The sequence below is a fragment of the Podarcis vaucheri genome, assembly GCF_965113315.1.
Source record: "Podarcis vaucheri genome assembly, chromosome: 9".
Taxonomy (NCBI): Eukaryota; Metazoa; Chordata; class Lepidosauria; order Squamata; family Lacertidae; genus Podarcis; species Podarcis vaucheri.
In genome coordinates this window covers 10,839,929-10,946,147 of record NC_138767.1, presented here as the reverse complement: position 1 = coordinate 10,946,147, position 106,219 = coordinate 10,839,929, and the positions used below count along the sequence as shown (strand labels likewise).

The window sequence follows — 106,219 nt, the reverse complement described above, 5'->3', positions numbered from 1 at the left end:
TCAAAAATTCCCCCCAAAATTCTCACTTCTCCCCTCCAACTGTAATATACCGTATTGGCCCGAATATAAGCCGCACCCAAATATAAGTCGCACCTTTAAAACTGGAAGGGGAAAAAGAAAAGAAAAAAGAAAAAATACCCGAATATAAGCCACTCCATTCCTCGCTGCTCCTGGCTGCATACTGTAAGGTTGTGAATATAAGCTGCACTTTAACTTTTCAAGGTTGGAATTTAGGGGAAAGTGAGGTTATATTCAGGCCATTACGGTATATACCAGATCACATTACATATGGATTCTTCAAAGAATGAACATTATTAAGCTGATTGTTATGTACTGAGTTGAATAGGATCCAAAAGGCAGCAGTCTGATTGGTCCTAGAACACTAGGATTCAGAATTGGTCTGATTGAGCCACCCAATCCAGCTCCAGGTGGAAGGGAATCTGCAACCTGATTGGCCTACAGGAGAATCCCGGAATTAGCCAATCACTTGGGGCCCATTGTGTAAATAATGTATATAAAGCAGACATTCTGGGGGAACTTCCATTCCTCCTCACCACTATGAGCTGAATAAAGAGCATGAAATCCACTCTCGACTCTGAGTATATTTCACTGATCAACAAACCTAGGTTACGGTTGCCACCATTAACTTGGATCAAACACCACAATGGAATGTCACCAGATCACATTACATATGGATTCTTCAAAGAATGAACAAATCTCTTTTCATATGTATTCCATTCCTAAATTGGGCATCACTACAGCCAGAGGCTACACCCAACGGATACATCTTTTTCTTCATTTTGCTCCCCACCCCTTTTGTCAAACAAGAAATAGTTCCTGTACAAAACTATTTTTGTCACCAAGAGGGGGAAAAATGGGTTGCAGGCTGTCTTTCTGGTTTCCTTCCTAGGATGTAGAGTCAAGAGGTAATACTAGTATAGAGTTATTGTACATCTATTGTTATTAAAGTGTCACTATCATCCGCTTCTATTACGTTGCTCTTATTTATAGTCCATGGAATCTCGTATGTAAGAGGGAAGCAAAGGAACAAATGGCTTACAAAGTTTATCCACAAACGTAGAAAAAATGCTAAAGAATGAAATTGTACCCTGAGGTACTTATTCCCTTTATGGATTTTAGGTAAGCTGTAAAAGAAAAGAAAAAAAGAGTTTTATTGGAAATTTATTATGCAAATATATTTGTTTCTCCTTTGTGATTTTCCTGAAATTCAGTCCTTCTTCTAAAACAAACCTTATTTCTATTACTGGCTTAATTTGCAGGATTTACTGAACCCACGTGATATGCTGGCTGACTTCTAAATGACATTTAACTTCATTGTCAAAACAGAAGTGGTTTACCACAGCTTCCTCTGCTATGACTAAGCTTGAACAATGTGATGATCCTCATGATTTAAATCAGACCAAGGATGCGCTGCTGAGAGCTACGCACATCAACCCTTGTAAGTTGTTACCAATTGTCTGTTCGACACTAATTCTAATACGAATCAAACTGTCCGATTTTGTTGAAAAGTCCTTACTGACCAAATTCTTGCAGCTGATAGTTATTTATATCTAGAAATTTCATCCGTGCAGGTTTTGTGCTTGCAAGTTTTCCATTGGCATCTGGTTGGCCACTGTGAAAACAGGATGGCAGAAGCAAAAATGGGCGTGTAATGGACTCCGACATTTGCATCCTAGGCTACATTCCAAAAGGTTTCTACACACAGAGCTGCACTTCTCTATCCAGGCAACCAAGAAGGATTATCACAGTCAAGGATATATCCTAGCCAGGCAAAAAAGACTGAGGTGGGTTGGTGAAGGAAATTGCTTGGGGAGAGCAAATAGCCTATGCGGAGTCCTGAAAACTAAACAGAAAAGCGTGGAGGGCGACATTTGATGCTTAGGCCTGAGGTTCCTTGCTGCTGTAGATGCTTCAGCAATAAATTCAGGATTCTCCAGGGGTGGACAACTCCCAAGAGACTGCGATCTACTCACAGAGTTAAAAACTGGCAGTCATCTACCTTTTGGGGGGTTCAGGTCAAGGTTGTTGTGCTTTTTTAAGGAAGGAAAGTCCCATTTTGGGGGTGTGCAGGGTAAATGTGGCACTTTTTTTAGGGGAGCAAAAGTTGTTGAGCTTCTTTGGGGGGGAACCAGTGATCTACCACAGACGTCCACTGATCTACCGTATTTTTCGCTCTATAGGACGCACCGGACCATAGGAGGGGGAGAACAGGGGGGGGAATTTTCTTGTTCTCCCCCTCTAAAACAACGTGCGTTCTGTGCATTCAAGGTGCGTTCACCCGAAGCCTCCGGAGGCTTTGGGTTCCTTTCGACCTGCTCTTTGGGGCTGGCGGGGGGGGGAAGCACTGCTTTCTCCCACCGCCAGCCCCAAAGACCAGGTCGGGGAGCAGTGGGAAGGCGGCTGGACATGCCTGCGAGAGGCTTACAACATGATGCAAACTCTGGATTTCACAGGGACATTCCTGGAATTACGAAAGTCATCCCAGCTTCTCATTTGAACCTGGAATTTCCCCCACCAGTGCTGCCACCACCAAGCTTGGGGGGGGAAGGGTGAGCCAGAGTTTGTCCCAAGCAGTGGTGGCTGCAATGGAGCATCCCATTGCCCTTGGACTTTACTGCCTATAAAACCTAATTGAGAGAATGGATCCTGATCAAAACCTGGAAGGAGTCAAAGTTGCAGCCCACCTGAGAAAAGGCTCCTGAATAAAGATTCTGGAAGTGGTGTCAGAGAGAGTTGGGGGTTGGATTTTACATTCCAATAGGTGGACACGATAGGTGTGAACTTCAGCAACTTTGCCCAGACTTTATTATTTCAGAGGGATCCAGGACCTAAGTCCTGGGAACCAGCATTTATATCTCACGGGGTGGGGGTGGGGAGTAAGAAATGTCCCTACTTTCATCTAAGTAACGTTGGAGAGTATGCAGTTTACAGATTAGTACTCCACCTCTTCAGATCAGCTTGGTAGTTTTTTTTCCTATTCATGGATATTTTCCTTGCTGGAGTACTAAGTTGGGAGCTATCTACTCTCTGACTGTTTTACTTCAATATCTTCCTGAACATGTTGGTTTATAAGCAGCTGAGGCACTTTTCTTATTCGCCTTTGCATTTCTTAGTGCAGGAAGTACTGATCTGATGTGTAGAGATCTATCCTATTCTACTTAATTCAAGAGGGTTCTGAAAGCTTCTGTGTGTGAAAGAAACAAGCAGAAGGTTCCTTCAGAGAAGCTGAGTACAGCTGGTTTAAACTGGTTCTGTTATCTCTTCTGCCAAGGTCATGCTGACTATAAAAGGCCAGAAGGAGCCTGGGTTCACTTTCTCTTTCTATCTCTTTTCCTTCTGGTGGTGTTCTGCACATAATATGCTTAGTGTTAAGGTTTGGACTTACTATAAGTTATTGTAAGTTTAAGTTAAATCTGCTGCAACTGGATTTCCTATGGACAGTGCCAATCCTGAATGTATTGGATATGTGACCACTATGCTCATTTGCCTTCAGTAGCAGTAAAGTTCTGCTGGATGAAATACAATTGCCTCTCATCTATTGCCTCTGATCCACCAGCATTACGCTCACTTACGGACTCATTGTTAAAACCGTGTTTATGGAAGACAATCTTACTCGGCTACAAGTGATTGCCAAAGAAAATGAAGAAGATGCTTGCGAAACATGCACCACTTATAAACGCCATTTCCAACTCCTCAAAAGATTCCATCAACGGTGTATCTGAAAAATTTTGCACATCACAGGCAAACTAAAGCCAGTGTAGCGGAAGAAGCAAAGATCACCTGTGTTGAAGCAATGATTCATCAACATCAACTTGGTTGGACTGGTCATGTTGTGTGGATGCCTGATGATTGTCTTCCAAAGCAACTATTCTATTCCAAGCTTAAAAATGGAAAGCATAATGCTGGTGGTCAACAAAATAGGTTTAAAGACTGTCTCAAGGCAAATCTAAAAAAATGTAGTATAAACACCGACAACTGGGTCACCAACATTGGCCTGCAAGCGCTCCAATTGGAGAACAGCCTATACCAAAGGCGTCATGGGTTTTGAAGACACTCAAACTCAGGATTAAAGGGAGAAACGTGCTAAGAGGAGGGCACGCTTGGCAAACCCACACCGTGATCAACTCCCACCCAGAAACATGTGTCCCCACTGTGGAAGGACGTGTGGATCCAAAATTGGCCTCCACAGTCACTTATGGACTCACTGTTAATACCGTGTTTATGGAGGAAGAAGAAGAGTTTGGATTTGATATCCCGCTTTATCACTACCTGAAGGAGTCTCTAAGTGGCTAACATTCTCCTTTCCCTTCCTCCCCCACAACAAATGCTGTGTGAGATGAGTGAGGCTGAGAGACTTCAAAGAAGTGTGACTAGCCCAAGGTCACCCAGCAGCTGCATGTGGAGGAGCAGGGAAGTGAACCCGGTTCACCAGATTATGAGTCCACCGCTCTTAACCACTAAACCACACTTACAATCTTACTCAGCTATGAGTGATCGCCAAAGAAGAAGATAAGAGAACAAGGGAGGTGAGTTCCAGGGAAAATAGCACCAGCAGAGACATCACCTTGCCAACAAAGGTCCTTATAGTTAAAGCTCTGGTTTTCCCATTAGTGATGTATGGAAGTAAGAGCTGGACCATAAAGAAAGGCTGCTTGCCGAAGAATTGATGCTTTTGAATTATGGTGCTGGAGGAGACTCTTGAGAGTCCCATGGACTGCAAGAAGATCAAACCTATCCATTCTTAAAGAAATCAGCCCTGAGTGCTCACTGGAAGGACAGATCCTGAAGCTGAGGCTCCAATACTTTGGCCACCTCATGAGAAGAGAAGACTCCCTGGAAAAGACCCTGATGTTGGGAAAGATGGAGAGCACAAGGAGAAGAGGACGAGATGGTTGGACAGTGTTCTCGAAGCTACCAGCATGAGTTTGACCAAACTGCGGGAGGCAGTGGAGGACAGGAGTGCCTGGCGTGCTCTGGTCCATGGGGTCACGAAGAGTCGAGCACGACTAAGCGACTAAACAACAGCAACAAATACTTGTTCACCAATGAAGGGCGGGGGAATCTTTTCAGAGAAAGATGTTTGGACAAGGCAGGCTAGTGGCAGTGTGTGTTTTTTATTATTTTCCTATCGGCTGTTCTTCTGAATGTGGTGGGGGATGTGATAGGAATTTTATGGTCTTAAGATATATGGGAATGTTCATAAGTGTACCAACCAAGCACGTACATAGATCAGCATAGGAAGACCGACCTGGAACCATTTTGATTCCTAAACTGAGCAAATGTTTTCTCTGCAAGGTCAAAGTGGGAAACCTCCCATTGTCTCCTTCCTCACAAATCCTGTCTTAAGGGCACATTTAAGATATGAATAGGGTGTGAGCCTGTGACCTGGCCAGGGAACTAAGTATTTATCATCACAAAAGACTGGCTATGCTCCCCAGGAAATCCAATCAAGTAACTTGCCCGACAGGAGATAAACAAGACAGGAGATAAACAACGACAGGAGGAAAAACAAAATTCAAATTTCTGTTTAGACCGCCTTTTTTCTGATGTACGTATGATGTATCTGAGGGGTGGTCTTAGGTTACACCCCTTCTGTGATGTATGTATGATGTTTCAGGGGGTGGTCTTGATCTGTTGTTGCTGTTGTTGTTTAGTCGTTTAGTCATGTCCAACTCTTTGTGACCCCATGGACCAGAGCTCACCAGGCACTTCTGTCTTCCACTGCCTCCCGCAGTTTGGTCAAACTCATGCTGGTAGCTTCGAGAACACTGTCCAACCATCTCATCCTCTGTCGTCCCCTTCTCCTTGTGCCCTCCATCTTTCCCAACATCAGGGTCTTTTCCAGGGAGTCTTCTCTTCTCATGAGGTGGCCAAAGTATTGGAGCCTCAGCTTCAGGATCTGTCCTTCCAGTGAGCACTCAGGGCTGATTTCCTTCAGAATGGATAGGTTTGTACTTCTTGCAGTCCGTGGGAACTCTCAAGAGTCTCCTCCAGCACCTTGATCTACAGGGTGGCAATTTCAAAAGTCTTTATAAGGCCTTGTGTGCCATTGTTCTGGGTTCCTCCTCCTTTCCTGCGGGTGAGGGGAGCACCCTGTTGCAAGAGATAAATAAAGATCAAGTTTACTAGCTGCTTTGCTTCTCAATATTCTCTGGTTGGCCTCTGTTATTCTCTCCTACCAATAGGGAACCTATGTAAGGACTCTATATGGGCTCTTGGATACCCCATAAGGGAAAAGGGCAATTTTTGTTTGCAACAGGGACAATTAAAAAAAAAAAAGCTCCTATCTCTCCTATCTGAATAAGAAGTATTCCAGCGAAAAGTATAAATAAAAAAATCTCCTTCAGAAAGGGCTCGAGCGTGTCGCTCTGCATCATTCCTAGCTCTGTGGGCTGCTTCTTGGTCACCCATCCCCTCTCGCTCTCCCTCTTTCGCTGCCAGCTATTGGCTGGCCCTGGGCCACGTGCTCGGCGACGGGCCCGGCTGTCCACCATCCCGCTGCCCGCTGCGTGCCAGCGTCCCCGCTTTCGCCCTGGGCGCCTCTCTCGCCGATGGGACTTTGTCGCTCACGAGGCCCAGCGCGGAGGGAGAAGCAGGGCCGGGTTCGGTTCGCAGAGGCAGCGTATCCCTCCGCAGGTAAAGCGCGGAGTCGTCGCCCGGCCGTGCAGAGGTAACGGGCAGGTACAGGCGGCGGTGATTGGCCCGGCTGGCTGCGGAGGCGGGCCCGCGCGGTCGCCAAGTAACGGGAGGGCTCCCTGGTTCGGAGAGGGAGAGCAGCCTCGGCAGCTGCGTTAGGCTGAGCCAGGTCATTGGCCCGCCTGGGTCAGCGTCGGCTGCACTGACTGGCAGGTGGGCACTGCAGGGTTTTCTCGGGTGGGAGGCGCAGCGTTCGGGGATCGAACCAGGGACGTTCTGCATGCGGAGCAGGCGCTCTTTCCCGCTGGGCTACGGCCCGCACCCGGGTAAGTTCTCCCGAGCAAAGCCTTATTGGCATTTTCTTGGGTGATTAATTGATTGATTGATTATTTGGTTGGTTGGTTGGGCTATTTATTGCATTTATTTGTTGCATTTATTTATGTATTGCATTTTAATGTATTTATTTATTGTATTTTAATGCATTTATTTATTTATTGCATTTTGTTGCATATATTGCATTTTCTCTACGGTGCTCAGGTGGTGCGCATGGTTCTCTTCCGAACCACCCAGCTGCTCTCCCTCGTTTAATCCCCCACAACATTTATTTATTGCATTTATTTATTTATGTATTGCATTTTAATATATTTATTTTTTATTGCATTTATTTACCGAATTTTAATGCGTTTATTTATTTATTGCATATCGTTGCATTTATTGCATTTTCTCTATGGGGTTCATGGTTCTCTTCCTAACCACCCAGCTGCTCCCCCTCGTTTTATCCCCCACAACAACCCTGTGAGGTGGTTTAGGCTGAGAGGCCCAAGGTCAAACCAATGAGTTTCACGTGGTGGAGCAGGGATTTGAACCCTGGCCTCCCAGGTCCCAGCCTGTGTGACACCGACTCTCCTTGCAAGAAAAAGGAAAGTTCCCATTCACTTCTATAAGGTTTCCCGGTGGGTTGTGCCCTCATTGTTGTGGATCAGCACTCTCGGTCTCCTGCTCATCCTGATGCCCCCAAACTGCTCAGCTCTTAGTTAGCTTCGCCATTATGGACACCTGGGGTTGTGCCCCAAAAGTTCCGCTCGGAGTAGATCCATCGCAATGAATGGACCTAAATTAGCCATGTCTGTGAACTTCAGTAGGTGTACTCTGAGTAGGGTTGGTGTTGCTTTCAGTCTCCTGTATTTGGCTGGCAAATGGCCAGCGATATAGATCTGTGATCTCCTTTCATGCCCATCTGGCCTCTGTCTTTTTTTCTTTCTAATCGGCTGACCCTTTCCCTCACTTGCTTTGCAACTATTTCCCCCCATTAACATGCACAATCAGAAATTTCAGTATTTTTTAATGTAATTACATCGACAAAGCAATATCATAGTAATGGTGACTGTTCGTGAAAATAAAATTCCAGAATAAGTGTGGCTTAGTGAATGTGACTTTACTATTCAGTGTTTTGCTCCGGAGAATTGTAACAGGTTTGTGTGAATTGGATAATAGTTTTGGTGTAGTTGGAGACTAAATCAGGCTTTCTGAACCTCTGTATTTATATACAATATTTTTGGCCCCTCTTCCAGATTCTAGGGGGGTGAGAAGTTTGAGAGAAGAGGGGGGTTACAGATCTCCTCTTCCACCAGAAAGCATGAGGTAGAAAAAATAAGCAGCGCTATTCAATGTCTCTTGCTGCCTTTGGTTGCATGTAAGTCGTCGTTCTTTCAAGCTGCAGTTATTCCATCAGGCTACCTGAATTGTTTCCATCCCAGCCAGTTTTCGAATTTTTAGAATTCTGGCCCTGCCTCTCCTATACGTACTGTTTTTCCAAAAAAAATAATTTTTCTTCTTTGCCTGCTGTAAGCTGCTCTATGTGTTGTTGTTCCTCCTCCTCCTCCTCCTCCTCCTCCTCCTCCTCCTCCTCCTTCTTCTTCTTTATAATCTACCTTTTTCCCTTACAGGGACTCAAGGTGGCTTGCAGATAAAAATAAGAACAGTTAAAAACATGGGGGGGGTGGAAAGCAATAATTAAAAACCAATTAAACATTGTTAGAATTAAAACTCTTTATTAGAATCACAGAGTTGGAAGGGACTCTGAAGTCCAACGGCCTGCAATGCAGGAATGTCATCTAAAGCATCCATGACAAATGGCCATCCAGCCCCTTTCAGAATACTGTACACTCAACCTACACTTTGCCCTGGTTCAGAATGAAAAGCATAAATTCCACCCTGTTAAAGATGGACTTCCAGGTGAATTTTGAACACGGGTTCCAAGTACCACCTTCCGCCCGCAGGCCCTTTTGACCTTTTAAACACTCATTTTATTAATTAAAAGAACAGTTGCCTATGAGTGGAGTATTGCATTTGCTCAAGATGATGACTGGATTGGCATTGTGGAACATGGTTCAGGAAAAAATTGGCCGTTCATACAAGCCTCTTATGCCAATTTCTACCCCCGAGTGAGGTTTTTTAAAACTGCAGAAGAGAAGTGTACAGGTGAAACTCGAAAAATTAGAAGATTGTGTATTTCTTTGTTATAATTGTGATGATCATGGCGTACAGCTGATGAAAACCCCAAAGGCTTGCCATATCTCGCTTTGCATGTCATGAGTCTATCTCATACATTAGTTTCACCTTTTAAGTTGAATTGCTGAAATAAATGAACTTTTCCACAATATTCTAATTTTTCGAGTTTCAACTGTATATTGACAGTGCTGACAGTCACAGTCTTAACAGTGGTAGAACAATATATCTGTTAAAGCGATTAAAACCATACAAATAATTACAGTAAAAACAACACGGCACCAACCCTTTCATTATACATGCACTATAAATGTGCAAACAAACAAACTGGAACCTTTAAGAACTGGTGCCCGAACCTGCCTCTTTCTCCCTCCCTCATCCCCATCCCTCTTTCGCGTGTCTTCTGTCTTTTAGGTTCGTAAGGCTGAAGACAAGAACTGACTACTGGCTTTCGTACGCCCCTCAGGGAGCTTTTTCTAATAAAGCCCATTGGGACTCAAATGGCAGGTGGTAGTTGGAACTGGAGCTAATGAGTCAACAAATGAGGCAGAGTCAACTAATTTTAGTTTTCTCCCCATCTTCCTCTCCGTTGAAGTTCTTTGAGGGCAGCACTGAGGCTGAGGAAGAGAAAACCCATAGGCAGTGCTACCCACTGGACCTGGGTGTAAGAAAGAAGGCAGGTATGCGCAGGCAGAGGGCAGGATGAGATTATTATTATTAATACAGTGGTACCTCAGGTTAAGTACTTAATTCCTTCTGGAGGTCCGTTCTTAACCTGAAGCACCACTTTAGCTAATGGGGCCTCCTGCTGCCGCCGCGCCACCGGAGCACGATTTCTGTTCTCATCCTGAAGCAAAGTTCTTAACCCAAGGTACTATTTCTGGGTTAGCGGAGTCTGTAACCTGAAGCCTATGTAACCCGAGGTACCACTGTAATAATATTATTATTATCATCACAAGCATGACTGCGAGACAAAATCATTGGAGAAGAAAGTATTTTGAGCATTGAGCCTAAATGCTTTATTAATAATAATAATAATAATAATAATAATAATAATTTATACCCCTCCCATCTGGCTGGGTTTTCTCAGCCACTCTGGGCGGCTTCCAAAACAATATTAAAATACAGTAACGCATCAAACATTAAAAGCTTCCCTAAACCCTAAAGATGGGTGAGGTAGTGGCCCATTCATTTTGGTGGACCAGCCTCTACTGGGTAAAAATGCTTTAAGTAGGTTAGGGGACCTGGCCATTATTATTATTATTATTATTATTTATTAATTAAATTAAATTTGTATACCCTCCTTCATCTGTAGATCTCAGCTTAAAAATGCAAGGGGAAAAAACAAACTACATAATAAAAACAAGAACGAAACAATATTCCCCGTCCCACCGAATGCATGTGAAAGGATACAGGATGTTTTCAGCCTGTTTGAAGAGGAACGTTTTCGCCTGATGCCTAAAGTTGTATAATGAAGGCGCCAGGCGAACCTCCCTGGGGAGAGCATTCCACAGACGGGGAGCCACTGCAGAAAAGACCCTGTTCTCGTGTTGCCATAATCCGGACCTCTCACGGAGGAGGCCCACAAAGAAGGGCCTCAGAGTATTATCTGTCCAGGACGGTTTATATGGAGAGAGGTCAAATCCAGTACTTTGATTTGGGCCCGGAAGCTAATTAGCAGTGGGTGCAGTTGGGCCAGGATAAGTATAATATGCTCAAACCGTGAGCAGCCTGGCCTCTGAATTCAGCACAAAAAAGGAGGGGGGGCAAAAATAGTTATTAAAATAATGGTAGAACAAACAAACAAATGAAAACAGAGCTTCAACATTCTGAAGTTTTCATGAAGGAATAAATAAGAATGTTTTCCCCTTGATAAAGATATATCTGTAACACACGGTGAACGTTTCACTCTTCGTAGCTGCTTTTTGTGTGAGTAAAACCTGCAATTAAATGGATGCTGTGTGCGTATTTAGTTCCTTTGAAGTACAATTCCTTTCTCGTTTTAGAGAATGATATTCTTCCACCATTCTGTTCTGAAGAAATCCACTTCTGATCTAAAAGAGTTCACATTTTAAGGGAAAGTGGCGATTGTGCACATTGAAGTATTGTTAGTCATGTAGATGAAACAAAAATAAATAATAGGTGTATTCAAAACTGGTGGTGTTTGAGATAACCACAAGCATGACTGTGAGACGAAATCATTGGAGAAAAAAACAGTCTTTTAGAGCATTGAGCCTAAATGCTTTATTGTGGTGTAAAGCTATGAGGGGCAGAGACCACATTATCTGATACTTTACAAATCTTGCACATACGGTATGAGGAGACCCACAAGACGTATTTGCTTGTTTATTGCTTTCCTAGTCAGTAGCAGCAAAGACTGCTCACTGCAACATTTTGGTGGAACAGCAGAGCTATTGCACGTCTGCAGTTTGGCCACTCACAGCAGAAGGTGAGCTGGCAGATTATGCCCAGCTCAGCCCCACCCTAAGAACACCCCATTTTGGAGCTTTCTGCCAGGCACTGCCAGCAGGAATATTAATTTTATTTATTTATTTTATAAAAATTATACACCGCTTAGTTGTAAAATACCATATTTTTCGCTCTATAAGACACACTTTTCCCCTCCTAAAAAGTAAGGGGAAATGTGTGTGTGTCTTATGGAGCGAATGCAGACGGGAGGCTCTGCTCAGCGCTCCCTTTAAAGAGCCGCGTGGAGCGTGTGTGCGGCTCTTGGGGGCTTGCGACCAAGTGAAGATGATGCCAGGATGATGCCCGCTGTCTCCCCCAGATGGAGGTGCATGCCTGGGGAATCCTTGGATCTTGACCGTTTTCACATCCTGTTGAATTCTACCTGTTATATTTTGTATGCACAATCAGAATGAATTTTAGGAACCTAAAAATCATATTGAAAAATGCAACTTTTGAATCACCTGGCCCAAAAATGGCAACTAGGCATTCCGTTTTGGTGACTGTAATCCTGGTTTAAGGGGTCATTTGGCTCCTATCTTATATATCTGAATTTCTAACACTGGCTGTCTACACATTTCTGAATAAAAAAATTCCTTCCAGTAGCACCTTAAAGACCAACTAAGTTAGTTCTTGGTATGAGCTTTCGTGTGCATGCACACTTCTTCAGATACACTGAAACAGAAGTTGCCAGATCCTTCTATATAGTGAGAAGGTGGGGAGGGGTATTACTCAGAAGGGTGGTGGGAATGGGAGATTGGCAGATAGCTGAGATGAGCCTGTTGACGACTCTTAACGACTGCAATAGGTCTTACAGGAAAAGGCAAGGGGTGAGAAGGTGAAAAATGGCTTAGTCATGTATAATGGGATAAGAATCCAATGTCTTTGTTCAAACCAGGTCTCTCCATGGTTTTAAGTTTGGTAATGAGTTGCAATTCAGCAGCTTCTCTTTCCAGTCTACCTATCCAGGCTACCTATCTTTCCAGGCTACCTATCTGTAACTACACATTTCTGTTTACTCTTCATCCTATGTTCTCCCACTGCTGTCTTGGAAAAGCTTGTATACACGACGTCAGCCACAATCCATATCTATCCTGTAGTTTCTTGTGAAATACTGCATTTCCCCCCAAAATCAGCTTTGATTTGAATTGAGAACTGCTCATTGGGTAAAGGCATTCCTGACTGATCTCTGCATGCCATTCACATGCAGTGAGTGATGTAGATACATCTCAAACTGTGCTTATGTGTACAACAGGGTGCAAATGCGTTTAAAACATAGTGAAATTAACCTTTAAGCTGGTAGTGTGTACACAGCCATTGTCTAGAAGTTTTGGCATCCTGGTGTTGAAATACATCTGCACATCATTTTTATAACGTTTAAAAATACAGTGGCACCTCGGGTTACAGACGCTTCAGGTTACAGACGCTTTAGGTTACAGACTCCGCTAACCTAGAAATAGTACCTCAGGTTAAGAACTTTGCTTCAGGATGAGAACAGAAATTGCACAATGGCAGCGGGAGGCCCCATTAGCTAAAGCGGTACCTCAGGTTAAGAACAGTTTCAGGTTAAGAACAGACCTCCAGAACAAATTAAGTTCTTAACCCGAGGTACCACTGTAGATGGAACAGTGGTAGATATTTGCATGCACTGGGTGGCTTAACAGAATTTTGGCATCTCTAATGAGGGCGTTGCCCTTCCTTCCTTTCCATTCTTAATTTATTACTGTCCTCTTAACACTTGCTTTCAAACTTTGGAAACATTTCATAGATAAATATAAAATGCATTTATGCTAAAACACTTAGAGATCGTACTTTGAAAAAGCCGAAGGCTTCTAGAATAGAGTCAGAGCTGTATCATGTTGCAGATATTAATTCATGCTCAAACAACAGCAGTTCTGAGGCCAAAGGAAAAGGACTGGACCCTGATTAAAATAAGACACGAGGCTTTGACTGGTCAGGCTCTCCGAGGAAGTACAAAGTGTGTATCTCCACACCCCCATCCACACCCCATCTTTACACAGTGTTCGTAAGAACCAATCAGATTTCTTCTTTTTTTCTCTTTTTTCTATTTTTTTTTATTCAAAATTAAAACAAAACATATTATCCAAAAACATGTCATCCTTATTTTTTCCCCATTTTTCCTCCCTCCCCCCACAGAACCCACCTACCCCCACCCTGACTTCCCTCAGTTCCAGTCTTTGATTTCTCTAAATTTGCTGTTTTCTGCATGTTACAAAGTTGTATAGATCCTCAAACTATTTAGCTGATTATTATCAATAAAAAGTTTGTGAATGTTTACTCAAAGCCAGCCAAGGAGTCCAGTTTGCTTTGTTGCGTCTTCAAATACTTTGTAAAGGGTTCCCATTCATCTTTAAAGTCACAGTTATCCTTGTCCCGTAGCTTATATGTCAGTTTTGCCAGTTCTGCATAGTCCATCAATTTTTCTTGCCATGATTCTTTAGTTGGGGTTTCTTCAGTCTTCCATCCTTGTGCTATTAGAACTCTTGCGGCCGTTGTTACATACATGAAGATGTTTTTCAGCAACTGGGCTGTGTACGTGACTTGTCAAGCAAGAGAAATGGACAGTAGAGCAAATGGCCAGAGATGCAGAGGGTTGTGGGATTTGATCAGAAATTATTGTCAGTGACTCAAACCCAGTCAACGCCATGCTTTCATAGCAGACACAATGGCTTGATGCATATTTCATAATTCCTCATAGTAATCCCATCTGATTTTCACACTCTGGATATTTGCACTCCTACATTAGAAGTACTCTGCAAACAATGCAAGCCTAATATATATTTAAAAATATGTGAATGAAAACGGAACTTGAGAACCTGGCAGACATTTTTATAACTGCCTTTCAAAATGTTGCATACTCTGGTGTCTGGGTGCAGTTAATTCTTGGGTGAGCTGTGAGGCTGCGCAGATGCCTCTCTGGCTAAAAATAAAACCCCTACAATGCATAGTTTTCACAATGGAATAGTGTGAAGATGTGGAGATGGCAGGCAGATACGGGTGGTGCTGTGAAATCATGGTCATGCCTGCACAGTTTAATAGCCAGCTGCTCAAGAAACCTGAGATAAGATTATGGAGGCAGAAGCAGACTTGATTCTCAGGGGTTGAAGTCATTGAGTCCAGGCAGCAAATGCGTCAAATCGTGTCCTGAACACACAGCTTTTTGTTCTTCCGTATACAAGAGGAGTTGCTGTTATCTTTTGACAATACTGTTGCAGTGAGGATAAAACCTTCACTCCTGACTCTGTGTGGTTTTCTTCTAGGAGGATTTCAGTATATTTCATGCGCAGAATGCAGGGACGTATGCGTCCCCACCCTCCGGGGGGATGTTTGCAGTTAAAGGCTCTGCTGCCCCGTGGTGAAGACATGTTGTTGTTGTTGTTGTTGTTGTTGTTTAGTCGTTTAGTCGTGTCCGGCTCTTCGTGACCCCATGGACCAGAGCACGCCAGGCCCTCCTGTCTTCCACTGCCTCCCGCAGTTTGGTCAAACTCATGCTGGTAGCTTCGAGAACACTGTCCAGCCATCTCATCCTCTGTCGTCCCCTTCTCCTTGTGCCCTCCATCTTTCCCAACATCAGGGTCTTTTCCAGGGAGTCTTCTCTTCTCATGAGGTGGCCTAAGTATTGGAGCCTCAGCTTCAGGATCTGTCCTTCCAGGGAGCACTCAGGGCTGATTTCTTTAAGAATGGATAGGTTTGATCTTCTTGCAGTCCATGGGACTCTCAAGAGTCTCCTCCATCACCATAATTCAAAAGCATCAATTCTTCGGCGATCAGCCTTCTTTATGGTCCAGCTCTCACTTCCATACATCACTACTGGGAAAACCATAGCTTTTACTATACGGACTTTGTTGGCAAGGTGATGTCTCTACTATTTAAGATGCTGCCTAGGTTTGTCATTGCTTTTCTCCCAAGAAGCAGGCGTCTTTTAATTTCGTGGCTGCTGTCACGAAAGACATAGCCCCCTGTCATTATGACAATCGGTATTTTATTTCTGTAGGTCCTTTATCAGTCAGTGATCTTGGGTAGCTTTATGACACACAGTGGATTTCACTTGACGCCTTTAAGGCAGGTGGAGTGTATGATGCAAAGCCGTCATAGAGAATGAAAATACCCTCTCTTTTTTTAGAAAGCAAGAAAGCAGCAAAGTGTGAACCTTAAGTGGATCCCTTCAAAGCCCAGAAGTTCCTGGGAAATGTGTTAAGGGAGTTACACAGCTAATTATCTGGAGGACAAGGGAAGATTCATACTGTGCGGTTAACCACTTTAAGAGTTCATCATCTACTGAATTGAGTCACAGTTATTGACCTACTTAGAAACTCAGATATATAAGCTAATCGCCAAATGGCACCTTAAATCTAGGTTATGGTCTCCACAATGGAATGTCTAGCTGCTTTTTTACAATAAGATTATTTTATTATTATTATTATTATTATTATTATTATTATTATTATTATTATTCCTTGCATTTCTATACTGCTTATATATTAAAGAAAAAAATCTCCAAGCAGCTTACAACACATTAAAACATCAAATAATCTGGAATCTAGCTCAGTTTGGTTAGAGTCTGTTCTTCTGCTCCCAAGCCAGTCAAGAGCTTTCAATCTTCAGAACGAATTCAAGCCTCAAGGAAAATATTTTAGATCCTTCTCTAAGTAACGTTTTGCTTTCCCCACATTTAGTTATTTGCTTACTTAATTTATAAAGCTGCCCCGTAGCAGAAGTGCTCTAGGGAGTCGATGTGGTTTAGTGTGTATCTAGGGTGTGCGGTTATTTTTTTGCCCTTCCCTTCAATCACTCCTGCCCTCTTTTTCCCATTACAGTAGCTTGTTCTAGGAATGCACACAGGTCTTTCTGTACCCATGCAGTTGGCAGAAGTGTCTCTCTCCCAGCCAGAACATAGAACAACATAAGGCTTGGCAAGGTTTCAGTCAGGCTGAGATCATGTACCAGGATGAAGAAGAAGACATAAGGCTCTTTAGCCGCTCTGAGTGACCTTCGTGAGAATCCCTTATACCCCGAGAAGGCTTGGGATAATGCCAGACCCTAGAACAATGAGGAACTGTTTCTGCAAGTGTTTGCCCTGTGAACTGCCACTTGCCAGATTGAGGCAGATTTTAGTTTTGAGCAAGCAGGGATGAAAACAGGCATAGGCAAACTTGGCCCTCCCGATGTTTTGGGACTACAATTCCCATCATCCCTGACCACTGGTCCTGTTAGCTAGGGATGATGGGAGTTGTAGTCCCAAAACATCGGGAGGGCCGAGTTAACCTATGCCTAGATTAAAACAATCGACAAGCAAGAGAAGATTTTTGGAATGTCAGGGAAAAGATAGAAGTGGCCTTTTCCTTCTCTGGACTCCATCTTCGCTTCATCTCTTTTTCACAGATGCAGTTTATTCTTGCGTCCTTTGATAGCATATCTTCTCTGGAATACACACAGAGAAGAAAACTTTGCCTTTAGCTTCCATTCTTACTAGTTGTAATAATTTTACACCAAGTGAAACTTATCCACCCTGAGCCCGGTCCTGGCTGGGGAGAGCGGGGTATTATTATTATTATTATTATTATTATTATTATCAGTGCAGAATTTTCCAAATCCTTTTTGGACAGCTCTTATTCCTGCTCGAGGTTCAGGCTTCACTATGGGGGGAAAAATTAAAACATTTTTCTTTAGTTTTTACCTGTAGCCATTTTTCGTTTGAATTTTTCCAGGATCAAATATCCTGGAATAACAGATTCATTTAACTTCTATCTAAGATCACAGGAGCCTCTTCCCTGGAATCTAACTCTGGATTGGGAACTCTTAAACCAAAAGCCATGTAGGTGAGACAGCCAGGATAATGTAGAATTCAGCAATGGTTAAGGCATAGTTAATTTTAATCTTGCTAATAATAATAATAATAATAATAAATTCTTTATACCCCACCCATCTGGCTGAGTTTCCCAGCCGCTCTGGGCGGCTTCCAATCGAGTGTTAAATATTAAAAACTTAAAAACTTCCCTAAACAGGGCTGCCTTCAGATATCTTTTAAAGATAAGATAGCTGCTTATTTCCTTGACGTCTGATGGGAGGGCGTTCCAAGAAGGCTCTCTGCCTGGTTCCGTGTAACTTGGCTTCTTGCAGCGAGGGAACCGCCAGAAGCCCCTCGGCTCTGGATCTCAGTGTCCAGGCTGAACGAGGGGGGTGGAGACGCTCTTTTGAGTTAAGTTTAATAGTTAAAATATTCATGTTTTATTTTGTTTTCCATATAATCATTAGTTGTATATGTTGTTCCTTATTTATTTCTTCTCCAAAATTCATTCATGTATAATGTGGTGTTGATTTCTGTTTGATATTATTATAATCTTTCATAAAAACTTTAATTGGTCTCTAAGGTTCTACTGGACTAACAAACTATAGTTGGTCTCATTCACTGGTCTTTAAATACACTTTCTAACGGATTTTATCTTCTCCGAGTCCTGTTCAGTCAGCACCCTCTTGCATGTTGCAGGAATGTAAGAACCTCATTATCAAAGGGTGCATTTTGAGCTAAAATTGTAATTAAGCTTTCACCATGTTATTGTCATGTTTTTTAGAAAATGCAAGAGATACTGTTTGCATGGAGGAAACCATCAATTACTGTGGGTGGGTGTTTTCTTTTAAAGTGCAATGTTAACCTTGTTAACGGGATTTCTCTTTGCAGCAATGCGGAGTGAAGATCACACTATTAACCTGAAAAAGGAGTGCTTGTCTTCTGCGCCATGCTCTAAGGTACCTGCACATGAAGATGAAAAGGCCAAGTGGGTTTTTAAAAGGTACTTTCAAGTAAGTGACTCTGTCTATGATACCGGCCGTAAATTCTTGTTTAACATCTCATTTATTATTTCTCCTTACGGGGTAGAGTGTTAAAGCCTGACTGCTGGATTTGTTTTAAAAGTTATATTTGCCACTAAATCCTGGAATTTTTTTTTAAAAAGAACACCACCCATGCTTGGTTCAGTGAAAGCACAAGAAAAAAGAAGTTGTGTTTTGCTTACAAAAAGTTTCTGAATTATTCCACTGCATTATGAATACTATTTTCAGACTTAGGGTTTATCCGCACTTCCTCTTGTTCCACTGCATTCCTCTGGGGGGAAACCTCTCTTTAGCGCTCAATTGGAGCAAATGGCAATTCAGGTTTGTCCCTCATTGCCATTTGTTCTGATCTATCACTAAAGATGATGACAGCAGCCACAAAATTAAAAGACGCCTGCTTCTTGGGAGAAAAGCAATGACAAACCTAGACAGCATCTTAAAAAGTAGAGACATCACCTTGCCAACAAAGGTCCGTATAGTTAAAGTGCTGGTTTTCCCAGTAGTGATGCATGGAAGTGTGAGCTGGACCATAGAGAAGGCTGATCGCCGAAGAATTGATGCTTTTAAATTATGGTGCTGGAGGAGACTCTTGAGAGTCCCATAGACTGCAAGAAGAACAAACCTCTCCATTCTTAAGGAAATCTTCACTGAGCGCTCACTGGAAGGACAGATCCTGAAACTGAGGCTCCAATACTTTGGCCACCTCATGAGAAGAGAAGACTCCCTGGAAAAGAGCCCGATGTTGGGAAAGGTGGAGGGCACAAGGAGAAGGGGACAACAGAGGATGAGATGGTTGGACAGTGTTCTTGAGGCTACCAGCATGAGTTTGACTAAACTGCGGGAGGCAGTGGAAGACAGAAGTGCCTGGCGTGCTCTGGTCCATGGGGTCACTAAGAGTCGGACATGACTAAACAACAACAATAGCTAAAGAGCAGGTTTTCCTTTGGAAAAGAGCGGGGCCAGGGGGAAACCACTTGGACAAGCAAAAATGTGGATGAGCCCTTAATCCAATGGCAGATTACCGGTACCATATTTTCCCGTGTATAAGACGCCCCCATGTATAAGACGACCCCTATTTTTAAACCCAAAGTTAAGAAATTAAGTTGCTTACCCTCCCAATTGCCGCTGCCAATCTCCTGCTTGCTGCTGCCATAAACTGCACGTCCCCCCTCTGCATTCACTATCCGTATATAAGACGGGGGGGGGGGGGATTCCTTCCAGTAGCACCTTAGAGACCAACTAAGTTTGTTATTGGTATGAGCTTTCATGTGCATGCACACTTCTTCAGATACGTATATAAGACGACACCCAATTTTTGCCTAATTTTTTTTAAGCAAAAAGCATCAATCTTATACACAGAAAAATACGGTAAATGGTTGATAATATAATCAAATGGTTTTGATAGCACAGTCTTTTGCATTTTTACTCAAGTCCTGCTTATTTCATTGGGACTTAAACCTCAGTGAGTGTGCATTGGATTGCTATTTGGGTCTGTTTTTTGTGTCAAAAGCTGGAGTCTTAATATTAGATGTGAATTTTACTACGCTCAGGAGAGGGAAGCAAGTTGGGGAATGGGGGGACGCTATGGACAAGCAGTTCTCAAGTCTGGGAATTGGTTTGTGTACCAGCTCTGAGTTGAGTTGCATTTCCCCTGAAGGAGCAGGTACACAGTTTGGGGAGCTTCTAGATGCATTGCTGTTGCTAGAGGCGCAGATGGCACCAGTGGCTTGGAGTGCCCATTTCCAGCCTCAGTTGGTGTGCCAACTCTGACTGTTCTTGGACTGTTCTCAAGTTGTCCAGTTTCAATTTCTAGAAAATTGCACACAAAAATATACAATGAAAGAAAGCCTTTCTTGATTTTATTGGTATGTGTAATTTTCGTTTTAGTGTTGAATTGCGAATAAATATTACATTTATGGGACACCTTTTAGTGCTATTATGCTTGTAGAGAAATAACAAAATTTCTCCTTTTTATTTTTTAGACATGTCATCCTAGTTGTGATTGGCCTTTGCTTTGTCTACATGGTCAAATTAAGCTTTCATTCCAAAGAATGTGACATGGCAAGAATTCATTATGTCAACCCGGAGCACGCAAAGGTTAGTTATTATGTCATACTGAAAAATACAACTTTAGCCCCCAAATGGCAACTAGACATTCCGTTTTGGTGACTGTGACCCTGGTTTAAGGAGCCATTTGGCCCCTAGCTTAGATATCTGAGTTTCTAAGACTGCATGTACAGCCGTACCTCAGTTTAAGAACAGTCCGGTTTAAGAACAATTTGGTTTACAAACTCCGCAAAACCGGAAATAGTGTCTTGGTTTGAGAACTTTACTTCCATCTAGGAACGTAATCCGAACGGTGGAAGGGCACTGGCGGCGGGAGGCCTCATGAGGGAAAGCGCGCAACGGTTTCAGTTTAAGAACAGACTTTGGGAACAGATTAAGTTTGTAAATCAAAGTACCACTGTACATCTTAACTTCTGTGTCTTCATCTTCTAGAGAGCACAGAAGTATGCTGAGCAAGTTGTTCAAGCTGAGTGCCGGCCATCTTTTGTGAAGAAAGGGATGGGCAGGTTATTTATGGAAAAGTACAGTATGAATGCATCTCCTTTTGTAAGAAGAGACATAAAGACGCAAGAAGCCATCTTCAAATACAAACCGCCCTTTGGATTTCACAAGTTTTCTGAAAAACTTCAAGACCTGTTGGAACTTTTACCTGAATATGACCTTCCGGAAAGCTTGCAATCGAAGCCTTGTAAACGCTGTGTTGTCGTTGGGAGTGGTGGGGTTCTTAATGGACTGGAGTTGGGCTACGCCCTGAACCAATTTGACATTGTTATAAGGTATATATTGCTTTTTTTCCCCTCTTGAAGGTTTTGAGTGAAACATAGAGCTGTGACTGCAATTCAGGATCTTTGCTGAAAAAACGTTGGCCTCTGTTAGATTTGTGCTTCCTTTGCTCAGTTTGTGATCGGTCGTTTTCTAGTTACGACCGTTTAAAATGTGATTGTCACTACAGTGGTACCTCAGGTTACATACGCTTCAGGTTACATACGCTTCAGGTTACAGACTCCACTAACCCAGAAATAGTACCTCAGGTTAAGAACTTTGCTTCAGGATGAGAACAGAAATCGTGCGGCGGCAGCAGGAGGCCCCATTAGCTAAAGTGGTGCTTCGGTTAAGAACAGTTTCAGGTTAAGAACAGACCTCCGGAACGTATGTAACCAGAGTTACCACTGTATGCTTTTCCGTTTCAAAATGAATCTAAAATTGTAGCTAAGCAGGAACTACAGAGGGATCTTTTAAGTTTGTCTTTACAAAACTCATTAAGATGGGCACTCATTCATGTGATTTATTTTACTTTACAGGTTAAATAATGCACCAGTTCAGGGATACACAGATGATGTTGGTAATAAAACTACCATAAGGATGACTTATCCAGAAGGTGCCCCCTTATCTGAACATGAGTATTATCCAAATGGCTTATTTGTTGCTGTTTTGTTTAAAAGTGTTGATTTTGACTGGATTCAAGCAATGGTGAAAAATGAAACACTTGTAAGTAATAGCCATATAAACACCTTATCAACGTTTGGGTTTCCTGTTACCCAGTGCTATCTTTCCAGAAAAAGGGGTGCCAGAACTGAGTTCTGGCTGAAAAAAAGCCCTGATATTACCTGTGTAAATAACATTGAGAGGGTTTTTTTAAGCTTAGGACTGCCAGAATCAATACGGTTTTCATGTTTACTGTTCAAAATTCTTGGAAGTCTGCATAATCTGAGAATGTCTATCCCATTTCATGGAACGTATTGCACTGTTCTCCCAATTGGTGGCGCTGTGGTCTAAACCACAGAGCCTAGGACTTGCCAGTCAGAAGGTTGGCGGTTCGAATCCCTGCAACGGGGTGAGCTCCCATTGCTCGGTCCCAGCTCCTGCCAACCTAGCAGTTTGAAAGCACGTCAAAGTGCAAGTAGATAAATAGGTAGCGCTCCAGTGGGAAGGTAAACGGTGTTTCCGTGTGCTGCTCTGGTTCGCCAGAAGCGATTTAGTCATGCTGGCCACATGACCCGGAAGCTGTACGCCGGCTCCCTCGGCCAATAAAGCGAGATGAGCGCCGCAACCCCAGAGTCGGCCACGACTGGACCTAATGGTCAGTGGTCCCTTTACCTTTACATAAGAACATTTAGTCCACCATGGAGGCAAAGCATTACCTCCATCATGGCTAGGAGTGACTTAAACATGTAAGTCCCATGATTTATACATAAATAGCTAGTAGGGACTATTACTATGTGTACTCTTCATTTTTTCCAAACCTAAATGTGTTTTGGGAGGGCAGTTGTATAATAAAAATTAGACTGTATTATGACTCATAACCCTGGGAAGTGTGTGTTATATGTACGTAATGGATTCCAAGCTTTGTAATCATTTTAATATTCTTTTTCTTGCAGCCACTCTGGATGCAGCTGTTTTTTTGGAAGCAGGTAGCCGAGAAAATACCAGTGCTACCTAAGCACATTCGCATCTTAAACCCGTTAATAGTCAAAGAGACGGCTTTTGATATTCTGGAGTACCCTGAACCTCGAGCAATGTTCTGGGGCTGGGACAAGGTGTGTGTATGTTTTGCGGATAAAAGAAGATGCTTGCATTTTTCTGCTGCAGTTCAGTCATTGTTAAGGATACATGAAAATGCCTTAATCCAGGGTTCCCCAAACTTGGGTCTCCAGCTGTTTTTGGACTACAACTCCCATCACTTCCTAGCTAGCAGGACCCAGAGGACAGGGGTGATGGGAATTGTAGTCCAGAAACAGTTGAAGACCCAAGTTTGGGGAACCCTGGATTCCAACAGTCATTCATGCTTTCAGCTGATATTTTGCATTCCACTGCAATTTGTTTAATTTGCACAAGTTCCATTAGACATGGATATGGAAATACCGTATTTTTCGCCCCATAGGACACACTTTTCCCCCTCCAAAAATGAAGGGTAAATCTGGGTGCGTCCTATGGGGCGAATGCAGGCTTTCGCTGAAGCTTGGAGAGCGAGAGGGGTCGGTGCACACCGACCCCTCTCGCTCTCCAGGCTTCAGGAAGACATCCGCAACCTAGGCAGCCCTGCGGGAGGTCCCGCAGGGCTGTCTAGGCTGCGGATAGCAGTCTGCCGCCTGGCGCGCGAGGCACTCTGAAGCAGAGCGCCCCGCGCGCCGGACAGACATCGGCCAGCCCCACAAGCTCGGGAGACAGCAAGGAGGCGCAGCGCCGCCATCCTGCTGTTCCTCGACCTGGTTCGGTTTCCCCGACCTGGTTTTGGGGGGGAAATAAAGGGGGGGAAATTTTCCTTTATTTCCCCCCAAAAAAACTAGGTGCGTCCTATGGGACGAAAAATACGGTACTTTTTAATGTAACGTGCAACAGACACACATATCTCATCTATCGACAATATTTACATACCAGCTGCTTCCCCTGGGTGTTCCCTGTCAAAGCTGGTAAGTTTCCAGAGGTGTGGCCCTGATAGTCTTGTGCAGCAAAAACAGCCAAGAATTTTGTCGCACCTGAAAGACAGATCAATTTATCAGCTTTTGGCCATCTTCCAGCTCTACAAATCTATAATCAGCTAATACAGTCATACCTTGTGTTGTGTTAGGTTCATGTTTCATCTTTTCAGCTTGCAAATGCGGCAAACCTGAAAGTGTATACTTACGGGTTTCTGCGCCCGCAGAAGCAGCGCTCCAGTTACAGATTTTTGGGGTGCGAATGGCATCCTGGAACGGATCGAGTCCGTAACTAGAGGTACCGCTGTACCTTTAACATCATTTAGTTTTATTCTTGATTTACTTTTTACTTTTACTTTACTTTTTATTCTTGATCAAAAGTGTGATTGTTAGTGTGGTGGTTTTGTTTTTAGTTTTCTTTGTTTGCTGTGGTCGGTTTTCTTTCTTTACTAGTTGCCATTGACTGCATTGGATGGCTTTAACTAATTTTTATTGATGTCACCTGGTGCCTTTGGCATTAGGTAACTAAATAAATTCAGTAAATAACGATAGATCACATTTTCGCAGTAAAACTGCAGTTTAAAAACAAAAACAAAAAACGGTCATGTAAAATAGAATATTGCAACAGCCAAAAAAGTATCTAAAGGAACTTAAGACAGACTTGTGCATGTTAAACAAATTGCAGTGGAATGCAAAATATCAGACATAGCATAAGAAATCATAATTGCATGCACATTCTCCATGATTTTCTTCATTTTTAAACCAAGCAAAGAAGAGTTTGGATTTGGATTTGATATCCCGCCTTTCACTCCCCTTCAGGAGTCTCAAAGCGGCTAACATTCTCCTTTCCCTTCCTCCCCCACAACAAACACTCTGTGAGGTGAGTGGGGCTGAGAGACTTCACAGAAGTGTGACTGGCCCAAGATCACCCAGCAGCTGCATGTGGAGGAGCGGAGACGCGAACCCGGTTTCCCAGATTACGTGACTACCGCTCTTAACCACTACACCACACTACACCAAAGAATATCAGGCATGGCTTAAGTCTAGGGAATCTTGTGGTTGCCTGTGTTTGGACAAGATGATGATCTATTAATTGATTCCTTTCCTATATTTGTTAGTAATTAGTTGATTTTCAGCAGCAGTAGTGTGTAATATGGCATTGTCACCCTAATATAACAACCTAATATAACAAATATAACACTCTAATTTGGGAATGTAATTTCCTCCCCTTTAGAATGTGCCTACGATCGGTGTGATGGCAGTGGTTCTGGCCTCGCATTTATGTGACGAAGTGAGTATAGCTGGATTCGGATACGATCTGAGTCAGCCCAACACCCCATTGCATTATTTTGACAATCTTTGCATGGCTGCGATGAACAGCCAGAGAATGCACAATGTGACTACAGAAGCAAAATTTCTTCAGAAGCTGATAAAAGAGAGAATTGTAAGAGACCTCAGTGGAGGAATACATTGCGACTTCTGCAGAAAGACAAGTTAGTGACTGAAAATGAGCCCAAAGACTGGAGGCACTCTCTGTTTTTCCATCTTGCAGGATGCCCTAAAGGACTTTTTATTACCGTGTTCAGCTGCTTTCCTTTTTAATTTTATGTTCAGTTGGGTAAGTATTTTTTAATGTACGTGAAAATAACGTTTTGCTTCCCACAAGGATTTTGTGGGTAATTTAAATTTCCTTAGTGCATATTTAATGGTTTAGTGTTTGGAAAGAGATCCAGAACCTTTTTATTATATAGGTCAGTGTTTCCCAACCTTTTTTGGGCAAAGGCACACTTGTTTCATGAAAAAAATCTCGAGGCACACCACCATTACAGCCCCGTGACGTCAGCGCGCAGCGTCACGCCGGGAGGGACATGAATTGCTAGCAAATTACATAATCACCTCCTTGAGGGCTGGCTCATCTTCTCCGAAGGCAGAACCCCATTAATTAACAGCACAGACTCACACCATAGCCAAGACGAGGGGGGAAAACCTCAGTCATGCACAGTCATGCACATGTGGGGGCTAAATGAGGACGAAGACCGGGCAGAGAGCAGGGTTCAAATCACCCCACTTGGCCAGGACAATCCCTGGGTGCTCCCTTGGGCCACTCGTCTGACCCACCTCGCAGGGCTGTTGTTGCGAGGATAACACGGGGAGAACCACGCGTGCCCCCGGGAGCTCCTTGGAGGAGAAAGCGGGTGATGAATGCAATGCACGAAATATATGAGAGGCGACCAGGTTTTGCAGGTGAGGGGGCCCCGCCAGCCTCCGCTTCCAACACCCGGCGCAACGACGCCGAAGTTTCCCCCCGGGCTCGGCTCGGGGAGCAGCGCTGCTCCCCCCCGGCTCCCCTTCGCCCTCCCGGCTCTCTCTGCCGCCCACTGGGGACCCCCCTCACCTGCCAAGTCTGGAGCGCCGGTGGAAGTTGCATGCATGCATGCAGGGCGCCGCGTTGCCATTCCATTGCACTGCACTCCATACAACGCCTGCACGCATGCATTGCCTTGCACGCACGCCAAGGGGTCTCCCCGCGGTCCGATGCGTCCCCTCCGGCGCGGATGCAGCATTGCAAAAATAAACCCCCCCCGACGCAGCCCTACCTGGGGGGCAGCCTCCGCCGCTCCGCCTCCGCGGGGATCCCCGGGCTCCATCCTGCCGCCCGATCTCCGCTGGGGCGCAGGCAGGCTGCGCGGGGTCTGCGCGGAAGAGCCCCTCCCCGCCCGGCCGCCGCCACGCTCATTCCATGGCCGGGAGAAGAGCGCTTCAAACAAAACGCCCGGATCCCGGCAGCCCCCGTGCCGGGGACGGAGGAGGAGAGGCCGGGTGCAGGGATGGAGGGACGGGTGGGCGAGCGAGTGAGTGAGTGAGTGAGTGGCAGCCGCCAAGCCTTGGCCGAGAGCCAGGAAGGGCCTCCCCGGAGGAGGAGGAGGAGGAGGGAGGCGCAGAGCGGGAGGGAGGGAGGGAACCCCAGGGGTCATCTAGTGACGGCGCCCCAATCGAAAATTTGACTTAAAAAAAAAAATCTTTCGAATTTTTTAATTTTTCACGCAGCACACCAGGCAACATCTCGCGGCACACTAGTGTGCCGCGGAACAGTGGTTGGGAAACACTGATATAGGTTACTGTGCCTAGAGCTGGGTTTCTTGACTTCATGGAGGAAAAAGTTCTCAATTGGTGGTTCATTCTCACGTCGTGCAGCACTTTTAAATGTGTGGGTTTATTTTTATTATTATTAGAGAACATGAATATTGGGATATGGAAGTGACTCTCATTACTGGGTGAAGCGATCACTTACATTCCCTTCCTTAGACCATATTCCTGACATTTTAATTCTTCCTCCAGTGAGCCTTTTAGACCTCAGAGCCAAAGCCCCTTTTCAGTGACACGGCCAGAAAGTGCATCTACTCCCAATTTAGAGGCCAAGGCCTTTAATAATCACCAAGCATAGTCTGGGCTGGGGCTGTTTGAAATCCGTCTTACTGTGAAGACGCTGACTTCCTTGAAACAAGCAAATAAGAACAATTTTGATAACCCGGTACAGTATTACAGAATAGGTGGTTTTTAGGTATTAAGTATTTCTCTCCATCCATGTCATGCATAAAAGGTAAAGGTAAAGGTACCCCTGCCCATACGGGCCAGTCGTGACCGATTCTAGGGTTGCGCGCCCATCTCGCTTAAGAGGCCGGGGGCCAGCGCTGTCCGAAGACACTTCCGGGTCACGTGGCCAGCGTGACGAAGCTGCTCTAGCGAGCCAGCACCAGCGCAGCACACGGAAACTGCCAACCTAGCAGTTCAAAAGCACATCAAAGTGCAAGTAGATAAATAGGTACGGCTCTGGCGGGAAGGTAAACGCCGTTTCCGTGTGCTGCTCTGGTTCGCCAGAAGCGGCTTAGTCATGCTGGCCACATGACCCGGAAGCTGTACGCTGGCTCTCTTGGCCAGTAAAGCGAGATGAGCGCCGCAACCCCAGAGTCGTCCACGACTGGACATAATGGTCAGGGGTCCCTTTACCTTTACCCCCAATGTGGGTGGTTGCTGTGAATCGCAAACTCAGAGAACTCCCTCCTGTTTCTGATGCACTCATCTGTTAGCAGCGGTAGATGGGGGCAGGAGGAGAGGCAAGATTTCGGCGCCTCTTTTTTTTGCTGCCCATTGCAGAATGCCGCTGCCAAGGGTCCATTACACCAACGAGCATCCTCTTACCTTCCTCAAACCAAGTAGTAAGAGTTGGAGTCCAGCAGCGTCTCGAGGGCTGACAGTTCCCCAATCCTAATGTTAAGGATGGCGTACGTAGAAACGACAAATGAAATAGTATTCACCGTTACGGGTTGGTTGCTGTGGTGTGAAATAGTAATTTCATGAAGAATGAGGTTTCTGTTAAGATGTGGTCCCGGTGGCGTGATGGGCCCCACATCCTAACAAGAGAAACCCCTGCAGAAAATCATGTGGGAGAAGCCCAGTTTTCCAGGGGTGGTTCCTGGCGTACGGTAAAAGTGCAGTGATGGCTTCTCAAGTTATTACCCTGATATTATAGCAGGGAGCGAGACTGTGGCAGTTATCATGGGTAACATAGGACCTAGGGCCACTCCAGACTGGTGTTTTATTGTAGGCATATTCTGCATCATTTTCTTGCCACGTGAATAGTGCAAAAGTAGTGGATGTGTTCTGCTTTATTAGTTGTTCTGCGATGCTTCCCAGTGCCACATTATTGATCTCCAGAGGAGCAATAGGAGCGTAAGAAGCTGCCTTATACAGAATCACACCATTGACCCATCTAGCTCAGTGCTATCTGTTATCATTGTTTATTAAATTTATAGAACACCTTTCATCAAGAGATCACAGGGTGGTTGACAACAAAACGAGGACAAGGAAGAGGTGGGCAGTCTTGATGGAGCACTCTTCTCAATCAGTGCTGTAAGTGCTTGTGGAAAAGGAATAATAATAGGTTTCCAGAGCTGCATGTAGATTGAACACACTTAAATGGGAGGAACCCTGTACATGCGTCTTCCCAAGAGCCTATGTTTATTGAACAAATATCTCAGCAAGTTCAAGGATTTGGCTACATCCAAATGAAAAAGAAGTCAGAAAGCTGACCAGCTTCATCTGGCTTGTGATGCACATAAGAGGAGCTTGCCCTCAATTTAGACACACTCGGTAAGAAAGCACCCAATTTAGATCATGCTTGAATTCATATAATAAGAATTTGAGGAGCACAACGTTCAGCCTTCCTAGTATTTCAGGCACGAGTCTCTCCCAACCCCTACCTAGAGATGACGGGGATCGAAAATGGGACGTTCTGCTTGCAAGGCAGACCTGCCACTGAGCTTTGCTCCCTCCCCAGCACAGCCAAAGCAGAACAAAAAAAAAAACAGAACATTTGTGGCATAAAAGGTGATGGGATTTTAGCAGGACATTGCAGGATATGCACTGATTGGAAACGAAGCGGCAAGATCGCCCCAAAACATTTGCAGGTGGGAACAATATTGGAAAGGACACCCAATTTTTTTATTTATTTTATTTATTGTATTTATGTCCCCCTCCCCAATTAATTCCCACAACAGCCTTGTGATCTAGGTTGGGCTGAGAGGCAGTAGCTGCCGCAAAGCCACCCTGTGAGCTCCACGGCCTAGTGGGGATTTGAACCCAGATCCTAGACTGACACTGCAACCACTACACCACACTGGCATTGCAAGCACAAATTATTATGAATGTGTGCAATAAAAAATGATGTCTGGAGGGGCCTACCTAAGTACTAATGAATTTTTGTATGAATTGCATCGGTTATAATAAACGTTATTTCCATCAAACTTTTAGTTGGCTTGTTGAAATGATGGTGTGTGTTCTTGATATCCGCTTATATGTACTGAAGACAGCCGTCGTCTGCTCTTCAGTCAAATGGTTAACAAGCAAGTTCTGAATGAATCAGATCTGTTAATGGGAAAGTAGACACATGAGCTGTGGTGCAAAGAAGGTAGTCTATTTTCTCAATATATTTGTTGAGGTGAGGGAGGGCAGAGGGAGGATAAAAGAGAGGTCCTTGCCTAATGCCAATGTCTCAAGATGATGACACTGGCAGTCACTAAATATAACATAAAACAAATGTTCCGTATTTTGAATTTCTAAAAGAATTACATTAACCCAATGACAAACACGACAAAATTCTGCATGTTCCTAATTCTCAAAAGAGGGTTTGGGATTTTTCTTAATTCACCTCTCAGGCCTGGCTCCAACACTGCCCCAGGTGAATTGAAGGAGAGTAGCGCTGTGGTTTGTCTTGTGGGTCTCAGTACATTGCACGATGGACTCTTCAAAATGCACATTCTGAATACTGAAAATACCGTGCAACATCTCTTTTTAATATGAGACAAGGGCCTCTTTCATGAGCCTCTCACTACTTTCCTAAGGTGTTATACCTCATTTTGTGTCATGGAGACCCAAAATCTGTGCAGATGAATTGTATGGAACCACTCTGGAAGCAAAATAGGTACAAGTACTTTTCACTTTTCACTCAAGTACTTGAGCTGAAATGCTTGGTTTTGCAACAATGAAAATCTAAATGTACCCTATACATTAAGTACTGTATTTTTCACTCCATAAAATACTTTTTTCCTCCTCTAAAGCAGCAAAGTGGGCGGCTCCTGTCAGCTTTGCTGCTTTAAAGCGAGCCATAGAGGAGGGACAGACGGGAGCCGCTTTGCTGCTTTAAATAGTTTAGTACAACATTTGATTCAGAATTCCCCCCCCCCCATGTTTTCCTCCTCTAAAAACAAGGTGATGAACTCTTGGAAAGCTTGAAAATCTCTCTGAGGGGGGAAAGTTCCCTAATTCAGGAATTTGATGAGCCTGTAGTCTGACCTTCGATGACACTACCAAGCATCCCTCCTGCCTTTCTATTCTCTTTTTCATTACCTTATATTTTTATTCATCATGGCAGACAGAGGGGAAAGATAAATGAAAAATTGGATGGAGAGGATGTTGTTCAATGTGAGGAGGTGGGGGATGGAGTATGACTGGAACGAGCCTGTCAAAAGCCTAACCAGTCCAGCACTCCTCTTTTCAGAGTGGCCAACCAGTTTCCCAGGGTGCTTCATTGCTGAGTGGGGATTCCAACCCTTGTCTCAGTCACAAAATCACAAAACTGTAAAGTTGGAAGGGACCCTGAGGATCATCTAGTCCATGGGTAGGCAAACTAAGGCCCGGGGGCCAGATTTGGCCCAATCGCCTTCTAAATCCAGCCCGCGGATGGTCCAGGAATCAGTGTGTTTTTTACATGAGTAGAATGTGTCCTTTTAAAATGCATCTCTGGGTTATTTGTGGGGCATAGGAATTCATTCATTTTTTTCTTCAAAATTTAGTCCGGCCCCCCACAAGGTCTGAGGGACAGGGGACTGGCCCCCTGCTGAAAAAGTTTGCTGACCCCTGAATGAGTCCAGCCCCCTGCAATGCAGGAATATGCAGCTGTCCCATACAGGGATTGAACCTGCAACCTTGTCGTTATCAGCACCATGCTTTAACCAACTGAGCTACACAGCTGAAATCCAATGCACTAACCACTATACCATGCTCGCTCTCTCGCTCTCTGATTGGCAATGAAGCTGTGTGACCACCCCAAAACCTTTGCAGGTGCAAACAACGTTGAAAGCATGTGACTGCCTTGATAGCATCACGACCACAAATCACCAGAAATGTGCCATAAAGGTTTCCTGCTGCATTTCAAGCCCCCCACAGCTAGGGAAGGGAGCCCTGACATAAAAGCAGCAAACTTGGGGATAATAAAGCACCTTTCTGCCTCTTCTCTTCCCAAAACTCTTCCTTCCCCAAAGCAACTTCAACTAGAAACAACAGCTGCTGGGATTCTAATACTTTCTGTTTCTGTGTACAGTGGTACCTCGGGTTAAGAACTTAATTCGTTCTGGAGGTCCGTTCTTAACCTGAAACGGTTCTTAACCTGAGGTACCACTTTAGCTAGTGGGACCTCCTGCCGCTGCCGCACAATTTCTGTTCTCATCCTGAAGCAAAGTTCTTAACCTGAGGTACTATTTCTGGGTTAGCAGAGTCTGTAACCTGAAGCGTCTGTAACCCGAGGTACCACTGTAATGTGTAGATTGGCTGTGAAAGCCCAGTCTTAATCAGAGATTCTGGCCTTGTAAGCAGAACATATGAAATGTCCAGCGTTTCACAACAAGGAAAAAACAGTCTGTTCCTGGGTACACATTACCACTTCGAAGCGCGGCCAGGTCCTTTTCTCGGTTTGGGAGCCATCAAAATACTGCATGTTCGGATAGATACAGGATAAATATGGGGTGTGATTTACCTGATGTGTTCACCTGTGTATTCTGCATCCTGCGTGTTGAATGCAGAGTACACAGGAATATGTGCACAGTTTCTTTGTTGCGTATGTTACAAACGTGCGTTACAGTGGTACCTCGGGTTACATGCACTTCAGGTTACAGACTCCGCTAACCCAGAAATAGTACCTCGGGTTAAGAACTTTGCTTCAGGATGAGAACAAATCGTGCTCCGGCGGCAGCAGGAGGCCCCATTAGCTAAAGTGGTGCTTCAGGTTAAGAACAGTTTCAGGTTAAGAACGGACCTCCGGAACGAATTAAGTACTTAACCTGAGGTACCCCTATATTATGATAGGAGATTCTCAAGTTCAAGTTTTATTGCGGCCAAAGCCAGTGACACTAAACACCACAAAATCAAACAACAAGAAATCAACAACAACATCAGAAAAGAAAAAAGATTACACAAGGGAACTTTGCAGTGTGCCATTCAACAGAAGAGATTTACGCTTCCTAATTACTGAAGTGCAAAATTTGGCCACCTCATATGATATTGAGCTTGAGGGATCTTCCAGGAGGTATTTTCGAAGAGTTTCGGGGGAGGATTCCAAATAATATTGTAGCGGTATAAATTTTGATAGAAGCGGTAAAATAAGTTTAACTCGTTCTTCACTATAAAATTCGCAAAATAAACGAATGTGTGTGACAGATTCTACCTTATTAGGCATACAAGAGCAGAGGCGCGCATGCATTGGAACCCACGTGAATTTGCCATACAGCACTGCTGAGGGCATTGTCTCAAAGCGGGCTCTAGAGAAAGCCCATCTATAAGCTTAGTTAGTGATGTTAGGATAGGAGATTCTAAAAATTCCCCCAACCCCAAGTGCATAAGGGCTTATGCTGACCAGCAGCAGAGAAGCACCAGCAAGCGCTGTGGCATGGCAGTGTTCAGTTTCCTTCCACAGCAATTACCGAGATGCATGAACAAAAGCCGTCTTCTGGAGAAACCAAACACCAGAAGTGGCATTCATTGGTTCCCACACATGCACACAGCAGCTACTGTCAGAGGTGGAGTTTGTTGCCTAGGTTATTCCATACGCCGCCAGCCGGAGGGAGGGCTGCTGACTCTCAACGGTTCTGCACTTCAGGAGTCCTGATCGCCATTCAACTGTGGCCCGTGTGTCGTGTGCAAAAGAAGGAGGGAAGCATGAACTGCAGGGCAGCCCTCGGAGAGAAGCAATGTGGTCCCTTCTCCCCTCGTGTGTGCAGAGCAAGGTCATCATCGCGCAAGGCAGTTCAGCACAACTCCTGGCCTAGCAAACGTTTTCACACTTTGCAAAAGACCGCAAAGCACAAACCCCGCAGGTGTCGCTCTCAGAGGTAGGTGCAATGCAACAAGTCCCAGGATGGGACTTTGTTGTTTGGAAATTTATTTCTCTCTCTGCACTTTTAAACATATCTCCTGCTAGCACTGCAGCAGGATTTTTCCGCCTGATACCCTCCCCCTTCTTGGATTCTCACACAGTGGCTTTTTACGGCCTTGGTTCCTTTCTCATGAAGCACAGAGTGCAGAGATAGATAGATAGATAGATAGATAGATAGATAGATAGATAGATAGATAGATAGATAGATAGATAGATGATAGATAGATAGATGTCCTACCCTCATTGCATACTGTATCAGAGTCTGGGTGAATTTCTGTTGCAGATTATTTTGGGGGACAACTCTAAAAGTTCCAGATTGAACACTTAATGTACCTGACACCTGCACATTATCACAAACATTACAGTGTGGCTGCTTTTCCCCTCAATTTTAATATTTTTGTTACTTTTCTGTAAACCCGCTTTGAAGCTTGGTTTGTTTGTTTCAATCAAGTGGTGTATTATGAAATAAACAATCTTTTATAAAGCCACCCCGCTTTTATTTTATTGGGTTGTTTTTTTTACCTTTTTGTAAACCTGCTTTGAGGCGTGTGGTTTTTGTTTTACAATTATATTTTATTAAGTCTCAACATTTTTAGCGTATACAGGCAGAGCACCATTTTGTCTTTTCTCTGATTTTTCGTCGACTTCCCACTCTTTTATTCCGTGGAGTTGCTGTTTCTCACCTTCTGCTGTACCCGATCTCCTATCTATCAAATCATAACCACAGTATTATGATCTAATTACTTCTGTTGCTTTGAGGGGTTTTCTTTGGTGGTTTTTGGCAGTCAAGCGGTGCGTTATGACATAAATAAAGAGCAATCTCTTTTTTAAAGCGTGACTGTGTCTACCCCCACCCCCACCCCCAATTCTATTGCTTTTCTCCTTTTGGCAAACCTGCATTGAGGTCTTTTGTTGTAGTAGTAGTAGTAGTAGTAAAACAAGTAAACAAATGCCTCTAGCCTCAAGATATATATATGTGTATATATACACACACACACACACACACACACACACACATATATATATATATATATATATATATATATATATATATGGTGGCGCAGGGAGGGCCTGGGCCCAAGGGAAGCCTCTGCAGTTCCACCTCCCACCAGCAGGGGCTGCTGTGGGCTCCTAGTTCACCTGCCCCAGGTGTGTCCCCTTCCTTCCCCTACTTGGATCCTCTTTCAGGTGAGGAGTGGGAAGAGGACAATCCGTAGCAGGTGGGACGCAGGCCTTGGGCCTAGGAGGAGGAGATGGCGTTTCCGTGTAGGCCAAGGGGCCAGCCACCCCCTACTCAAGCACCCCTCCCCAAATAACCTTTACTCACCTTGCGGTCCTAAGGTTTTAAAGAATTGGAGCATCTCTGCCTAATGCGTAGTCAAGTGACTGCCACCATCTCAGAGCTACATTTGGGGGGGGGGTTGGGGGGTTACCTATCCGCTCGATTTTTGGCCTGGCGGGGTGTTCAAGCAGCCGGACAAGGCTTTTGGAGCATCCGGACCCACGTTTTCATATTTAGCAGTGGAGTGTGTTGGGACTTAAAAGACAGGGAGGCAGTCAGCTTGCCTGCCCGGGATACCTTTTTCGGGGGGGGGGGGTTGCCCTTAGCTTTCCTGTTTCTGAGGAATGTCTACTCTGGGGCGGATTTTGGTCATCTTTCATCCTATGGTGCCCTGAGCGAGGCCAGAATCTGGTGCCCCCAAACGGATCTTCTCAGTTATGACTCTTCTCCGTTTTGTGCCCCTTCGGCTTGGCAGGGGAACCGCCCGCACTGCCCTAGATCCGGCACTGGTGGGTTTTCTCTGAGAGTTATTACAATACAGCAGGTATGGACTGTTGACAATTTCACCCCTTCCTCGCAGGACCCAGAGCATGCAGACTCTGTCCGCACAGCCCAGTCCTCTGGTCCCTGGGTAACTGCTAGTGGATTGTGGGTTAGGATGCCGGATTATGGATTTCTTGATTGTTGAGTTCTTAAATCTGCCGTTTTGCTCAAAGGGTCCGAAAGGCCTGGAACCTGCCTATGTCAGCTTGTCAAGTCGCCCTGGCAGCTGCTTCCCTATATTAATTTATTTTATATATACCCCACCTTTTCTCCTGAACAGGACGCGGGTGGCGCTGTGGGTTAAACCACAGAGCCTAGGGCTTGCCAACCAGAAGGTCGGCGGTTCGAATCCCTGCGAGGGGGTGAGCTCCCGTTGCTCTGTCCCTGCTCCTGCCAACCTAGCAGTTCAAAAGCACGTCAAAGTGCAAGTAGATAAATAGGTACCGCTCCAACAGGAAGGTAAACCGCTCCGACGGGAAGGTAAACGGCGTTTCCGTGTGCTGCTCTGGTTCACCAGAAGCGGCTTAGTCATGCTGGTCACATGACCCAGAAGCTGTACGCCAGCTCCCTTGGCCAATAAAGCAAGATGAGCGCCGCAACCCCAGAGTCGGCCACGACTGGACCTAATGGTCAGGGCTCCCTTTACCTTTCTCCTGAAAGAGCAAAGGGCATCAATAATAACATGATTTTTAAAAAAGTGTTCATAAAACATTAAGTGTTTTAAAACATTATCTCAACCAGTGAGCTCAGGGTTGCCAGGAAGTGTCTTTCAACCATCTAATGCCTAGGTAAAGGATCTCTAAAAAAAATCCTGAAAGTCAGGAATGTGGGAGACAGGCACACCTCACCAGGGAGAACATTTCACAACAGGGGACGTGCAACGGTTCTGTTACAGGTCAGCACCAACCAGGCAGTCTCCCCACCCCAGGGGTGGCACCACCAACAAGGTGAATATGTCACAAATACAGAAAATTCTGACATCTGGTTTTAAACGATTCCTTCTCCCCTCCCAAATCCTGAGTGGTCCTCTTGGTGTTGTCTCTTTTTTCACCATTTCAGCCAGCATCATTCATTCACTCTTTTCTCCTATGCATTGGCCTTATATGATGCATTTTAAAAGAGAGTCAAGAAAGGCAGATCCCAAACATCTTATAGTACTCTACACTACCATATTAATAAATGAAAGAAGAATGTATTTGACATGCCCTAGAGAGACCTTGTTACTATAAAAGCATATTTAAACACTTCTAGTGCTCCTCTTTGCCTGTTATTGAGCTCAGTTGTCAGCTTTTCTTAGGTCACCCCTCAAAGCTTGATACTGAGTGTGGGGGAAGGGGAATAAAACCATTTCAAAAAGAAATAAATATATGTATTTCAGCCTTGTAAATAAGCCCCCCTCCCTAGTAGTAGCCTGCAAAATAAAAAATACTTGCCTTTTTTATGCAGCTGAAAGCACAGCAGACTGCCAAAGGAAGGAAAGAACACACAGGATTTCCCCCATATATTTATTGATTTTCAAGAATACAGTGTTATGTAAAGAAATGAAAGTTAAACTGCTACACCTTTCCTCCCAATTCTTCACCTGCCCTTGAGTGTCTAGATTTCTTTGTTATCTGAGTTAAGGTTAGCATAAATTTCATACTTTTGTAGCTGTCCATACAGTTTCTTCTTCACCAGCCTGTTTTGTCTTGCTCCATACCCAGTGGGGAAGTTGAGCAGGATGATGAAGGTGAAACCTGCTAACTCTCCTGGAGAGAATTCCACACACTTAGCTGCATGGAATTCCGGGTTGCCAATGGCAACAAGGTGAGTGTTTAAATACAAGACTCTTGTACACACTTGGGGATTTATATCCTTTCCTTACATGAATATACAGTAGCTAGATTTTTCTAGACAATGACCCCTAATAAATGTTCACTTTGTTCCAGAGCATCGAAGTTCACCCAGGCTTAGTTATTCTTGCAAGACCTCCCATTCATTTGTGGTTGCACAGGCACAAAAATGTAATTTATTTATATAAAAAGGTCAAATGTCTACAACATAGCCAAAATGTGTTAAACTGGATTGTGCCTTTTAGAGAATCAGCAAAGCCTCCCTTTTCCCTGGCGGATGATGGTGGGAGGATCCTCTGAGAATGTTCTCCTGATAAGTTTTTCTGGACAGTGCAAAGGCAAGATCTTAGCATCTTATTTTCATCAATGCAAGTGCTTTTTGACACCCCTCATTTTTAATTAAATATTATGATCCTTCAGGACATCCAGGCTCCATGAAACATAAGACAATTGTATTATTTTCAATAACTCTTAGGCACCTCCCTGTCCAGCACATCATTAGCACAAAATTAGTCCTGCTCTCCTTGTCTTCTGCATCTAGCCCCTTAGGCAAATTCCACATCACCATTGTTCGCAGCTCTTTGCAGAAACATCTAAAGTCCACCTGACTTGCATGTGCATCTTTGAGACTCTGTGAGCCAGCAAAGTTGCTGCACTTTGCTGATTCGTCATCCAGCATATTGAGCATGATGCGCTGATTGGTGATCTGACCAAAAGGCAAAAAGGCAAAGCCGTCAAATGTATCTGGCTTTGGTCCGCATCCTCTTGTGTCACATCTGCATAAGCAAAGAGTTAAGCAAATTTATACTGCATCTTTTAAACTTGAAATTGGAAGCTGTATCCTGAAAATGTGAAATCTCTTATCTTGCTTTTCTAAAGGTTCTGCCTTCTAAAAGTATGTGTGACTTTTGAATGCTGATAAAGTTTATATCTACTTAGGTTTGCCGTGAAATCCTTTTGCGGTTCTTGGAGAGGACAAACTCCTTTTGAGGTATAAATATTTTGGTGGTAGATCAGATTTTTGTTGCTGTTATCTGGCACTGGCTGAGTAAGGGAGAGTGTGTATTTATTTGAATTGCCCTGCAGTTCCAGAATTCTTTGGGGGAAGCCATCCACTTTAAATGTATGTTGTGGGTGTAACCACTAGGTATAATGGGGATGGTCTCAAATAAATATACTTCTTTCCCCCATCAATGCAGCCAGGAAAAACACTTTTATTTAAAAGCCATACACTTATTTTCATTCATTAAAATATTGTTCCCTTCCAACTATTCAGACACTACATAGAAAGCCTGAAAAGGCAAGGAACAATAAGGATAAAATGAACAGATAGGAAGGAATCATGATGGGATGGAAAGTTAGGTCAGTTTCATGAGGCTTGGGAGACCACATAAAATGTGGTTGGTCCCTGATTTCCAGGTTGCTCAGCTGTTCAATAGTACAAGGCAAGGTATTCTTTTTTTAAAAAAAAAGTTATAGTAAAGAAGCTTTCTCGTGAAAGGAGCTTTTCTTAAACTTTTTGTTTGTTTTGAAATGGAAAAGAGCAAAAATATGTAATATACATAAACAGTTTGTTAAAATATGTAACATTTAAGAACCATGGATGGATTCCAGAATAAATGTATTCTTGTAATGCTCTTGCATTCATTTGTATATTTTATCACAGAGGCTTTCTCAAATTGATTTCTTATGAAATAATTGTTGTTGTTTGCAGGTTTTGCAAAAATGAGCAAGAATATTAAAGAACTAAGGTAGTACCTGCTTGCTTTTACCCTGTTACAGAGGTGTCAATAATCTGCAGTTGACAATTTGAGCACAGGAATGTCCTTGATAATTAATAGATTCTCGGGAGAATTTAATAGTAAAGTATTTATCTGTTAGTCGACACTATCATTTCTCAGAAAGGTCCAGCAGACAACGCATGTCTTAAGGTGTGAAGTGTGCAAACGTTTTTAACTGTCACTGTACATTTAGGAATGTGATCTGAATGAAAATATTAGGCCAGATTATGGAATTAATGTACAAGTAACTCACATTTTGAGGGACGTGAGTGGCGCTGTGGGTTATAGGCTAGGGTTATAGGCGCTGTGGGTTATAAGCCTAGGATTTGCCGATCAGAAGGTTGGCGGTTCGAATCCCCATGACGGGGTGAGCTCCTGTTGCTCGGTCCCAGCTCCTGCCAACCTAGCAGTTTGAAAGCACGTCAAAGTGCAAGTAGATAAATAGGTACTGCTCCGGCGGGAAGGTAAACGGCGTTTCCGTGCGCTGCTCTGGTTCGCCAGAAGTGGCTTAGTCATGCTGGCCACGTGACCCGGAAGCTGTACGCCGGCTCCCTCGGCCAATAAAGCGAGATGAGCGCCACAACCCCAGAGTCGTCCGTAACTGGACCTAATGGTCAGGGGTCCCTTTACCTTTTAACTCACATTTTATGGAAGGGTTCTGTTTTGGGGTCAATGCGTAAATGCAAAATCACATAAAGCCAGGAAACCCCAAAACTGCCCCCCCAACCATCCTTACCTGTCTGGAGTGGGCCTTGCCCACCGCCTCTCTTAGCAGGCTCTGGGAGGAAGGAAGAGGGCTCAGAAAGTTCTTTCCACAGTGTGTTTTCCTGTAAGGTGCAAGTCAACTGTAGGTGGTGTAGTTCTTCTTTGGCGATCACTCGTGGCCGAGTAAGATTGTCTCCCATGAACACGGTCTTAACGGTGTGTCTGTAAGTGACTGTGGAAGCCAATTCTGGATCCACACGTCCTTCCAAACCTATGTAGGGAGATAGGTTTCCAGGCGGGAGTTGATCACGGTGAGGGTTTGCCAAACATGCCTTCCTCTTTGCCTGTTTCTCCCTTTTGCCCTAAGTTTGATCGTCTTCAAAACCCACGACACCTTTGGTAAAGGCTGTCCTCCAATTGGAGCTCTCGCAGGCCAGTGTTTCCCAATCTTCCGTGCTTATACTGCTTTTTTTAAAAAAAAGATTGGCCTTTAAACCTCTTTTGTTGTCCATCGGTGTTTCGCTTTCCATCCAGCATAGTCTCTACTCATATGCAGCCTTTTGACTCCACAGGGAAGCGCTGCAAAGGCAAACCCAAGAGACCTTGAAACTGCAGGAAGAAGCAACCAAATTCTCAGTGGAATCCCTCACACGTCAAGGGTGTTCCTCTCCTTCAAACCTCTTGACAAGTTCAGGTATGTACAACCTGCATGTACATAAAGTGTAAAAATGGAGAATGGCTTGCAGTTGACCATAGAGGCAACAAGGTGATTTCAGAGCTACTAGTTGCGTTCAAAAGATGGATGAAAAGGTTAAGCCTCTTAAATTTCAAACTGGCAGCCCTGGCTAAAACTCTACAAAAAAGTGAGTTGATTAGATCAGTTTAACAAGAGACTAAATTTTTTTCCCCTATATCAGGGGTCTGCAACCTTTAAGACAAAAAGAGCCACTTGGACCCGTTTCCGAAGAAAAAACAACAACTGGGAGCCGCAAAACCATTGCGACATTTAAAACAAATATATCTCTGGAGCCACAATCTGACAGCGGGCGGGAAGGTGACGTCGGGACGGTGCGTGACTAACGCACGCACCGCCCCCTGCGACGTCACAGCCAGTACAGCGCCCGCCACAGTGGGGAGTGTCGGGGCGCACAATGCGCCTCCTCCCCTCGCTAGTATCCGCCCTGGAGCCACAGCAAAGATGTAAAAGAGCCACATGCGGCTCCGGAGCCGCGGGTTGCAGACCCCTGCCCTATATATTTAAAAAATGGAGCAAAACTCACTTCAGATATGTACTTACTCGAACCAGTTCTTCATTCAGACAATAAATACCCTCAAACTGATCTAGATCTATGCTCGAAAGGTTGGGATTTTTATACCATTCCAATAAATTAGATACCTGACTCAATAAGGTAATCAAGTGTAATAAGCATCCTGCTTAAATTTTCATATACCCGATTCACTCTTTAAAACTATCCTCCCAACACTTATTCTACATTATTCTACAATATTATATATTGCAACAAAAAAATGTTATAGTTAAACCCAATACAAATGGAAAATAGGAAAGGTTTATATGAAACACAGGAAAGTTAAGAGTCTGAGTTTCCCATCACATCTGTAGCTGTCACCCAGTTGATACCCTCATCAAGCCCATTAGGCAATAACATTACCCTTATCTGTGGGCCCAATACATACTTTTCTTTAACTGTTTGAATAGTTCTTTTCCTGAAGCTTGTGTATGCTCTACACACCACAATTTCAGAATCTTTCCTGCAAGTTGGTGTTCAAAGATTGTTTGGCCTATGGACTTTGAAGTCTACTAGTTCCAGTGCAACTTCTACGCTCACAGATAGGAGTTGTAGTTTTTTTGGGTTGTCATGCCTTCGTGCCATAATGAGCAAAAGCACTGCCCTATACCAAATGCTCCTTCAGTGCTGTATGTATAAAAGTCCTTAATCATATATTCCTTCTTATTCCTAGGATTAATTCATCATATGGTTTCTCTCTCTCAGAGATACCGTTTTCAGCACTCTTAACAAACTACAGTTCCCATAACGCAGCCCATATCTTGCTGCAGTTCAGACAAACACTACAACTTCCACAAGGATATTGTTTCTTGCTGTTGGCATCTGCCTGTTAGGATTCCTGCTCCATGATTGCAGTCATAGGATTGTTGTCTTTCACATGACGGTATATGTTTTGACTCTACAGAGTGGGAAGTGATGGAAACAGGATGTTTGTGTTACTGTGTTCCATGAAGTGGGACTATTGTCCTTTGTTCTTTTTCTCTTTGCTGTCTGATGCTAGCAAGAGAGGGAGCCATGTTGCAGTGCTCCGTGTGTGTTTATATGTAAATAAAGTAGATTAGCCAAAATGCTGAGTCACTGAGGTCTGTCACACAAGGTGCGCAAATTCTGCGGATCCCTAAGTGTGCCGGTGTCAGTTGGCATAAGTCGCTGTGATGTTTGGGCTGAAGAAAGCTTATGAAGCTCCCGAACGATTGACCAATAGGGAGGGAACATGCCAGTCGGGCATGTGTCTCTGCCAGGGTCCTACTCAAGTGTAGGCTGAACTCCTGACACTGCCTGCCTTGAGAGTTACTGGAAGAGTGTGCCATAGGGGGGTGAAGTCAAACCATTGGAGAGTTACAACGCCTGCTGTGGCTGTAGAGACCAATACAGGAGAGACATATTTTGTTGCAGCTGGGGCAGATGAAGCCATCCAGTTGTCCTGCTGCAGATGCACCATGGTGTTTCATCTCTCTGCGGTCCTCACAGTGGTCATTCCTCCTCTGGTCACTGACCTGACTGCCTGTCTCCAGGCACTGCGGTCATTTGCAAGGGTTTCCCACATGGCAGGCTTGATGTCTGCCAGCCTTCATGTCACGTTTGCACACATCTTTGTAGCACAGAATTGCTCTGTCAACGAGCCTGGTGGCTGAAACTAGCTCCCCGTATGGCGCATCCTTGGGGATCCTGCCATCTTCTACTCTGTGTACATGACTCTAATACAGGGGTTGGCAAGGTCTAGCTCACCAGGGCCGGTTCACTCCAGTGGAAATCCCTCCGTGGGCCGGATCGCACCCGTGATTTTTGGCGTCTGTCTGCACAGACGCAATTTTCAGCACCGCGGAAGCAAGTCCCTGTGCCACGCTGCAGTGGTTTGGCGCAGCACATGGGGACTCACCGAGTGGGTGGCTTGGTTCAGCAGCAGCTCATGAGCCAGTTAAACGACCCCCGTGGGCCACTTGTGGCCCAGGGGTCTTAGGCTGCCGACCCCTGCTCTAATACAACAAACAATACAAGCAACACAGAGACCAGTATACTAGATAGCACTGTAATTCTTATTGCATCATATACAGGATTTAGTAGCAAAAACAAAATGTGTGCACTTGTAAATACTCTTAATATATTTGAAATCAATTGAACACATGTCTGTCAATCTTTGAAAGTCCGCAGAAGTATAATAAGTCTATGGTTGAAACAAAGTAATAGATCCTATCCTGTGGGCTAAGCGGCAAAACTTTTTTTAGGCGTTCATGGTGCCGAAGTAGTAGGTGAATAACAATGGACAGTGATCCCAGATAACCTGACTGTTTCTCTGGAATCTTCTTCAGCACAACTACAAAAGAATTCAAATATGAAACAATGACCTGTGTACATGAAAACTATATAAACTTCACACATTACAATCCATATGCTACAACGACAATAAGAAGAGCAAAGGTACATACCCCATAGATTAGTAAAATGCACAAGGAGCAGTGCTCATGTGGATATGTAACCACTGCTACCAGTTGCATGATACCGGAAGCATAAGTAACCATTCCCAGGTGGCGCTCATTACAGGGAGAATGAATTGCAGTAATTCAATTTAAAGGTACAAAGCAATATAACAACAATAAGAAAACATCAAATAAAACAATTTAAATCCAGTTCAGAATTGAGTCCTTCAGGGTGAATGGTCTTAAACATAAAAATGAACTGAGATTCTTTCTGCCGTAGCCGTTTTTCATGATCTTGTCTTTTGTTGATGGTTTTCTGATTCACCCACAGTACTGTGAACAATAAATCCCTATCAGAATGATTCTGCGATATAAAATGCTCAAGCAGAGCAGCTTCCAACACAGCACACCCTGCTCTAATAGCTAACCTATTGTTTGCTCTCAATTTCACCCCCCCATGGATGTGAATGGTTGTGGAATAGGCAAGCAGCCAGTCGCTGTTTACTGCACTTGCACCGCTATTGCTGCTGTTTCACTTTCTTCAGCTGCCCTGAATGTCTTTGTTGTTTTCCATAGGCACTTCTTCTGCATATAAGAGCAACCCAAATGCACCATCTTCCAGGCTCGGCACACTGATGGAGGGCTCCACAAGTTCTATCTGTAGTACAGCCCCTGCTGCTGCTGCTGTTGCCACCAGCAGTAGCCCTCCCAAAATTTTATACACTAAATATGAATTGGACATTGACATGGAGACTGGTAAAAGGCCCAAGAAATGTCCAGGGAAAGGGAAAGAGTCCATTGAGTCCATCTTGGAAGAATATTCTCAGCAAGTCAGAGATCTGCAGAAGAAGCTAAATGAAGTGAGTTTCAAGCTTGGCAAAAAGGCTCTCAGTGTACTGATTGTCATTTAACTGCGGGGTGTGTGTGTGGATATCACAGCCACGGCAGTGTATTCCCTGCACTAAAGGTGGTGGTGGGAGAATCAAAACCGTTGACCAAGGTAACTTAAGTTATGCACCAAGAAAATCTGAATGCAGCAGATTGGGAACATACAGGAAGGGTTTTATAATTACCGTATTTTTTGCTCTATAAGGCGCACCAGACCACAAGACGCACCTAGTTTTTGGAGGAGGAAAACAAGAAAAAAAATATTCTGAATCTCAGAAGCCAGAACAGCAAGAGGGATCGCTGTGCAGTTAAAGCAGCAATCGCTTTTGCTGTTCTTGCTTCTGGGATAGCTGCGCAGCCTGCATTCGCTCCATAAGACGCACACACATTTCCCCTTACTTTTTAGAAGGGGAAAAGTGAGTCTTATAGAGCAAAAAATATGGTAATTATAATTTTTTCAAAATTTCATAATCAGCTTTTAGGAAGTTTTAATAGAAACATTTTAATAAATACATGCACACATTGATATTGGTTACACTACCAAAATGTTGGGAACTGTTTGTTAAGGGTAAGGAAGCCTCTCTTCATCCCAGTTCAGGAGCCCAGTTTAACTAGTTTAGTTTTTATTCTGCAGATATGCTTTCAGAGCCTGGATTTTAATCTGCAACTGCATGCCTTCATGTAGTGCATGTTTGTGAAAATGAGGGGGTGTTGTTGAAGGCTAGGGATAGATCAGACTCCCTTTTATGGCTGGTTCTGTTAAATGAAAATGGTCTGCCATGTCTAAATGATACCTTTTGCGCTCATCAGATTAGCAAAACAGCCAGAGCCAGATAATTCATCATGGAAAACTGCAGCAAGCCTTCTCTTAATTACAATTATCTGACTTCTGCAAATCGGAAGATCTGTCCTAGAGCAGTGCCGCCAAGATTTGCCTTGCTCCATTTCCCAAATTGCATTTTGTCTACTGTTAATACTGTTTCATGATCTTATTTCGCTTCCCGCAGGCTACAGAACAGCATGAGCAACAGAAATTAACTTTAAGACAGACAATAATTGAGTTGCAGACAAACCTTCGGGAGGTAACAAGGGAAAAAGAGTCTATAACTGATCTCAGGTGAGCACCCTCATGGTACAAACTAGAGAGGGTGTCATGGACTGGTTCAACATAGGAATGGTGGGAGAAACCAGCTGAGGAACCCCCAATTGAAGAAGGCTCAGAGCCCAGTGAGTGGTAGTAGGATGGTGATGAGTGGTCAGAGGGAGAAGAGGAAGAAGACTGGGAGGAGGAGGGAGGAGGTGTGAGATGCTGAAGAGGTAACAGGGCTTAGTGAGCTTGGAGAGTCTGTGGCAGCGATAGACCAGGCTTGTGAAGAAACATGGGTGTCGCCGCCTCCTGCAGCAACAAGCTCCCCTCCCCCTGCTCTCCCAGAACCAGGAGAGGCATGAAGCGAGAGGAGCAAATACAGACAAGCAGGCACAGTCTCCAATTGCTTGGGGAGGGACCCGGAAGAGGAGAAGACACAGCTGTCTATGGGGAGGCAGGGACCTTTAGTTTTGGCAACTACTTCATGGGGGCAGAACTTGAGTTGTTGTGCTCATTAGGCCTCCCACACCTGTTTTGCTTATAAGGAGTTAACTCCAGCTTGCTCAGTGTGATTTACTGCTGGCTCACTCCTCTCAGAGGGCCACAGTTCTAAGACCATTTGCATATTCCAATTGCAGCTTCCCAGCTAGGCTCTAAATTATGACCTGGGATCAAAGAAAACATCTTGGGAATGGCCCCATGCCCTGTGCAACTCAGGTAGCTGGTATTGTTTTGCAGACCTCCCATTTTCCCAGGTAGTGGGAAGTTCCAGAGTCAATTTGCTACACGTTCAGTTGTCTGAACGATGGCATATCAGAAGTTTAACAGCGGTTTCTTTTTCATATTGCTGTGGGTTTGGGGGGAACCAGGGACAGAAAGCTTTTGCAGCCCAAGAGCCACATTTGCTTCTGGGCAACCTGCCAAAGGCCACATGCCATTGGTGGGTGGAGCCAAAAGCAAAAGTGGGTGGGGAGACCTATGTAAATTTTACCTTTGTACAATAGTAGGTCAGCATAGAAGTGTACCCAGAATAGCACTAAAAGACTGAAGCTGTACACCTGTTTGAGACTGCAAAAGAAACCACAAAACACAGTTGTGGGGTGTTGTCAGAGGCCCCTGAATTTGCACTGGATGCTTCCTTTTCTGATAAATAGGCGAAAAGAGTCTCAAACCCAAGAGGATCTCAATTGCAAGCTGAAGGCTACAATCAATGAGCTGCAAACAGCCAATCACCTTCAGGAGGAGATGCTGAAGGAAGCCAACAACCAAACAGAACATCTGAAAAAGATGGTACAGGGCCATGAAGACATCCTCCAGGAACTTCGCAATGTCCTACTGGCCTATGAAGAAAGTTCGGGAAAGAAGATCTTTGATCAGGAGAGCATCGCCAACCTTCACGTCTGCAACCTTCCCAGGGCTTTCAGTAAAGTTCTGCGAGATCTAGATACAGAGATATCCCTGCTCAAAGCGAGGCTTACTCCAGTAAGTGCCCTTCAACTCATTCTGAATGAAATTTAAGCATAAGATCACTGTGTACTCAAGACAGGAGGGGATCTGGTGGCATAACCAAGGTCATATTGACAGCTGGATTGTAACCAGGTAACGGGAGCACAAGCTCAGCTCACATCCTGTGGTCATTTTTACACTATTTCACAGGATAGAATTAGGTAACAATTTTGGATCTAACCACAGTGGCATCTCTTTTCGTTGGCCAGTGATCGGCCACATTTCTGGTGCACAGCCATGCATGCTCTGGTCCCTTTGAAAACACCGAGGCTTAAATGCAGATAACTGGATTGCACCTCTGATTAGGCTCTGGGGCAGAGCTGGTATGAAAACGTCCATTCCATGTGTCAAAACTTGGGTCACCTCCCACTCATCATAAGGCTCGAGTTTGGAGCTGGGGGGGGGGGAGATTCAAAGGGCCACAAAGGCAGGTGGGAGGGGGCATTGAGCTCCTGCCAAATCTCACCCACCTCTGCCCAGAATGAATTCCTACCTCCTGTCATTTTTTTTCCTTGCTGGGATTTGACGAAGGCAGAACAATCAACTAAGATTTTAATGGGTGTTAAAGCCCTAACATGAATAAATTATTGTTAATAACAGCAACTATTATTATTCTCTTATTTATGCAGAACCGCTTTTTCCTCAGAGAGAGACTACCAAACTCCAATTAAGTCAAATGCATCGTTAGTTTGACCTTGTGCATTTATTTATTTTATATTAAATAGCCACAGTGAGCCCAATGTGGACCAGGACTATGGCATGGTGGAACAGGGGTGTTTTTAACCATGTATTTCTTTGCCACAGACCCAAGAAAAATAGCAGCTTACAACAAATAATTCAGATGGCACCAATAAGGAGTTTTAAAAATGTAAACGGAGACCTTGAACCTCTTCCTTTTCTTCTGCTGGAGTTTTGTACATCCTCCTAGGGTGCTCCTCCTTTCCCTGTCTGCAGCCAACTTCATTTGCTTTGGTTGGAGTGCCTCCAAAATGATCCAGTTTCCAGTCCGAATGCCTCATCATGGTTTATTGGGATCCAAAGGCCATGGGAAACTCTCATTACCAAAGGCCATGGGAAACTCTCATAATTAATAGTTCAGTGGGGTATGAGAATACATTTTGGCCTGGATGGCAAATGGCTGCAGACCCCCCAGTCCAAATGGCATCAGTCTCTTAAGACAAAGTGACATCAGGTGTAGGACAGGTATAGTCACGCCTCCTTGCTGAAAGCTGGATTGCAGGTGCTGCCAATCAGCTGATCAATGACACCTGCAAACCCCTGGACCTATGCCTTAGCAGTCTGGTTCCAAACTATACAGGAAAATGTCTCACCCCAAGGGGGTCAGGATCAGGTTGGTTTTTCCAGCCCAGCATGCAAAAGGTCCCAGTTTGAATCACTAGCACCTCCATTTGGAGAATCTTGGGTAGCAGAGCTGGGAAAGAGCCTGAGACCTTGGAAGACCCATTGCCTCTCTGAGGAGTCAACTAGGCTCATTCATACTCATGGTGTTATGCTGCATACTGCAGCCTTCCCTAATCTCTGGTCCAGAACATCCACATGCTTTGGACTACAGTTCATCCCAGGCCATTGGCCATGCTAGCTGGGCCTGGCAGGAGTTGTTCACCAAAACATCTGGAAAGCACACAGCTGTGAAAGGCTGCAGCCAATCTCATACTTCCATAGGATGAGTGTTGAAACCTCTGAACCACAGCAGTCTCTTCCCCTTCCTGTGGTCACGGGCCTGGCAATTAAGATGACACTGCGGTGAATTGTGGAGCACCTACAGGACAGTTGTTGAAGCCTGTGTCAGGTGGAGAAAGAGCCAAGTAGAGGCATTTTCTTCTTTCAGCTACTAGGCTCTGGCAAGTCCCTTGGAATAAGCAACCATGGGAGCAATAACCACAAGCTTATCTTGTGCAGATGTTGCTGTTGTTTGCATCCTTCTGTCTCGAGAGACAATGGAGTGCGACTCTGGGGGTAAAGTTAGCAGCACCGATGTGAACTCCCCAGGGTGCAAGCCTAGGCAGTGTGTATGGAGGTCCTGGGCTGACGAGTCAACAAGGCCTGGCTGATGTGGTTCAAAGGAAAGCAGAACAATACGTTTGGCACCAGCTTGACTCCAGGAGTTAGCGGAAAGAGGCATATAAGATGCCATCCAACTGTCTTAGGGACTCCACTCTGGATTTGTGTAGGGTTTATTCCTTAGCCTTTTCTTCTCCCAAAGATATCCTGCCAGGCAGTAGAGGCTGGCAAGCCCCATATGCCCTCACTTCCCTCTACAGCAGCCTTTCTCAACCTGCGGGTCCCCAGATGTTGTTGAACTACAACTCCCATCACCCCTACCTAGCAAGGCCAGAGCTCAGGGATGATGGGAGTTGTAGTCCAACAACATCTGGGGACCCACAGGTTGAGAACCGCTGCTCTACAGCATGGGTAGGCAAACTAAGGCCCGGGACCGGATCCGGCCCAATCGCCTTCTAAATCCAGGACAGTCTGGGAATCAGTGTGTTTTTACATGAGTAGAGTGTGTGCTTTTATTTAAAATGTGCCCCTGGGTTATTTGTGGGGCATAGGAATCCAGTCATTAGTTTTTTCCAAAATATAGTCCGGCCCCCACAAGGTCTGAGGGACAGTGGACCGGCCCCCTGCTGAAAAAGTTTGCTGACCCCCGCTCCACAGCATGTGCAGAAACCACCTTCTCCACTGTTGTACCTACTATTGGTCTCATCTGCTCCATCCGCCAGAGCCTGTCTTTGCATGCAGGATAAGTCCCTATCTTGCTGAGGGTTTGAGACCCATCAGCTACCCTCACCTGGTTTAGCCGGCCAATCAAAGCTATTCCCTGGGGTGTGGCTGCTTTTGCATGGTGACAGCTTCCAGGAGCCCCAGGTGAGAGCTAAGTGCCAGGTGGGGACCAAAGGTGGACAAACTACCCCAGAAGGAGCACAGTGTGTCCCCCACCAGAGGTACTAGCCCTCTCCTGACACCCCATACACCTCCCACCCCCCACAGATGCAGCTGGAGTTCTTCAAAATACACAGCACTGATTGCATGTTAATGATAAATCGCCATGTGATCCTTATCAGTCTAAACATAGGAGTGCTGAATCAACAAACTTCACTATCCCCCTTAATGCTTGTGTTCTGTAAATAGGTCGCTGTAATGTCTTTCATGAGATACGTTTAGGTAAGGCTAATTGCTCACTTGGTTGTGAATCATGACTGTTTATTAATAACAGATGGAAGAGCAAGTGGACATGGTGAGGAGAGAATCACAGTGCAAAACTGAAGCTTTGCTTCAACAGCAACAAGAGAGGTACACTGTGCTCTTATCTTCTTCCTCTATATTTGTTTAGAAAATAATTCATAAGACTAAAATTTAGAACAAAGAACAGAAAATGACTGCATTTGTCAAAATATGCTGCCACCTTGAACTCTTGGAAGAAAGGTGAGAAAGAAATATAATAAATCAGTAAATAGTTAAAAGCCCATCCAGTTTCATAGGCGGGGAGAGTTCCCATTTCTTTTCCCACCTCACTGGACATCCAATCTTGAATTAGAGAAGCTGGCCTGATCTGGAGACGGTTGTCAGTTGAGATGAGGTTGGCTTGGGAAATAGGTGCTCCCTCACTGCTACTACTCCTTCCCACTGCCTTAGCAGTGATAAATGGAAAGGTGAGTAGCAGGGATGGAAACTTCCAGCCTTCTGTGTTGCCCCTTTGTAGGAGATGAATTGAGGATTGAATCTGTAGATTAAGATTAAAACCTCCTATCCTGTGTGTAGGAGAAAGACAAAAAAGCAGGCTGAGAGTTCTTTTTAGCAAACACTTCTATGTTTTTGCATCTTACTAAAGCTTAGGAATTAGGCTATTTCACCTTTTAATCCCTTTTATTTGCGGTCTGCTGACCTCCTCTCTTCACCCCTGTTGCAGAGAAGGAACCACAAGTTTTTAGTAAGATAAAACAATAAAAGGTTTACTTCATAGCTGTCAACTTTTCCCTTTTCTTGCGAGGAATCCTATTCGGAATAAGGGAATTTCCCTTAAAAAGGGGAAAAGTTAACATCTATGGTTTACTTACATTTCAACGCAGGCAGGAAATACAGCAAAATAGTATGCGGAAAACTACTTCCAAGTTACAGTAAAATAAAAGTTGGTAGTCTCAGTAACTTGTCTGAAACCAGGAGCTTCAGCAAAACATGTTTGCTTAGCTTGAAAGCATAATGGAAGAGAGTAACTCGGAGGCAGGAGGAAGTATGAAATATTATCTCCTTCACTACATAATTCCTGTCAGGGGAAGTGGACACACAGAGGGTCCTCTTTGGAAGTTTAAGAACCCTCTCTGTACTATCCCTGTGCTTGTCTAGTGAAACATGATGGCTGAACTCCCATCAGGGATAAATGAAAGACTTTCCTCCTATGGGGACTGGGCTGTGTACAGAATCTTGGGAACGGTAGTTTACCCCTCACAGAGCTGCTATCCCAATAATAATAATAATAATAATAATAATAATAATAATAATTTATTTATATCCCGCCCTCCCCAGCTGGAGCCGGGCTCAGAGCGGCTAACAGCAGTAAAATGATACAACATTCTAAAATCATTTCATTATAAAATCAGTTCAAATCAGATTAATGGCAACCATTGGGCTAGAGTTCTGTGAGGATTGTCAAAGGAGGGGGTCAGGCTGTGCCCTGGCCAAAGGCCTGGTGGAACAGCTCTGTCTTGCAGGCCCTGTGGAAAGATGTCAAATCCCTAGTCTCTTGTGACAGAGCATTCCACCAGATTGGAGCCACAGCCGAAAAAGCCCTGGCTCTGGTTGAGGCCAGCCTAACCTCTCTGTCGCCCGGGATCTCCAAGATGTTTTTGTTTGAAGACCGTAAGGTCTTCCATGAGACATACCAGGAGTGGTGGTCCTGTAGGTATGAAGTATAGGGCTTTTAAGGTTAAAACCAGCACCTTAAACCTGATCCTGTACTCCACCAGGAGCCAGTGCAGCTGGTATAGCACTGGGTGAATATGCTCCCGCAGCGAGGACCCCGTAACACTTAACAAACTTCAGTTCCCAGGATTATTTGGGGAAAAGATGTGAGGTGTGTACCCAGCCTAGATTGTCCCCGAACACAGAGCTTTACTTTTCCCTACAAGAATGTACGATCCCAGAGACATTAGAAATCAAGCCACCTGCTATCTGCATTGCTTCATCCTAAATTGTGTCTTTATCACTCTTAAGCATGACTGAGGGCTTGCCCACACTTCTTCTTGTGCTGTGCCTAGAAGGCACGAGTTTGAGAGGTTTTCTGCTTCACACACCCTTTTTAGGCATGAGTCTGAGCAATTTTCCCCTTGCCTTGTTCTCTTCCAAGGGAAAACCCATTCTTTAGCAGTGGAACAAATTTTTCTCTGGGGGGCAGTGGGAAGCAACGAGACAAAGTGAAGTGTTGGAAAAGCCCTCTATTTTTGACACTGCCTTCTCTACAGAGACATCACTGATGTCTTACTATTGCACCTCTGTTGTTTTTATTTTTTTATTTTTAATAACAGCGTTGAGAGACTGATAAGTGCGCATGAACAGGAACTGGAAGCTCTGAACGAAAAGCTGAACAGCTCTCGCAGCCATGCAAGCAACATCGAAAGCCAGCTGGAGATCATCCAGTAAGTGTCTCAGTAATGCTGTTCTGCAAGTACATCACTGAAGAGTATTGCAAGCAAACACTGTCTGCTGAATATACAGAAACCCTTGATTATACCAATACAGGACACTGATTGTTTACTAGATTTCTCTTAGGATTCATTAAACCTTCTAGGGTGAAAATTCTGGGGTGGAAGAAAGCTGGTTAGGACCCCTGCCCACCTGCTTTCCCACTGTAATGCAGTATAAATTTAAGTAGAAAAGAAATTCTAGTGTACTAGAAGAAGTAAGAATGTGTACTAGACCATAGCTGCAGCAAATTTAGGGCTCATTCACATTTTTGCTTGACCCATATTTTGAATGTATTGTATTGTGTATGAATTAATTCTCCCAGGTCCAATAACTTTTTTCATTGTTCCGTGGCTGTGTCATGCTAAAAACTGATCTTACCCGCTGAATTGAACCTCGGTTAAGCAAAAACTCTCTTTGGATTTTTCACACATCTGTGAAGATCCAATTCAGTGTGCAATATCATATTTTTGGAAGGCACAGCTTGCAGAATAACAATAAAAGCTATTGGAAATAGGATAATTAATCAATAGTAAAGGCAAAGGTAAAGGTACCCCTGCCCGTACGGGCCAGTCTTGACAGACTCTAGGGTTGTGCGCCCATCTCACTTAAGAGGCCGGGGGCCAGCGCTGTCCGGAGACACTTCCGGGTCACGTGGCCAGCGTGACAAAGCTGCTCTGGCGAGCCAGCACCAGCGCAGCACACGGAAATGCCGTTTACCTTCCCACTATAAAGCGGTACCTATTTATCTACTTGCACTTAAGGGTGCTTTCGAACTGCTAGGTGGGCAGGAGCTGGGACCAAAAGACGGGAGCTCACCCCGCCGTGGGGATTCAAACCGCCGACCATGTGATTGGCAAGTCCTAGGCACTGAGGTTTTACCCACAGTGCCACCCACGTCCCTTACTTAATCAATAATAATAATAAATTTATTATTTATACCCCGCCCATCTGGCTGGGGTTCCCCAGCCACTCTGGGCGGCTTCCAGCAAAATATTAAAATACAATAATTCATCAAATATTAAAAGCGGTAAACATTACTGTATTTTATTGCCCAGTAGTAAGCCATTGCAGGTGTACTGTAGTTATAAGTCTGTTTTATATATTCCATTTCTGAAGGGCTTGGGAGCTGGGATAGCTCTGTTGGTAGAGCATGGGGCTCTTAATCTCAGGGTCGTGGCTTTATGTCTGCACCATCATCTCTGTACATGTTGCACTTTCACATTGGTTTCAGGTTGTTCACTTTCTCTCTTTCTTCTACTATATTTTTTAGAGAGCAAGCAAAAAACCAGAACTCATTGTACATGCGACAGATCAGTCAGCTGGAAAGCACTGTGTCCTCACTGCGTTCTGAGCTCCGAGAATCAAGGAGGATGTCTCAGGACAAGGTGGGTTGCAAAATGATGTTGGGGAGACACTTGCAATTAAATTCTGTGTATGTGTTCTGTGATCGTGAATGTAATGCATTTAGTATTATCTGCCGGGACAATATAACACCAGTCCTAAAGGATCTTCACTGGCTCCCAGTACATTTCCGAGCACAATTCAAAGTGTTGGTGCTGACCTTTAAAGCCCTAAATGGCCTCGGCCCAGTATACCTGGGTCTCCACCCCCATCGCTCAGCCTTCTCAGGTCTTCTGCTGGTTCCCTCACTGCGAGAAGCAAAGTTACAGGGAACCAGGCAAAGGGTCTTTTTGGTAGTGGCGCTCTCCCTATGGAATGCCCTCCCTTCATATCTCAAGGAAATAAATAACTATTTGACTTTTAGAAGACAGTCCTGAAGGCAGTCCTGTTTCAGGAAGTTTTATAAGGATTGATGTTTTTATTATGTTTTTACATATGTTGTAAGCTGCCCAGAATGGCTGGGGAAACCCAGCCAGATGTGCGGGATATAAACATTAAAATTAGTAGTAGTAGTAGTAGTAGTAGTAGTAGTAGTAGTAGTAGTCATCATAGTATTTTAGGGTAGTGAAGAGGAGAAAATAAAAATCAGTAGCAATGCAGTATCTGTTTTTTTAAAAAAGGTATTACCCAGCAACAGAGTGGTTTTTAAGGCCCCTTTGACATGATTTTCATTGTAAAAATAATAAAATACGAACATAGTAATACACTGGTACCTCGGGTTAGGTACTTAATTCGTTCCGGAGGTCTGGTCTGAACCTGAAACTGTTCTTAACCATTTAGCTAATGGGGTCTCCTGCTGCCGTCGTGCCGCCAGAGCACAATTTCTGTTCTCATCCTGAAGCAAAGTTCTTAATCCAAGGTACTATTTCTGGGTTAGCAGAGTCTGTAACCTGAAGCGTCTGTAACCTGAAGCGTATGTAATCCGAGGTACCACTGTAAACAAAATAAAAAACCCTCTCCCAGTTTAAAAGGCCATGGATTATTTAGTTAATCAAAGGCCTGGATGAAGAGGAATGTTTTGCCTGGCTCCTAAAGATACATAACAAAGGCACCAGGTGAATACCCTTTGGGAGATCATTTCACAAGCAGCGAGCCACCACAGAAAAAAATTGTCCTCATGTTTCTGATCTCCAGACTTCTCACAGTGGAGGAACACAGAGAAGGGCCTTAGACAATGAATGCTTAGAGGAAGGTTATACAATGGTACCTTGGTTCCTGAACGGCTTAGTTGTCAAACAAATCGGCTCCCGAACGCCACAAACCCGGAAGTAAGTGTTCCGGTTTGTGAACGTTTTTTGGAAGCCGAACATCCGACATGGCTTCCATGGCTTCTGATTGAGTCCAGGAAGCTCCTGCAGCCAATTGGAAGCCGCGCCTTGGTTTTTGAACAGGCTCCCGGAACGGATTAAGTTCGAGAACCAAGGTACCACTGTAATTTTGTCTTTTAATATTTAGAGGCAATAATTCACACATAGTCATTTGACTTCCATTCCCAACTGCAGCTTAGGTTACAAGTCACATTGGGCTGGGCTGGTTCCTTCTTCCAAGTTACAAATGAATGATGTTTTCTCTTATATAGAAAAGTCCAAGAAATCAAATAACAGGTAGGCTGATCAAGGTGACATGGCAGTGGATATCAAGAGGGGTTTTTTGTAAAGCGATGCAGTACGTGCTTTATTGAGTTCCACATGCCTTTCATTTACTTTTTCATGTATTGATCCCGGAAGTGAATCACTAAGCACATGTATTCTTGCAATGAATGGGTGTTGGTCAAGAACACAGGTAAAGTTGTGCTGAGATTTGATTGATCTGTGAATTGTGCCAGTTTTCCAAACAAATATTTGGAAGTATTCTGTTAATATCTTAACAGCTTAGTCCACTTCCAGATTAGTATCAGATGTTGTTTTAGCAGCCATAGTGAAAACTAAGAACAGGACTAGCTTTCTACCTCCACCAACTAAGAGGGTGTTCAATCAACCAAAAAGATTCAAGCAGGCAATCAAAATTATGCGTTGAGGGGGAAAAGAGAATCCTGAAAGCAGTGTCAACTTTGCAAACCAACCAGACTTGCATTATGTCTTGCTTTGCACTATTTATTGGTTGGACAGTTTTAATTACCGGTACTTATGCATGATTCTAGTTTTTGCTAATCAGAAGCAGCTAGTTGCTCTGTAGGATCCTGAAGGCCGGTTCCCGAGCACTGCAAATAGCCACCCAGGCACCTTTTGGATTCCTGACAGTTCAGGAGGCACATTCCATATACTGTCAAATGTGCATTCCAAACTGCAGGCTAGAAAAAGCTTTTGTTTAAACAGAAAGGAGAGCTAAGGTTCCCAGGAAGCCGAGTTCTGCTCCTAGTACCTCATTCTGTGGTACCATGTTTGTCCTGTTGCAGAAATTGGATCACAGCAGACATGCTACCCCTTTCTTCCTCGTAGAAATCTGCTGTAAGACTATTTTGTGTGTCTTTGTGTTAATATCTTAGATAGAAGATCTGGAGAAACAGCTGCATTTGGTTCATTCTGAGATGGCGGAGGCTCAAAATGAAAGGGACCAGTATAGCCAGGAAACTGGAAACTTGGACGATCAGGTTCAGCAGTTGGTGGTAGGCACCTGAGACTGAATCACTTCCATAAAGTTTGCTTTTTGTAAATCACTTTAACAGTCCAGCTACGTAAGTAAATCAAATTCCAATCCTTTGTGTGAAACGGGGGGACACCAGAGCTTGTAATGAAGAGCCAGCTTTAATCTGCATGCTACATAAACCCTCCGCTACATGAAAAAAAGGGACGCGGGTGGCGCTGTGGTCTAAACCACAGAGCCTAGGACTTGCTGATCAGAAGGTCGGTGGTTCGAATCCCCGCGACAGGGTGAGCTCCCGTTGCTCGGTCCCAGCTCCTGCCCACTTAGCAGTTCGAAAGCACGTCAAGTGCAAGTAGATAAATAGGTACCGCTCTGGCGGGAAGGTAAATGGCGTTTCCGTGCGCTGCTCTGGTTCCCCAGAAGCAGCTTAGTCATGCTGGCCACATGACCCAAAAGCTGTCTGCAGACAAACACCGGCTCCCTCGGCCTATAGAGCGAGATGAACATGCAACCCCAGAGTCGTCTGTGACTGGACCTAATGGTCAGGGGTACCTTTACATTAAAAAAGGAAAACACACATCGGAAAATTCTTTGAGAAAGTTGAACAGTTAGCACAGATCATTCAGGACTTGGAAAATGGTGCTGGAGAGGGTTCTTTAGCTGCATGTAAAAGAACATCGCAGGGACGCGGGTGGCGCTGTGGGCTAAAGCCTCAACGCCTAGGGCTTGCCGATCGAAAGGTCGGCGGTTCGAATCCCCGCGGCGGGGTGCGCTCCCGCTGTTCGGTCCCAGCGCCTGCCCACCTAGCAGTTCGAAAGCACCCCCGGGGGCAAGTAGATAAATAGGTACCGCTTACCAGCGGGAAGGTAAACGGCGTTCCGTGTGCGGCTCTGGCTCGCCAGAGCAGCGTTGTCACGCTGGCCACGTGACCCGGAAGTGTCCCCGGACAGCGCTGGCCCCCGGCCAATAAATGTGAGATGGGCGCACAAACCCCACAGTCTGTCAAGACTGGCCCGTTCGGGCAGGGGTACCTTTACCTTTACCTTTAAAAGAACATCACACAGGCATAGTCTGAGGAATGCTGTTGACTATCACACAACCCCCACATAACAGGATTCATGAGAAGTCGGAATTGTTAGCTTCATTTAGGACAGGAATAATTTCATTGTGAGTTGGGTGCATCAGTCATAAGTAAAAGACTAAGTGTCAGGGAACTGCCATCAGCTCAAAGGCGAGAGTTGGAGGGGCAGTTGTGTTATAGGCAGTGGCGTAGCGTGGGGGGTGCAGGGGGGGCCGGCCGCACCGGGCGCAACATCTGGGGGTTAGGGTTAGGGGGCGCAAATCCACGGGTTAGGGGGCGCAAATTACTTGCCTTGCCCCGGGTGCTGACAACCCACGCTACACCACTGGTTATAGGGAACCTCCGAAAATCTTGCGAAGCAGTTCCTCCTCTGATGAGGAGGGAAGCCCCACCTCCAGTGGAGAGGAGGTGGTGGGGCCAGGGGATGCTAGGGAGAGCCTCAACACCGAGCCTGAGCAAACAGGAGATGAGGGAAGTACCCCTTTGCCAGCGCCCACTCTGCGCAGTAGGTTTAGGCGCAGGGAAGGGAGGAGAAGGTTGGGGGTCAAGTGACTGTTATGCTGGGGGAGGTACAAGGACCGCTCACTCCCAGATTCTGCTAGCGACTGAGCCAGACATGAACTTGCGACGCTCTTCACTGTAAATAGTTGCACTAACAATAAAGCTGGAAAAGACAGGTCGGAGTCTTGCTTGTTTGCTCTCGAGCAACCACCATAGTACCTGGCAGCAAGCAAGGAGTGGTGGTGAAGGGGAAGATGCCATTCCCCCCCCCCCCAGCACCCCTGCCCCAGCTTTTCCAACTTGCTTTCCCACTCGTTAGGGAAAGGGAGCTTGGGGTGGCTCTTTTCATCATGGTGGGGGGAGCACAGATGGAAAGTAATAGGAAACTTATAGAATCATAGAATAGAATCATAGAATCATAGAGTTGGAAGAGACCACAAGGGCCATCGAGTCCAACCCCCTGCCAAGCAGGAAACACCATCAGAGCACTCCTGACATATGGTTGTCAAGCCTCTGCTTAAAGACCTCCAAAGTAGGAGACTCCACCACACTCCTTGGCAGCAAATTCCACTGTCGAACAGCTCTTACTGTCAGGAAGTTCTTCCTAATGTTTAGGTGGAATCTTCTTTCTTGTAGTTTGGATCCATTGCTCCGTGTCCGCTTCTCTGGAGCAGCAGAAAACAACCTTTCTCCCTCCTCTATGTGACATCCTTTTATATATTTGAACATGGCTATCATATCACCCCTTAACCTCCTCTTCTCCAGGCTAAACATGCCCAGCTCCCTTAGCCGTTCCTCATAAGGCATCGTTTCCAGGCCTTTGACCATTTTGGTTGCCCTCCTCTGGACACGTTCTAGTTTGTCAGTGTCCTTCTTGAACTGTGGTGCCCAGAACTGGACACAGTACTCCAGGTGAGGTCTGACTTCTTAGGCTCCATCTCGTCTTCAGATTACAGCCTTACTTTGGGGTTGGAGAAACATTTTAAGGGAAGAATATATGTTGGCCTTTAGCCCAAATCAAGGACTTTCAGGTGTTAATAGCTAGCCGATGTCTGCCTGCTAGAGAGCCAGTGTACCTTTTGCATGTTCTCTCTCTCACTCTCTCTCCCGATACTTTGGATACTGGAAATCATACCCTATGTTTCATTTGAGCTGGAGTTCATTGTGCATTTAGCTTACGCAAATGAGTCACTCACCTAGGTCTGCCCTGCAGGATTAGTCATTTATTATTATTTTTCTCAAAGAATTTAAAAGAAAATATCATCAGAAATAATAATTATCGCACTCTTCCTTCAAAAAGGGCTCCAAAAGTGACTTAACAAATAATTGAAACAAACAAGCAAAAAGCAGTTCCTGTCCTCAGAGTTTTACAACCTAAGAAGACACAAGGAAACAGGAAAATGGATTGGGTGATAGGGAGAAATGGTTGTTAATAAATAAGTAATTAAGCAAAACTCTGTTCTTGGTTACAAATTCTCATAAGGACCAGCTGTGTCGATCAAGACTTGGGGTTGCCATGTTTCAAAAAGTGAAAACCTGGACACAAAAGTTATCTCTTTCTTGGGAAATTTTTACAATTTCCACCTGGGCACTGTTTCTGACAGCCGAGTCCTGGAATCCCAGCTCCTGTATGTCCAAAATATTTTGGATGATGGCAACCCTATATGGAGTGATCTGACATCCCTTCTCCTCTCTCCTCTGCTACACCCTGCCAGAAAGGCTGCTGCCGGATGGAGGGAGGAAAGTAGGAGCCCGATTTCCCAGCAGTGCTAATTGTGATGCCACGTCCCTCCTCCTCTCCTCTTCTACAGCCTATTGTAATGGCTGCCAACTAGACCCATGGAATACTTTTTAAAGCTTTCTTTAATGCTTGGGAAACGCCCCGCCTTTCAGAGTGAGCTTCATAAGAAAGATATGGAGCTGAATCTGGAAAAAGAGCAGAACAAGCGGCTCTGGGATCGGGACACCGGCAGCAGCATCACCATTGACCACTTGCGGAGGGAGCTGGACAACAAAAACATGGAACTGCAGTGCATGGAGTCCATTGTGTCGTCCATGAAGATGGAGTCCCAGGGGCAGATGGAACGTCAGGTCAGGAAAGGTGGCCCAAGCCAGGAACAATGCAAACGCCCCCAAGCCAAAGGGAAACACCCATACTGCAGATTGTATAGCAGTGTTTCGCAGGTTCCTGATAGCCAAGTGATGCTGCTAACCCCTTCAATTGAAGCTGGAGGTGTGCTTCACTCTTGTGCCTTGTGGCTTAGGGCCCTCATATTTACGGGACCGCCTCTCCTGGTATGCCCCGCAGAGGACCTTAAGGTCCATGAATGACCATAGCTTAGAGGTCCCGGGCCCTAAGGAAGTCAGATTATCCTCCACCAGGGCCAGGGCCTTCTCAGTGATGGCTCCAACCTGGTGGAATGCTCTGTCCCATGAGACCAGGGCCCTGCATGTTTTAACGTCCTTCCGCAGGGCCTGTAAGACAGAGCTATTCCGCCTGGCTTTCAACTTGAACTTAGCCTGATCTTTCATTCCCCTTCCTTCCCTCCCTCTCCCCTTTTTATGAAGATTACCCGCTCTGGGATCCCACAGCTAATTCTCCCCTGGTCTCCACGCTGGCCCAAATAGGACTAATTTAGCCAGCTAGCCCTGGTGATCATCTAATGTTTATTAGATGGATTTCCCCCCTAAATTGATTTTTGAATTCTGAATTTATTGTTATTCACGTTTTATACTGTTGTTTTATGCTGTTTTTTTGTTGCGTTAATTAACTGTTTTAAATTTGTTTTTGAACTGGGAAGGGTGGGGTATAAATAAAAAATTATTATTATTATTATTATTATTATTATTATTATTATTATTATGCCTGCAGGGGTTTACGTTGGGCAGTGGCGGAGGAAGCCGCTTGGGCGCCTGGGGCGGAGTGCCCAGGGGTGTGGCGAGCCGCCCATAGGGGCGTGGTGCACCACGGGGCCTCCAGAGTCTGGCTGCCTCCTCCTACTCAGCCGTCCTACAACTGGGGCAGTGGGCGGACTGTTTAGGCAGCACGGAGCCAGTGCGTGCCCAAGCTACCATGTTTCCCAGTGGCTCGGGTGCGCTGCAGGCCCCGTGGTGAGTGCTGCCTGGCATTTTGGCACCCCCGCCCCTCGGTGGTGACACCCGGGATGGCCGCCCCTACCGCAACCCCCTTCCTCCACCCCTGACATTGGGGCTTCAGTTGTGGACAATCTATGGGTATTTCTTCAACTGGCCTGCAGGTGGCATGATTGCTTTTGGAGTTAAAGACCATGGTGGGGCTGCAACTGCAGGAAAAATTGAGGCACTGAGCAGTTGTACCAGGCGGTACTGTAAGTACCACGGCCCTGGACATCTCACTTTTGTGCTCGGATGAAATAATTTATTTTAATGCTTGTGACGAAAAGTTATGAAAAATAGCAATGGGGCAGTGTCTGCTTAATCCAGCCTGAATAATGTCATCCAAGTGTGTTGTGAATGCAATGGTCACCATGCTGACCGACTAGGATCAAGGAGATAGGCAGGTTCAAATCCCCACAAGGCTCATTTTGGCCCCATTGATCTCTCTGAGAAGTCGTGGAGAGAGCTATATACACTGCCTTGAGAGCCATGGAGGAAAGACAGGAGAGAAATGTGATAAGTAAAGGAGGAAGCCAAGTTGATGCACTGTTTAAGAGAGCTTCCTCTCTTTTGGAAGCTTATTTAAGATTAAAACCTTTTTTGAATTCTTTGCGGCCTAATATTTCATGCGCTGCTGTGCGGGAAGGTCTTTCAGGCATTTGGCAAGAGAGGTGGCTCAGAGCAGACAGCTTGGTGGGTGTTAAATGCCACAGAGGTGGCAAGGAGAGGGAGCCGCTGGCCCTCTAGAAGTTATCACAAGATATATTTTTCCCCAAACATGGTTTCCTTCCACAAAACCAGGTTTTGCCGTAAAGAATGAATATGGCTACCAGATATCCAAAACATGCTAGACACTGTCTTATGCAAAGGGGAGAAGTGGCTGAGAATAGGCAAGCAAGAAAGAGATGGCGGGAGTGACAGGGTGATGAGGAAATCCTGCACAGGTGCCTAGGGGAAAGGTCCACTGGAGGAGAAAGTGGACAAAAGCATTAAGCCCACCCCTCTGATCTGAGGCTCTGTGGGGGAGGGGGAGGCTACTGACTTGACCCCACATACACTTCAGCCCCCGCGCCTCCCCAGTCCCACCCCGGGCAGTCAAAATTGTAATAACCTCCCTTGGTACAATGAAAACATATGGAACCTTTGTCCCCACCAGATGTCTGCAATTAAGGAAAAGAACGAAAGCATCGAGAGGATGGCGTCCATGGCCTCCCAGCAAGAGTCCACCAAAGAGATGCTCCGCAAAGTCGTGGAGGAGCTGACGGAGAAGAAGGTGAGCTTGGACGCAGCAGAGAAGCACGTGGCAGAGCTGACCGCGTGCCTGCAGGAGAAGGAGAAGGTGATCGAGGCGACCAACGAGGAAATCCAGAAGCTGCGCGGGCGCGTGGACGGGAAGCTGCAGGAGCTCCAGGTGTTGAAGAGCGAGAGCGACCACCTGCGGAGCGTGCGCTCGGATTGCGACTCCCTGAGGCTGCAGGTGGTGGAGAAGGAGAAGGTGATCGAGATCCTGCGGAAGCAAGTTGAGAACATGACTCAGATTGTGGGCCAGCACAGTCGGACGGCTGGGTCGATGGAGATGGAAAAATGCCAGCTCGCCAAAGAAGTCAACGACAAGAAAATGGAACTCCATGAGCTTAAGGTGTGCATGTTTCGCTGTGTGTGGGGAAGTGTTGGTACTTTTTTAAAAAGATAAAGCTTTTCTTTTGGTCATGGGAATTCTCGGTCAGAAAACTAGACCAGAAGAGCTAGCTTTAAACAGAATGCTTGACTAAATGCACATTGATCTGGTCCAGGAAGGCAGTTCGTATGGCATGTCTTTAGTGCAAACAATTAACCTCCTATGTTGCAAACAATTATCAGTAATATCCAAGGCAACATGATGACCAAGTACAACAATGTAATGTCAATGTAAACTCTTTATATAATCTATACAGAACATTGAACAGTATGAAATATATGAAATATGCACTCTCTGCAAAACCAAATAAAGAGAAATCTTATAAATCTCCGAAAGCCACAAAATATGCACTCTTGATGGATTCTCTTGAAAACATAGAACAATTGCTATGGAGCAGTGGTCATAAAGTTATGTAACCATACAATTCCATTTACCATAAAGATGGGTTTATGAAGCATTTCTGTATCCTTCTGCTGTGCTGAAGAAGAATTCCACAAAACAGTGGGTATATCCGGAATTGCTGTTCACTGCGTCTGTTTGCGGACCACTTCGGCAGTGTTGGACGTCATAAAACAAAGCTTTACGGCTTGTTTTCACCAGATAACAATCTGACCCATTGCTTCTTTCAGAGACTTGCATAGTCTACAAAGACTTCCAGAGACCTATAAGACTTATGTTTATTTGGTTCTATGTTTTTAAGAGAATCCATCAAGAGTGCATATTTTGTTACTTTCAGAGATTTATAAGATTTCTGTTTATTTGGTTTTGCAGAGAGTGCATATTTCATATATTTCATACTGTTCAATGTCTTTAGTGCAGCCTTCACTAACATGGTGCCCTCCAAATGTTTTGGGCTTCAACTCCCATCAGCCCAAGCCAGTACTACTGTGGTGGCTGGGGCAGATGTCACTTGTAGTGCAAAGCATTTAGAGGCCAGCAGGTTGACGAATGCTGCCTTAGTGTATGGGTCAAACTGGCCCTTCCCGCAGCTGATTTTGCTCATTTCAATCATCTAAAAATATAGTTGTGTATCTGGATGAATCCATTGTCTGCAAGGTTGAGGGGGTCTTGAATCAGGGGCCTGGGCAGCCAGAGTCAAGCAGCTTACTCTTTGCACCGCTGTGGCAGTTTTCCAGAAGGAACTGCTGGCCAGCTCTCTGCTGCCCTTGGGCACCATCACTGCAGATGGCCTGAGGATGCTATTGCAACTACTAGGTCATCAGTGGTCAGGTAATACAGTAGGCCCATGAGTATAGCCCTGGCCATACAAAGACTCTTAACTCTCATCTGTCGTCTCAGTCTTGAGCAACTTGTCATTCAGACAAAGACTGTGCCATCACCACCCTGCTGTCAAAGTGGTGTGTCTTTTCCCATTCTGTTCTCAAGCTTAGAAATTACCATTTTCTAGTCACCTGTGGCAAGTAAGAATTGCTTTCCAGGCGACCAGCTATGGAGGGGAGTTTTGCAGAAGTTGTGTCCCCTCCTCCTTATTTAGGCTAGCCCTGTGACGGTCAAATGGGCTAGCACGTTTAGTCAAGGAGCATAAAGGAGAATTAGCTTGTTTTATCTAGATTTTGCTGGACAAGAAAGACATCCAGGTTCGTGAGCTGGAGGCCAGGCTGAGCGAGATGGAGCTGGAGAAGGTGAAACTGATGAACGCCAGCTCTGAGAGGCTCCGGGCGCTGAAAGAAGTAAGCATGGAAAAAGAAGAGCTGATGAGTGAAGTAAAAAGCAGCCGCCTTGAGCTCGCTACGCTTGCAGGTATGGACCACCAGACAGGATATTATTCACCTGCTTCATCTTTCTTTGGGTTGCCTTCACAACCAAACAGTACATGCCAGCAGGAAGGCCGGATTGGCCCTGCCTGTGCATTCGCACCATGCTGACCTCTCTGATGCCTCGTCCTTCCCCTCTGCAGTGTGTAGCAGTGACTCAGGTAGGTCAGGTTAGCAGCACAGCCCCACCACGGCATCCCCTGCTGCATCCAAACTCCAGCTGGGGAGCTGCAGAGCACACCAGAGTGGCAGATTCACCTCTGAAGCGCTGTTGCTCACAGAAGAATGCAGGAGGGTGTCTTGTCTTTTGTGGCTTGGAGTGAAGTGACTTGGTTTATTCAGGTGCTAGAGGCCTGCCTTCTCGAAGGCAGAGAAAGCGCAGATATTTCTCTCCTATTGTGCTATCTCAATTCTTCAAGGCGACAGACTATCCACTGGTTCTCAACCTCTGGGTCCCCAGATGTTGTTGGACTACAACTCCCATCATCCCTGACCACTGGTCATGCTGGCTAGGAATGATGGGAGTTGTAGTCCAACAACATCTGGGGACCCACAGGTTGAGAAACACCAATTGTCTGCCCGGGGTGCTCCGTTACACACACACACTCTCTCTCTCTCCTGCTGCTATTCTGTTTTTCCTTGTATTTATATAAATATTTTATATAAATATTTGTATTTGTATGTATATTTATTTGTATTTGTATGTATATTTGTTTATATTTGAGTGGTGTATTTTTTTTCTGCTGAAACTGGATTTGCTCTACATGAGCTAAATTTTGCCTTTCTGGGGATCTGGCAAGAAAAAGATACGATTTATGCCTTAGTAAACCTCTACTAAAGACTTTTCCTGCATTCTGTGTCTTGCTGGAATTCACGTGCCTATCAAAGTTCCGCTGCTCTGCTGAACAAACAATGAGGCAGGGGTGTCCCAGGTCTTGGGGCACTGGTTCTCAACAGTGCCAACTCCAGGCTAATGCAGTTAATAGGCCTGAATCTTTCCCCTCCGGGAATATATTAACTTAAAATTCATTGGCCCCATAGCCAGCTTTGTACCAGCCCTGCTACACACCTGTAATACCTGTTTTGAGGTCCTGCACTGGCTACTCCCCTTCTTTGTTATACTGTGTTATTTTCAGTTTACTTTATAGACCAGGAAGAGGAGGGGAAAGATATCTATATTTCTTTTATAAATCATGGAGTTCTGCAGATACCATCATTTTTAATTGATTTCTCCAATCCACACATCCCTCTTGGGAGTACTTTTCTTGCTCTGAAACGGCCCCAGTGGAGATCTGTACTTAAAAATTAAACCAGGAAGTTCTGAATAATAATAGCTCAGTTAAAGCTCAGATTGAGCTGGAGCAAACCAGGGCCACTGTAAAGACTATGGAGGGATCTGATGGCCACGATAATCGTGGAAGTGTTATTTCATTTTATTTTGTAAGATCGTTACCTTGTGGCGCTGTGGGGCAAGTTTCTTAGGATTGCTTAGGAAATGTTTAGGATTACACGGCATTTACCTAGCTACTTGGGGAGTAAGCTCCATTGAATTCAGTGGGACTTGCTTTTTAGTAGACCTGTAGAGGCCTGCAGTGGAAGGCTCAGTTTACACACTCCACGTGTTCCTCTAAAAATTGCTGGCTGCTGAACCATTGCAATCAAATAATTTAAAGTGGATTGGTTACATTTTCCTTCAAAATTATAGGCAGGGATACATACAAAGTGCTTTGTATGTCAGCTTCACCATCTCCTTCATTTGATGCAGGTATTTTATTTCCAATATAAACAGGACTCTGTTTTTGTAGCTGATTCTATACAGCATTGCCTACTTTGTGTATTCACATGGTGTAAACATGTTTGTTGTCCTCTAGCCTGAGAGATTCCTGAGGACCGTAGCTCAGTTGGTAGAGCATGAGACTCTTAATCTCAGGGTTGTGGGTTCAAGCCCCATGTTGGGCAAAATATTCCTGTGTCGCAGAAGGTTGGACTAGATGACCCTCACGGTCCCTTCCAACTCTGCAATTCTATGATTTGGTCCCTAAACCTGAGGATTCCCAGTTCTGTGTTACATGCTTTAGAAGCTTCCCCCTCCCTCCTTGCTTCCTACCTGTCTGCCCTGGATCCTCACTTACAATTTGCTCTGTGACTGATCCATTTCTGATTCCACCCTCAATCCAGTTCTGTCATACACTTGGTGCTGCCATGTAAAACCTTAAATACTGCTCTCCTCCAACTGGTCCCTGAGATATGTATGTTGTGTTCATTTCTGAGCCCAGCTTCAGCTGGGGAGGGCAGGATATAAATAAATTATTATTATTATTATTATTATTATTATTATTATTATTATTATTATTATTTTACTCACATGTGTTTGGAGATACGCAACGCTGTGACTTGTGCCTTGCAGATGAACTGGAAAGTATGAAGAGCAGCTACCGAGATAAAAGCGAAGAGATGGAAACCACCGTGGGCAAGCTGAGAGTGCAACTGAAGTCCGCTCAGATTGAGCTGGAGCAAACCAGGGCCACTGTAAAGACTATGGAGGGATCTGATGGCCACGGTAATCGTGGAAGTGTTATTTCATTTTGTTACCTTTCAGGCAGAATTTGTAAACCTGTTTATTTCGTCTTTTGATATTTCAGATAGGAAAAATGCCGTGGACAACACTTAATCAAAACCGAGTGTTCAGTGTAGATTTATAAAGCCATGGAACTGATGAATCTTGCAGCTAGAGATGATCAAAATTAGTGGTTCCTAAATTGTGAACGAGCATACATGTACTAGGCTTTAGAGCTTATGTGGGGTGTGCTGTCAAAATCACAAATGCATGTTTTGCTAGATAAGCACAGCGCTAGTACACAGAGAGTTCTTGATCTTCCTAGAGAGAACCCTCTGTGCACGGTCACTTCCTTTGTTTCCTCTGGGTGGGAACTCTATAACAAAAGAGACAATCCTTTATATTTCCTTCTGCCTGTGAGGAGACTCTCTCTTTCCACCATCCTGCCTGCCTGTGAGGAGACTCTCTCTTTCCACCATCCATCCTGCCTGTGAGGAGACTCTCTCTTTCCACTATCCTTCAAGATGATCACACATTGATGACTAAGGCTCCTAGTTTCAGCCTTATTAGCTAAGACTACCAAGAAGGGACGTGGGTGGCGCTGTGGGTTAAACCACAGAGCCTAGGACTTGCCAATCAGAAGGTTGGTGGTTCAAATCCCCGCCACGGGGTGAGCTCCCGTTGCTCTGTCTCTGCTCCTACCAACCTAGCAGTTCAAAAGCACATCAGAGTGCAAGTAGATAAATAGGTACCGCTCCAGTGGGAAGGTAAACGACATTTCCATGCGCTGCTCTGGTTCGCCAGAAGCGGCTTAGTCATGCTGGCCACATGACCCGGAAGCTGTCTGTAGACAAACGCCGCCTCCCTCGGCCAGTAAAGTAAGATGAGCAGCGCAACCCCAGAGTCATCCACGACTGGACCTAATGGTCAGGGGTCCCTTAACCTTTACCTTTACCAACTATTAGAAGTATTTTTCTGCAAATTACTTTGCTGTATATGTTGCTTGCATTGAAATGTAAGTACTGTAAACCCCTTTTCCATTTATCTTACCAAACAAACCAAACAAAAAAATGTGGTTCATTCTCTGCAATGATGGTGAAGAGAAGTCAACAGACCACAAATAGAAGGGATAAAAAGGTGTAATTGCCTAATTACTAAGCTTTAATTAGCTGCAAAATTTATGTGTTTTAATCTGCTGAAAATTCTTCCCAGCTTTTCTTTTTGTATTTCTCCCACATATTTGGAATAGGAGGTTTAGATCTACATCTACAAATTTAATCTTCAATGAGTTTCCCACATTTTAACCATCTTCCCCCCTCTCCAGAGAAAACTGAAAAGGGTGGTATAGATAGATAGATAGATAGATAGATAGATTCTTTATTGTCATTACACAAGTGCAACATTGCACAAAGTGCAACGAAATTGGATGCCATCCCTTACAACAACAAAAGCAAGACAACAACAACAACCAAACAAACCACATTCCAGCCACACCCACACCACACCCATCAAACTCCCAGGTCACACTAACGAGTTACAGCATTCAAAAGGGCCACAGCTCTTGGATAGAAACTGTTTTTCAGTCTATTTGTCTTTGACTTGATGTTTCTATATCTTCTGCCAGAAGGCAGTAGTGCAAACAGACAGTGTCCCGGGTGAGATGAATCCTGCAGGATGTTATTTGCTTTCCTAAGACAACGGGAACCGTACAGTTCTTCCAAAGATGGGAGAGGATGACCAATAATCCTTTGGGCTGTGGTTATGACCTTCTGGAGCACCTTCCTCTCCCTAGCTGTACAACTGGAGAACCAAGCACAAATACAGTATGTAAGAATGCTCTCTATGGAGCCTCGGTAGAAGGACACCAGCAGTCTCTCACTCAGATTGTTCTTCTTTAAAAGTCTGAGGAAATAAATTCTCTGCTGGGCCTTCTTCACCAGAGCAGTGGTATGTGCGCTCCAAGTCATGCCCTGATCGATAGCTACTCCCAAAAACCTGAATTCCGCCACCCTCTCCACCCGTTCCCCGTTGATATACAAGGGCTGAATGTCCGCCTTTTTTTTCCTGTAATCCACCACCAATTCCTTGGTCTTAGCCGTATTAAGAGCCAGATTGTTCTCTCCACACCAAACACAGAGCCGCTCCACCTCGTCCCGATAGGCGGACTCATCCCCTCCTGAAATGAGCCCTACCACCGTAGTGTCATCAGCAAACTTGATGATTTTGTTGCTGGAATAGATGGCTGTACAGTCATACGTATAGATAGTGTAGAGCAGGGGACTCAACACACAACCCTGTGGTGAGCCGGTGTTAAGGCTAAGGGCTGTGGACATGTGTGACCCTACTCTAACCCTCTGGGAACGTTCTGACAAAAAATCCAAAACCCAGAGACAGGTGGAGTTGGAGAGTCCAATCGCCTCTAGCTTGGACACCAGTCTATGGGGGAGGATAGTGTTAAAAGCAGAGCTAAAATCAACAAACAGCAGCCTCACATAACTCCCCGGCTGCTCCAGATGGGACAGAGCAGCATGGAGAGTGGTATTGATGGCGTCTTCTGTGGATCTATTTGCTCTATTTGTATGATGGGATGATTAGCTGCTTGTGCGTAAAATCGTGCTCCCTCAGAGTTTGTGCCACTCCACAAACCTCTGTGTGTGACAGAGCTCCTCAAACATGTCTGCCCTAGTCACTCGTAGATTCCGACAGTGGCTGTCTGCGGAAGCGCTTCCAGCAAAGAAGCTCCTTAACGGAAACGCGTCTTCTGGACTCACGACGTGGCAGCTTCCTGCGAAGCATGGGTCTCCCTATAGGAGCTTCTGACACCTCCCCGCTGTTCTCGCTGGACGTGTCCCTGATCCCTCCCTCTTCCCTGCTAGTTCCTGCTTTTGCTGCTGCGTCTCTCTCCGCATTCATGAGACCCTCCTCCAGAGACCCCTCTCTCCCCCTGCTGGTCCCTGCTTTCGCTGCTGACTCCCTGCCAGCCTCTGTGAGCCCTTCCACCTCCCTTTCCTCTGATGGCAGTTCCCTGACATCCACCTCCCCTCCAGGGCCCCCTCCCCCCCCGCCCATTCTCTCTCTTCTGGGCGGTGAGGAGATAAAACCCCGAAAAGAATCCTCTTCATCTTCAGACGTCTCGAACATTTCCCTCCATCGGTCTTCGTTCCGGCTCGCTGAATCCTCCTCCTCCTCGGAATCAGGGAACCCCTCCAACTCTTCTTCTTCGTCGGTGGTGGCAAAGTATTCCCTCCGGAACCTTGCCACTGGCTGAGGTTTACGTGGGAACCTCTGATGAAAAGTTTCTATTAAAACCTCGTCATCTACATCCTCTGCCATAACCCAGGTGTTTTCCGACTCCGGCTCCCCTTCCCACATTACCAAATACTCTACTTGATCTCCCACCTGGAATCGAGAATCTCCGCTACATGGTAGCTGTGTTCCTTCTCCTCCATTGCTGGTCCCCTATTGACCCGCCCTTCTCTGTCCCCTTTATACGGTGACAGCAACGACCTGTGGAAAACTGGGTGCAGCTTCATGTGGTTCGGTAACCGGAGTCTGAAAGCCACTGGGTTGACCTGCTGCGTGACTTCAAATGGGCCCAACCTTTTGGGTCTTAACTTCTTACAACCCCCTTTGAATGGTAACCCTTGGGTTGACAGCCACACCTGGTCCCCCACCCTAATGCTTTCCCCTTCTCTTCTGTTTTTGTCTGCCTGCCTCTTATATTCCTCCTTAGCCCTGTTTAAGTTAAGTTGGAGCTGGCGATGGATCGCTTCCATTTCTTCTACGAACTGTTCTGCAGCTGGAACGCTCCAGTTCTCCCCTTCCCCCCCTGGGAAGGCTCGGGGATGGCACCCGTAATTAGCCAAAAAGGGGCTCATCCCCGTGGACACGTTCTCTGCATTGTTGTAGGCAAATTCTGCCAACGCCAGCTTCTCCACCCAATCATTCTCTCTGTCATTCACATAACACCTTAAATATTGCTGGAGGACACCATTAGCTCTTTCCGCCTGCCCGTTGGTTTCAGGATGCCGGGCAGTTGAGAAATTAACCTCTACATGCAGTAAGCTCATGAGCTTCCTCCAGAACCTGGAAGTAAATTGTTTCCCTCGGTCTGAAACCACCCTCAAGGGGGCGCCATGCAACCTAAACACATTTTCTACAAACAATTTAGCGGTTTCTTCTGCCGTGACCGCATGTGAGCAGGCTATAAAGTGGGCCATTTTGGTTAACAGGTCTACCACAACCATGATGGCCGTTTTCCCTCTGGACCTTGGCAGATCAGTCATGAAATCTATTGCCACTGTTTCCCATGGTCTTTCAGGTGTGGGTAGTGGTTCTAATAACCCTGCCGGTGCCCGCCTCTCCCCCTTGGCCCGTTGGCATTGGTCACACCCTCTCACATACTCCCGCACATCTTCCCTGACCTTGGGCCACCAAAATTCCCTGGTAACCAGCCACATGGTTTTGTGTTGCCCAAAATGCCCTGCTGTGGGGCTATCGTGCAGTTGCTTGAGTACCTTCTCCCTCAATTCACCTTCAGGTATATATAACGCTCCCTTGTAATACAACGCCCCGTTTCTCTCCTCAAAACCCCCGGGTTTGTATCCCTCCCTCCTGAGACCCCTGAGTTTGTCCTGGGCGTATTCATCATGCACCGTTCCCTCTACCAGTTCCCTTTGCCCCACCAATGCCGCCCCACACACCCAGCGGTCCTCTGGAATGACATGGGTTTCTTCGGGTGCTCCCTCCCCCTCCAAATATTCAGGTTTGCGTGAGAGAGCGTCCGCCCTAACGTTCTCTGGGCCTGGCACGTAACAAATCTCAAAGTTAAATTTGGAAAACTCCTGGGCCCATCTCAACTGCCGTTGGTTGAGCACTCGCGCAGTTCTCCAATACTCTAGGTTCTTATGGTCCGTGCACACTTGTACCTTATGTTGTGCACCAATTAGCAGGTGCCTCCATCTCCGGAAAGCCTCATGAATAGCAAGAAGTTCCCGGTCGTACACCGTGTAGTTCCTCTCGGATTTGTTCAGCTTTCGCGAAAAGAAGGCACACGGTCGCCACTCTGACTCCTCCTTCCCTGGCTGCAGAAGAAGAAGCACCGCCCCTATGGCTCTGTCCGATGCGTCTGTTTCGACCCTCAGCTTTTTTTGTAAATCCACATGCAGAAGTTGTTCTTCAGAGGCGAAGGCCCTTTTCAGTTCCTCAAACGCTCGCTCCGCCTCCGCAGTCCAAACAAATTTCTTCTTACTGCTGAGACAGTCCGTAATGGGCGCCGTCAGGTGTGCAAAGTTTCGGATGAACTTACGATAAAAGTTTCCAAACCCTAGGAACCTCTGCACATCCTTCTTGGTTTTGGGTGTTTTCCATTCCAGCACTGCCTGGACCTTGCTGGGATCCATGGCCAATCCCTTGTCTGACAGGCGGTACCCCAGGAATTCCACCTCCTTGGTATGAAACTGACACTTCTCCAGTTTCACCCACAGCCTGTTGGCTTGCAGCCTGCTCAACACTTCTCTGACGTCTCTCACATGCTGCTCCTCATTCTCCGAATACACCAACACATCATCTAGGAAGGCCACGCAATTCTTGTAGAGCAAAGGCCCCAGTACGTGGTTCATAAACGATTGAAAGCATGCGGAGCCTGCCTGTAATCCAAATGGCATAACGAGATATTCAAATGCCCCTAAAGGGGTGAACATGGTGGTTTTCCATTCATCCCCTTTCCTTATACGTATCAGGTTGTACGCCCCCCTTAGATCCAGCTTTGTAAAAATCTTTCCCTTCCGCACCCTGGTCAAAATGTCATCAATCCTGGGCATAGGGAAAGCCACTGGTTCTGTCACTGCATTTAACCCCCTGAAATCACACACAAGTCTCGGCTTGTCCGTGTTCTTTTTATCCACAAAAAACACTGGGCTACCCCCCGCTGCTTTGGACTCTCTGATGAAGCCTCTCTTCAGGTTCTTGTCAATGAACTCTCGCAGCTCCTGCATTTCTCTGTCTGACATGGCATACAACTTGCCTACAGGAAGCTGTGCTCCAGGGAGTAAATTGATCTGACAGTCAAAGGGCCTATGCGGGGGTAGTTGGTCGGCTTCCTTCTCGCTGAACACGTCGCTGAGATCTGCATATTGTGGTGGTACCTTCACCTTCTCCATTACTTCAGTCCCTGCTAGGGTGGCTTGGGCCCCTGCTGAACCCTTTTCCCCTTTGCAGTGTTCTAAGCAATGTGCTGAACCAAAGGAAACCACTCTCTGATGCCAGCCCACCAGCGGATCATGTAGCGCTAGCCAGCTCATTCCCAAAATAATGGGAGCGCCTCCCAAGGTGGCCACATTAAACGCTATCAGTTCTGTGTGCCTTGCCACCCTCATTATCATTGGGACAGTCTGCAAGCTGACCCCTCCTCCCAACAACTCCCTGCCATCGATCGTGGTCACCTGCAGGGGGTTGCTTAAAGGGATCGTCTGTATCTGATGTTCAGCAGCAAACTCCTTGCTCATAAAATTGCAGGAGCTGCCTGAGTCCAACAGCGCCTTTATTTTTAGGGGGTGTCCATTTTGCAGCTCTAGCGACACTTCAATCACTAGAGCAGGTTGAGGAGCTTCTGGCACGGGCACTTTCACTGCTCTTTGGCCTGGCTGCTGTGCCCCAACTGTGGCAACCAGGCGTTGGCTTTTACCTGCTCCGTTTCTCCCTGCTCTCTTCCCTCAACAGCTCCCACCATCCCTTGCCATTCCTTCCTCTGGGGGCAGACTCTGGCAAAGTGGCCTGGCTGTTGGCAGAGATAGCATTTCCGTGCGCCCTTTCCCTCCTTCTTAGCCCCCTCACTGGGCTTTGAAACTGCGCGCGCGCGCGCTGTTCCGATTTCCATCGGCTCTGCCGGCGGGAAATCTGGCTCAGGAATGTCTGGAATGCGGAACTCCTTCCAACGTTCCCCTTTACCTTCCCGCCTCTCCAAAGCTCTTGCCTCCTGGCGCGCTCCTATGGTCAGCGCAGATTTGGTCAGCTGATCCATAGACACCGCCCTGGGGCTCCGGGACAGTTCGTCTTTCACAGCCGAAGAAAGACCTTCTTCAAATAGCATCTGAATGGGTGCCGCCGATAAATCCCACCCCAATCTGTGAACCAGCATGGTAAACTCAGTCCAGTACTCACGGACAGATCGGCTTCCCTGCTTGCAAGCCTTTAGCTGTCTGCGCACCACTCCCTCCTCAATATCGCTGGAAAACATGATATCCATTGCACGAAAGAACTTCATAGTGTCCTTTAGGATGTCATTGTGCGTTGTCATCAGGGGTCTAACCCAGTCCCTCGCCCCCCTCTCAAGATGCCCAATCACGAAAGCCACTCGCGATTCCTCATCAGGGAACTCATCAAACTGCACATTAAGGGCATATTGCATCTCTGTCCTAAAGGCATGGTAGTCCTTGGGGTCCCCCCCAAACTTCTGCACCAATCCTGGTACCTTTCTGGTGAACTGGGTGGCTCTCCCCTTCTTGTCTGCATCCTGAGCCCTTCTCTCCTCAAGCCTCGCCGTCTGCAGCGCAAGTTGGATTTCCAACGCTCGGTATCTTTCTTCCAAGCTTGGACCAGCTCCAACCCCTGCTCCTTCGGTTCCGGCTGGGTCGCTCATGATGCCTTCTCCTGCACAGGCAGCGTACAGAGACTGTCGGAATGCTATGATGGGATGATTAGCTGCTTGTGCGTAAAATCGTGCTCCCTCAGAGTTTGTGCCACTCCACAAACCTCTGTGTGTGACAGAGCTCCTCAAACATGTCTGCCCTAGTCACTCGTAGATTCCGACAGTGGCTGTCTGCGGAAGCGCTTCCAGCAAAGAAGCTCCTTAACGGAAACGCGTCTTCTGGACTCACGACGTGGCAGCTTCCTGCGAAGCATGGGTCTCCCTATAGGAGCTTCTGACACCTCCCCGCTGTTCTCGCTGGACGTGTCCCTGATCCCTCCCTCTTCCCTGCTAGTTCCTGCTTTTGCTGCTGCGTCTCTCTCCGCATTCATGAGACCCTCCTCCAGAGACCCCTCTCTCCCCCTGCTGGTCCCTGCTTTCGCTGCTGACTCCCTGCCAGCCTCTGTGAGCCCTTCCACCTCCCTTTCCTCTGATGGCAGTTCCCTGACAGGTGGGGTAGAAATCTCTTAACAAAGAATTCTTAGTGTTCTAACCAAACTACAATTCCCAGGTTTTGGGGTAGATTTGTAGTGTAGATGCTTCTGTTTACATAAGAGCTCAGCAATGGAATTGTTGTTTTTTTTTATTTTGGGCCCATGGATCAATCCCAGAATCTAGATTACATGCTAAGTAAAATTAGACCTACATTCTACACTGCCATTCCCTACTGCCAGCCTTATGAATCTTAAACACCTTCAAGCTATTTGTGCGTCCTGCCTCCCATTTGAGAACAGCTGGGTTAGATCATTAGTCGTTATAGTATAAATATACTTTAATTATGCACACTGTCTTCCTCTCATTTCAGACATAGTAGAATAATGTTATTTTTGCCCAGGACAAGAAGCCTTAGGCCCTGCCTCTACCGAAAGCTCAGTATTTTACCCACAAGGCATTTCTTAAACTTTGCTGTCAGACACGATGCCGCTAATGCTTTGGAAATCTTGTCTTTTATAGCAATGAAAGTTGCAATGGGGATGCAAAAGCAAATCACAGCCAAGCGCGGACAGATAGATGCTTTGCAGAGCAAGATTAAGTTCCTGGAGGAAGCAATGACCAACGCAACTAAGGTCAAAACTGCTAAGATACATAATTTAGATAAATGTGTCCCAGTAGAATGGCTGGACCAAATTCTAACATGCCAAAGCCATGCTAAAATGAGTGTTATCGGTGTAAATTTGCCTTGAACGTATGTATTTTGCATTAGCAAAGATTCTTACGGGGGGGGGGGGATCAAATTTACTTAACTAAGCTCACAAATTCCACTGAGCATTATCTTAGGGTGGTCCTTTTATATACTAAAAGAGCCCTCAGGGTACTTGGGATATAGCAGCTTTTGCTAGGAGAATTCAGTCAAAATATGTAGATTGTTTACATGAAACCCACATAGAAGCATCTTCCTTTGGCTAATAGAAAGGACAGAAGATCAGTCAAGCTGATAGGGCATTTGAAATGGAACAGTATGTCAATGTTATGATAACTTTTACAGGGAGGTTTTGAATTTGTTAAGTTGCATATTTCAATACTGATTTTTTTAAAAAATGATTTGCTATATCACATTCTGAGTTGGGGCCAATGATCATGTCCAGCTAGAATATTTAACCTACCGGCTGGTTTGCAGATAGATAATTAAGATCAGTTTCTATGTGTTACCTCATAGAAGTGGGGCCATTGTCCATTTAATCACAATCTGATTAAATTCCAGGAAATAATGATCAGAAATTCAGATTTTGAAATCAAAATGCAGTGCTGTGTTTACCTTTTCTTCAAATTTTGTTCTATTCTTTCAACTTTGTCCATCTAGGAGAAACATTATCTGAAAGAAGAAAGGAATAAGTTAAGCCAGGAATTGAGCTGTGTGGCTTCTTTAAACAACAAAATGGCTGGAGAGCTGGAGGTTCTTAAGTCACAGGATAAACGGTTGAGAGAAAAACTTGCTACCATGGAGGCAGCACTGGATAAAGTAATAATAATAATAATATATTTTGTACCATGCCTATCTGACTTTGTATTATTTTGTCCCATCCCTGGTATTAGTAGACATACTGTTTGTTTTGAGTTGTTATTAGATGGCATACTTTTTAAAAATTTTCTTCCACATTTATTTATGCCAGTTTGTAACCATCTTTTGAGCCCAAGCTTTTTTTTTTTTATCACATGTTCAGTTTCTTGGGATTTATTTCCTTTTTTGTACCACTCAGTATACTCGCAACCAAGCCCCCAAACAGGACTGTGGCTGGTATTTAACTCAGTTTTGTTCAGAGTAGCCCCATTGAAATGAATGACCATGAGCATTGGCGCCATTTATTTCAGTGGGTCTGCTCTCTGAGCAAAACTTAGCTGCATACCATCCAGTGGCTTTTAGGGTTGTTGTTGTTTGAAAAGCTTGTGTGAGTTTACCAAGAAAAACTCTTCAAGGGCCTCAAGTTTTACTACACAAAGTTCCCTCATGAAGGTGAATAATCTCCGCCATTTTCTCTCACAGGCTTCTATGCAGTTTGCAGAATGTCAGTGCATTATGCAGCGGCAGGAACAGGAAGCAATGCGCTTCAAGCTTCAGCACACTTTAGATGTGAAAGTAAGTTTTCGGCTTCATTGAAGAGGTGCACTGGGAGCATATCCTTTACAACTAAATTTAATTTTTGAAAACCATGCTTATCTCTCTTACCCCAGAACATTCTTAATGCATGCCCACACCAGCTAATTATTGTACACTTTTTCCCAAAGCATACTTTTGGGTGCAGGGGGGTAGCTTGCGGTTTCCAAACTGCACCCCATGTTTCCCTCAGAATCATAAAGTCATAGAATTGTAGAGTTGGAAGGTCCAAACCTCTGCAATGCAGGAATCTTTTTGCCCAAAGTGGGGCTTGAATCCACAACCCTGACATTAAGAGCCTTGTGCTCTACCAACTGAGCTATTAAGTCCACTAATGAAAGCTGGTGCCTCATAATTTGCCTGGTAATTAAAACTTGTATGAGCCTTTCTGCAACGTTGCTTATGCATAAATCCACTCTTGACTGAGCCCTAAATGAATAGAATCAGTCTGGTCCAGCAATTTCACAATGGAAGCGTCGTTCAGGTAAGTAGTGGCAGTGGCAAATCTCCCGGTTTCTGAATATCAACAGTTTTTATGTCAGATCTGCATCCGTTTATTCTCAACCAGTGTGGCATCTATCACTTTGCAGGTGTATGAGCCTTTGATGGCATGGCTGATGTTATTAGCTCTTATAATAGTTCTTCCTGCGTAGATACGGCGAGAAAGCACAGACTGGGATGAAACATGCTTTCTTAAAAATGCGCCTGAACTGGTCGCGTTTTATTTTGAAGAAAAAGTGACTACAGAGTCCCAGTTCACAGTGTGCTGCTTATCAAACTCCCCACCCAACCCCACAAGATATTATTTGTCCCTAAATGTGCTGTTTGCACTAAAAAGCACCTTTGGGGGTGGATGGGAATTGCACATGAGGTTGGGGATATTGGGGATAGAGATGCATAGTCTGCCCGGAGTTAGCATCTGGGTTTGTTGAACAGCCTAGTCCCCATATTTTATATTTCTATTAATTGACCCATCATTAATGCTGGGCAGCTATTGTAGATTGTAGATTAGGGAGCTCTCTGTAAGTGGGCACACGCCTAATGTTTCTCTGGCAACCTTCCATTCTGGATTCTTTGCCGAAACCGAAGCCCTATGAACATAATTTTTATTCTGCTTACTCAGACGCTCCTTCGTCCACAGGAGCTGCAAGGACCGGGGTACCTGCTGGGTTCCTCTTCGGCCAGGCCACGACTCTCATCCTTGCCTCATTCCCACTCTTCTAGCGCACCAGCATCCCAAGCCTTCGCTGGCCACATCGTAAGTATCACAAAATATCCCTGCCAGGTTTAGCAACAGGTGGTGCTGTGGGTTAAACCACAGAGCGTAGGACTTGCCGATCAGAAGGTTGGCGGTTCGAATCCCCGCCACGGGGTGAGCTCCCATTGCTCGGCCCCTGCTCCTGCCAACCTAGCAGTTCAAAAGCACATCAAAGAGCAAGTAGATAAATAGGTACCGCTCCGGCGGGAAGGTAAACAGCGTTTCCATGCGTTGCTCTGGTTCAGCAAAAGCAGCTTAGTCATACTGGCCACATGACCCGGAATCTGTATGCTGGCTCCCTCAGCCAGTAAAGCAAGATGAGCGCTGCAACTCCAGAGTCTGTCACGACTGGACCTAATGGTTAGGGGTCCCTTTACCTTTAACTTCCATAAATTTCCGTATTTTTCCATGTATAAGACTCCTCCTGTTTTGGGGACTCAAAATTAGGGAAATGGGGAGGATTGCCCATAGTTGTTGAGCTTTGGGGGGGGCACAAAGTTGTCGAGACTGCCGAAAATCGCTTACTTGTCTGCCCAATGCTGACACTTGCACACATCCCAAAAGCCGCAAATCGCCCGCCCTATTGCCACAGCGGCAGCCAATCATCCGCAGCCCTTGCCACAGCCACCAATAACATGCCCAATAGCCGCTGCCGATCTCCGGCTCGCGGCAGCAACCAATCCCACGTACCACCTTATGCACTATCCATGTATAAGATGACCACCAATTTTTGGACATAACTTTTAAAGAAAAAAACCTTGTCTTATACACGGAAAAGTACGGTAACTTGGTTAATACAGCAGTGCAGTTTAGGGAACATCCCTCCTCTTTGAAGGAAAAAAAAAGCGAAGACATCCGTAGTATTTGGAACAGGTGGGCATCACTACCACCTGTGGGATAGCAATTCTCCGTAATTGGTCAGACAATATAAAAATGAAAGTAGATGTTGCTTTTAACTAGTGCCAAAAAAAATTACTATATTTATTTGGGGGTGTTTCGTTATGCTTCTGAAAAGTGAAGGCCTGTTTTCATAGTATTTGAAATCCGTATTTCCATTCAGATACCATCCAGGGCCAGCTGCCCTGGCAAGGATGACCCATTACGAGATTTAAAGCAACTCCTCCAAGAATTGCGGTGTACCATCGATGAGATCCCCTCTACCATTCTCCCCAGCAGAGAAAGTGACAGCGAGCCCGATTCGATTCTGGAAGGCACTAGCAATTTATTGTAAGAATGTACAAAAACACCATGAACATGCCTTTGGAAATGAGTGAAATCTTATTATCCATGGGTTTGGAAAAGAATGATTCGTTTCGGAAATGAATGATTCTTAGGCAAGGGACTTTCTGCTCATACAGTGTGCGACAAGTACTGTGGTTTCTGATTTACTGATACATCACCCATGCTGTGTTAATCCACTAACAGGCTTCAAATTGGATTCTAGTTTTGCCCTGCGGCAGGCAGGAGTGAAAGGTGATTGATGTAGTAGGTGAACTTTGAAATTCAGATTGAGCTAGTTCTTTCAAATGAACATGGAACTTGGTGTCCCTCACCCATGTAGCTCCATGTACACCTCTAATTTCTCCCTCTTCTCTTCTCCCCCCTCTTCTCTTTATTCTTCTCAGGCTCCTCTCTCTCATCTTTTCCTTTCTCCTGCATATTTCTAGCCCCCTCCAAACACCTGTTCTCCCTAGGCTCTTCAGCCAGCCTTGCCCCTCTCTATGATCTCAGCAGCTGAACCGCTAGCACCCACAGATTCAGGAGGGCAGCTCAGCCAATCACCGAGAGGCTTAATCACCACCACAAAATCTTTTAAGTACATTACACCAAGGGAGGGCAGAAAGTAGATCAGGATCTACTGAGAGATCACAGGGTGATTTGCAGTAGATCAACAAGGATTTCTGACTAACAATAGCAGCAACAAAATCACTCTCACCCCACCTTAAATTATACTACTGAAGAAAGCTTGGGGTAACCCAGTTTGGGTTTGATATGGAAGGACTGTGTGTTTCATTCACTCTTCCACATTTCTGCAGCAATTTGCTGGTTGTTGTTTTTTTGTGTGTGTGTGTTTTTAATGCCCATGGAAATTATTCAGCTGCTTAGTGCCAATTTTCATAATAAACATATTTCCGTATGCCGCTTTGTCTAACACACACATTTTTGCAAGTGATTTCTAATATAACACACTTTTGTATGTTACATTCATTAATATGTTCATTTAATTCACATTTCCAGCAATCCGTGATTTTTTGTAAACGCTGGTTAGAGAATTGTGCTGTAATATTCGGATAAGAGCGAATAAGTGCAAATTTTGAAGTATATCTGTGTTTTGGTTCTCATATTGTTTTGGAGCCTGCATATGGGATGGTTTCAGCTTTAAATGTAAACTGAACTGAATTTCTTCTCCCTCCCTGCTGCTGAATCTCAGGATTCTAGTGGAAACAACAACTCAAAATAGATCCTTCAGGCCTGAAGTCTGCCCACCAACCCACTGTGCTACATTATAGATAGGCAGCATCTTTGGACAAAGGCTTAGCAACCCTATACTTACCTATTTGTTTCAAAGCATTCTGTTACTCTCCAGGGTGGGGGCAGATTAGGAATTTAAACAAGCACCTCTCATGCGGTATTTTCCTCCCACACAGGGACCTTGCAAGCAGAGACTGCATTGGCAGGAGATCACATGAAACTTACAGCAGGTGAGCCAATTCAGCCGAGGCTCTGAAATTCCTTTGAAGATCAAAGTTTCTGTGGCGCTGCCAGGTAGAAGAGCGAGGGTGCATTTGTCACAGTTCTGTATTTCTTTTAATGTACAAGTTGCTCTTTAGTTTCATGAAAACCTACCGGTCACTTCTGTGATATCTGTATATCTATGAGCGTTACTTGGCCACTCAAAAAGCTGTTCCAGGGACAGCCAACAGATGGCGTTCCCTCCAGCCTGCCTTTTCGCCTTTGTGCCACAGTTACAGGTGTTTCTTGAGCTGACTCAAGCACAGCAGGAGCCAACATCAGCGTCTGGCCTAGAGGCAGGGTGGGACTTGCCCGGAAAGCACAGCCTGCTGAGCAGCTCCCTTAGGGAGGAGGATTGCCCAAGCAAAAAATACAAAATACTTCCCTGATTCTCCAGCAGCTTCCATCCAGCATGGAATAATGAACCATTTCTCCTTAAAGTGTGGGATAGAGCAGCTACCAGATAGGAAACAGTGCCTCTTTGAGCAATGCTTTTGCCTATGAACCACTGCTACCCAAGCAACTTGCTCAGGAAGAGCGCTGGTTGAGAAAAACAAGCATAAAATTGTAGAGTTTGAAGGGACCCCGAGGGTCATCTAGTCCAACCCCGGGCAATGCAAGAATCTCAGCTAAAGCATCAATAGCGGGTGGCCACCCAACCTCTGCTTAAAAACCTCCAAGGAAGGAGAGTCCACAACCTCCCAAAGGAGACCATTCCACTGTTGAACAGCTCTTTCTGTCAGAAAGTTCTACCTGGTGTTGAGTTGGGATCTCCTTGTAACTTGAAGCCATAGAAGAAGAAGAAGAAGAAGAAGAAGAAGAAGAAGAAGAAGAAGAAGAAGAAGAAGAAGAAGAAGAATAGTAGTAGTAGTAGTAGTAGTAGTTTGGATTTCATATCCAGCTTTATCACTACCCTAAGGAGTCTCAAAGCGGCTAACATTCTCCTTTCCCTTCCTCCCCCACAACAAACACTCTGTGAGGTGAGTGGGGCTGAGAGTCTTCAGAGAAGTATGACTGGCCCAAGGTCACCCAGCAGCTGCATGTGGAGGAGCGGGAACGCGAACCCAGTTCACCAGATTACGAGTCCACACATTGGTTCGAGAGTCCTCCCCTCCACAGCAGGAGAAAACAAGCTTGCTCAGTCTTCCATGTGACAGCCCCAGAGATATATGAAGATGGCTATCCTCTCTTCTCTCAGTCTCCTCTTTTCCAGGCAAAACATACCCAGCTCCTTCAACCATTCCTCATAAGGCTTCGTTTCCAGACCCTTGATCATCTTGGTCACCCTTCTCTGCATAGCGGGTTCCAGCTCAGAGGAGTCTTAATTTTATTTTTGATTTCTATTCCCCCTTTAAAAGAGTGTTCTCCTTTTTCACCAAGAGGGTTTCTCCAGAGGGGCTCAAGTATTGCTTCGTGCCTGAGCATCATCTCTTCTCACTTTAATGAGACCCTTGTCTCTCAACACAGGGAAACTGCAGTCCGGGACCTGCCTTCTGATGTCACCATGGGGCAAGATAGTTTCAGCAGGTGAGAAATGATGCCTTCGGTTTGGGTCCTCTGACATGACAAATTTGTCACTCCTCCCTTTTTACACAAAGGAGAAATGTTTTAGGGAGAGAGAGAAAATCTCACCACTGAGACAGTGGCAGCATCCTCTTAGCATAGTTTCTGTAAGGTAAAGGTAAAGGGACTCCTGACCATTAGGTCCAGTCGTGGCCGACTCTGGGGTTGCGACGCTCATCTCGCTTTATTGGCCGAGGGAGCCGGCGTACAGCTTCTGGGTCATGTGGCCAGCATGACTAAGCCGCTTCTGGCGAACCAGAGCAGCGCATGGAAACGCTGTTTACCTTCCCACTGGAGCGGTACCTATTTATCTACTTGAACTTTGACATGTTTTCGAACTGCTAGGTTGGCAGGAGCAGGGACCAACAATGGGAGCTCACCCTGTCGCGGGGATTCGAACTGCCGACCTTCTGATCGGCAAGCCCTAGGCTCTGTGGTTTAACCCACAGCGCCACCCGCATCCCTAGTTTCTGTAAGTGTGTGTGTGTGTGTGTGTGTGTGTGTATATATTTGCTTTCGTAGATTTTCACGGGTACAGGAATGCAGGTTTTGGTGTCTTCGGGTGTCTTCCCGTGTAAGAGTCGGGGTGTCTGTGCGACGTTTCGACGAGGTCTCACTCGTCATCTTCAGGCTGGTGCTTTCGGCTTCTTGTTACTGGAACAGAGCAGAATCTGGTGTTTGAGTTCCTATAAATACTGTTGAGGGGTGTGGTGTATAGCCTCCAACGTTCTGGGCAGAGAGGAAGTTCCTAGATTAGTGTGCCTCTTCTTCTTTTGTTCCTTAATTACTTGAGGGATATCTTGAGTGATTTCATGAGTGATATTCTGAATACCACTGGGTGGGTCATTAAGTGTAGATTAGTTGCTAAAGCTTTTGTGTCTTGACCTCTTGAGCTTGTGAAGAGTTTTTCTGAGAAGATGGCTGTGCTGCATTTAGTTGTGCTCTGGCTTGGCTTCGTGTATAGGGGCGAGCTGTGGTTTTGTGCCTTGTGCCAGCCAGATCTGTGTAGGGATTGCAGGGGGGTGCAGCATCCGGAGGTGCCACTATAGTTTGGCTACTGGATGGAGTCTGTAATATGTCTGTGGAGAGGGTCTGGGTTTGGGTCTGGTGTGGTTGATTGGTGACGGCGTTCTGTGTGCCTCTGGTTCTGGTGTCGGTTTTTGTGGGGAGGGCTAATTTCCAGATGTCTGGCAGGCGGGACGTGTCGTCACGCTTGTTCATGTTGTGAGGGTGTTTCTCTATCTCGATGGCTTCCATGATTATTCTCTTGTGGTGATGTTCCATGTTAAAGAGCAATTTGGAATCTGCAAAATTAATTTCGTGTCCTGTTTCTTTCATGTGTTGGAAAAGAGAGGAAGTTTTTTCTTCTTTTTTGACGGCATTCTTGTGTTCTGCGATACGTGCATTTATTCGTCTGTTTGTTTGTCCAATGTACGTGGCTGGGCAGACTTTGCAGGGTATTTCATAGACCCCTTGGTTTTCCAGCTGGATTTTGTCTTTTGGGTTTCTGAGGATATTGGCTATTTTTTGGTTGGTGCAGAAGGCTGTTTTGATATTGTGCTTATGGAGGATTTTGCTAATTTTGTCTGTAGTGCCCTTGATATAAGGAAGGAGGGCCATGCCATTGTTTTCTTCTGTGTCTTGGTTTTTGGGGGGTGTTTCTTTTTGGATTAGCTTCGTAACCCTGTTTTTCTGGTATCCATTGGCGATTAACACATTTGAGAGATTCTGTAACTCAGTTGTCAAGTGGTCTTTGTCAGCCAGGCGTTTGGTTCTGGAGATGAGAGTCTTGGCTACGGAGTTTATTTGTGCAGGGTGGTGGTGTGATTGTGCATGTAAGTAGCGGTTGGTGTGTGTTTTTTTCCGGTAGATAGTGTGTCCTAGGGAGCCATCAGGTTTTTTGTAGATTAGGACGTCAAGAAAGGGGAGTTGGTTGTTGTCTTCTATTTCCATAGTGAATTGTATTTTGGGGTGTAGGCTGTTGAGATGTGTGAGGAAGCTATCTAGTTTTTCTTTCCCGTGTGGCCAAATTACAAAGGTGTCGTCAACATATCTGAGCCAAAGTTTGGGTTTGTGTTCTGACTTGTCTAAAGCATTGGTTTCAAAGTGTTCCATGTACAAATTTGCGATGACCGGTGAGAGGGGTGATCCCATAGGTGCTCCTTCTATCTGTTTGTATCTTTGTCCATTGTGGATGAAGTACGTGTTGGTTAGGCAGTGGTTGGTCAGGTCCAGGATGTATTTGGGGGGATTGTATTTGTTTTGGATGGCTGTCAAGGCTTCATTAATGGGTACTTGAGTGAAGAGAGATACAACATCGAAGCTCACAAGAAGGTCATCGGGATGTAGGTATTGCTTCTTTATTGTTTCTATGAACTGGAAGGAGTTAGTAACGTGTGAAGCGATGGATTCTGCATAGGGCTGAAGTTGCTTAGCGAGAAATTTAGCGAGATTTTGTAGAGGTGAGCCTATGGAGCTGACTATTGGTCTGAGTGGTGTTCCTTCTTTGTGTATCTTGGGGAGACCGTAGAGTTTGGGGCATCTGGATGATTTTTCTCTGGGGATGATTCTTAGCTGGATTTCTTCACTGATAGGAGAGGCTTTTATTTTGGATTTGGTGGTTTTTTCCAGATAGGTGGTGGGATCTGTTTTTATAGGTTGGTAGGTAGGGTCTTGGAGTAGATTTGATAGTTTTGCTTGGTAGTCCGATGTGTTCATCACAACAGTGGCGTTGCCTTTGTCTGCTGGGAGAATGATTATGTTGTTGTCTTTCCTCAGGTTGGTGAGTGCTTTCTGTTCTTCTTTGTGTAAATTGCTTCTGGGTGGTTTGCTGGAGCAGAGGATGTTGGTGACTTCAAGTCTGATTTTATTGGCTTCATCTGGGTCGATTTTGGTCAGGCTAGCTTCGACTCCGCATATGATGTTTTCCGTGGGGATGCGTCTCGGGGCGACTGCAAAGTTGAAACCTTTGGAGAGTACTTTGGTTTCAGTTGGGGTGAGGATCCTGTCTGATATGTTATGTACTGTTTGTTTCATGGGTTGTTGTGGAGGGTGGCTGGGCTTCTGGCGTTTCTCTAGTTTGTAGAGTTTGTTGGTGTGTCTGTCTGTCTTATGTGAGGTCTCAGTTTCAGCTCTCCAGACGGCTAGTTGTTTGCATTTGTCCCAGAGTGCAGGGTGGATTTTGTTACATAGTTTGAGGTGAAGAGTGAGCAGATCTTTGTTGGTTTGGTTTAGTAGGTATCTTTTCTTATGTATTTCGTTTCTGATTAGGGATAGTTCAGTTCGTTTCAGGATCCTTTCGGTAGCTGGGGTTTTAGAGTGGAATTTAAGTTGGAAGCATGTGGGAGTTAAGTTGTTGTCTCGGCAGTTGCGTAGGAACAGGAGATCACATAAGATGGTGGCTCTTCGGATTTCTAGTTTCTCGTAGGTTCTTGTCAGCTGGAAGGTTTCCTCCCCGTAGAGGTGAGATATTTGCTTTCGTAGATTTTCACGGGTACAGGAATGCAGGTTTTGGTGTCTTCGGGTGTCTTCCCGTGTAAGAGTCGGGGTGTCTGGGCGACGTTTCGACGAGGTCTCACTCGTCATCTTCAGGTCATTTTATAACCTATAAAAACCTATAAAAACCTATAAAAACAGATCCCACCACCTATCTGGAAAAAACCACCAAATCCAAAATAAAAGCCTCTCCTATCAGTGAAGAAATCCAGCTAAGAATCATCCCCAGAGAAAAATCTTCCAGATGCCCCAAACTCTACGGTCTCCCCAAGATACACAAAGAAGGAACACCACTCAGACCAATAGTCAGCTCCATAGGCTCACCTCTACAAAATCTCGCTAAATTTCTCGCTAAGCAACTTCAGCCCTATGCAGAATCCATCGCTTCACACGTTACTAACTCCTTCCAGGTCATAGAAACAATAAAGAAGCAATACCTACATCCCGATGACCTACTTGTGAGCTTCGATGTTGTATCTCTCTTCACTCAAGTGCCCATTAATGAAGCCTTGACAGCCATTCAAAACAAATACAACCCCCCCAAATACATCCTGGACCTGACCAACCACTGCCTAACCAACACGTACTTCATCCACAATGGACAAAGATACAAACAGATAGAAGGAGCACCTATGGGATCACCCCTCTCACCGGTCATCGCAAATTTGTACATGGAACACTTTGAAACCAATGCTTTAGACAAGTCAGAACACAAACCCAAACTTTGGCTCAGATATGTTGACGACACCTTTGTAATTTGGCCACACGGGAAAGAAAAACTAGATAGCTTCCTCACACATCTCAACAGCCTACACCCCAAAATACAATTCACTATGGAAATAGAAGACAACAACCAACTCCCCTTTCTTGACGTCCTAATCTACAAAAAACCTGATGGCTCCCTAGGACACACTATCTACCAGAAAAAAACACACACCAACCGCTACTTACATGCACAATCACACCACCACCCTGCACAAATAAACTCCGTAGCCAAGACTCTCATCTCCAGAACCAAACGCCTGGCTGACAAAGACCACTTGACAACTGAGTTACAGAATCTCTCAAATGTGTTAATCGCCAATGGATACCAGAAAAACAGGGTTACGAAGCTAATCCAAAAAGAAACACCCCCCAAAAACCAAGACACAGAAGAAAACAATGGCATGGCCCTCCTTCCTTATATCAAGGGCACTACAGACAAAATCAGCAAAATCCTCCATAAACACAATATCAAAACAGCCTTCTGCACCAACCAAAAAATAGCCAATATCCTCAGAAACCCAAAAGACAAAATCCAGCTGGAAAACCAAGGGGTCTATGAAATACCCTGCAAAGTCTGCCCAGCCACGTACATTGGACAAACAAACAGACGAATAAATGCACGTATCGCAGAACACAAGAATGCCGTCAAAAAAGAAGAAAAAACTTCCTCTCTTTTCCAACACATGAAAGAAACAGGACACGAAATTAATTTTGCAGATTCCAAATTGCTCTTTAACATGGAACATCACCACAAGAGAATAATCATGGAAGCCATCGAGATAGAGAAACACCCTCACAACATGAACAAGCGTGACGACACGTCCCGCCTGCCAGACATCTGGAAATTAGCCCTCCCCACAAAAACCGACACCAGAACCAGAGGCACACAGAACGCCGTCACCAATCAACCACACCAGACCCAAACCCAGACCCTCTCCACAGACATATTACAGACTCCATCCAGTAGCCAAACTATAGTGGCACCTCCGGATGCTGCACCCCCCTGCAATCCCTACACAGATCTGGCTGGCACAAGGCACAAAACCACAGCTCGCCCCTATACACGAAGCCAAGCCAGAGCACAACTAAATGCAGCACAGCCATCTTCTCAGAAAAACTCTTCACAAGCTCAAGAGGTCAAGACACAAAAGCTTTAGCAACTAATCTACACTTAATGACCCACCCAGTGGTATTCAGAATATCACTCATGAAATCACTCAAGATATCCCTCAAGTAATTAAGGAACAAAAGAAGAAGAGGCACACTAATCTAGGAACTTCCTCTCTGCCCAGAACGTTGGAGGCTATACACCACACCCCTCAACAGTATTTATAGGAACTCAAACACCAGATTCTGCTCTGTTCCAGTAACAAGAAGCCGAAAGCACCAGCCTGAAGATGACGAGTGAGACCTCGTCAAAACGTCGCACAGACACCCCGACTCTTACACGGGAAGACACCCGAAGACACCAAAACCTGCATATATATATATATATATATATATATATATATATATATATATATATTTGCTTTCGTAGATTTTCACGGGTACAGGAATGCAGGTTTTGGTGTCTTCGGGTGTCTTCCCGTGTAAGAGTCGGGGTGTCTGTGCGACGTTTCGACGAGGTCTCACTCGTCATCTTCAGGCTGGTGCTTTCGGCTTCTTGTTACTGGAACAGAGCAGAGTCTGGTGTTTGAGTTCCTATAAATACTGTTGAGGGGTGTGGTGTATAGCCTCCAACGTTCTGGGCAGAGAGGAAGTTCCTAGATTAGTGTGCCTTTTCTTCTTTTGTTCCTTAATTACTTGAGGGATATCTTGGGTGATTTCATGAGTGATATTCTGAATATCACTGGGTGGGTCATTAAGTGTAGATTAGTTGCTAAAGCTTTCGTGTCTTGACCTCTTGAGCTTGTGAAGAGTTTTTCTGAGAAGATGGCTGTCAGGGGTTCAGGAGCAGAGACGCAGAGAAGGGAGGAAGCAGAGAGCGAGGGGGAGGAATCCGAAGGGAAAATGAGTGATGATGACGACCCGAGATCTCCAAGCCTAAGCAGTGAGTCAGAGGACTCCCAAAAGGGAGCCCCAGTGAGCAGAGCAAGGGGGGGATCCGGGGGGACACCCCAGGAGGAAGGGAACAGAGGAGATTCAGAGAGCAGCAGCTGGAAGTCGGGACCCACGCTCATAACTGAGAGCGGCAGCAGCTGGAAGTCGGGACCCACGCTCAAGACTGAGAGCAGCAGGGAGGAAGGTAGCCAGGCATCGGGTTCCGGAGGCTGTCAGCAGGAGGGAGGGCACGAGTCAGGGGTGGTCACGCCCTCCTCAGAGAGCGAGGCAACGGTTAAGAGGAAAGTAGAGAGTTGGGCGCGCGCGCCAAGTTCAAATGCAGCGGAAGCTGGAGCAGTAAGCAGCCCGGAGAGTGAGCCAGGTCCTAAAGCTCGCCGACCTAGGGCAGAAGGTGTAGAGCTGCACGCTGCAGTTCGGAAATGAAACCTGTAACTTAATAAAGACTCTTATAAAGTGAACGCTGGCGGACTTGGTCCTATGTGAGCTGGGACTGGGTGGCAGCCCTGACAGTAAGACCCGTCTCACAAAAGCTTTGGACACCTGATATCTCGCAGCGGAGAGAGAGGCAGCTGGAGGAGGGGATCGGTGTTTGGGAGCAAGCTCACGACGGTTAGCAGAGATGACGGAAGCAGAGACAGTTGCAGCGCTGCAACAGGCAGTTACCCAATTGAACGCGGAGGTACTGGCATCCAAGAAGAGGGAGGAGGATGCGGCAGCCGCCTACAGAGATCTCCACGCCAGGTTTGAAGCATGGGTTAAACACGGGCAGCCAGGACCCAGACCGGAGGGGGTTGGGTTGGCACGGAGAGCAGGAGGGCTTGTGGCTCACTTCGATGGGAATTTACAACAGTACCCCAATTTTCGAGCAGACGTAATGTGCGCACTGCAACTGCTGGCAAAAGACTTTAGAGATGAGGAAGAGAAAGTGGGGTTCATACTATCCCATTTGCATGGGGATGCTAAAGCGTGGCTACGCAATTTGTGGAGGGATAAAGATCCGGCGCTTCAGAATGCAGATGCCTTTATCAAAGCGATGGATGCGTGTTTTTTGTCTACTATTGATGTGGATCTTGCCCGACGGGAGATTCATGGACTAAAACAAGGGAGGGCAAGCGTCCGGCAGTACCACGCCCGCTTTTTTGCGCTGGTCAGTGCCTTAGAGTGGGACCGGGATTCGCCCCCTGTCAGAGACCTGTTCTGGGAGGGTCTAAGCTCTGCGGTCAAGGATGAAATTGCAAGGGGGGAGAGGCCCCGAAGCACGCAGGAGGTGGTCCAAAGGGCGCTGACTGTGGGGGTGAGGCTGGAAGAACGTCCATGGTGCAGAGATGAAGGACGTGGAGGGCGCGAAGCAGCGAGAAGTTTCTCTTTCGTTCCAAGAGAAGCAGCGCGTGCGCAATCCACACCTCCGCCTGGAGGGGGAGGGGAACCGATGGAGGTTGGAGGTGCAAGGGCTCAGTCAGCAGCCAGAGCCCAAGCACCGACAGCAGTGAAAGCGAAGCCTCCTAGAGGGAACAGGAAGTGTTACATCTGCGAGGATCCAGGCCATTTGGCGAAAGAGTGTCCCCGGAGGCTCCACAAGCACACTGCAGCCTCAGCAATGGTGACTGCAGCAACGCAGCAAGGAGAACCGCAGTTGGGAACGTTGCAAGCAGTCCCCCACAAATACGCAGACTTTCTGGAGGTCTTCTGCGAGAAAGAGGCTGACAAGCTACCACCGCACAGGCAATATGACTGCAAGATTGACCTCCTACCAGGGGCGACGCTGCCGAAAGGGAAGCTGTATTCCATGTCTGAGGACGAATTACAGGAACTCAAACAGTTCATAGATCACAATTTGCAGCGCGGTTTCATCCGGGAGTCCAGGGCAGTAGGGGGCAGTCCTGTTTTCTTCGTGAAGAAGAAAGACACGCCCCAAAAAAGACTGGTGGTGGATTTTCGCCTCTTAAACAAGATGACCAAGCCTTCTGATTTCCCCATGCCCAGGATTGACGACCTACTAGCGACGGTGCGCAAGGGACGCGTGTTCACCAAGTTGGACCTGCGAGGTGCGTACAATCTCATCCGCATGAGGGAGGGCGATGAGTGGAAGACAGCCATGTTCACGCCTCTGGGCACCTACGAATACAGAGTGATGCCGTTTGGATTGCAAAACGGTTCTCACTGTTTCCAAGCTTTCATGCATCATGTGTTGGCGGGACTCCTTTACAAGAAGTGCGTCTGCTTTCTGGATGACATCCTGATATTCTCCGAATCGCAGCAAGCCCATGACCAAGATGTTCGGGAGGTGCTGGAGAGGCTGCAGCAGCATAGACTGTACGCCAAACTGGAGAAGTGCCAGTTCGACACGACGGAGGTGGATTTCTTGGGTTACAAGTTGTCGGACAAGGGGCTAGCCATGGACAGCGCCAAGGTTCGTGCGGTGTTGGATTGGAAGAGCCCGCGCAACCGGAAGGAGGTCCAGCGGTTTGTCGGCTTCGCCAACTTCTATCGCAAGTTTATCAAGGGGTTCGCGATGCAGACGGCGGCCATTACGGACACGCTAAGCTCCAAGAAAAAGAAATTCATCTGGACGGAGCAGGCGGAGCAGTCCTTTCAGGCACTCAAGCGTCTCTTCGCGTCGGAAGAGCAACTGCTGCATATCGACCCCAGCAGGCCGATGCGGGTAGAGACAGACGCGTCCGATAGAGCAGTGGGAGCTGTCCTGCTGCAAAGGGACCCACAGGGGGTCTGGAGGCCGGGAGCGTTCTACTCCAGAAAGCTCAGCAAGTCGGAGCAGAACTACACCATCTGGGACAGGGAGTTGCTGGCCATTCATGCAGCTTTCAAGGCGTGGAGGCACTTCCTGATCGGCGCCAAGCACACGGTGCAGGTCTGCACGGATCACAAGAATCTGGAGCACTGGCGCACGGCTCAGTTCCTGAACCAGAGGCAGATACGTTGGGCGGAGTTCTTTGCTGACTTCAATTTCCGAATAGAGTACGTCCCAGGCGACACCAACGTCATGGCGGATGCACTGTCCCGCAAACCGCAATACCTCGAAGAGGCGACGCCAGCGGCAGCCATGCACATCTTCGCGCCAACAGCGTGGGCGTGCGCTTCAGCCACAGTAGACCTGGATGCGGTGCGGCGGGCGTTGCAGGACGACTCCTTCGCGCAGGCGAAGATGGCAGAGGTGCACAAGGGCACGGCGAGGGGCGACGAGTTCCAGATACGAGACGGCTTGCTCTTACGTAAAGGGGCCATCTACGTGCCGGGAGACGAACTTCGCGCCAGGGTACTGCAGCAGCTGCACGACGCACCCACGGCCGGGCACTTTGGCACGGAAAAAACGGTGGAATTAGTCGCAAGGGACTTTTGGTGGCCCAGACTGAGAGGGGAAGTCGCGGACTACGTTGCGAGGTGCGACACCTGCCAGAGGGCCAAACCGGTGCACAAACCACCGGCGGGACTGCTGGAACCGCTGCAAACGCCGTTTGAACCGTGGGAGAGAGTGGCCCTGGACTTTGTTACGGATCTACCCAGCTCGAGAGGCAAGACAGCTGTACTAGTGGTGGTGGACTTGTTCACCAAGATGGCACATTTCATTCCGTGTGCGAAGGTGGCCACGGCGGAACAAACCGCCAAACTGTTCATAGATCACGTGTTCAAAGTGCATGGTCTGCCGCGGTCTATCCTGTCCGACCGCGGGCGCCAGTTCGTCTCGAATTTCTGGCAGAAGCTGATGAGTTTTCTAAATGTCAAGGTCGATCTGGCATCAGCAAGACACCCGCAGACCAACGGGCAAGCAGAGAGGGTCAATGCCATCATGCAGCAGTACCTGAGATGCTATGCCAATCAACAACCTGCGACCTGGGTGGATTACCTGCCGCTCGCCGAGTTCGCTTACAACAACACGAAGCACGTGTCCACAGGGGTGACGCCGTTCTTCGCCAACAATGGGAGGAATCCCAGAACCTTCCCGGGACGGGAGAGAGTGGGGGACGGAGAACCACAGACGGCGGACGCGTTCGCGTCAGAGTTGCAGGCGGTACACGATCAACTCAGACGGCAGCTGGAGCTAGCTAAGCACGCCTACAAGGTGCAAGCTGACAAGCACAGGCGGGTTGGCGAAGAGATCCAAGTGGGAGACTGGGTCTGGTTGGCAGCCCACGCAGTGCCGACCAGGTCACTAGCCAAGAAGAAGTTGGGGCACAAGCAAATTGGTCCGTACCAAGTCGAAGCACAGATCAACCCGGTAGCCTTCCGACTGGCGCTGCCGGAGGGTTCCAGAATGCATCCGGTGTTCCACAGGTCGGTGCTCACTCCCTACAAGGCACCTCACAGATTCCAGGAGCCAGGGACGGCACCGAGTCCGTTCCGGGAGCGGACGGAGACGCGAGGGGTGACGCAGCAAGACCCCATCAACGAGGTCACGGAGATTTTGGACTCCAGATGGGGGGAAGAGGGAGTCGAATACCTCCTAGCCAGAGAGGGCACCCGGGCCAGCGCCAATAGCTGGGTGCCAGACTACGCTTTGGAGGAACCCCTGCTCAAGGACGAGTTTCATGCCCTTTTCCCACACAGACCCATGCCAGCGAGCTTCTTCGACGACTGGCTGTTCACGCCCACACTTTCTTCCAGCACGTTCCATGGATTCGACTCGGACGGGGAACCCGCACTGAGCACCCGTTCCCCAGAAGGATAGCCGGCGGGTTCGGCGTCAGACACCTCGTATTGGTGGGACGATCGACCGGAGGAGCAATGGCGCCGGAAGTGGCTGGAGATGCCAGGTCGAGCGACCGACGCAGAGACTGACATGGACGTGTTCGGGGAGGACCTTGGGTTCGAGCACGGCGGTACAGAGATGGAAGCGGAACAGGTCAACGTCGGCGACCGCGAGGAGGAAGACTCGGAGGTCTTCAGTTGGCGGCCAACCACGGGGAGCGAACTGTATCCGGCATTCCCTCCCGTGATGATGGAGCACCCAGCACCCACACCTGAAAGCGGGGAGGGGGGAAAGGGGGGCTTCGAGGGGGGGATGGATGTCAGGAGTTCAGGAGCAGAGACGCAGAGAAGGGAGGAAGCAGAGAGCGAGGGGGAGGAATCCGAAGGGAAAATGAGTGATGATGACGACCCGAGATCTCCAAGCCTAAGCAGTGAGTCAGAGGACTCCCAAAAGGGAGCCCCAGTGAGCAGAGCAAGGGGGGGATCCGGGGGGACACCCCAGGAGGAAGGGAACAGAGGAGATTCAGAGAGCAGCAGCTGGAAGTCGGGACCCACGCTCATAACTGAGAGCGGCAGCAGCTGGAAGTCGGGACCCACGCTCAAGACTGAGAGCAGCAGGGAGGAAGGTAGCCAGGCATCGGGTTCCGGAGGCTGTCAGCAGGAGGGAGGGCACGAGTCAGGGGTGGTCACGCCCTCCTCAGAGAGCGAGGCAACGGTTAAGAGGAAAGTAGAGAGTTGGGCGCGCGCGCCAAGTTCAAATGCAGCGGAAGCTGGAGCAGTAAGCAGCCCGGAGAGTGAGCCAGGTCCTAAAGCTCGCCGACCTAGGGCAGAAGGTGTAGAGCTGCACGCTGCAGTTCGGAAATGAAACCTGTAACTTAATAAAGACTCTTATAAAGTGAACGCTGGCGGACTTGGTCCTATGTGAGCTGGGACTGGGTGGCAGCCCTGACAATGGCTGTGCTGCATTTAGTTGTGCTCTGGCTTGGCTTCGTGTATAGGGGCGAGCTATGGTTTTGTGCCTTGTGCCAGCTAGATCTGTGTAGGGATTGCAGGGGGGTGCAGCATCCGGAGGTGCCACTATAGTTTGGTTACTGGATGGAGTCTGTAATATGTCTGTGGAGAGGGTCTGGGTTTGGGTCTGGTGTGGTTGATTGGTGACGGCGTTCTGTGTGCCTCTGGTTCTGGTGTCGGTTTTTGTGGGGAGGGCTAATTTCCAGATGTCTGGCAGGCGGGACGTGTCGTCACGCTTGTTCATGTTGTGAGGGTGTTTCTCTATCTCGATGGCTTCCATGATTATTCTCTTGTGGTGATGTTCCATGTTAAAGAGCAATTTGGAATCTGCAAAATTAATTTCGTGTCCTGTTTCTTTCATGTGTTGGAAAAGAGAGGAAGTTTTTTCTTCTTTTTTGACGGCATTCTTGTGTTCTGCGATACGTGCATTTATTCGTCTGTTTGTTTGTCCAATGTACGTGGCTGGGCAGACTTTGCAGGGTATTTCATAGACCCCTTGGTTTTCCAGCTGGATTTTGTCTTTTGGGTTTCTGAGGATATTGGCTATTTTTTGGTTGGTGCAGAAGGCTGTTTTGATATTGTGTTTATGGAGGATTTTGCTGATTTTGTCTGTAGTGCCCTTGATATAATAATATAAGATATAATAATATATTATTATATATATAATAATATATTGATATAATAATATAAGATGACGAGTGAGACCTCGTCGAAACGTCGCACAGACACCCCGACTCTTACACGGGAAGACACCCGAAGACACCAAAACCTGCATATATATATATATATATATAGTCCTGGCAAGTGATAGGCAGTTTTATGTTAAAACATTATGCATTGGGGCACTTTATCAGAGCTTAGGAAACCCAAGCTGGTCTCCCAGAAGTCTCCTGCCTCTCTGCTTGCCTTGAACCAGACCCAACAAATTCTACAGCAGCCCCTGAGGATCACACACAACTCCTGCAGCATATTGGCTTGCTGTTGCCGTTGCCAGCAGCAGTTGCAAGTCTGAGTGTAGCTAGACATAAAAATATTCCACTGCAGCTCAATAAATAAATAAGGGTGTGTTGCACTGTACATTCATTTGGTTCATTCTACACACTGCGATATATCAGGCCCTTTACGAAGACTTTACCCTTTAATTTAGAAAGCCATAGGCTTGCTGGTAACAGAGCACGGCAGGCTGCCCTGGACAGCTGTCTCTCCCCGCTGAGAATTAGACACATGGAAATATTTTTATATCAGGAATGACTTTCTGAGACTAAGCTAAATTGAACTGCTAGTAAAAAAAGAACAACAACCAATCTTATCACAGAACAAAAATGTAAGATGAGATTAATACAAAAATTCACAAAATCATAGCACGGATAATACAAAGCTTATAAGAATTATTGTGGCTTACCAGATTTATATCACACAAGTGGACAGCTTTCAACAAGAAAACTGTCAAACTTGCTTTTTGTATCCATCTGTGTGCACACTATTTCTTTAACACCCTAAATTAGCTGTTAATTAATACAATTAAAAATACTATAAATCAAAACTACAAAACAAGAATAGTTGTTTCAAAGGATGCAATCATACAAACTATTACTATTAGTAGAATGCTGTCCCCAGGGAGGTTTGCCTGGTATCTTCATTATACATCTTTAGGCACCGGGCAAAAACATTCTTCTTTAAACCAGGCCTTTGTCAGGATGCTGTCAGCGGCTCCCGGCTGGTTGCCCAGGAAGTATAAATGCAAGTAAAAGTTTCTTGTCATCCTTTTTTATTTCAATATTTACAGAGAGAGGCTATAGAACCCAGCCTCTTGGATAATGCCGTTGTCCCAAGTGAACCCCCACCCCCACCCCGTCTCTCCCTAATTCGTCACTTCTACGGGTGCTGCTACGTGCCCTTTGTCTTTGAGCTCCTTACTCTCCTACTTTCAAGGCTCGCCAGGTTCTGGGAGATGGTGGGTCTGGAATGCTTTCTAGTGACAACGTGTCAGCCAGCTGCTGCTCTGGTTCTGCCTGGTCCTCCTCTCCCATTATTCTCCAACTTTCCCCCTCATCTGCCTCTGAGCTGTGACCTCCCGCGAACCCCTGTTGTGAATCTATACTGTCTTCCTCTTCCTCCTCCCTGGAAGGGTCAGGATGGGGAAGCGGTCTCCACCATTCCTCCTCTGCCCAGTCCCTGACAGCCTTTGGCTGATTGACATCCAATGCCCTTTTAAAATGTGGGGTGGGTTGTTTTTGTTATGTATTTTGTAGTTTTATATTATTATGATAATAAAGGTAAAGGTAAAGGTACCCCTGCCCGAACGGGCCAGTCTTGACAGACTCTGGGGTTTGTGCGCCCATCTCACATCTATTGGCCGGGGGCCAGCGCTGTCCGGAGACACTTCCGGGTCACGTGGCCAGCGTGACATCGCTGCTCTGGCGAGCCTGCACCAGCGCAGCACACGGAACGCCGTTTACCTTCCCGCTGGTAAGCGGTACCTATTTATCTACTTGCACCCGGGGGTGCTTTCGAACTGCTAGGTTGGCAGGCGCTGGGACCGAACGACGGGAGCGCACCCCGCCGCAGGGATTCGAACTGCCGACCTTTCGATCGGCAAGCCCTAGGCGCTGAGGCTTTAACCCACAGCGCCACCCGCGTCCCTATTATGATAATAATAGTAATAATAATACAAATATTTTGCAAAGCAGACTTTTAAACTCACATGTATATGAGAGACATATTTTAATCTCAACCATTTTATCCACTCAGCCATAATGCTAAGGTTTAATTGAGAATCGATGAATTCTTTTTTGTGTGTGCATATGTAAGAGTGTGACTGCTTCCAGAAACATAACCCCCTAGCACCTAAATCAGCCTTTCTCAACCTGTGGGTCCCCAGATTTTGTTGAACTACAACTCCCATCACCCCTAGTTAGCAAGGCCAGAGCTCAGGGATGATGGGAGTTGTAGTCCAACAACATCTGGGGACCCACAGGTTGAGAACTGCTAATGATGCTTTTGTGTACGAAATGGTGTGGCTGCAAAGTACTTCTGCCCCCTTGTGCTATTTGGAGCAACACGGCTGCTTTCTGGACTTTTGTGTGGCTCTTGCACATCTCTGCTTATCTAGCAGCTCTGCTTCTTGGGACAGAGGATAAGGCTTTTGAAGGCTACTGTCAGAGCTGCCCAAGGTCCCAGCTCACAAAGGACCAACGCTGGTTCTTGGTATATACAAAAGTCTTCATTGAAGTTCAGTTCTGCTTTCACAGCCGCAGCGCGCAGCTCTACGTCTTAGACTCTAGACCGCTGAAGCTCCGTCTGAGTCTCCACCCCCAATACACCAGTTTAAGTCCCTAGCCTTGCTCCACCTCTTCCTCTGCTCTTTCCTCCGCTGGGTCCGCCTGTCAGCTGGGGTTTCGCCCTTCCTGGACTCTTCTGACGCTGAATCCCCTGAGTCTTCCCCCTGCCTCCGGCGGGCTTTAGGACCTGGTTCCCGATCCGGGCTTTCTGCTTTCCCGCGCGCCTGTACATTTGAACTTGGCGCGCGCGCCCAGCCGGCAACCTTCCTCCTGACCGTTTCACTGCTCCTGTCACTGCTTCCCCCTTCGGGGAGGCTAGCTGGACCTGACACCTGGGACTCTTCCCCCCCCACTCTGCTCTGGTGGGGAAGCTGGTCCTGATCTCCAGCTGCTGCTTTGGGAGTCCCCGCTGGCCCCCTGTTTCTGGTGTGTCCCCCCTGGGACCCCCCTCGCCCTGACCATCGGCGCCTCCTTCTGGGAATCTTCTGATTCGCTGGAGAAGCTCATGGAATCTCTCGGGTCACTGTCATACTCCCCTATGCTGCCCTCCGATCCTTCCCCTTCGCTCTCCATCTCCTCTCTCCCCTGTGCCTCTGTCCCCGAGCCCCTGACATCCACTATCCAAGAAAGCTATACTCCATGGTCAGAGGCAGTGTGCTTCCGAATGCCAGCGCTGGAGGGGAGAGTGCCATTGCACTCAGGTCCTGCTAGCAGGCTTTGTGTGGGCATCTGGTTGGCCACTGTGAAAACAGACTCCTGGACTAAATGGGCCATGGACCGGATTCAGCTGGGCTACTCTTCTGTTCTTCTGTTTGTGCACAGGGAACCTTTAACGTTACATGCTACAGACCTCGAAGATTCAGATGCTACCCTTCCCTTCACGTCCAGTGGTGAGTGTCCATTAAACAATTAAAGAACTAATATTCAGGGAGGGCACAGTATCAGCTTGGAATACGGACTCGAGTTTTGTTTTCCAAGCCTTGATGTTGTGTTGCCTAACGTGCTCTTTCTACAAGGTTTGTTTAGTGTGATTTTTAACTACCCTTTATTATTGCAATGCTGTCTTTGCCACATCCAGTGTCTAAAGGAATCTTCAGTTCCACTCCTCGTTTTACTTCTTCGAATAAACTGTCCCCAGAGGAGAGGTACAAAGACAGGTCTCCCGTGCACTCACTGTTAACGGCTCATCTGGATGACCTGAAGGTAACTCCTGCAACCTGTTCAGAACGCCGGTCAAGTCTGAAGAAGAGCAGCTCCCCGGAAGCTACATCCTCTTCTGCCTGTAGAAGTAAGTGCCAAGCTATAATCTAGAGCCAGCCATAAAACCACTGGAACAAGGGGTAGTTGGGGCTTCTTCATATGGTCTTCCCAACCCATACAGTGGTAACTCTGGTTACATACTTAATTCGTTCCGGAGGTCCGTTCTTAACCTGAAACTGTTCTTAACCTGAAGCACCACTTTAGCTAATGGGGCCTCCTGCTGCCGCCGCACGACTTCTGTTCTCATCCTGAAGCAAAATTCTTAATCCGAGGTACTATTTCTGGGTTAGCGGAGTCTGTAACCTGAAGCGTATGTAACCCAAGGTACCATGTATTAGATTTAGGAGAGAGCCAACTGGATAGCTTGAAAGACCTACATTGGCTCCCAGTACATTTCCGAGCACAATTCAAAGTGTTGGTGCTGACCTTTAAAGCCCTAAATGGCCTCGGTCCAGTATACCTGAAGGAGCGTCTCAACCCCCATTGTTCTACCCGGACACTGAGGTCCAGCTCCGAGGGCCTTCTGGCGGTTCCCTTACTGCGAGAAGCGAGGTTACAGGGAACCAGGCAGAGGGCCTTCTCGGTAGTGGCACCTGCCCTGTGGAACACCCTCCCACCAGATGTCAAAGAGATAAACAACTACCAGACTTTTAGAAGACATCTGAAGGAAGCCCTGTTCAGGGAAGCTTTTAATGTTTAACAGACCACTGTATTTTAATACTCTGTTGGAAGTCACCCAGAGTGGCTGGGGAAACCCAACCAGATGGGTGGGGTATAAATAATAAATTCTATTCTGTTCTATTCTAGAGCATGAAATTCTTTATCCCAGGGTCGTGGGTTCGAGACCCACCTTGGGTGAAAGATTCCTGGATTAAAGGGGGTTGGACTAGATGACCCTTGTGTCCCCTTCCAATTCTACGATTGCTAACATGAGAAGGGCAGTTGTAAGATATTGCATCATCCCATCCCCCTTCCCCCTTAATTTTCAAGTGTTTCATTGCTGCTAATATTGCGGCAGTGCTAGCAGGCTCTCTGCCTCACTGTGTGGAAGGGGGTCCTTAGAGAGGCGTCTGGGCAAAATGCCTCTGCCATCACTTTTCTACGATGGCTTGGAATTCTCTCTTAAACATCGTCAAAGTGGAAGCTTCACATTTAACTGTGGCTGCACTGCCACAGAACAGCTATTGCAGTGGAGCCACTCTCCCAGGTCCCCTTACCCAGAAAGTCTTGCTCTGGGGAAGGACTCTACCGGAGAGCCTCGCAAGATCTGGACAGGTGGCAGTGGCGGCAGCAGTTGAGTGACAAAGCAAATAAGGGCTGTGAGGCCCACACATAGCCTGAAGCAATTGCCTCGTTTTGCCTCTTGGATCCCCTAGCAGAATGGCAATGTGCTTCAACAGCCAAGTACAGTGGTACCTCGGGTTAAGTACTTAATTCGTTTCGGAGGTCCGTTCTTAACCTGAAACTCTTCTTAACCTGAAGCACCGGTGTTATGTACTGAGTGAATAGGATCCAAACTGCAGCAGTCTGATTGGTCCTAGAACAATAGGATTCAGAATGCAGCAGTCTGATTGGTCCAAGAACAATGCAGCAGTATGATTGGTTGGCAGGAACCACCCAATCATGCTCCAGATATAAGTGAATCCACAACCTGATTGGCTTACAGTAGAATTCCAGAATTAACCAATCATGTGCAGCCCATTGTGTAAATAATGTATATAAAGCAGATACTTTGAGGGGACTTTCATTCATTCCTCCTCACCACTATGAGCTGAATAAAGAGCATGAAATCACTTTGCGACTTTGAGTATATTTCACTCACTTTAGCTAATTGGGGCCTCCTGCTGCCGCCATGCCGCCAGAGCACGATTTCTGTTCTTATCCTGAAGCAAAGTTCTTAACCTGAAGCACTATTTCCGGGTTAGCAGAGTCTATAACCTGAAGCGCATGTAACCCGAGGTACCACTGTGCTATATATTATTAAAGGGAGACGACCTTGGCTACAGGCTTGGTGATGACATCACAAGGAAAAGGGAAAGAACAGAAAATGTAGGGGCATACGGAGGACTCGGCCCAAATTTAGCTTTTTGGCATCAGAGCCAGCTACAGGCCTGAGGGAGCCATCAGCACAGTGCTCCCCTGTGGTTTTCACCAAGCAGCAGCGTAGCAAATGGTGTCAGCAAAGTGAGCGTTTTAAATTGCCCACAATGCCCCTGACATTCAAGTCATTCAGGAGCACTCATGGCATGTTAAAAATGGTGGGTCTCAGGCTACTAGCCTGGGTGTTGCAGCCCCATTCCCAGGTCCCCAAGGATGCCGTGTGCAGAAGTTGGACCTCTTTTGGCACGCCAGTCAGTGCAAACATTCAAAACCTCCAGGTGTAAATAAAAGTCAAGTGGCACCTTTTATTGCCATGTAATCATGATCTAAAACCACATTATCTTAACTGGGGTTTTCCTTCTTCTTTCCAAACAGGTATCTCCTTTGGCACCTCTTGTAAGTGAACTTTTGCTTAAACATTTTGCAACGTTTCTCACTAAATAATTCTGCTCCCACTGCTGTAATGTACCAGCAGTCTCCCAGCTCGCTGAAATATTGAGGAAAAGAAATTCTACCTACTTTACACATTCCTTTTCGTCTTTGCCTTGGTGGTGGTGGTGGTTTTATTTCTTCAATTTATATACCATCAAAAGATCTCAGAAACACATTACAAAACATCAATGATAAAAACATAGTAAAAAGCGCACTGACAGACAGCCTAATAGTAAAATATTCATAATAGTAACATTCTTCTCCCCTACGCTTTCACAGGCCATAGATTATTTAATGGCCACAGGCCTGAGCTTGCTTTTAATTACTGATAGACAGATTTTGCTGATAGGAAAATGGCCAGTTTTCTGGAATGTGTTTTCCCCAAGCAATTGCTTCACATTGCTTCATGTCAAGCCAGTTCCAGCTGGGTTTCCCCACAGATGATGGTGAACGTGGCCTGGAATCTGCAGGGTTTTAGTCGGCTCCCGTTTCATGTACAATCTCCCTTCTCTGCACACTTCTTTTCATGGAAAGTGTAAAGCATACTTCATTCCTGTTTTGTGAACATGGCAGAAATGTTAGCAGCACTCCCATTGCATCTGTTTTGGCCCTTAAACAACTAGGATTTCAAGTGTAAATGTGCTGATCTTCAGAAGATCAACATGACCACCACCATCAGCCAGTGTTCATGTGATACCACTAATAAATTGTGGCCTGGCCCATTTCCAGGGTCTTCAACACTATGGCGGGCCTGCTTTCAGATGAACACTCCGTTTATATCTCTGACTGTGATTTAATATTTTGTCTGCAGCTATTCAGGCAGGGGAAGCCAATGGAAACGCCTGCAGGAAATTACAGAATAAGATGGAGAGTCTGCAAAACCTAGTGGAAACGTTGCAGTTGAAAAACCAAGGTACGAAATCATACCCTGTTTGACAATTCAGTAATTTGCCTGGAATAAGACTTGTCTTCCTACATGTTGCTGCCCACAAAAAAGAGAAGACTTTCTACACAGGATGTACCACTTACTATAAAGTTGTCAAGTTAACTGTTTTGCAAATTATTTTACTGCCCATTGCAAATATGTATGCTGTATCACTTTGAGGAGGAGTAATTCTGAGAGTCCTGGTGCAGCTGCTGCAAACTTTTGAGTAGACGCATCAAGAAAGGAACAGTTTAGGTGATTTTAAACTCTGGACTTAATAGTCGTGGGGATGGGGACACACACACCCTTTAGTTAGCAATGCGTATTACTTACCGTATTTTTTGCTCTATAAGACTCACTTTTTCCCTCCTAAAAAGTAAGGGGAAATGTGTGTGCATCTTATGGAGCAAATGCAGGCTGCGCAGCTATTCCAGAAGCCAGAACAGCAAGAGGGATTGCTGTTTTCACTACGCAGCGATCCCTCTTGTTGTTCTGGCTTCTGAGATTCAGAATATTTTTTTTCTTGTTTTCCTCCTCCAAAAACTAGGTGTGTCTTGTGTCTTGTGCGTCTTATAGAGCGAAAAATACAAGTATTTCAAAACACCAGTTCATTAATCGCCTTCTGTACAATCAAGGCGACGTACAATAAAAAAAGCAAAAAGCATGGTAGGCCAATCCTGCTATGGAGATGGGGGGGCTATTCATTCTGCTTAGTAGGGTCCCAGACATTTAGCCCCCTATCCCTTCACCTGCTCTGGCACCACCCCTGCAGAGGAAGGGCAAAAGCTCAAACCACCCCTTGCTGACAGAATGTTTATGTATAGCGTGCCATCAGTATGTTTGAGTGTACAAGGAAATATCTCCACCTGGAGGGGTCATTTGACACAGGCAAAGCAGAAAACAGGAGTGGAGAATGCTGGGAAAAGGCACCTTCATTCCTTTGTGATGCACTGGGGACCGCCCTGCTGTTACCAACGCTGGTTGGATGGTACTTGTGACAAGAGGAACGAGCTCTGGTCATAAATGCAAAAGGTTCTTTGCCAACCTCATCCCTTCCACTGGTGCGCATTGTTGAATACGGTCCTGGGTTTCGTGAAGAGCCAACCTGCAGGGGGACAGGGGCGTTGTTCTTTTGCGTTTTCTACCCTCCTTGGTTGTGTATTAATGTTCCTTCCCTCAATGCTACCTTCAGCAATGTCTACAATGATCCGATGCCAGGAAAAGAAGATCGAGAAGGCAAAGGAGAAGGAGAAGAAGCTGTCCAAATGAAATGTCGTGTGGTTCTCAGTCGCTCAGATGTATGTAGATTGTGCTCTGTTAAATGGAATGCTAAAAGCCTACCGTTACTGTTTAATAATAAAAGTTGCCATAGTTTTGTAATCTGCCTCTCTGTGTAGAAAAAGCAGGTTTGGCAAACAAAAGTGCCAGTCTCTTGTTGGCATAAACAAGGCAGTGGCCATATTCACCAAATAGATGTGCTCAGCCACAAACAACTCCCTAAATGTTCCTACCATCTTAACTTGCACCTTATCCTTTATTATTTAAATAGGACTTTTATGAGACCCAACATGGTAGCTCAGTCGGTAGAACACGAGACTTTTAATCTCAAGGTCATGGGTTTGAGCCTCACGTTGGGCAAGATTCCTGCAATGCAGGGGGTTGGAGTAGATGACCCTTGTGATCCCTTCCACACACACACCCTACCCCTCACAGGGCATTTTCCAGCCAAAGTTGGGAGAGGGAGGGGCAGGTTGGAAATCTACGCCAGTGCTCAGAGATATTTATCTTGTTACTTTGTACGTTCGTGCAACTCTTACTCAACGCAAACACAAGCTACAGTTTCCTTTCTCTGCTGCCAAGGTGGCTGGCTGTGCAGTGAATTATGGGGTGCCCTGTCTCAAATGGAGGTGCCAACAGGTGCCATCTAACTGTATTCTATGTTCTGCTTAGAAGGCTGCCTCTCCACCCACCCATCTTATGACCGCTCCTGCAGGCTGGCAGAAGCACCATCAGTTCTCCCTTCCTCATGAAACCGCACCCCCTCGGTATATGTGTTTATGTTCAGTTCCTATTTAGACTTTGGTCTTTTGTAAGGTTGCACAGCACATTCCTCTTTCATTCCCTTTATACATCTCAGCCAAAGTAAACAATGCCCATTTCCAAAGGGTTGCATTCAAATACAGGCGTGATTTTAAAGGTACTTGTCAGGGGTTCAGGGACAGAGGCACAGGTGAGGGGGGGAGACTGAGAGCGATGGGGAAGAAACCCAGGACAGTGAGGAAGAGGATGACAATGACTTGAGGTCTTCCATGAGTCTCTCAAGTGAATCGGAGGATTCCCAGAAGGGGCCACCCCTGGTCAAGCCAAGGGGGGTCACAGGGGGGACTTGCCAGGAGCAGGGAAGCAGCAGGGAAACCCCGAGTGGGAGTGGGAGATCGGGGTCGGCTTCCCAGGAGGAACGGAGTGAGAAGGGTGGAGTTCCCAGTGTGACACACGGAGCAGAGCAGGAAGGAGACAGGGGAAGGAGATCGGGGCAGGACGTCCTGCCGGAAGGGGCGGAAAGTAGTACAGGGAGTAGTGTAACTGTCAAAAGGAAGGTCAGGGGTAGCGAACGCACGCCAAGTTCAAATGTGGAGGCGCGCGGAAATGCAGAGAGCCCGGAGGAGGAGCCTGGCCCCAAAGCACGAAGGAGGGGGGAGCAGGCATCTGAGGAATCCGCGTCAGGGGAGAGCAGGAGGGAAGGAACCCAGGGGGGCAGAAAGACCCTGCGGAAAAGAAAGGACAGGAAGAGGTGGTCTAGCACAAGCCTCTTAAACTGGTGTAGAGGCGGGACCGATTCAGAGGGGACTTCAAACGTCTAGGCTAAGAGACGCGGGGCTGCGCACCTCGGTCGTGGAACCAATAATGAACTGCAATA

General features: G+C 46.1%; 2 protein-coding genes across 21 annotated transcripts; both read left to right on the top strand.

Annotated features, from left to right (window-relative positions):
* Positions 1 to 6,542: 6,542 nt before the first annotated feature.
* ST3GAL5 (ST3 beta-galactoside alpha-2,3-sialyltransferase 5) lies at positions 6,543 to 25,529 on the top strand. Of its 11 annotated transcripts, none has more exons than XM_082236569.1 (7): positions 6,543 to 6,657; positions 18,332 to 18,443; positions 20,466 to 20,580; positions 20,983 to 21,326; positions 21,852 to 22,038; positions 22,929 to 23,087; positions 25,201 to 25,529. In XM_082236569.1, the coding sequence occupies exons 1-7, from the start codon at positions 6,573 to 6,575 to the stop codon at positions 25,462 to 25,464; spliced, it is 1,266 nt and encodes a 421-aa protein (XP_082092695.1). In that variant the 5' UTR covers positions 6,543 to 6,572; the 3' UTR covers positions 25,465 to 25,529. The 11 variants fall into 11 exon arrangements, with proteins under 11 accessions (XP_082092695.1, XP_082092702.1, XP_082092704.1 ...); XM_082236576.1 differs by having other exon boundaries at positions 6,575 to 6,657; positions 18,332 to 18,453; XM_082236578.1 differs by having other exon boundaries at positions 6,579 to 6,691; positions 18,332 to 18,453.
* Positions 25,530 to 33,166: 7,637 nt separating this feature from the next.
* Positions 33,167 to 104,682, top strand: CCDC158 (coiled-coil domain containing 158). Of its 10 annotated transcripts, none has more exons than XM_082236284.1 (27): positions 33,169 to 33,628; positions 38,269 to 38,320; positions 39,044 to 39,080; positions 40,388 to 40,509; positions 44,116 to 44,399; positions 45,435 to 45,544; positions 46,669 to 46,996; positions 50,259 to 50,335; positions 52,564 to 52,674; positions 53,994 to 54,108; positions 56,610 to 56,729; positions 60,183 to 60,380; positions 62,581 to 63,063; positions 64,674 to 64,863; positions 67,285 to 67,443; positions 76,076 to 76,188; positions 76,923 to 77,081; positions 77,604 to 77,696; positions 78,856 to 78,972; positions 80,033 to 80,199; positions 81,621 to 81,674; positions 83,173 to 83,232; positions 99,408 to 99,475; positions 99,664 to 99,873; positions 102,321 to 102,341; positions 103,189 to 103,290; positions 104,495 to 104,682. In XM_082236284.1, the coding sequence occupies exons 3-27, from the start codon at positions 39,055 to 39,057 to the stop codon at positions 104,569 to 104,571; spliced, it is 3,564 nt and encodes a 1,187-aa protein (XP_082092410.1). In that variant the 5' UTR covers positions 33,169 to 33,628; positions 38,269 to 38,320; positions 39,044 to 39,054; the 3' UTR covers positions 104,572 to 104,682. The 10 variants fall into 10 exon arrangements, with proteins under 10 accessions (XP_082092407.1, XP_082092410.1, XP_082092409.1 ...); XM_082236282.1 differs by having other exon boundaries at positions 33,171 to 33,628; positions 67,285 to 67,437; XM_082236285.1 differs by lacking the exon at positions 33,169 to 33,628 and adding an exon at positions 34,868 to 34,892.
* Positions 104,683 to 106,219: the final 1,537 nt, after the last annotated feature.

Bases quoted from the DNA above. Each gene is read 5' to 3' on its own strand.
- CCDC158 (XM_082236281.1), top strand. From the start codon at position 33,225: ATGCATGAACAAAAGCCGTCTTCTGGAGAAACCAAACACCAGAAGTGG. The intron at 33,629-40,387 runs GTAGGTGCAATG...TTGACTCCACAG, and splicing joins CGCAGGTGTCGCTCTCAGAG to GGAAGCGCTGCAAAGGCAAA. The intron at 76,189-76,922 runs GTCAAAACTGCT...TTGTCCATCTAG, and splicing joins CAATGACCAACGCAACTAAG to GAGAAACATTATCTGAAAGA.
- ST3GAL5 (XM_082236569.1), top strand. From the start codon at position 6,573: ATGGGACTTTGTCGCTCACGAGGCCCAGCGCGGAGGGAGAAGCAGGGC. The intron at 20,581-20,982 runs GTTAGTTATTAT...TTCATCTTCTAG, and splicing joins TCAACCCGGAGCACGCAAAG to AGAGCACAGAAGTATGCTGA. The intron at 21,327-21,851 runs GTATATATTGCT...TTTACTTTACAG, and splicing joins CAATTTGACATTGTTATAAG to GTTAAATAATGCACCAGTTC.